This window comes from Betta splendens, chromosome 2, assembly GCF_900634795.4.
Source record: "Betta splendens chromosome 2, fBetSpl5.4, whole genome shotgun sequence".
NCBI lineage: Eukaryota > Metazoa > Chordata > Actinopteri > Anabantiformes > Osphronemidae > Betta > Betta splendens.
In genome coordinates this window covers 11,775,351-11,919,529 of record NC_040882.2, presented here as the reverse complement: position 1 = coordinate 11,919,529, position 144,179 = coordinate 11,775,351, and the positions used below count along the sequence as shown (strand labels likewise).

At 47.5% G+C, this 144,179-nt stretch overlaps 1 protein-coding gene and 1 long non-coding RNA gene across 5 annotated transcripts; one reads left to right on the top strand and one right to left on the bottom strand.

The window, feature by feature from the left end:
• The first annotated feature begins 63,100 nt into the window (after positions 1-63,100).
• Positions 63,101-75,873, top strand: LOC121201675 (uncharacterized). The gene is made up of 3 exons (XR_005896711.2): positions 63,101-63,423; positions 63,640-63,778; positions 75,198-75,873. It is a non-coding gene; the product is annotated as an uncharacterized LOC121201675 (long non-coding RNA).
• Positions 75,874-76,017: 144 nt separating this feature from the next.
• On the bottom strand, positions 76,018-137,189 carry nlgn4xa (neuroligin 4 X-linked a). 4 transcript variants are annotated; one of them, XM_055503531.1, is made up of 7 exons: positions 136,824-137,189; positions 136,484-136,726; positions 127,846-128,545; positions 111,375-111,527; positions 87,175-87,360; positions 83,965-84,754; positions 76,018-78,008 (listed from the first exon to the last, which is right to left on the bottom strand). In XM_055503531.1, exons 3-7 carry the CDS (start codon positions 128,294-128,296, stop codon positions 77,114-77,116), a joined length of 2,475 nt encoding a protein of 824 aa, XP_055359506.1. In that variant the 5' UTR covers positions 128,297-128,545; positions 136,484-136,726; positions 136,824-137,189; the 3' UTR covers positions 76,018-77,113. The 4 variants fall into 4 exon arrangements, with proteins under 4 accessions (XP_055359506.1, XP_029031420.1, XP_029031431.1 ...); XM_029175587.3 differs by lacking the exon at positions 136,484-136,726; XM_029175598.3 differs by lacking the exons at positions 127,846-128,545; positions 136,484-136,726.
• Positions 137,190-144,179: the final 6,990 nt, after the last annotated feature.

Sequence of the window (144,179 nt, the reverse complement as noted above, 5' to 3'; positions counted from 1 at the left end):
TGCTTCTCGCCCGATGGCTGCTGGCCTTGGTTCCAACCCTGAGACCTGAGTCATCACTGTCATTGCATCAAATGAATGTCTTTCTACTAAAAGAATTTTATAAAACATAAAATCTAAAATGTGGTCGTTGATGATGGTTTTGTCTTTGGGACAAACATCCTTCTTCACAAATATTTAGTCGGTACAAATAGTACAAATAGTTTAATGCCTCATGAATCAACAGCCTTCGAAAAAAAAGTGCCTCGTGGATCATTAGTAAATCATCAAATTTTCAGGGAATGTGCTTGAATTGTGGACGAGCAGAGAAGCCTGTAGCATCTGTGCATGTGTTAATTGTACCACACTATCTCCCATTACTCCCCCCTCGGCTCATCTATAATTCAGCGAGAGTTCACTCTTTGACACAGTGCAATTAATTAGTCTTTTTGTTCATTAAAGGCACGGCTTTTAGAAGACCATCATGTTTTATTTTCCCTTTAATTACTTTGGGCTCTGGCAGCCTTCTTTTTCCAAGATGTATTGCAGGCAGACCCCGACCACTATCGAACTGGACCAACCTCTGTGTTTATGCAGCAGGACGGCCAAACATCAGCTGAGCCTGTGACGAACGTGAGGCTCCACGCGGTGGCTGTTGAAACGATCTGGGTTCGGCTCCACCCCTTGTAGTGATTGTGATGTCAGGTGAGGATGATGTTAAGGAGCAGTTTAATCTGAATAATGATGCACATTATAAAATGCGTAAAAAACGTAAAACCTTTCATTAAATATACTATTCTTCACGCTATTTGCTGTCAGCTCAGGGCGCTCAGAAGGTTTTCCCATCCATCCTGCAGGCGTCTGGCTGATGAGGTGTTTATTGCTTGACTTTAACCTTGTTGCTTTTTCCTCAGTATATTTTTCCACGAGCTCCCCTTCAATAGAAACGCTGAAGACGAATTTCTGCATCCCTGATGCCTTCATCTGTAAATATTTCAGCTTCTACATACATATTTTCAGCTGAAATATTCACCTTATTCCTTCTCCGGAGGCTTCGCTGCAGCCCCTGGAGGCCTCACATCTGGGGTTCGGTTTCAGCCGTGGGATGGGAGCCGGTTGCAGCAGCTCCTCCCTGGGTTCTTACCTTTGGTTGCTTGTTTTTTTTTTTTTTTTTTTTTCGCCCACTTATATTTTTTGGGCTTTTTCTGATGTGATGAGAAGATGTGAACTTTCTGACTCCAGGGTTTGTGTCTGTGTGTGTGTGTGTTGGAGACATTTGATTTCTCTATCGGAAGGTTTCCATGGATACAGCATTGTGCCCAACAGCCATTATCCCTGCCATCAGCTATTAGCCCCGCAAAACACAGGCCAAGCCGTGGATCTGAAAGATGGGAGGGGGCTGAGGTGCAGAGCTGCTGCTGCGAGGCTCTGAGGAAGAAGTGCCCCCCCACCACCACCCAGGGGATCAATATGGTGTTAATAATTCCCACCTAAAGGCCACACACAGACTTTGGGGTAGTGGTCTGCACACAGACAAATATTTCACAAAATGTTACTGATACTTACATCTAGGATGGTTTTCTCATTTAAGCATACAGTATTATAGTGAGAAGGGCTTTTCTCCACTTGACAAGACTAAAACACACATCTGTTCATATCAATATTACTTTACAATATTTCTGACAGCAGTGGTTATTTCGCTTTTAGATGTGGTCTTGACTTGTTTAGCTTTTTATTGTACTGGTGCCATTTTCTATTGCAGTGACCTTTTTCATTTTCTCTCATCTGAGTCAGGACAAATACAGACATTTCTGCCTAAAATGCCTTGGAGCCTGTTCTCAGAATAAATCTTCCTGTTCCCTCCTCTCTCACGTTGCAAAATGAAACGGTTCCCTCTGATTTGGAATGAAACTCCGGAGGTTCTCATTCATGTCATGTTTATCCTAAAGGGTTCGTTCATTTGCAACTATGGCTTTTTTTGGGGGTCTTTTATCAAGGAGCTGTGGAACAAGTTGGATAAAGCACGTTTTGCAGAAGCAGATTTTGTCACAATGAAACAGACTCTTGCATTATTGTGGGCTCCTGGCACTTCATCAGCCATGAAGAGGACACTGCCTTGTGCTTCATGCCTGGCGCTAATGCCAGCTCTCACCCTCATTAACTGTAAGTGACACAACCGTTGGCGTGAAGACTCCTCTCTTCTCTGGAATGCATTTAATTATTTGTGCAGCCATTAAATGTTGATGAGCTTCCGTGGGGGAGACCCAGCGGCCGTGTTTGACACGTCCCCGTGGAACCGCAGAAGGTTTTAAGGATGTCGGCAAACCACCAAACCCTGACAACAGTTTGTAACGCGAACTCACCCAAACCACACGCCTGTAAGCAACAGGCACCAGCGCAGTCTCATCGGATCCAGTCCATGTACCGTGTTTTATTTTTTTAAATAGCTCTGCAGGTAAAGCAGTCACAGAGCAATTGTGGGATAAGAGTTTTAGTTCTTGGCATAAGTCAAAATGTCCTTGGGCACAACCCTGAGCCCTCAGCTCTCCACAATGAGACGCTTTCATTACGCTTCACATTTGGGTTAAATTGTAAATGTAGACGTTCCATTAATGAGTTTTGCTTCCAGTATATTCTCTGTCAGAGTGCGTGTGGTTTGTCTAGTGAAGTTCTGCAGAGGGTCCTAGGGCTGCCGCGCTTCTTTCATTGGACACGTTGGACGTTTAGTGGCTACGACTGTTGTTGCTTTTATACAGTATTTAGACTGTTTCCTCTCAGGCTTGTGTTTATTTCTTCATGTTCTCCCCATGTACTGTACAGTAGTTACCTGTTTCTTCTGCTCTAAGCCAGTAAACAGCCAGGGTCTAGAGCTCAAACACGTTGAAGAATTCAACATAATTCTTCCACCAACTAGAGATAAGTTCTCCCTTTGTGTGTGTTGTTTTTCTGCTTGTGACTTAATGACAGGACACTCCCACATAAGCAAATCTCAGGCAGCGAGATCAAAGCCGCCCCATCAGTCACACTCCCCTGATGCTGTGAAAGACACACAATTAAAACCAAACAGAGTTTCGGCTTTTCTCAGACGCGTGTTTGTTTCCTGCCTCTGATCTGCCGCTTAATACGACACCGCGTGGCGTCGTTGTAAAAGGGACCGAGGCGACGGTCAGCTGCACTGTTGCGCCTCCCTCAGGACCTCCCACCGGCGTGTGTGTGTTTAATTAGACAGGTAGCTGGAGAGCCTCATTTGCCGGGTGCCTTCTGCAGAATAACTCTCCTGGATCCTCGATGGCCTGCGACATGGAGACACAGCTTGGGATCAGGTGGAAATTGGAAGGCTGGGGCTCTTCATTTCTGGCCGAGGCGCAGCGTCAAAGGGATTGTTAAACGAATCCCTCAATACGAATTAAACCCCAGCTCTCATTTAGCTCTAAGTCTTTAACTGGTGTGAATGACGCCATTATACATTTTTGATTTTCAGATAAAGCAAAGCGTCACATTAGATTGCTCTGTCTGTGTCCATTAGTATGCCACGTCCAGTCCGGCCGAGCCACAAGGCCACAGTCAGGCTGAATAATAATCACGCTCTCCGGCAGCAGGGGCTTTAAAATGCAAAGAGGGCACAATGAAGGTGTAATGCCATGCAAACACACATTCGCCTTCGTCGGGCTCATTGCGCCGCCTGCGACACGCGCAGGATATTGAAAATGATACTTCTCATGCATATGAATGTGAGCATTGATGTTACGCGTATGCGCGCGGAATCCGTCAATTAACTCGCGGCACATGCTGAACACAGAGCACATGAGTGTGATGTTAAAATGCATCTGCTGGAATTACAGCCCAGGTGCAGCAGGGAGGAGGAAAGCGCTGTCACCGTAACGCGGCCAATGACGTTCCCGCGCTGGATTGTTTTGTGTAAAACGCTTTAAAGGCCAGACGAGGTGAGAGCACTCAGTGAAGTGTATTTACAGAGAGCATGAAGCCCAAATTGCAGCCGTCAGCGACGCAGCGCGGTGACGGACGCTTTGTGGTCCTGGCTGCTGCCGCACTCTGTTTGCAGCAAACAGATCCGGGACGGGAACGCGAAGGACGGACACAGGAGAATCCTGCCACCTGCGCAAACGTCATCACCAAAACAGAAATTCACCCCAAGTAAACGTGTAAAGAGCACCAAAAATACACGGGCGAAGAGGAGCGCGGCTGTGCTCCCGATAAAAGACGCCGGCGCTGTGGACCTGGCTGCTCCGCTGAAAGCCCGCTCCCACGTCCCGACCTCGGCCCGGCCGCTCCACCCGAGGTCATCCTATCAACGCGGAGCCGGCGCGCGGAGCGAAGGCCACGGAAGCGCTTTCTTCTCTAAGAATCACTTTGCCGGAGAAAGGAGCAGCGAGGCCTGGCTGGAGGGCGGCAAATGAACAGCAGCTCCTTCCCGCAGACGTGCGGCGGACTTAGGCTCAATCAATCAGTGTTGTCCAGGACTTTAAGCCCCTGCTACTGCAGTTATATCACTAATCCGGAGTTACAAGGGCTGCTGCATTAAGATGAATCTGCTGAAAATTGGATGTTGCAGGGAACAATGTTATCCCTGCTCCCGGGTTAGATTGCTTCTCAACTGTTCCTCATTAGGGGACAATCGCTTCGGGTGTCAGGCCGGACAATTGTGTTAAGACTGGAGAAACCACGGGGCGGATATTAGAGGCTGTTCACTCACTAACTGTCTGAAAGCATATTAGCGGCAGACAGGCAGAGCAGCCTGGAAGAGCTGCTGAGGAGCCAGAAGCAGACAGCGCATTAAGGCGGCCGACAGGTGATTGTTTACTTCCTCCCAGGACCGTGTGTGACTTCCTTTACAGAACTAAGTAATTTAATGGGGAGACGGTGATGGAGGCGGAATTCCTCAGCAACTTTAAATTGAGCAAAAAAGTTCTAGTAATGGAATAACCACAAAGTAAAGTGCTACGTCCAGGATATCTATACGCTCCCTATGAGCCCAGAGCCAGTGGATTGATCCCTGATTGCTTTATTTGCTGGCTACCCAGGATCAGATGGAGAGTCCGGTTAAGTTAAACTCACTTCCTCGTCGTTGGATTTTCTGCTTGTCTTTGCGTTTTTCCTCCCGTCTCAGATCCTCTGAACTAATGAGCCTACTAATAGCTTTGAAAACCCTCTGCAGTTACGTCCTAGTGGCTAATGATGCTTTCAACGCGCACACGTGACCGTGACAAACCACGCCGTGGCTTTCTGCGGGGTGCCGCCCGGCTCACTGCAGCTGGACTTACATCTCGGTGCCGTTAGATTGCTGCCGAAACTGTTTTCAGCCGATACAAACGTGGAAAATATGGGAGGAAGAGAAATGGTCAGGGAATCTGAGATGCTATGCAGCCCTCTGTGACTGAAGCCAAAGCTTATTAAGGAGACCAGCGCATGTGTGGGGGAAACATTCAGTTCAGTTCAATTTTCAGGGTCTTGCTCCACCATGACAGCAAAAAAAACTAACTGGCCAAAAATGTGTCATTTGTTCAGCTTGAGGCCACAGTGTGTAACCGCCATGACTGGAAACAGCCTCAGCAGAGACACTGGAGGCACGAGCTGCTGAGACCCAGCTGGTCACAGCAAACAGAGGCGGGCGAGAGAGCGAGCGAGAGAGAGAGAGAGAGAGAGAGAGAGAGATGGAGCGGGTCAGCTGGAAACCAGTGGAATGTAAACATGCTGTACGACCTTCTTAAATTGGTCACTTTTCAAACAACGCCTGGAGCGACGGCATGTTTCCTCTCTCTCTCGTCCGACCCACAACCTTGGTTCCTCTCTCCACCGTCTCCTGGTGCCGCCTCATTAAGATAAGCTGCGAGCCTCCTGTAACACTGCAGCGCCGAAACCCTGACTCGACTCCGAGTCGGGACTCGACCACTCGCCTCCGCTTTGTGCGGAGCTGAAAGCTCCAGCTACATGCTCACCATACAAACGCCTGAGTCAGATCAGACTGAACACCGAAAACTTCTTTCACCGAAGACTTACTCCAACATCTCTCACTTCATGTCCAAACAATTTCCACGTCGTGTCCCGCGTTAAAAGGAAACTCGTGTAATCGCGGTAAAAGCCCGGGAACCCGCTCGGTACACGGTGAGCCGTCAAACCCGGAGAGGGGGGCCCATTTTTTTTTTTTTAAATGTTCCAGCAGGTAAATAGGCACGATAGCGAACAGGTGTGGCACAAGAAAGTGCAGCAAAAACATCAACGGGGCAGAAAGATGGAGGAGGCGCACGGCGGTGAAAGCAGCCTTTGAATGATTCAGCGGACGTCGCTGCTTGCGCGCCGGCATCTTCACCTCTCCCAACATCCCGCGCTTATCTGACGCCCGCTTGTAGTGGAAGGCTTCAGCGAGTTTGGGAGGAAAGTGGGGGCAGGTAGACTTACAAAAGCCCATCTCCTGCTTTATATAGTACACGGGCCGTCCAGAATACAGATCGGGTTGCGGCGCGCTATCTGCTCCTCGCTGTTCTGTCCTTGAGGAGCGGAGGGGTGGGAAGCGGAGACGCGGGTATCTCTTCCGTGGCGGACGGCTGCAGAACCTGGTCGGTCCACAGAGCCACGGGGACGTTTCTGATAGCATTGATTGGCTGCAGACGAGGGGGAAACTGAATAGCACTTGGCGCGTACAGTACGGTAGCTCCTCAGGCTGCAGGAGCACGTCCTTGAAATATGACCTTTGCCCTCGTCTGTCACCGGGTTGGACGCTCAACACATCTTGTACTTGCTACTTGTACATGCACGTTTCTTTTACGAGCGTGACACTTGTCTTTTACTTGACCTGATCAGGTCTTTTTTTTCCTCAACTGGGGGTTTGCTGGCCTCACTTCCTGCCTTCGGTTTACAGTAGTTTACCCCATTCTTTAAAAAAAATCGCTGACTTTAAACATCTGTCCTGAGAAAACAACATATTGGACGTAACGTTTAGGACATGAGGCGCTATTACCTCAGCATTTTGTATTGTAATAAACATTAGGGACAACATTGGAGAGGCTGCGATTTAGTAAAGTGCAGATTCTCTGTTTTCTGGGAATCAAAAACCACAAACGTTTTTTTGAATAATCAGAAATAATCAGAAAAAGTGCAACGTTTTACCCAAAATAATTTCATTTCATTCGGGGAGGTAGAAACCTAATACTGCCTTGTGCACTTTACTCATTAATTGCAGCTGCTTCCATCAGCGGTGAGGTAGAAATGCTGTCCGACAGCCGTGCAGGTTAGATAACGATACAGTGTCTACAACTGAATCCTGGAGCCGTCCAGAGCTGGAGTTCGGGGCTTTTACACACTGAACTGGGTCTGTAGCGAGGTTCAAGCATCAGCCTTGTCCTCAGGAAGCACACGCTGAACATTCAGCTCCTTATCGATTCGCCTCCTCAGACTTCACACCAGCTCCACATTAGTTGTCATCCATACAGCGGAAAAATGTAATTCGTGCGCCGGCACAGAAATAAATCCCTGACCTTAATTAGGCAGCAGATGTTGCGTTATTCTCCTTAGTTGTCGGACACTTTCTTCTCGCTGCTCCGTCTGTGTCCTGAGGTCAGAGCCAGATAAGGGAGCCTTCCCCTTCAGCTAGCAGAGGTCTCTGAGAGGGCCCGATAACAGCGCGGCCGCCTTATCGTCCATGTTAAAATCCCTCACCTTGTTAGCATGTTAAATGATGGATTGTCCTCTTGGACTATAAGGAGCCTCCGTAACCCTGCGACATGGAAACCCTGCAGCCCGGTGATATATTAGCCTGCCTTTATCTCCCTCCACTGATTATTCCTCCTCTATCATAAAAGCTAACTGTGAGCGGGATGGATTGCCTTGTAATGTGGCCCAGAATTACCTGATTATGCCCAGGTTCGTTTTTACCTTGTTAGAATGACATTCTTCACGTTTCTTTAGGGAGACTTCCCGCTTTGAAGGCAGGACGCTCCTCGTTCCCCTTAACGTTAAGTATAACAACAGTCAACATCTGTATCGTCGTGAGTGAGAAAGTCAAAACAGAAAAGACTATTGAAGCCATCTGTCAGAGCATTATTAGCCGTAATCGCTATCACAGTGAGCTACTGCTCTAATTACAGGACATATTTTACATTCGGCGGTGTCGGGATGAACGTGACAATACTGCTGCTTATTGCTTTCATTAATAATCACAGCTGGACTGTCCCACTGTGACATGATCACACTGGCGGTGATGCAGGGTGACGCCTGACCTCCAGCCGGGGGTCACAGCTGAGAGCTTTGCTTACGTTTAATTCTCTGTAGCTGTGATCATTGATCACTTTAGTCTGCATTCAGTCATCACTAGCAGCTTCCAAAAGCTGAACTGGTTGGGATTTGAGGCTGGCCTTCTACAGTAATAGATGGAACCCCTAAATCATAACATGCCTGATATGGGCTCCACCGGTCCCCTGAAGTTGTGCTGTGGTACAGTATCAGGCTCCAAGGTCCTTTGTCCTGTTTGTCATGAGGTGGCAAGATTTGTCTTTGTCCATCACATCCCACAAATGCTGGATTGGATTAAGATTTAGGAGAGGTCAACGCTTTCCTATTCAAACAGGCCACGGAGTATCGTTTCCATGCCTCCAACACCTCAACTGGGCCACAAACAGATCCACTCAGAACCTTAAACCAGCTTTGAGGACATGTCACCTCCCTGCCTGATATATCTTCCTACTAAAGATATTCAGTGTCACTCACTTCACCTGTCGCTTCTCATATCCTTCCCGCTCAGTGCGCCTCCCTCACGTTGCCCCCTGCCTGCCAACACGTTTATTAATCTGTCATCCTGAAGCTGATGGCAGGGGTGAAGTCTGGAGTCAGGCGCTGAGGGAGTGAACGCTGGATCGATGAAACCATCTGATGAATTGATAAGGAAGGAAATAAAGCAGTGTTATGGATTGGAGTGACCTGGTTCTTATCCGGCACACGCTGGATGCAGCAGGAGGTTAGCGAGCATCCGTGTGTTTTGATGCAAGCTCAATATTAGACCCGATCCGGTCCCGTATACTAGGACTGACATGACTGTACAGTATATAAATAATAATTAGCAAACATCGATGTGAGCGTCCTGTATTTGATCCGTGGGGTAGTTGAAGCCTGAGTGGATGCTGTGGAGGAGCAGACAGAGTCAGGACTGTGTCTCTGTGGAGGTCAGCAGATACAGTAGCAAGCTGGGCATCAACTATTCACCAGCTGTAAAACCTCTGAAGATGCCATGTCTTTTCTATGACATTGGTTTATTACTGCAAAGGCCTTCAGAGGCGCCCTCAGGTTTGTGTTTGTCTTGCCTGGTGTGTGTGTGTGTGACATCACATCCTCTTCTTGAACTCAATCCAAACTTTGCGTTGAGCTACGTTTTCATCTTGTTCTTTGTTTTGACACTTTGACACAAAGAAGAGTCGTCAATTCGTGTGGTCTGGTCTTAATCCAAACCTGAGCAGGATTTCTACATCTCACAGGGTGTGGTTCAACCAGAAGGTGGTGATCATGCACCTATGAGCTGTTGACCTTCAGTAAACATCAAGAAGAACTGTTGTTTCACAGTTTAAGTGTTGAGTATTCAAACAGTTGAATCATATCGAGGATGATGAAAAAGCACTTTTCATTGTTACTACAGATCAGTTGCAATATAATAATAATCATTATATCAATTATGCAAACCTTCAGTCATTTATCAGTAGATTTACATGAAAGCGCATTGCCTAAGCTTTTAATCCAGCTGCCGTGCTGAGTGAAGCCTCCTTTTTAAAGTGAAGCAGGTGAAACAGCGATAAGACTCTCGGCAGATTATTCTGGGTTGGATAAAACATCCAGGGGGAGAAAAAGTACCTTTGCAACGTTTCCATTTATTTATTTCCATTCCCACACATCCAAGCGAGAGGCGATAATGTACATGCAACGTTAACGCAAGCTGAGCCACACGAGATAAACACAAGTACAGGCAAGAGAAAATGACTGTGTTGCTGGGCCCTGAATGGAGCTGTGGGAGGTGCTGACAGCTGGGGCGCTCTCCGTCTGTGCATTTTCCCATCTCGCGGTTGCCACGGCGCTGGCAGCTCCTCCACGCCTGCATCACGGCGTTGTGTTAACACAACTTTACACGGGGCTTGTGTCTCTCCGCTGACAGTGACGAGAAACAAGCAGCCGTGTCTGTCTGCGGAGAGTGGATACCGTCACCGGGTGCGTGTGCGCGTATGTGTGTGTGTGTGTGTGTGTGTGTGTGTGTGTGTGTGTGTGTGTGTGTGTGTGTGTGTGTGTGTGTGTGCATGCGTGTGTGCGCGCGTACAGTAGGGCCAAATGTAAAGCCATGGCTCTAAATCACCTCCAATAAAAAACAAGCAAGGAGAAATCTGCAGAATTATTCATGGCTACTCTTGTCTCATTCCGCAGAGAGATGACAGCAGGAGGCAGCAGCGACAGACATGGGGCCACGCTACATTTCTGAGATGAGAAAATAAACTGAATCAATATCCCCACTGTTGATGCCATGTGGCAGAGATTGATGCTCTGCTGGCGCGTATAAAATATGCATGACCTTCAAAATCCCAAAATATTGTTTTTGCGGAACCAACACAAACTTTTTCGATTTGTGTTACAGGCGGCTAAGAATAGACCCACACACGCTGATCGGCATCTGATCCCAGGCTAATGTCCGTCACTGACGCCGCCGTGTAATGATCACCTCAAGAATACGAGCGAGTAGTTCCCAGAATATCACAACGCTCTACTGTATCTAAAGTCACACACTCCCAGAATTAGCCTGTCTGTAAAGCTGCACTGCTGGATTTTGCATGGAGACAACGCTACATTTGGGCCCTAAGTAAAGTAAAACCTTAACACCAGTAACAGCATCAGGTGATGGATCGTATCAGGCTAGCTGCTACAGAGGCTTGTTGATCAATATTAGCAGTGACTAGCTGATACAGTATATGTAGCTTCTTCATCTTCATAGTTAAGATGGTGTTTGAGCTGTTCGCCAAGGCCCAAACTCTCCCTTTGTGTTCTCAGCCAATGGTCAAAGGCGACTTCCAATTGAATGTGAGCCAGTGTAAAAATAAAACTAAAACACTATTACATTACTATCTATGGCTGTGTCAGAGCGAGCTGCCATGTGGGGCTGGGAACAAAATGAGTTGTGGGGCCTTGGTGACCCCCACATACTTCACTTTTTAGATGTGTATTCAGTTCCCTCCACACACAGCGGCTGAATTAGAATCTGCCCGGAGGCTGAAAGCAGCTCCTGCGGTAAAACGCTGCAGGATCTCAGGCTGATCGGCGTCACTTCGTTTGTGGTGAGTTTGCTTTAGCAAATGAACTCGAGGTCGACCCGCTGGGTCACTGTGCTCTGTTTTCTAACCCGTCGGTTCTGCTGCTGGTGTGAAACATTGACGGTATCAGAACTAGCTGCTTGTCCAGACCAGAGGAACCTAACCTGCTCTGACCAGCGGTGAATCGTAATGGACCGTGTCTGGATCTCCTTTTCTTCCTGGACTTTAACATCTTACCCTGTCATCATCTCTGTTCACCTGTGCAGCACCTGTAACAAACCAGCCTGTTTGCTCTGATGATTGATTGTCGTTTGCTTCTACTGTATCCAGATCTGACATCTGTTGGCGATTCGCTCTGCAAACTCCTGACCTCAGCCTGGACCTGATCCGCTGAACCCTGGCATTTCTTAGCTTCATGTGAGGTTTATTTTTGGAGCCGTAGCTATTTAGGTTATAGACAATTTCTGATTTCCATTCCAGCATTTTATTAAATCATGCACTGTATTAATCCAGCTCTTGACTTCCTCTTTCTGTCTGATTGCCCTTGTTGCTCCTCTGATCCTCCCTCTCCAATGTCAGCTTCAATCACAATGTTTTGTACTGTTCTTAAATATGTCAGACAAGTTGACGTTCTTCCTCATCCAGTACAGGGTGATGAAGACGCCCAACACGGCGTCGTACAACCCCAGCACTAAATAGTGATTTGGTGGTGTAATAGAGCAGCACACTCGTATAAAGGCTTGATGGCGCGGAACCATAAATCAGGCTTCACTCCACAGATTGATTTGGTAAAATGCCAAGATCAAAGAAATCTGATGTGGAAGAATAATCACCTTTAAAAAAACGATCTTAAGGATTGTTTTAAAGTCATTTAATACAGTTGTTTGATGGCACCGGTTTCAAACTGTTTTATTATTGTTTCCCAAGTGATTGCTTGTCGCGTTTTAAGGTGGGAATTTCAAACACTTTTTTCAAATGAATAACAAACATTCTCGTCATAATGGGAGATTAATTATGAACCTCTTCTGGAAATGGCCTGACGTCACAGAGCTTTTAACGGGAATAAATCAATTCTGGCAAAACACTAAGCAGATCCAATTGAACTTAATTGGGCTCCATAAATTGGGTTCAATTGTGAGTGGAGTGCAGAGCGATGCATGCAGTTTGATTTAAGAAAACATTGGAGGGCAATTTTAGGATAATTTGAATGTGATTGTTGGCAGGCAGAGATAATAAAATATTTCTGACATTTCAATCTGTGTCAGCTCAGCTTAATTAGTGTGCATTGTCTGAAGGTTGCCAGGCAACGTAAATTGCTCACAGACAGACTGACCTTTGACCAGAAGAAGCTGATCAGGAGCTGAAGTCAGGGAGGGGAGGGGGGGTGTTAATGACCCCTCGCTGCTATCGCATCAACAGGAGGAAACTGAGATGAGCAAAAACAGCCTCAAAAAGCCATTTTGATTTTTATTTGTCACTTGACCTTAATAATCATTAATAATCAATAATTCTTTAGATTAGTCACAAGAGGCCAGTAGAAAGCTATCTGACAGCGGAGGAGCAGCTGGGATGTCAGGAATACTAAGAACATGGAAACTTAATTTGGGCTGTAAAAGCTACAAATCACAGACCTCTGTCTGCTTGAAGAGCCTCACTCATGATTTATGCCCCTTGTTGCAACGCAGGCTGTTTTCATCCCTGCACTTCACCAACAGGACACGGTTGGATTTAGGCTCCTGGATGAAGGGATGTGAAACACGCGGACGTGGACCAGACTCCCACAAACAGCCCAATTCACCTGCGTTAGACGTTAGATGGACGCGTATTTACAGTTTACAGCAGCATAATTAAACCTTGGTATAAATATTTATCTGCCACATGATCTCGACGCCACTGTAGAAGTTCTAGCTGCAGGCTTTTTATGGAAATGAAGCCGGTGACGGGCGGATCAGCAGCGCTGGCGGCAGCAGATTTCTCCCTCCGTGCAGAAGTGACAAGATGACGTTGGTTGAAGGTGCTAACTGTTCCCTTTAAAAACACTGTCACATTAATTATGGCACAGCTGCATAATTAGTACCAACATTTAGATTAGCACGTCTCACAAGCTCCTGTGACAGAGGTCTGATTAAGACCACGACTCCCAGAATGCCTTTCGGTTTCTTTGTCTAGACTCTTTGCTAAAGAGATGAAGCTGAGGAGTTTGGGCAGGTTTGAAATCTTCATTGTGATCCTCACTTTATTTGCTTTGCACCTTAAAGTATGAGGTGGTTCCCAGCAGCCTTGTTTTACTTACAGTAGCTAACTGTGTTTCTGTGCCATCCTGTAACATCACGCTGTCTTTCCAGGCACTTTGACAGGTGTCGGTTCCTCCACATACTGTGCACTTTCTCGTCTACCACATGATTTTCAGTTTTAGCTGCAAACATGCAGCCTGCAGATTGAAACAAACCTCATGGAGCAGCTGACACTCGCACACAGGCAAACAACACATACGGTACAGTAATCTAACAGTGTCATGAAGAAAGTGGAGCTTGTATCAGTCACAGAAAACCAGTGAAATGCAACGAGGCCTTGTTTTTTTAAAAACTTGGCACAAACTCAAGCTCAGGTTGTTTCAGGGAAACTCAAACTATTGTTTTACACCGACCTCGACAACACAAAGCGTTCTCCTCCGGACATTAGGTGTTGAGTAGCTGTCATCCCCAGCTACTGTAGCAGAATGAATTATCACTTTGACAGAGTAAACACAGCAGCGTACGAAGCTCAAACAGACTCCAGTTGTTTGGATTCTAATCCATCATGCGGTAACATAAGGACGGTGTCAGATTAATTCAGCAGCCCAAACATGGCATTTCCACTATTTTATCTCAATATGACAAAAGCCCAGCCAAGCCAGTGACATTTCTACCAGAGATGGAGTTTTCCAATTAGTCCCCAACCTTCATTTATCTCGTAATCGCTTTTAAAGAAGAGGCGGGCGAGAAACTTCCTCAGCACCAAAGTGCTGCCGACTCACTGACTCGTCCTGGTTCTGACACACCAGCTACTCTCGCTTATGGTGCGAGCTCACGCGCCCAGCGCATCCTGCCTGGGGTGGAGAGACTCTGTGTTTGCTTCTGTCACCCCCCCCCCCCGTCAGGCCTGAGAGGAGCCGAGCCACCGGGGGATGGAGGCATCGAGCGAGTTAATGTTTCATATCCGACGAATTAAGAGCAAACCGCCGGTTGTCGAGTCCAAACAGACACCAGGGGGTGAGGGGCAACGGGCGGAGAAACGGCTCCAGCCCAGTTCAGGCGCACATCGGGCCACTGAGGCTGGAGGCGGCTTCACCGCTAGGTTTGAAAACTAATGTTGCATGTTAGTGAAGATAACATCGGAAACCGAGACATTTTTCTCACGCGTGTGATGCAGGTTTAAGGAATCGCCACCAAGTACGAATGATGTGTTGCCATAAATCCCATTAGGAGCATGTCAGTGATATCACATGTTTACCAAGGCAGTTTAATTCAAATAGATAACATCCAAATTCAATTTTGCTCTTTTTTTACTTTTACATAGAATGATATTTCACACTTCTTTACTGGGCTGACAGTGTCACTGAGTCTTGATTTGTCTCTAACGCCTGGCGCTGTATGAAATGTGTTCTTGAACTTACACACAGTCGCTTCAAATTTCAAGTAAGAAGTAAAAAAGAATTCAAATACAGACCAGAGATGAGCCACAAACATTCAGCGATTTATTCAGAGAATAAAACCCTTTCAACAAAATAACTCGAATCTTTTAGAGGACATTTTAAGGCAACAATTTTCTAAGAGATTCCATGATATTTATAAACTGCCATCCTCAAACCTCCAACTTCTTAGTTTAGTGCATAATACTACATAAATATTTATGACAAGACTTCCTAAAGAGACTTATACATCAGATAAACAAAGGAAGATATTTAAGTCTGGATTCATATCAGGTCTTTCAGAGTGTTATTACACATGAGCCTTACAGCCGTTGCAAATACAGTAATATTCGAGTTGTGACTTTAAGCTTAATTCAAAATGGTCAGAATAGTGAGAATGGTTTTATGTTCTTCTGTATATTTTTATGAAGCTGAATATATTATTCAATGATGTATACATGTATATCTCATTTTCTTCTTTTATTTGTTTTGAATATTCTGTGTTATTGTGATAATTAGAAAAATTGCATATCGCCCAAACAGAGACTTGTTATATATGACTTTCAAGGAGTTTGAGAATGAAACAGTTTCACACGTGACGCTTGCGCATTATATTTATATATTTGGGGAATTTAGGAGATTTGCGGGTGAAGCGTGACCTACATCGGCTTCACTGAGTTGCTCTTGATGTTACAACTGCTAAATGCTGGTCGCTGACTCCCAGTGAGAGTGTGGTTGAGCTAAAGGGACTTTTCTTCCCTTCCGAATGAAGATATCAATCATTTAACACTGAAAAGAGGGCAAGAGCGAGAGGGCACCTCAGGCTGAGGGTGTTTTGATTATCCGGCTTCTCTTGTGTCAGGAGGCTCGGTCATTACTGAAAGACGACAGGGGAGAGCGTGAGAGAGAAAATGCTTCACAACAACAAAAAAAATAAAAGCCAGAGCAGTGAAAGCTGAGGATCTAATGTGGAAGATTTGATAGCAGCCTCACAAAACCACCGGCAGCACCTAGGGACCCCGCGTGAACCCGAAGATCAAACACACTTGGTAAATAGAGTGGAGCTGGGAGATTAGCCTCCTGGTCAACTGTAGCACGGAGACTTTAATCTGACCCTGGATGGGTGGCGTTAATCTCCTGGAGGATCTAATGAAGTGTAGGCAGAGCTTCGCTGTACCTCACCGCTCGGTTATGAGCACTCTGTAGCTCCCATGGAGCAACAGGGTAACGTGGGCGTAATAGCTGGGTAGCCTCGCCGAAGACTTAGCGACTTTTCCCACTCTCAGAAACCATCACAATGCTCAGTCAGGTCCTCCTGGCTTCTAGGAAATGTCAGGCAAGCAGAGGACTGTCTGAACTAAACCTGACCTCAGGTTGCAGAGCTCCTCTGCTTCCTCGCCAAGCATCAGGTCTTCGTTTGGAGGTCAGCACACTTAGAATTCTGCACCTTCGCCAAGTGTCTTGTGTAAGAGCTCAACCTCACTCTGTAAATGCTGTTTACAGTAGAATAGATTTGAGCAAGACAAGCAAGCGATGCTATATACTGTACAAGAAAATGAAGCCTAGCTAAGCAGTATTTGTAGACAATTACTTACAAACCAAACACACCCTGAGCGCATGGTGCTACAAAACAAGTTAGATGTTCATCAAAGTGACTACTGATCGTGAGCCTTTCTGTCGCAGGCGGTAAAGATCCCACATGAACCACACAGCGGGAGCTGAAGTTATGCTAACGTTAGCGGTTAACGCGGTAGCTGGAAACTTCTGTCTAGAGTGTCAATAAAAAAATCCAAAAACATTCTACTACTGTGTATGTTAGTATGAACTGTGTGTAACACAATGCTGCCTTGAAAAGAAGACAACTGTGAGTAAATGTGACGATGACAGGAGAACCTCCTCTACCGCCACATCTGCACACACAAGTCCAACTAAAGGCATCAGTCATGGTGACACATACAGTATGACTGACTCAGGTAAACACACACTTTCAAGTTTACATTTTTTTCAATAGTTGTTATGTTGTCAACTAATAATTCTATATAATCTCAACAAGTTGACAAATCTGTTGTTGTACTGACTAAATTATATGGTATGGCATTATACGATAGCAAAAATACAAAATCACAACTGACAGTGAGGAGACAAAGCTGAAAGAAAAGTGTGTCGCTGTATGTGAGTCACCTCACCGAGGCGAGAGAGGAAAAATTACACATTTTGGAAGCTATTGGATGCTTTAAAAAAAAGCAGCAAACAGTGAGCAAGACACTACAAGACGAAAGCGAACAATCGGAGCTGGAATGAAACTCATTTTCAGCCCGAGCGTGAGGTGCGGTCAGAAAGAGGACAGAGGGAGGCAAAGAGTCCACAGAGCAGCAGATATTCAGCAGCAGCAGAGCTGTGAAATACAGAGACGGAACATTTAGTTTCATACGACTGTTTATACAATACACTCAGATGCATTATACTACAAAGTATTTAGAGTGTACTTTCATCCGATGTAAATCTGCACGTCTTGTTTATTCGGACTCAACTGAATCCTTAATCATATTTATTCTTTTCAACACGATCCTGTAATGGTTAACAAAGAGGTGACGAGCGCATGAGTGACAGCTGCAGCACGCCAAGGTAAAAAAAAAAAAAAAAAAAAAAAAATACAGCCTGCCCGCACAGCGTCCAGCTTTCACACCTACTGCTCCACTTCAGATGCAGCCGGAGCCTCATTTAGGCCGCGTGAAAGCTGTCAATCAAACGGCCGTTAGGACCGAGTTACCGCACAAGAACCGCTTGAGAACGCATGGCGGGGTCGCCGTTATGTGGGGTGTGAACGCAGGACGGTACCAGACTGGGTCATACCGAGCTTCAACCTGCTACTTCGCTGGGATCAACTCGCAGATGATCATGATTATGAATTGTCTTGTTCTAGTTACACCTGCGCCTCCAACACACTATACTACATATGTAGAATATTATGTGTCAACAGTAAAATGCCAAGACCATTTAGTAACCATGGCAACGCTACGTTTGTCACCATGGGAGTGTGAAGCATTTCATCGTGTGTGTGTGTGTGTGTGTGTGTGTGTGTGTGTGTGTGTGTGTGTGTGTGTGTGTGTGTGTGTAGTTTCTCAGTTTCTGTAAGAAGGGAGGGAAATGCTGCAACCGCTCAGCAACTGTGCTCCAGCTCCTGTTACAGACGTCTGTTCTCTCTCATAAAGTTTCAGGACGAATATTGTTCATAATTACTCGCTGACGCCAGGACGTGTAGTATTATTCAACGTTTAGTTTGTGCGTGTGTTGCTATTGATTTCTCATGACCGCTGCCTGGTGACGCCTTTATATTCCTTTAGAGCTGTCGTGTCAGAACAGGACGTTTGCGTGAGCCGAGATGCGTCACAGCCACGGAGTCGACCTGTTGCACTGGGGGTGATGAGAGTATTGCACTATGCAAACACATCCGCAGCCTAAATAAGTTAACAACCTGCTCCTGTGTCACCAGTAGCAGCTGATGACACGCCAAGCAACTGCTGTGTAGAAGAACGAGTGTGTGTGTGTGCGTGTGTGTGTGTGTGTGTGTGTGTGTGTGTGTGTGTGTGTGTGTGTGTGTGTGTGTGTGCGTGCGTGCGTGCGTGTGTGTGTGTGTCTTCAGTGCTATATATGTGACTTTAGCTGTCTGTTTGATGATTAAGGTCTCAACATAAATGCCTTTTTCACACATTTTAAATATTGAGCCATAGGTTGAAGATGATTTTTGGTTGTGAAATGGTTAAATATAGTTTTATATAGTTTTTATATTTATAGTTATTGAGATATCAGGGATGCTTGAGGATGATGTGTGTGTAGATTATTAATTAATTAATACCAATACATTAAATATTGAATCCATCATAGAATAAAACAGTTAAATAGTCCAATTAAGAACTCTGTCTTATTTGTCAAATATTTGTCAAAATATAATCATTTAAACCAAAACATTCATTTTTAAAATGTCTGGTCTGCAAAATTAAAAAAAGGACATCAATATCAAGCAATGGTAAATAACGTCTTTGCTTCCAATTTAATAATGCACTAATGAGTCACAAGTTTTATAACAAATCATTCTAAATGTAAATTGCCTATTTTGACCGTAGGAGGAAAACAAAGAGTCCAAGCCAAACTGTGTAAACCTGTGAAACCACAGCAGGAAGGCGTTCTATCAGGAGCTGCTTCTCAGGGGAAACTTCGCACACTGACTTGACATGCAGCGCAGCTAAAGATAACACATAATCAGGTCCGAGTCCATGGGGGAAGCCCCACCAAAATTAGCAAAAGAAATAACAAAGCCTCAGATGACGACTCACCTTCACTCTTCCTGCTGCCATCGAACAATGAAAAAGTGTTTTGAGTGAAACTGCAGTATCAATAATTACTGTAAGCAGCTCAGTAGCAGGCAGCTAAACAGGATGCATCGCTAACATTCATCTAAGTGACCAGCAGCTCCCACTCATTTTTAGTCATAACCAACAACTGACTAACACTGTAAACAAGCAGCAATATGTCCCTAATAACACGGCCAGTCGCTGCATATTCAACAGTCTCCATCCTCTGGTGCGACACTCTTCCATGAATGTCTGTTCCCAGACACACTGTATAATGAGCTTATTCATTGCCTGGTCATACCAGGAAATACAGACAAACAATGCTGCTGAAACCCCCCATTGCCCGTATTCGCCACAGAGCCGGTTCTGGTGCACGACGCACTTAATCGATTCACGCTGGACTGCGATTAGAGCGTTTCTGCAGCCATTAACCCCAACCTCTGGGGCGCCCGCAGATTTATGATCATTACAATGATATTTCACTCATAATTATTACAATACAACTGAAGGGCTTTGCCCAGAGCGATGCAGAGGGCTGCAGGTCCGGGCCTTCAAGTCGCGCCGGGGCCTCAGTAATGTGCAGCTTTTCATGTTTAATGTTCAGCTTTTGAAGACGCGTGCGGTACGTGGTTAAAGGAGCGCCATGGAGACGAGGCCGCAATCTGTTTATTCCCCACATCAGCTGCAGAGAGCGTAACGAGCAGGTAGCACAGCAGGAGTAAAGCCGGAGCATCACTGACGAGCGCTTTCAAGATGAATGCGCGGCTCGCGGGGAGCAGCCAATCACGGGGCGGCTCCTCCCGCCCCGCTTCTTTCATTGGTTCTTAGAGACGGAGCGGCCGCGAAACAAGGCGCTTTAATGAGCGCGCCTTCATTTCCTCCCCCACAGATTTTCCCCACACATCCGTCGCGTTTGGACTCTACGTGACCTCTGGCTGTTCGAGATTCATCACGGCGCAGCGTTGCCATTTAGCGGCACATAATATCAGCACAATATTTTACTTGAATAACTTCTCCCCTTGTTTAATGATTAAAACAAATAGTGCCACTAAATGGGCTGTTTCAGCGCGCTCCCTCGCTCCCCAGCGCATCTGCTGGCAAACGATAATGTGGGCTGTGAAAATGTGCCGTCTTCTATTTATAGGCTGCAGCCCAATAACTTGTGTCTGACATTTCTCGCAGACAGATCATTGTCACTTTACTGCTCAGACGGGATGTGAGGCCTCGGCGCTGGTCGTTCACGTGGGCTCCTGGACCGGAGCCGGCGCCACCTGAGGCTCCGCGCAGGGCATTAAGCTGTGGAACTAGGTTATGATTGAATTTATTTGAATGTAAACTCACTGATCTTTAGGAAAATCCACATTATGTTGTTTTTTTTTCTCCACTGTACCTGCAGCTACTGAACTGTAAGCGGTTGGTGTGGCTAAAGTAATGGATGGAGGTTTTAGCACCATCTATTATTCTCAGTTCGTGGCCACAGGTGCAATAAAACACTGAGTCTTCAATTGCTCCAAATGATCGCGTGCCTGATGCACCATTTCATACACAACAGCAACACAAGACATTTGTCAGCTGCAGCAAACTAAGATGCACATACTCGTCCTTATTGTGGCTGCATTGAATTATCAGTTATTCTATTAATTCTTTATTTGAACAGTCTCACCGTCACGCAGTAACGTTCTGTGTGGAGCGTGCAGAGAACTCCCTTCGAAAAAGATGAGCAAGTTTAGATTGGTTCACGGTGACCTGACATCTGATTATAAGCCTTTTATGAAAAAGGAAAAGTTTAAGCTTTGTCTTAAATGTGGAGAAGAACTTACAATTCTATTCTGGATTTTATGAGTCAATAAAGAGAAGATGATGCAGGAGAAATCTGATCATTAACATGATCAGGAACCGACCTGGCTGACTGTTTGACTGACTGACTAACTGACTGTTTGATTGTCTAACCTTTTGACTGTTTGACTGACTGACTAACTGACTGTTTGATTGTCTAACCTTTTGACTGTTTGACTGACTGACTAACTGACTGACTGTTTGACTGGCTGACTGACTGACTGACTGACTGACTGACTGACTGACTGTTTGACTGACTGACTGACTGACTGACTGACTGATTGTCTTACTGTTTGACTGACTGACTGACTGTCTAACTGTTTGACTGACTGACTGACTGACTGATTGTCTAACTGTTTGACTGGTTGACTGACTGACTGACTGACTGACTGACTGACTGACTGACTGACTGACTGACTGACCTACTCATTGTCTAACTCTTTGACTGACTGACTGATTGACTGACTGATTGTCTAACTGTTTGACTGACTGACTGACTGACTGACTGACTGACTGACTGACTGACTGATTGTCTTACTGTTTGACTGACTGTCTAACTGTTTGACTGACTGACTGACTGACTGACTGACTGACTGATTGTCTAACTGACTGACTGACTGACTGACTGACTGACTGACTGACTGATTGTCTAACTGTTTGACTGACTGACTGACTGACTGACTGACTGACTGATTGTCTAACTGTTTGACTTGCTGACTGACTGACTGACTGACTGACTGACTGACTCATTGTCTAACTGTTTGACTGTTTGACTGACTGACTGAATGACTGACTGACTGACTGATTGTCTAACAGTTTGACTGGCTGTCTGACTAACTGACTGACTGACCTACTGACTGATTGTCTAACTGTTTGACTAACTGACTGACTGACTGACTGATTGTCTAACTGTTTGACCGACTGACTGACTAACTGACTGACTGACTGACTGACTGACTGATTGTCTAACTGTTTGACCGACTGACTGACTGACTGACTGATCTCTGACTAACTGACTACTGACTTGACTACTGACTGACTAACTGACTGACTGACTGACTGACTGACTGATTGTCTAACTGTTTGACCGACTAACTGACTGACTGACTGATTGTCTAACTGTTTGACTAACTGACTGACTGACTGACTGATTGTCTAACTGTTTGACTGGCTGTCTTAATAACTGACTGACTTACTGACTGACTGTCTGACTAACTGACTGACTGTCTGACTAACTGACTGACTGACTGACTGATTGTCTAACTGACTGACTGACTGACTGACTGACTGACTGATTGTCTAACTGTTTGACTGGCTGTCTTAATAACTGACTGACTGACTGACTGTGGAGCATGTGCGGCAATCGTTGTTGTTGTTAACTCTTATTATCACCTGGCTGAAGAATCACTTGCCACCTTTCAAATGATGGGTGTAATTGATGTTTTCTGTGCAGCTGAAACGACAAGCATAAAAGCAGCTCATCATATGGAATGAATCAGAAAGTAGGAAATTAGTTTAACAAGCTCAGTGCGGCAGTTACACGGGAGCGTCTGACAGCCAAATGAAAATGAGGAAGAACTCAACACAAAGCGTGTTTATGCTGAACCTCTGCAGTCCTTTCAAGCAAGAGACAATGCGAGGAAGTGACAGAAACCTCACTTTTCTCCCCTTTTCAAAATGCATAACTGATGATGACAGGGTGTGATATCATTGTAGTACTGGTCATTTGCATCTCACTGTGTGAAATGAACTCATTTCATGGTCTGCTGGCTGGTTCGGGGGGACCCACAAATAAGTAAGAATTGCCACTTGCCCAGGACGGTCGGAGCCCCCAGCTCCGCGGAGACGAGGGGGTTCGGGGAAATGTGAAAATCAAGCGGGTGTAATGCCCGGACCCCGCTCACATTAGCGCTCGCTCCGCATGCAGTGGAGGCGATGGATCATTTCCCGAGCCGTTTACCGCTCCCCTGTCCCAGCCTCCAGGACGGAGCCCAGGTCTGCGAACCGGAGCCAAGGCCCCCACGTTTCTATAAGCGAAGGTCATCTGAGCTGCTGTTTTTAGCATCCGCCATCAATAAACCGTCGCATATTAATCCGAGACATTATCATAATTACTGCAGACGGATGAGGCCATCGCCGAGGAGACTGGCAGCCCGCGCTGGGTTTTACACTGCCGCTGATAATGCAGCAGATTAAAAGGACATATGGACACAAAGCAGTTTTTGCTTTAATAAGCTAAAGTGCTGCTCTAAGCAGCCGTCGCCACGACCGAAGCCAAGTCCAACAGCTCCGCTACCCGGACCCACGAGCCCGAGAGGTTGCCAGGATCTGTGCGCTGGGTTCAGCGAGTTTGGTTGCGTAACGCGTCAACCTGAGGCCTGATGCATGCGCTCATACATTTCTCCCCCTGACTGTGTCCGTCATCTGACTCCATGACTCATTTGTTACATTTAGTCAGTTAGGAATAATGTAAAATATGGTTCCGCCCTGAGCGCTACGTGGAGAGAGCAGGAGCACCAAGGATTTGAGGATTTGCTGTTGCTCTGCTCAGCCTCTGAAGCCTCCTCGTTTGGCGAACATCCCAACTACTGTTCATTAAAAAGCCCTCATGTACAGATGCAGCGTCTTGTTGTAATGTTAAGCTAATTAGCCTGAACGCTTCCAGTTCAGGAGCAGTTAGACGTCACCAGACTGTGGGGCGGATAAGATGACGGCCCCTCACTTCCATCTTTTTGTGGACATCTGGTCTGGTTCCTGCCTCCGTCCACTCTCTCCTTCGGGCCACATCTCCATCAGCTGTGCGGGTCGGCTTCGTTGCCTGGGCTCATATCCGCTGGTTCTTTACTGTGCTCACTCGTTCGTGAACGTACCCGGACTGAAACAGAGCTGCGTCGCCCTCAGCCGCCGCCGGGCGGGAGGAGGACGAGGGGAGCTGGAAAGCACGGAGCCTCCCTGTGGGCGACAAGGTGAAGTAGCGGGTGCTTCAGACGCCAGGAGTGGAGCAGACAAGGCAACTTGTGCAGCAGTCACTTTGAATCAGTCAGCCCCACAGTAAAACATGGGCTGGGTCCATAAATGGGTCAGTGGTCTATTTTAGGAAACCCCACCAAAATATGTTTCCATAAGTCCCAAGTCACTGGGGATATAATTTATTCCTCAAATCATTAAGCCTGAGGCCATACTGAAAAGCTTAGCGTCTAATAAATATCTCATTTAGGCCCGAGGCTGAAAAGGTTTAAGACCTTATCTCAGTGATGCTCAGTGTCCCGGAATCCCTGTTGAGTTTGCTTTATCGACGCTTTCTGCGTGGTCAAGATGCTGCATAGATGTTAGCAGGCCTCCAGAGCCACATCCGTGGCCATACCATCGACGCTGCACTTTCCCCTCTGCAGCCGGACCTCCCACGCGCAGGCGTCCCAATGCCTCCGTCGCCCGCTCGACGCAAAACTCTAGCAAGTGCTGGGTCATCAGTGCTGCAGACGGCGCGAGGGGCCTATAACGGGGGCTATTTTGGTCGCGAGGCACCAGCACAGCGATGGCTGCTCTGAAGCCGACCCACCGAGCGATCGCAATCCCGCGACTTTGCGGGCTGCGACCGCTCGGTTCTCGTACCTAAAGCGTCGCCGGTTTTATCGTCCATCGCTCTTTCTCGTTTCTGTCATTAGAGCTGAGACCACAAAAGCACATACACTTTCATTTGTTGCGAAATGGGTTATTTTCCTTACAACAGGAAGACATTTGTCAGACCTGCACCAACCATTATGTTGAACTGTTCCTCTTAGATCTACTGGAACTGGTGTCTAGTAAAAAATCACTCACTGACATTTTATGTAAGAAGCGTTGGAGCATGTGATTGACAGATGGTTCTTGGTACTGAGGCTAAAATCCAGAACCTTGATTGAAAACGTAAAAAAGGCACCTAATTAAACATGTTTCATTCTGTTAAGCTCAAAGACGCTAACGTTAGCTTCCTAATTTGCACATTGTACTTGATGCTAGGATGTTGAACCGGTTTGTGAGCATTGCAGTCATTTGACTAAGCTGCCGACATCCAGCCTACAACATAAATCCAGCTTCTCTCTCTCTCTTCTTTATGCTCATGTCAATGAAATTAAATCAACATTTATTTTAGTTTTCACGTCTGACGTATTGATTAATAGCAGAGGAATCAGATTTATGGCTCCAGTTAACATCTAGTGACACCGGGTTTAGAACAAACCCAGTAAATAAAGGTGACGTCTCCTCTTTCCACCATATCTGCCCTCCATTCAATACTTTAGCTCAGTATTGGCAGCGCACTCACAATATGCTTGTTGTAACCGAACGGAGAATCTTATCATGCAAACACACGCGCGAAGCTGATGGAATTGTTATTGAACGTCCGCCGAGACCCGCAGAACCGCTGAGCATGTGACAGACTCTGTGCAGGAACAAGGTTAAAACAGTCTGGTCCGTAGTTTCCTGTATTTCGTCCTCTGCAACACTTTGGGTCTGTAGAGCAGCGGCCGTTTAGTTCCACACCTGCCTTTTTGCCTCGTTTCCCTGAAAGGCTTCGTTTTCACATGGTTTTGCCTGGTTTGTGAGTTGGGTGATTTTTTCATATTCTGATTAGGACTGTGGACTTTTGCCTTGTAAATCACACTGTTCTTCCTGAATTGGACGAGTAAAATGTTAAACAGACTCTTCACAGGCAGGTTTCTCTCTTTGTGTTACTATACCCTGGTCTGCCTCATTGACGTCCTCCCTATTGCCTCATCCAGAACCGTGGTTTGGTTTACTGGTTTACTGGTTTACTGTCAGTAAGAAGAGCTTTCAGTCTCACTTGAAGAAGTGGGAGCAGAGATGAAACAGGAAGGACGTCAGGGCTGAATCATAAAACTATTAATGCTGTGGATGTAAATCTTGGCTTCTGGTCTGACGCTTGTGTTACTTCTGAAAATTTACCTTGTGACCTTGATTACTTTTCCTATGATTCACATTTGCTTCCATTCAACACAAGCTTAATGTGTTGCTATCCATGCAGTATAGCAACAACACCTAAGAGCCTCCCGTATAAGCTGCTGTTTCACCCTCCAGTGGTTGTCTTTGGAGTCAGATCGAGCTTTATTGCCGGGTATGTTTGCGCATACGAGGTATTTGTTCTGGTGACTCACATCGCTGATATGAGGAAACAGCGGCAGCTATTTGTCCGTGTTAAGGCCAAGTGTGGCGAGGAACGTCTCCCGCCTTTAAATAATTGCCCTAATGTCCGGCTTCAGTGCACCACTCTTTGGGCTTTGATCTTTGTGAATATTGATTGAGGCCAGATAATAAAAAAACGCCGGCTGCAGAGCGCGTATGAAAGGCTTTACGATAAACGTTGACAGCAGCGGCGAGCTCATAATTCAGCCGGAGCAGGTGTGCAGCCATTATGAATTTCTCATTATGACAAATAGAAGTACACTTGAAACAGGAGCACCGGTGCACAATTATACATTAGCAAGGAAAAATATCTCCCCAATGGATTTATGCAACCAAATGCAGCTGAGAGAGAGAGAGAGAGAGAGAGAGAGCAAGATAGAAAACACGAGTGAATAGTGTTTAGGCTCTCAGCATTCTTTTAACATGAACGCATCGTCAGTGAGACGTTCAGTGAACTCGACAGTCGTCTTCTCTTTGATCTTTTCGGCTCCTTCCCTCACCTGTTGTCTACTTTCCTCGCCGCGTAGTCTCCTCCTCCTTTTATTCCTCCTCTTCCCTCTGACTTGCTGCCACCCCCCTCCCTCACCCCCCCTCACCGTAATAGAGTAAGTGGCCCATATAAACCTGTCTGCGGCTCCCCGGGGTGCTGCTGCTGCATTAGGCTTTGGGTGATGGTTTCTGCATTTTCTCTCTGTTTTCCAGCCCGACTTCTAATGTCTATTCCAGGATACAACTCCCTCAGCTCCCCATGGATGCGCACGTTAAACTATCGGCGAGGTAGAGACCAGAAAGAAGCAGGTCTCCTTAGCCTCCCTGAGACAGTCCAATATCTGCTCAGTGCTGCAGAGGGAGAATCTTTCTTTACAGTTTATTAAATCCTTGTTTTTTATCCTTCCAGGGTGATCAGAACCTCCACTGACAGGAATCTTTGATGAGAGTTCTCGCTATTGGGCTTGTTTTTGTGTGTGTGTGTGTGTGTGTGTGTGTGTGTGTGTGTGTGTGTGTGTGTGTGTGTGTGTGTGTGTGTGTGTGTGTGTGTGCGCGCATTGAGGTGGAGGTGGGAACTGGGAGGGAGGGGGAGGGGGCGTCAGCGTAAGCAGCTCAGTAAGTTCACAGCTGCTTCGTCAGCGAATTTGTTCAAGTGGAGGACACAAGAGTTATGTATCTGCAAAGCGAGGAGGACTGCACACACACATCCACGGTCTTTATCACCTTATGGGATGTTTACGCTGGCAGGCATTCATTTCCAGGAGAAGGCCCCCTAAGCTAAACACTAACCTCTTCTGGCCTGAACCTAATCTGTAACCATCTAACCCCGACCTGTACTGGAGGCTGAACCTGAACCTATGCAGGGCTACCAGTGAGGTCAGTGTTCTAAGGAAACAGGAAGTAATGTCCTCTGGTTTGATATTCATGCACCAAGGCAAATCTGAAATAGACCCTGAACCCTTGCTTTTTGCACTGCTGACAGAAGAAGAAGAAGTGATGTGATCTTCCTTTCATTCCAAGGCACGTCATCCGACCCCTGTTAGCTTGTCCCTCACAGGTCCTGGTAGGTCCAGACCTTTACCTTTAAAGATCCAGTCGTATAGATCATCAGCTGTACTATTGCATCACATCACGGTGCATTTATTCCAACAAGGATCCCCACTGATGTGAACATACGACCTTAAATCGAGGACTTACCCTCCTGAGTGATTTTGTTAAGTACGAAGGCTTTTAAAGTTTCACACTCTTCGAACACTGACTGTGAAACAAGTGACCTGTGCAGCAGCAGCTACTAGTTCAGTAATAATATGACAAGTGGCAAATTATGTGAGCGACTCTGGTTTCCAGAGAAATGTGGCTTTATGTAAATGGAGGTAATTATTGTGTCTAAATCTCTTCCCCGTGTTCCTCATCACATCCGCACCAACTCGGTGAAAGAAGTGTACCGGGAAACTGAGGAAAAGCAGCTTTTTCCCTGCGCTTTGCTTAAGCTGTAAATAGACTGTAGTGTGTTGTCAGTTGTGTTATGTTAAAGCAGATTAAAAGAGATCAAAAATAGAAGCATTTTGAAAGAGACTGTGCAAGAACAAAGGGATCAAAATGAGGAGACGGAGGCTGACAGAGAGCGGGTAGATAAATAGATTTTCTCGCTGATTAATTATGCAGGTGGCAATTTTCTGACACGAAGCCTCCGAGTTTTGGGGGAAGCGACAGAAGTGGAGCTTATTCCTCTCCCTCCGTCTCCCTGTGTCTCCCCCTCGCATGTCTTTATCTCCTTCTTCTCCTCTTGGCTTCATTTACTCCCCGCGGTTCACCTGAGATTGATGCTCCTCTGCTCTGATTGTGGTAATTACTCCTGTCCTGCTGCTGCAATGCATTATACACAACACACTTCCATAGCGTGGAGGGGAGCAAGGCCAGATTGTTATTCATTGGCCCCTTGATTCATGCTGGGAGACGCTTTCCCAGACAGTGGATGACTCGGAGCATTTAGCGCCGCTAGCTGACGATTGATGCGTCGGGACGGCGGCGAGGTTGATGTTTAGCGATACCTTGTTGTTTGTGTCAGCGGCGGCGGACGCGGGTGAAGATCCCCCCTCTTCGCTGTGAAGTGAGACCTTCCTCGCTGTCACGCGTCAAGCTGCGTTTGTCGGGTTTCACTTGGTGGTTTCTAATTCGCCGCAAATGAATCACGCTGGGGAGTTTTTTTGTTTATCTTCCCTCTCTGAGTGGCAGCGCTCGCATTTGGTGAAACCCTGTTGAGCAAAAGGGTTTTTGATTTGTCAGTAGTCATTTTTACAGTACCCAACCGAACCGAACCTGAATATGTCCAGGTAGACTCAAAACCATATTGGTGCCACGTTTTACGCTAGCGTAGACGAAATGAGAGAGTTCCATCTACCTTTTTCTTTTTTAAACATTTTCCCAGATCCTCCAGGTAATGTGTTCAGTTTTAGGAGTTGCACCATAGACCATCTTGTAGAGGCACAGTTTGCGAGATGGTTTCAAAGAAGATTGATTCCTTAAAAGAGGGGTTGAAGAATCAATCTGAGTGTAAATGGAACATCTTTCACTCAGAAGAAGAAGAAAACCAGCTGTCTCCAGATTTCCGTGTCGCCCCTTCATCCACCCATACCCCCCCCCCCCCCCCCCCCCCCCCCGGAGGCTTAAAATCTCTTTACACATCCAAAATGGAGGCCGTCATTGTGTTTGTTGGTCTTTTCTGCTAATGGGAACACTCACTTAGAATCATTGAAGTGTAACAATGCACATGTCTGAACACTAGTGGCATTTTACAGATATTTAAATTGCAGCAATAAGATGAATCCCATCCTAACGTGCAGATCTGCATGTATAATTCATGGGCCGGCCCTGGAACGGTTTGCGCACATCCTTTCCTCATTGTCTCTTCCCTGGTCACACTCTTACTTTGTGCTGCATTGCAGTTTACAAAGATCATTATCAGCACATTTAAGACAATTAATGTATGCATTCATCTCTTGGGCGAGAGCTGGAGGTCGCTAATTATCATCACTTTCACTCTTTTGTTGCTTTATGGAGAAGACGAACTGCGAGTTCGGGTTTAGATGAGGCCGGAGGTGCAGAGAACGTGTGGCGATGCACTGACACCGTGACCCCCAGTCCTTTGTAAAATCAGGCTTAAGTGTGTTCTTGATGCCTCAGCTGGTGTATATAATTAATCTGGACTTGTACTTGATTAGATCATACCTGGCTCTGTTGAAGAACTCAGAAGAAGTGAATGCATTTGCTGTGATTACTCACCAAAATACATATTTGTTTCCATTCACTATCAGCCTTTTATGTAGACAGTTCATTGCCCATGCCCTTAATTTATGAGACAGTCATCTTCCTTTCTACCACTCGGTTCATCTGAAACACACTTTTTATTAATGATGTCCTGAACGATTAGATGCAAGGGCGGCTTTCAGTGCTCAGTGGTTGCATGTGCCATTATGGAGATTAAATTGAGTGTGCTGGTGCTGCCCAGCGGTGACACAATAAACCCACATCTGAAATCGTTGTCACCTTCATCTGGGCCAAGAAGTGGCACTAAAATATCTCTAGCACCAGCAAGTGCTGGCTGTTTGTGTTGGACAGCACAGGGGAAAACGAGCAAGTCCTGGAGCCGGAGATGCACAAACAATACAAAGCTGCAGTTAGACAGTCACTTTATTGCTTCTCCTACTCAAATTGTCACTAGCTTTGGGTTCTAGACTTGTTCTGTGCAATTATTTATTTTACTTTGTCTAAAAGCTGCATATTGATAGGAGATTTGACATAATGGGGTCAAGGCCATGACTCAGTTGCCCATTTTGACAAGTGTCAACATTTACTACAACATTCTTGTAGCGGCACGCTAGCATATGCTAAGTAGCATTTGCTAAGTACTGTAGCATTCACAACAACATCTGGCTGCAGCTGGTGTAAAAGTGTGATGCTCCAATGATAAAATTACTATAAAACAATTCTTCCACACTTATACACACTGCTCAGTTCAATAGACAGCTGATTTAGTCTACAAATAGAAACAAGGAGGACCTCCGGAATCTTCTGCTGACTGTGGTTTGATCAAAGTCTGTATGTTTGTTGACAGGCAGCTGAAATAATAACATCACAACATGTTGGATTTCTCAAAAATCAAATCACGCTCCAGAGAAAGCCGTTAACGAACACCGACGTCACACGCTGATTACAGTTCAAAGCTTTTAACGGCACGTGTTTGTCAGTCTCCGTGGCAACAGCGGATGTTCCCTGCGAGCGCGCCTTTAATTTATATGAGGTTTATATGTCCATCATACACAGGGACGTATATATTGAAGCTGAGTATAAATTGGTAAATGAAGATTCTCCAATGCAGTCAAGAATCTAACAACACTCACAGATGTATCATTTTCATTACAGTTTGCTGGTGAGACACAAATATTAATAGAACTGAAGGTGTAATGTTTGAATAAGATGAAGCAGTGAACACAGGTGCTGTACGACAATAACAGCTGCAAGGGAGCACACAAAGAAGCAGTAAAGTTTTAAGATCTGTTTCGTCCGCTTCACTTATCATGGTTGATGGTAAATGAACGCACCTCAAGGCCAGTGAAGCTTGCGTTGTGTTTGACCGAACCACATGTTTATAGCAGAGTCAAAGGTGTGGGAGGGGTAGTTGAACCCAAATTTACGGCTCCACAGTTGGTCTGAGGGGAGCGCGGCGCCTCACTGACTGGGAGCTACAGGAATTTATGTCAAGGGCACCTTAGTGGAGTCAAAGTCGTCTGTTCCAGCGGTTCATTCTCATTGTCAGGGCAGATTCCTGCTTCCTGCAGTGTGGAGTTTATCCCAATCTGACAAGACAAGTTGGGCCCGATGATCAATGCTAACATTGATTCGCGAAGCGAGCGCGTCAGCATGTCTTTTGAGTGTGAAATGCATTTGATGCGTGAAATCAGCACAGCTCACAGTACTTATTTGGAACGTGGAGTGACCTCACGCGACCTCGCTGGCTCCACGGCCGCGTGGAAGTGAAAGTGGGCTACTTTCACATTCACCTCCACCTCCCCCACACTTCCGCATACAGGAGGACACGAAGATGATCAATGCGCGCTTCTAATCCAACTTTCTATAATGGCATTAGAGGCATAATTAAAAAGAAGATTAATGGCGTCTTTAAATTTGACCTACGCAGGGAGCGGAGCGCCGGGCTCTCTCTGTAAACACTGGCCTGGTCAGAGTTGCGCTATATTTGGTGCACGGCAGCGCTCCGGCTTGTAATTAATGGAGAGCCGTTTAGTGGCACGCGACCTTGATGTTAACTGGAGACATGTTTCTCCGTGAGGGGCAAAATATGCGTTGACGCCCGTATTCGACCCCTCTGACCACCTGCCGTCATGAATAATCATCTGACGCCGCGGCGCCGCCACGGGCGCTCCCAGCGTTCATACATATTCAGATGTGTATTGTTTAAACAAACAAGTGACTTTCTCATTGGTGAAGTAACACACATCAGCCACGCACACATACAGTACAATTGAAGATGCTGGATGTACGGTCGGGTCTGCAAATGCCTAATGCAATAATTATGCCCAACAGTTTATGTGATAATTTATAGAAATAATAACTACTGTATTAGGCCTAATTTCTGCTTATCACACTGGTTTAACATGTAGAGATGCAGCTGCAGGCCGACATCCTCCTCCTGCTTCGCTTCCTTTTTTGCTCAGAACCTTTAAGGCTCACACTTGAATTGCATTTTTTGTTGTTTTATGTTTTAATTCATGTGATGCTTTATATTCGTCAGCAGGTCTGCGACACCACAACATTAAATGCTGCTGACCGGCCCATCGGGTCACTTGGCCCTTTCCTGTCTCCTGTGAGTGAGCCGGAGTTTACTCACATTAGCTGTTGTACTGCAGGCCCGGATACATCTCTCACCTCCCATGCAGCCATTTTTATATTCGCCGGTGTAAATCTGTCAGTAAATCGCTGAGCTAACGGCTCACGCGAAGAGAGACACCCCGCACTTAATATTCAAGCCCGTAAATAAAATCTCGGTTGCCACTTTTATGTGAGCTCAAGAGGCCAAACTGGAGACGAGTCGATGATGGATCCATGACTTTGGTTAATACTGAGACTCTCTGGCCTATTGTATCATGAATATATTCATTACTGAGGAGAATTGTCTTGGTCAGATATAATTCATGTGCAGGCGGACGTGTTGTGTCCTTGTGTTTGGTCCAAGTAGGTGTTAAAACTCACTCCTACTGCTCTAAGATGTTCTGTCCCAAAATAAGAGGCATGCATTTGCAATAAATCTTGGAAAAAATTGTAATAATACTGTATTTTATTAAGATAAGAGACAGACTGGGGGGAGAATAAGAAAGCAAATGAATTCATATCATGAATTAACAACAAAGAACAAAGGTCACATCGTGTCACCCATAATGCAATAGGCCTAATGGCAGCAGTGTATGCATATGAATGTTTAGTGTTTAGAGGGTAATAAATCTATAAGCCAGCGTTCCCATGTTGAACTTCTGTGAAATGTTATGAGGCATTTGAAAGCTGTAAAAAGGCAAAACAAAACACAAGGTCTTAACCAAAGTGGACCTTTGACACTGGAATATATGGAAGATATTTTAGCAATAAAACAAAACCATAGAGGGTCCAATGAAACATGTGGCAGAGCAGAGGAGGATCTGTGATTTGTTCATTCTCAGGGAAATTTATTCTACATAACTTACAGCAGCATACAGCAGTTACACAATATAGAGCATTACAACGCTCATCAAAGTCAAGGGGTCACGCAAAAGTATTAACAATGCATGAAAGACAAAGGTGCAATATAAATGAGCTGAACTGAGGGAACACAAACAAAAGAGAAAGAAAATGAATCAGAATTGCCCTTCAGGTGTTAGTAATGCATGTAGCATTTGAACTGAATTAAATACATATTTATAGAAACCAAGCAGTTGTTAATATGTGGAAGGTTTTTCATTTTGAAAAACATGTAAATACCAGAGCTACATTCCACCATTTTCATCAGACTCTCCTGTTTGAACAGGTGGCTGTGGAGGGTGGAGCAGGACCTCAGTGGACGACGAGTCTAAGGCCAGTGGAAGCTTCTGCCATGGTTGGATTGATAAAGTCAGACTCTGCTGGTCAAATGGGTGAAAGGTGTCACTCTGGACAGGTCACCAGTCTATCACAGGATCACACACACCTGCTCTAGCACTCAGTTGTTCACCAGCAACAAAATATTCCTTCAATGGCGCCCGTCATGATCCAGCTTTTATTTTGTCACCCACTTCCTGTCACGTCAGGCACCTCCTCTACCTTTACTGTTGACATTTGCCCACAGGTCCCTTTGTCCTCTGCCAGGTAGTCAGGCTCCTGTTTCTGTTCTAGCATTTGTCTCCAACACAGTGTATCTCCCGCTGTGTAAGTGACGGATGGATGGTGGACTGGACCCGGCCCGTGCTCATTCACGCTGCCAGCAGACAGCGCATTAATTATAATCAGCTCCGCCAATAAACGAGTGATTGCGGGAGAATAACTTCATTTAAAAAGCAGCAGAACAGTCCCCGCTTCCGCTTCCTGTCGTCCAGTTGCCTCCGCTGCGGCTCTTCACTCACCTGGAGACGCCGTGGTCGTCCTCACCAACCAGCTGCTCGCCCAAAGCCGCACGCTTCTCCGCCCGAGCGCGCTTCCTGCATCCGATGGCCGGGAGCCAGCGGAGGCCGACGCAGCACCTGTTCTGGCAATCAGCGCTCAGTGCTGTAAACAAGCCGCTACAGCCAAATAACAACAGGCATGCAGCAGCGCTAATGGGCTCATGGTACGGCGGCAATCAGGGGCAGCATCATCGCTGTCGGCCACAATTCTTATCCGTGACATCTGCCTCCGCGGCAGCTCGATATCACCTGGAGGCAGGGAAGCCGCAGCTCATTTCACCATAGGCAGGAAGAGAGGGAGGGACCCAGGGAGATAATAATGGCCGGGGTCACCAGTAAACATAGGTCCATTTCCACAGCCTGCTCTCAGCACAACACCGGCCGAATCCATTAATAAGTTCATTTCCGTAATGAAAGACTTGACGGCCTTTGCCTCTGCTTCTCGTGTGTGTTGTTTTCCTGCTACTGATGTGAAGCCAGTGGAAAGAAGATTAATGCGTCGCACCGACAGGTGGAGGACGGAGAGGCAGCAGCGAGCCGAGCCACATCTGCCCACTCGAAGCCACAGGCCGGATGTGTCTTTAGCTCCCAAACCGTCGCCTTGCTGCTTTTTATCTATGGATATATGGTTCTAGAAAAACCAGCAGCCGGAGAGTTCCCACTGAACTGTCGGGAGTGGACCCGCTCATCATTCTCGCTAATTGTCTACTTTGCCGCACTTGAAGAGCAGATGGTCACATCCACAGTCAGTAAAAATCAATAGGTTCTATTTACGGCGACGATGATGAAACCGAGCGTAGCAGCAAACACTCACATTTTAGAAGCTGGGCCAAGAATATATTTATGTGCGCCGGACGAGAGATTTACGGCGCGGGGGCTCACAGAATGTGGTGGCAATAAATAAATAACAGCCAGACGACGACTGTCAGGATGTTTGTGAGCGAGGCCTCGGCCGGTGTCGTCTGCAGACCCGCGTTTACACACTGACCGCGGGGCGTTCGAGGACCGTCCCGTCCTCCCCTCACTTCTACCTCCAGCCTGATGCTTCCATTTCACGGCCGTTTACCTCTGCTCATGTGCTCCCAGTGACTCATTAGCTGCAGGTTTCTGTGGAGTTACAATGGAGTGGCCCCAGCGTTTGGCAGCAAGGATGAAATCAGACAAACATAATGAATTGATAACATGAATGTGATGACCTTTGACAGGTCAAGGTTTGACCTGTCGAAGAGGCTGTTTCTTCACTTCTCTCTTAATTAAAATCACCACATTAACACATGAATAATTATAATTCAACATATCCACATACACTAATTCATTTCCATTTACAGTCTCTATAGATGTTCTCATATGTGCTGATGCGCATGTTCAGCACTGACAGACGTATCAGTGGACTGTATCCCCCATCAAAGCATGAACCGATCCAGTTGCTGTTGTTGCTGTTTTCAGCACACGAGCACTTTTCAGGACCTGGTAATTATACTGAAAGCAGCAGCAGCAGCCTTAAATCTCATCAGTTTTAAGGAGCCCTAATAAAAGTGAACTGGTGAAGACCTTCATCCACTAAAGCTCCGCGTCTCAGCTGCTGCTGCTTCTGCTGCTTAGTGTCCAAACGACCTCTGAGCTTCCTGCTAAAAAGAGGCAAGTATCACAGCTTTCAAACACAGAATCTGGGACAACTTCAAAATGTGAACGGTTCCAAATGTTTACGGCTCAGAGTAGTTTAATCACAACTTAAAATGCTTCTGATTGCATTTCATTAGTCATGCTCTCAATGCGGATCTCCTTTTATATCTGATCTGATAATTCTGTTATTCCATAATCACGATCTAAATCAATCAGAGCTGCATCTGAGGAAAGTCTACACACGGATCATACTGATGAATTAGAGAACGGAAACGCTGGCAGCTCGACTTTTAGAAAGTGTACACAAACAAAGCATTAAAAATAGAAACCAGTGCTTTTAGAATTAAGGCTGTTGCTTACGTAAGTGAAGCCACAAATATTAAATTGCTTCGCAGGCAATTAAAGTAAAATGTGAATATGTTGCAAACTATTACCAAGCGTCACATTGTATAGACATGATTTTATTTATTCATTTCATTTGTTCAGGGACTTTAATTATTGGAATTTGACGTGACTTCATCAGATGACGCATTCATTCATTTTATTATATTTCAATGTCAATTCAATTCATATTCAAACCACTACCTTTAAATATAATTACTATTTTTTTTCACCAATAAAAACAGTTTATTCCAAGTTGCCTTTAACATAATCCATGAGGCTCCACTCCACCAACCTGCTGTCTGACCTAAGGAGGACGTGAGCTGCTCTCTCCGGTGGCAGGTTATGACTCTGTCTGCCAGCAGGGGGCGCTCGTCTCCGTTTGCCGCTTGGAAAATAAAGCCGTTAAAAGCAGCCCTGAAAGCAGAGCTACTGTACACGGTGCAGACAAAGGTCAGGGGGCAGAACTCTTGGCTAACAGCCGTGCTCTTTGCAGACCCTCATTCACCCCGGTGGCCCCCTGCACACGCTCCTCTCCCTTGGCTTTTCCCTCGAGAGAAACTGCAAACAAGCAGATTTGTGAAAATGTCAGACACCGGCTTCCTGAGCGCAGTATGAAATTAGCTCGGCGGCAGACAGAGGCTAATAAACGTTATTAATGGCCTGATGCTCCTCACAAACAAGGCTTTGGGATCCGTCCAAAGACGGGAGCTGCCAGACGCTAAAAAGACGTTCGCTGTGAGCGTTTTAAAGCTACCTGAGCCCCTTTTACAGCGGGCGCCGTTGACTTGGTGGAGTGGAGTTAACGGCGAACGCGACCCGCAGCTTTAATCTCGAGTGTGTTTCTTTTTCCCCACCGCAGCTCATTTGATGGACTCAATTCAGCCAACTCTCCAGGCAAACAACAAAGCTGGCGGAGGCGACAGCCTGAACGATGTAGCCATTCACTTGATTGCATCAATAGACAGCGGAGCACAATTTTCAATCCTCGCTCCTTCGCTGGAAAATGAAACCATTAGCCGGCGTTAGCCCTTTGTCCAACGCTGTGATCTAGAGGACAGAGCGCGGCGATTACATCTGGAGCGTTTCTCACACGATCTAACCTCATTTAAGACTAAGTGGGAGTTTTAACAGCGTGCCATGTGCGGCCCAGGAGTCAATCACCGGTGACCCGGTCGCCAGAACCTGGACCAGGTTCCGGTCCAGGTTGTCCGACCTGCAACCTGCCCCCAGTTCCCATTCATTCTCGCAGTTCTTCTCATTAAAAAGCTTGAGTGTTTTTTTGTCTGGCTTGTTTTCCTCCTCGTGAAGTGTGACATCACGCCACGCAGTTTATTAATACACGCACACACACACACACGCACGCACGTTTCATGCGGGCCTCTTCCGGTGCGAATGAATGAGGTCCTTCCGCGAAGCGCGTCGGTAAAAAGAGACGCGGGGGGACCTCGCGCTCACCGCTCTGATCAGCGATCAGAGACCCGTGAACCCCCCACGGACGGAGGACGGGAGCCGTTTTCGGAGCCGCGAGGTGAGGAAGCGCAGGTAATGGAGCCAGTGTGATGGACTGTCCACCTGTCCAGGCTGTACCTACCCACAGAACCGCACAATGACAGCTGGGATTGGCTCCGGCCCCTCCGAGACCTCTAACGGGATAAATGCCTCACATAATGGACGGATGATGAATGGAGGCGCGCGGTCTTGTGCCGTGTTGCTTTTCAGTAAGCAGCAGAAGTAATGGACACGCATCTAGATTTAAACAGCGCCAGGGGCCGGTTCTGGGAAGCGGGAGGGATATTTTTACCCAGGTACACTTGTGTTATTCGAACGCGGCTAAAAGGCAGCGGCGCTCGTGACGCACGCGGACGAGCGGCGACACGTCGGCGACGCGGCGAGTCCGTGCCCCCCCCATTCTCTGCGAAATAATCAGGACCGATGGCAAAGTTCCAGAGGAGAGTCACGACTCAGCACAAGTCACACTCTAAATTTACCCCGCGAGTCCTTGGGTTGTTTGAATGTGTTGTCTGCGCCGCGGAGGCGGAGCGCGCGGCCGTCAGGCTGCTACAATGAGTCCAAAGAATACCTGCTGATGGTGATTCACCGCTTTCGGCGCCACTCTAAGCGCTTGAAGAGTGATTTCTCTCCAACCCGAGGGGAAAACAAACGCGCCTCGCACAAAAGCGCTAATTGGCTTCAAAGGCGTGGCCTGTAATTCGGCATCCGAACGCATCATCCAGTCCCATCAGTTGTCATCAATTATCTAATCAGCCTCGAAAATACTTCCTGCGTCTGCGTCTGTCGTCGTGGCAACCGAAGCAGCCTCATCAGCCGCTAATGGCGGGACTCAGAGACTAATGACACATTTACTGAAGGGGAATCGACAACTTAATAAAGTTACAGCGCTCGTGGAGCCGCGTGGATGAGAATCCCGCTCTCTGCGTGGAGATCGCGATCCTGCTGTGGAGCGACGAATGCGCTGAAGAGTCGGAGACGAGCACCTGACAGCGTGATCAGTCTGTGGACATGTGCACATTCAGACCAAGGTTTTAACGGCCTTTAACGGCCTATGAATTTTGTTTATTCGTGCAAATAATGGCGATATTGAAATCAGCTGATGAATTCTCACTTCAGCAGCTTCGAGCCTCTCCTGCCGGTGGTCGTCTGTGGACGGACCCGCTTCCTTTGCTTAAATAGCCCTGTGCTGTCGTGCTGCAGCGTCAGTCCGTTTTCCCCGTCTACAGATAGAACAAATGTTCCCAGGAACACGAGTGTGCGCCGCCGCGCTGTGTAATGTTCGCCGTGATGAAATCTTGCTCGCAGAGGGTCGGGGCAGAGCATTACTCACAGGTGAGGGTGCGTCTGGCTGTTTAGATAATGTGCCCTTGTATGTTCCTCCGCCTGAAAGCTGTGTCTTCCTATTTACCGAGGTGAGACCATGTTAAACAACACAGCACCCAGGTCCCCATTACTGCGGCCACCACTCTCTGCTGAATGCTGGGCACAGAGCAATATCCAACAGTGGACACACACAGACACACACAGACACACACACACACAGACACGCAGACACACACACATGCACACACACACACACACACATGCACACACACATGCACACAGAGACACGCAGACACACACACACACACACACACACACGCACACACACACGCACGCACGCACGCACACACAAACACACACACACACCTACTTACGCACACAGAGACACGCAGACACAGACACACACACACACACACAGACACACACGCACGCACACACACACACACACACACACACACACACAAACACACACACACACACACACATACTTACGCACACAGAGACACGCAGACACAGACACACGCAGACACAGACACACACACACAGACACACACGCACGCACACACACACACACACACACACAAACACACACACACACACATACTTACGCACACAGAGACACGCAGACACACACACACACGCACATACTTACGCACACAGAGACACGCACACACACACACACACACAGAGACATGCAGACACACACAGACAGACACTTACACACGCACACACGCACACACACACACACACACACACACACACACACACACACACACACACACACACACACACACACACTGCCTGTAGCCTTCTTCCTCTTGTCTTTTTCATTCACATCTATCCACTGAAAGAACTGAGGACAACTCCTGAACGGAGCTGCTGTTGTATAACAGAAAAAGCTATTCATCACATTAGAAGCATTTTCCGTTTTGACAAAGCTGAACAACCTTCTGCGTTTTACATCTGTTGTACCCCCCCCCCCCCCCCCCCCAAAAAGAGGGACACAAGGGACTGTAGGACAATTACAATGCGCCGGATGAGCCGATTCAGGAACACTTGACACCCTTGAGGTATTCTGATTTGTTATCATTAATATTCCACAGAGAAGGTTTTGGGATGAAAGGATGTTTTTGTTTGCTCATTGTTCGCCTGCGTATCATTAAAACAGCGACGGCACCGGTTACCCATCACATTTTGTTTTGCAAATGACAAACGAATGGAATCACTTCATTCTGGCTCAATAAGAACAAAGCACATCACAGCGGAGGATGCGGGAAGATCCCATCCTTTATTCTCACCAGACAAATCAACGATCAGCTCCTCATTAGGTGCACATTTAATGCTTGCGTGAGAATGAGAAAGACGACGTCAAGCTGACGTCATGTATATAAATAATGGCTCTATACGGCAGCTAATGTAACGTAAAGCTTTAGCATCTCTGTGGAGTCACGTGTTTCCAGGCCGGCGGTGCTGCAGTTCTGTGAAGCTCTGACTGATTCCCTGACATCTGACAAATGATGTGTCACCGCAGATGAGTGGCAGGATGTGCAGATATATGAACCCGGGGATGATGACACTATTGTCTCTGTGTCATGTGCTTGTCTGGCTCGTTGGGCCCCCTCTTCATTTAGACACTGACTGATGCCCCATCAGCCTCGCTGCCGATATCACGGGCATCTATTGCTCGGCGAGGAGCCGGGGCGGATTCTGGTTCCGATGCAGGATGCGTGTGGCGCTCGCTGCTGTCGTCTGCTCCGATCTGCGGCTCACAGTCGTTAGCTTAATTAGCGTGCTAGCGAACGTGCTAACTTTTAAAGCTCTGCTCGCGGGCGCCGGGGTCTGACCCGCTGCTGACACGGCGCTTCGGCGCTATAGCCACCGTTTACAGGCTAATTGGAATTTTGTGCTGTTGTGTAACTCGTTTCCCTACAAAAAACTCTGTAGGTGCGTTTGCACTTTAGCTGCACTTATTTTTAGGCCGAGTGTGATTCACATCCTGCTGCACTTCACTGACGGATGTGTTTATTTGTGTTTTTCTGGTGTCGCTAAGGGCTCCGTAGAAATTAATTATGAGGATTAATAGTGGAGGCTGTGAATTGGCTTAATGTTCCATAAATAATAATGAAAAGGTAGAAAGAGGAGAAAAGGTCACTCCTGGAGTCTGCTTATGAAATCACTTGCAGTGGTTTTGTTTATATTAATAAGAGACACATTTAATAATCACCTAAAATCTACACCCATCGATGTGAATCTCAGCTCGTATCTGCGTCTTCCCTTCATATTCATCGATTCTCGCTTTAACCCGACAAGGTTATTAAAGAGTCCGCTTTCACTTAATGATTGGAGCCGTGTAGCGGCGAGCGGAGGCCTCCTGTACTGACGCTGCAGCTCCCCGTCCGAGCCGCAGAGGAGCTGCAACCTTGAACAACCTTGTTGCTGGACGCTGGCCCTTCATTGACGAGGGTAAACAAGGCGACGCGGGCCGAATCCAAATGTCCCAGCGCAGCGATCTGCACGCATCTCGCACTGATAACACTGTTTACATATTTAATCATGTTGCGGAATTAATCTCCCACAGGTGAATGCTGGATTCATTATCTCCCAACTTAATGCCAGAGATCTGAACGCTTACATTTAGATGAAACGTCTCTGGAGTTCTTTTATTCTTCGACCCCCCCCCCCCTTTAAGACATTCCTGTGTTTGAATCATGATTTCAGGCTCTGCTGGGTCGGGCTATCATTAATCTTCATTTCAACGCTCTGGGATTTGTTGTGACGGTCCCGTCTGATTTCGCCCGCCTCATCCTAACCAGCAACACAGCTGGCTGTAAAGTTAAGGGCAAAAAAATAGACAGAAAAAAAACAAAAAACCCTGGGCGACGAGCATGTGAAGGAATGGGGAACGAGAGGTGGGAGTTTCAGAGGGGGGTCCGATTCTTTGAATTAGAAAATGGATGAGACAAATATTCACAACGCTTAAGACACTCATATTGCGCGGAGGCTATTTTCCCCACGGATTCATGGATAATTACGTGCCCACTGGAGATGCGGAAAGCTTACATGAGAGGGAATGTAACGAAGGCAGATATAAAGGAAGTCATCAGAAGGAATACTTAAAACGGGACCTGCAGGAATCAAAAGATTTGCCGGGGAAAATCGAGCGCAGCAACCGAAGCGTCCCTCAGGTTGTCGCGTTCTCACTTAAACTCTTCTCCTATTTTGGTGGATCGGTTTCCTTAATCGGTTTTATGAACTCGCCAGGTGGGCGAGCGCGGTGGAAATGTGACTTCAGGGCCGCAGCCACGCGCTGCAATCTGTTAAAATAGCTCCGCAACAAGCGTGTCCTTCGTGAAGCCTTGAGAGGACAAAGAATCCTTGACTGTGGATCTAAAACTTTCAAATTTCACCATCGAAATAAAAAACAGTTCATTTGTGCCAAAGACTAAATTTAACAAGAAGAGAAAGAAAAGAAAAGCGAGTAAAAATATGGGAAACTATGTTAAATTAGAAATAGCTCTATTAATGTCTTCACTTTATAAACTGCTCTGGGATGTTTTTTGTTGTTGTGATTAGGTGCAATAGGTCAAAATGAATTGAATGACGGGGTTAATTAAATTAATTGGATTCCTGAACCACCTGCAGGTGCAGAGTATCTACAGAAGCAAGGAAGCTGAATGGCTCCTGTTTGCTGAAGAACTAGAATGAGAGGAGAAGCTGGGCGGCTTCTGAACTCCCCTCCTGAACACGCAGTTGGTCATTTCCACTTCCTGTTCACAGATTTGAATCCGTTCCAGCGGTTGCCATGTGTTTTAGCCATGAAGAAGAATGTAGAGGAAGTGTGTTTCCTTCCCTGGACTGGTTTTACACCCTAAAACATTACATTTACCAGTATAAATAAAAGTAATATCAATAATTACCTAACCTTAAAATTTTGGATTAGCTAAATATTGATATTAATTATTGTTATATTTGTTGCCATTAGCAAAAACAGATGGTACAGTCTGCAATACTACGACACCACAATCAGCTGACGAAGACCAACCGACAAGTGGCTGCAGAAGAACAAGACAACGAGCTAAGTTGTACATGTGGTGTCACATTTGCACAGTAAGCGACTGAATTGTTTGAGTGATTCTTAATCAGGGGCTTCATGCACACACTGCTAATGCCCATTCCATGTCACACAGTGGCTCTAACAGACACGCTGCGCTGCTTCCTCCTCCCCGTTCTGTTTGAGACGTGGAATCTGCAGCCGCACGTCACCTTGTCTGGGATTTAGACTGTATTTGCGCCACATACAGTAAATGTGAGGTGAACACCATCTGTCTTCAGGACACCTACTTCCACCACTTGGATGAATTATACTTCAGACAGAAGACAATATGTGAATATATGAATAAATTTAATAGCCCTGAAACGATGAAGTGCTCAGTCAAAGCCACGCGATGGTTCTACTCTGCATTTAAAGCGTTTAACCATCGGCGCATCGTAAAGAATCCACAAATCAGGTCTTTGAACGTCTCACTTAACTGTAACACTTGACTTATTTCAAAGTGAAAGACTTGATGATGCTCATTTTTCTAAACACAACATCCCATAATGACGACGTGACGACACAGAGTGGACGCATAGTGTCTGAATTCCAGGAGCTGAAATGAGGTTTTCCCAGTAGATCATCTGATTCCGTGAATAATCAGATTTCAGTATGATGCAGACCAGGACAGCAGCAGCAGCAGCAGCACAGATGCACGTGTGCCGCTGTCCGTGCTATCGATGTATCGAGCCGCGTGCCTTGACCTGGGCCGGGACTCTGAAATGAGCCATCATCAGTTTCGGAGGCCGATCCTGCTCAGACATCAATAATTTACCCTGATTACACAATGATTTTGGGAACAAGTGGTGTATTGATAAACACGTCTCAGTAAATGCCGAATGTCCTTGTACCCGCTGCTTCGAGGCTCCTCGCAGACTGTGAGTGAGCATTTGAATCTGAACCTGGCTGGTTTACACAGGGAAGGCGTCGCATGCAGAGGAGCTGTTAGACTGAATCCAGCCATGAAGGGCTGAAGCCTGTTGAGTTGGTGCCAGAGCCCCTCTGAGAACGTAAAGGTGACCTTTGCTGGGCGGGCGGGCGGCACACCACCCAGTCACAGCTGTCCGCACAGCTGCATGAGCAGCACAGAGACCTGGAGAGACGCCTTTTAATTAAAACTGCATTACCCAGAAACCCCATAAAGCTGTGTTGACCGAATTTATATATACTGGAGGTTTTGGCAAATAAATGCATGAGTTCTGCTACTGTATCACACAAACATCATCTTTGGGTCAGTGTTATGAGGCTAATATGTTATTAATATGCACCTACTAAATTCATATTATAATCATATTTTAACTAGAGAGCAGCAGTGTGACTGAATCCAGATGTGTGTCATTTATTCTGTGTAGTGTGAGCGTAGCGTTAACATTCTGGATCTTCTCCAGCTTCTCGTGTCAGTGACGCTTGAGTCATTTGGGAAATGAGGAGCCTCATTGTTGCAGTTTAGCAGCGAAACTGAACTGTAGCTGAAATACGGAGGATTGCCTTTGCTGGCATCCTCCAACCATCATCTGCTCGGCTGCTATTTTACAACCCGTTCAGTTCTCTCTTTGAGAGCTGCAGCGTTACAGCTCAGAATTAGCTGAAAAACAACTTAAGGCTGTAAAAGTAATCTCAGAATGTTTTATAAAGGGAGGTTTAAGACCTTACAGAACACAAAGAGCCAGTGAAGCCCACTGAGCAGCTCCAGAAGGAAAAAAAATCGGCTTGGGATAGAGGAAAAAGAGCAAAGAACAACAGGCAGCTAACGAAAACCCACTTAGATTCATTGGACCAACAATACAGTAGAAGTGTACAGAGAGAGACAGAAGCACAAACGTACCTGCTCTTGGTCACGTACTCATACAGTGGCTGCACCTGGTTATACGTGACTCACCGCCGCTGAAGGAATCAACATGACCTAAACACAAAACCACAATTTTGATCGCAATAATAAAGTTATTTCAGACCTTTCTCACTTTCTGTTGCATCATCCCATAGTTTATTTAAAACGGAAGACAGGCAGGCAGAGCGGAGCCCGGTGATTCGGGGGAAGCTGTGCACGAAACAAACGATGGCCGGGGCCTTTTAAAGACAGTCTCTCCCATCGCTTCACTGCCGCCCTCCCACAAGAGCCCGGCGCGAACCCGCCTCCCCCTCTGCCCACAATCACAGCGGCATTTTAATTTGTCCCCTCTATCTTATTTGTCAGGGAGGGACCCTGGAGGGGGCCCGGTCCAAACAGGCGCGCGGCGTTATTGAACGGGCCTAAGATCACATAAAGGGCCCGGTATCGATGCAGACAGGGCGAAGGGCTGGCGCTGAAGTGGGAGCGAAGCTGGAGGAAGAGGAGGGAGACGAGGAGAGCGGCTCTGTGCACATACGTAGGCCACATCACACGCATTCAGATGACACAAAGTCCCATTTGCAAAGACAGCTGCAGGTGATTGGGGTCACGCACCTCCATAATGACCGTACAGTTGTTTTTGTTAACTTCATTTTCACCACACACACACACCACCACATTTTCTCCTGGCATGAATGACACACATGAATGTGTAATCAGAGGAGGCACCAAGCGTCTGTGACGACTGTGGCAGAATTTCTTCTCATGTTTCTCAATATCAGTAAAACCTTACTACTAAAAATGTCATTAGCTTTGTGCAATTAAAAACTATCATCTCTGCAGAATTAAAACTGGTTCAGATCCTCAGTTTCTACCCACTGTGCTGTTGAACTGTTTAAGTGATAGAACCACGACTCTATGATGTAAAATAACAAAGGAATTTGATGCCAATCAATCGACTCTACTTCAGTCAATCTGATCAACTGACAATAGGCTGAATATGGAGATCCAAGCATACGCTCATACTTCTCTTACTGTACATTTTGACACTATTAGAAAAGAACAAAGTATTTTAGCATATTTGTCGTCCGATTCTACCGTTTTAAAAGACAACGCGCAGGTTTGATCAGTCACTTGCTAATTGCGGGGTTGAGCCGTGTCCTATGGGCTGACAGCCATTAGGACGGACAGGCTGCTGAGTCCGTGCCTTCCTAAATCACCCAGGTGAAGCCCGGGCGTCAGTTTCATTTTATAGGACAGATACATCAGATTTAGCAGGTGGAGACCAATCAAAGTTCTGACGGATGAGCCCGAGCAGCCAAAGCGCTGACTGCAGCTTGACGGGGGGGGGGGGGGACGTCTGCTCACGAGCTGCCACGGCAGCCTGAGGTTTAATGCGGCCTCCCACGACTTATCCCCAAACTTCATCTGCAAAACTTGCTCACTCACATCAACAGACAAAACCTATAATGGTGCAATTTAGAGTGATTCACTACTTTCACATGAATTATCTCTTATTCACAGGGCACCGGCGCTAAACTACAAAGGGGGAGAGACTCTCTCTCTCTGATGCTGCGGAGGCACAAAATGTTTCTTTTGTTGCGAGTAGAATTTTAAATGATTTAGTAGCACTCACCCCCAACTCCCAACAAAGCCTCGGCTCGCTCAGGCTGCAGGATGACGACGAGGGGCTTTTTATTTACAGCTTTGTATAATATGTGGTCAAGTTGGGTCAGAACAAATGGGATCGGGGCGGATGAGGGTGACTCTGAAGCCAAACAAGTGGCATCAGCTTCGGGTCAGAGAGTCCCCATCACGACGACGACCTGCTTCATGTTCGGCTGCACGACGGCAGCTTCAGGTGGGATCGACTCACGCACAGCTGATCCAGAGGTTGCCCAGATGTTACCCACAACTGGAGGGGGGGGGGCTTCGTGAAGTATCAGCGGCTCTGATCCATTGCTCCTGAGTGCTAAAACAATTAGGAGGAGTGAGCGCAGCACAATGGCACCAGTGATCAACAGCACCCTCCAATCACGGCTGATTTCAATCATGCAAATTCCCTCGAATTACAGCGAGGCCCGTTCGCGTTTGCGCAGCTGTTACTTTTACAGGTTTCGGTGCATAATCGCATTGTTCCCGTCTCATTTTGCTCTTGATCACTTGATCGAGCTGGAGAGTCCACGGATAAAGGAGCGGATTCTCTTCCTAAACAATACTGTTATTTGTGAAAGTGCTGCGCGCGTTGGGCTCAGTGCTCAGCCAATAGTCGTGCAGCTCCCAAGGACACGGAGACTGTTATTCCGCCGCTCCCCCCACTCCTCCTTCTTTTCCATTAGAGATAAGTCATCCACTCGATGCCTGCACCTGTATGAAGATATTATATTTTAGCCCTAACGAGATGCATTCAGACTTTTATGCATCCCCTCCTCTCTGGGAGGAGGACACTAGTTTGAAATACTCATTGACAAAGCAAATCAATATCTAATTACAAGCCGCACATTACGGCGCTTCGGCAGGGGAATGGGCAGAGGCCTCCCCTTCCTCCTTAAACCGAGGGCTCAATAACACCTTGCAGATTATTTCTTCACCCGTCATTTGCATGCTGCCCCAGTAATGGCCCCGCTCTTTGAGAATCTATTACCATTTTTTGACTTAAAGTCAGCACTTTCCGCAGGACGGACATTTGTCTTGCTGCGGTCCATCACTCAGCCTAAGCTGCATTCGATTTACACCATAAAAAGGTAATGGCGTCGCCGCTGAAGGTATGTTTGTCTTGCAGAAATTTAAGTGCTGATTTCTGGCACCGCGGCGGGACGGCACAAATGAACCTGTCCACAATTACAGTCGACATAAAGAATTCATATGTTCTAATCCATTAAGCGCTGCAGGTCCGAGAGCACATTTCACTTCTGTCTTTGCGGCGTCGTCGTAAGGTTTCTGTTTCTGAGGAGCAACGAGCTGAGCAGAATTCAAATCGCCTCCAACTGGGCCGAACCAGATGGTGACCAGCGCGGCCACAGTGGGTGGTGGCCGTCGGCCATCGGGGTCTGACAGGTCAGGTGGGAACGTTTACCCAGCGGCTCATTATTGGACCTCGGAACGTTTCACTGGTCTTACGTTAAAATCTCTACAATTGACTGCACGCGGAGCAAAAAATCTGGCTTTTGCCTGAATCAAGCTGCACAATTCATACAAAGAAATACAAAGAACTCCCAAATTCTGCTAATTGGTGCTGACGGACGTTCTTCAGAGGTGAGAAAATTAACATTGTTGTATTCAACACACGCACAGGCTGAGCTACACTAACCATGTCACCTTATGGGATTTCAAATCAACTGTGTGATTGTTTCAAAAAACTTTTTAAAGGACTCTTTACACTGGAGGCTGAAACACTTGCAATATTAAGATCCAAGAAAGCGCGGAAGCAGAGTTTATGAGTCCTGACAATGCGAATGATGAATCCTCCCCAGCTGATTGAGCAGCAGCCAAAGGTCATTGACGGCCGGCGCTGAGCGGCGGCGGCCGCAGCACGGGGGACGGGTCCGCGCGTTTCCAATAAGTCACCGCTGTCAATAGCGAGGGTACATGAAGTTCAGCCTTTGTTGGGGATTAAGCTGGGTACAGTCACGTTTGGACGGCTCCATCTATCAAGCACTAAAAGTGAAGCAGATATGCATTGGGTCGTCCGTCTCGTTGTCACGGCGTGAGAGCCGCCGAGTGCCACATAAATCTTCCCCCCTGTTTGCCAAAGAGAATTACCTCCATGCTTTACAGCGATCGCCCAGCAACGGCCCGTTGTTTTGATATTCATGAATTAATGATTGAGCATTATCTGATGGCGGATGTTTACCGACGCTCTCCACGTCCCCGAATGCCCGTATCCGAGCGAAGCGTCGCGATGCGCCAAACTGGGATGCGGAGGAAGCGGCAGCGAGAACAAACGGAACGGACAATTACAAAATATTCAAGGAGCACAATTGCGGATGATTACAGAATTGGCAGGTTCATTGCGACGGCGAGGGACGGTCGCGCCGTAGGTTAGGGAGGGAAGCGCACACGAGTCGTGACTCATTAGCTGGAGCCAAACTTTGAGGGAACCGTCAGTTCCAGAGAAAAAAAAAATCTCACAGTTCATAATAAAAGATAATGTGAAAGGATTGAGGGACTCCAGGGAAATGTCAGTGCGTAAAAACACGGGAAGCGGTTTCCACCAGCTACGATCAGTGCTATTCCTCAGCTTGACCTTCCAGTTTCTGATTAAAACTTCCAATTATCATTTTGTCCACTTTCATTTGTCAACATTCGCGACGGGGACTTCCTTGGGTCTCTCCGCCGCTGTGACGCGTCCCACTGCTTAATGTTGCACCTAATGACGCCACCGAGCGACTTAATTGGGTGAAAAGTGGCTCTGACAACCGGCCCCGCGTTACTCTGACGCGGTTACGCTGCATTAAGTGCAGCAAACACTTTCACAGTCGCTGCCCCGGGCGTCATGACCGACCTCGTTATCAGGAGCTCTCCTTCACACAACGATGCTTCGAGGGCCGTCGGTCTCGCCGGCGTCCGCCGCGCCCTGGGGTACGAGCCGCAGCCTTTTGTCGTGTTGTTGTGTTTGAGGAAACTCCGGCACAAAAGCCAGATGGGCTCGTTCAGATCGCTCAGCCTTGGGTGTCGATTTATTCATTCGTAGCAATTAAGGCCAAATCTTTTAAACATGTCCAGGACTTCACGGCTCTTTTTTTTTGTGTTTTCTTTTTAGCCGAAGTTTGCAATAATCTTTAAAGGACCGCACGTGTGTGAGCAAAGATTAAGTCGACACAAACAAAACACTCGCGCGTGTACTCACATGCTAATGTCGCTGCCGTCCAAGCTCCGGCTTGACATTTTGCTTGATTTCTAAAATTCTTTAAAAAAAGACATTTCAGCTGGATTATTCATAGCTTGTGAAATGTCACCCGTGCGCAGCCGTTGCCGTCGGAGGAGGCGGTGGCGTTTGTTTGCGCGGATGGAGCGTCGTGGGGTTGTTGATCACACAGCGTTTGGTTCCGTCTACTCAAGGAGCGATTAATCCCACGGGCAAACGGCTTAGTGTCATCGGCGGCCCTGTTAAAACAGCGTCGTGGAGAGGCCGTTTTCAAGGACAAATATTTCACCGCCGAGCAACAGTCAAGTAAATAGTTGTCGGACCTCTTTTCTCCCCCCACTCCCGTGTTTTCGAATGTATTTCTGAGCCGGGATAAAGTGGGATTGAGCCGCTGTGAGAGGCGTCCGTGCTCCAAACGCAGACGGGTCAGTCACAATCTGGGCAGGGAGGGAAAAAAGCTCTGTTCAATCTTTCCCACTAAATTACCTCAGCAGATATCAAACAGGGTCCTTCACTCCTGCTGAATGATAATTGTAGCGGGCTGCCAGGTCCAATACTGAGGGGTCATCTGTGGCAGACAGGCGGGACGCCGTGGAGAAATGATGGCCGCCTGCCCCTCCTGCCTCCGCTTTCCTTAGCAGCAGTAACAGCCATCTATCAGTGGCCTCACGCTCATCAAGCCCGATCTTAACTCTCTGCTTGATGCGTGTCCAGATGAGTATCTGGCTCAAACTTAAAAACGTCCTCCAGGCTTGAACACGGTCTCATCTTTTGCTTTTAAACATCTGCTTTTGTTGCAATTAGAAAGAAAATCTGAAGCTCATTGTCAAGTTGATCATTTGGGGTTTTTGTCCATTTTTCGATGGACTTCAGTGGAGATGAGGGTAAACACCAGTGACACCAGTGGCCAGTCATGATGTCATCGCAGCCGGCATTAAACTATAAATGAAGCCCAGAAACATCTCTAACTCTGCAGAAACTTCTCTCCTTTGCGATCCGTCTCCATTTGCAAGCCGCTCGCTCACTCACATTTCAGATCACACCTTTGTCCGCATTTAGGCGACTTTAAGTCGAGCTGACAGAATGAAAAGAGACTCTCATTGGAGCCAAATAATAGGAAGAGACCCGTTCTAAGAGCCAAAATGAATCCGCCATCGACCAGTCGCACATTAGTACTCATACATTCATTACCGTAACCGAGCCTGAGAGCCAGTGTCCAAACCTGTTACAGATGCAATTTATACACATCAGTTGTTCCCCAAGCCGGTCAATGCGGCGCTCAGGATCACCTTGTGACATGTAAATGAGGGTCCTTCAGCGCCACGAGACAGGCATCGCTAAATGAGCCTTATGATTTTCCATCACCGCCGCGACTGACAGTCAATAGAGGAACCTCGTGGCCTCTGCTGCTAGAAACTCATTACAGCTCCACTGAGACAGTACGCTATCGATACGCTTTCATTCTCTGTTTTTTTTTTTGGAGCCGCGCCGTTGACGCTGCACTCTCCCACTTCCCGTTAAACATATTGACAAGCACATCTAGCATTTGTCGTTTTTTTTTTTTTGTTTTGTTTCTTTTGCCGCTTTGTTTCGCCTATAATTTCACAGAATTTGTCAGACAATTTAGGAAATACCTATGTTTGTATGTTTGCGTTTGGTGAGGAGTTTTGCCGATCGATACAGTTCTTGCATTCTTCAACAGCTGAGCAGGAGCCAGAGTGGTTTCGTTTCTGCGCCTGCTGATAAACCATGGCTCCAGGAGGTCGGGGGGGGTTCTGGCCCACGGGTCACCGGCTGAGAATCAGTGCTTCAGGTGAATAAGCAAGAAATGCTGTTTTGGGATGGAGTCAGGGTCCAGAGGATGATCAATGTTTAATGCATCTAAAATTACTGGATGTTGTGTAAAGAAAACCAATAGTTCAATTACGGTTTCCCGTGAGCCCAGAACATGACTCTGTGCCGGACGGCTGCTCCCAACTCCGCTCCCTTCATTCACGTATCGCAGCATCTCCCTCGGTCGTTGCGGATCCTCCTCGGAGGCTCGAGGCCCTCGCCGTCCTCCATGACGGTTCAGGTCACTCCATTCCACCTTCCACTCAGCTCAACCACCGGAGGCGGAAGGCCGTCCACCCACAGCCTGCTTTCTCACATTCGAGTCAAAGTTGTTCCTCTTCACTCTCACCTGCTGCTTTTTCCTTGACTCTGTGTAAAGTGCCTTCAGGTGATGTTTGCACTGAGTAGTTTGAATGTGAATAGACTGTAATGCCATTACACGGTGCTACATATAGAGTCTCGTTATCTGATGCCCTGTGAGTCAGAGCTTTAAGTACTGAAGACATGGATCCACGGAGAAACGAGGCTCAGATGAGTCAAGTGTGAGCCGGAGTCTTATGTGGAAGTTGAGTCATTGCAACTTTCCCCGTTGGTTGGAAGCGGTTCGTCGCCTCAGCTCTGTCCTTGAGGAACGCTCCATTTTTCATCCGACCTGAGTGGGCTCGTTAGGAGGGAGCTCGCGAGGATGTGACGGGCCTGGACACGGATGAAAGGGCAGCGCCGCGAATCGGAGATGGATTGTGTACGTGACCTTCACCTCTGCCGAGGAAGCGATTTTCCACTTGATCGTGAATGGTTGTGTCTCAAATCGTCCGTCTTGTCTTTCCCAAATGGGGCCGACCTCGAACGGGCGTCTGTCGGGTGGGACGATGCTCCCACTGGTGTCCGTGGGCTGCGGGAGACGAAACACCCGCGCGTTCCACTCACCTTCCATGAAGCCACGCTGCAGCTGTAACTCACCCGAGGCCTCGTTCGCCTGCGCGCTGTTCATCCCATGCGTCGCGGGGTAGATTAGTTTTCGAGTGCTTTTAAGCCGTCTGTCCGAACCCATCTGGCACAACAGCAGCATAATAACAGCGTTGGCTCCCTGTGTAATTCAGCGGGTGGGTCGGCTCGGCCCAGCGTCGTAGCTGTTATGACTCCGGCGCCTGTTTTTGCATGAATTATGCAGATTCCTTTATTGTAAATGTATGGTCATTAACACGCTGGAGTGTCCTTGGCTTCAACCATTACGTTGATTGAGTGTGACAAATATTAATTATCCAGCCGCTTCCCTCCTCTGCTGTACTGTATACAGTAGCGATGCTGTCGGGCCTTCGCGCTCACATCCAGGTTTAACAGTAGCCCAGCGGCTAATCCTCAGAGTAAACAGGCGTCCCTCCATTGGCCCCAACGCCGGCATTTACTTTCTGAAATTACGAAACGGAAGTGGATTAGGCGACAAACTGAACAAATAAGCGTCTGATGCCGAGTCGATTCCGATTAGCTCCAGACCGGGAATCACATCTGCCCCTCGTCCAATCGATTTGATTTCTAATTAAGCTTGAAGGTGAAGACGCTCCGTGGCCGACATCCCATAACACGCGAGCTGGGCTAAAGCCCAACAAGTGCTCTCTTTCAGCCGGTGGAGTGAATGTGGGATCTCTGCCCTGACGCCTCATCTTCAGCCTCATCGGACCACGCGTGGGCCTCAATCTGCGCTCAGCTCACGCCGACCTAAAGACACTTGAAGATATTTAATTCAAACCCCAGCGCACCTCTGTGTCTGCCACAGAATATTTTCCACCGTGAAACTAAGCGCCTTCTGATTCCCCACTAAGTCACTATTTGCCTTTCATCTGTACTTCCCCGCTATTTCCCCACGGCCTCACCTCCTCTTTCACGGCTATAAAATATTGATCTTTAAATATTTATCCTGCAAACATCCACAGGACCTGACCTGTATTTGCACCGCGTGTGAAATATTCACCTTTTCTAAATAATTGAAGGCGGCATCTGTGTTTTAGTAGCTTTGTGAATCTATCGGGGAGCCGCGAGATCGAGGTTCACTGTAACGAATTTCTGACTGTGACAAAGCAGTGTGAGGGTTTCAATTGGCTCCTGGAACAAAGAGTCTTAGCGGGCGTCACAGATACGTCTGCATTTTAACCGCCAACGGGCTTGTTGGGGGCGACGGGGGTCCAGCTGCCGATGTGTGGCCCCCCGTCGGCCCCTCGTCTGTGGGAGTCACGTTGATCCACCAGCTGTTGCGGCAGCAGGTTAAGTCGCGGTAAATCCCCCCAGCGGCTCCACAGCCACAGCAAAGGTCACCGCCACAGTGAGTCGTGGCGCCGCCGGACCCTTAGGATGCCTGCTGTCGGGTTCACCCTCGTACGGAGCCCGGCGACACTGCGTTGAATAAATTACTAACGCGTAACCCAGAGAGCTCCTAAAGGAAAACTCAGGGGTTCAATTTGCTGTGTTTACCAGAATCAAATGAGCCCAAAGTGATAAAAGACTCGTATCCTATAGATTCAAGTTCTCCGAGGGCCACTTTGTTTGTTAGTGTCTAATTAATGCTGCAGCCTGTCGCTGTTCTAATCAAAGCTGCTAAATAAAGTATTTATTCTTATTTAAAGTCAGACAGTCATAGACTTGATGTTTTAAATTTACACATTAAGCTAAAGGTAAATCTAGTTTTGCTAAAATTAAAAAGCAAAAGCACCTGTAGGTTTCTAACCCAATATAACCATGACAACGCTCACACATGAACCATGAGTAAACATGAGTCATGAGTGGACTTACTGTGAACTGGAGAGCATCAGTAAAATGGCCGGAATATTTAAAACACTCCATGGTGACTCAGCTGAGGAGCTGGTGGATTCTTAGCACAGAGACACAGAACACAGGCCTGACTGGAGAACTTTAAAGGCCACGCCGCTCATTTTGCCTAAACAGACAACGTATACGTTTTTAATTGGCTTGGGCTCATGGGATAATCACAGTGAACTGTATTGCATTCACTTTATTGTTTTTTCTAATCTTTATCACAGTAATGTGATAAAGATTGTCATCAGTATTGAAGAGAGTTCCAGAAATCCTCCCATAAACTCTAATTCATTTCTCTGTGAGACTCTTTTTTGAGGAACCCAGAAGTACAACATATTGAAATTGCAACTGTGGCCACATTTTTTAGTCTTCAAACATAAAACTCATACCAGTTGCTCATTAAAGACTTGGCATTCATAAAGTGAAGTTATTTTTTGACAGCTATTATGGTTTTGCTTTAACAGGCCTGTTTAGTAGGGGTGCAACTCTGCTTTCACAGCACAGAATGGAACTGATTTTCCCGCCTTTTTCCAATGACAACGGCGCAGCTGCAACTTTGACTGACAGGTCAAACTCCTGATGCTCATTGTAGCATCTCTATGCATATTACTGATTAGGTACTGATTGATTGATTGTTTCGTAATCACACGCTTCCTCTTAATCATTTCAAAATAAAAGCACCAATCTGAATTTTTAGCTTTAATAGAACTGTTTTTGCTTTTGAATGTGTAATTGTGACTAGGTAATGAGACTGTTACAGTTTAGCAATTACCTGCACATGCTTCCGCCATATGCTTTCAAAATAAAAGCACCAATCCAAATCTTTTTCTCTTATTTCTATTTCTGCTTCTGACTGGTTAATTATGACTAATTAATGAGACTTTTTTACTGTTTAGGAATTTTTTGCAGATGTTTCCTCCAAAGCTCCAACTTTTCTCAATTTAAAATTCAACTACTTCTTCTGCAGCTAATTTCAGCTATATTGAATATTTCCACAACTTTGAGCTATTCTTTCAGCTCTTGTACTCAAAACTGTTTAATTATAATATTGTTTTTATACATTAAGCTATATTCCATCAAACTAAGCAAACCTTTACACACTTCCTTGATTGTCAGCAGTTCTTTAATTTCAGCAAATCTTTTTCAGGTTTCCTCAATTTGAAATGCAACTACTTTAGCTTCTTCTGCAAATATTCATCTCTCTTTAAACAACTCCTAATTCTCTTCAGATACATTTATCTATGCTTGGCATGCTTCAGCTATTTTCAGTTGTTTTAAATATTCCAGCTACTTTTGGCAATTCTTCACGAATACATTCAGCATGGTAGCATTCAATGTGTATTTTCCTATGGAAATACTTTATCTAGTAGTATCAATGTTTTGCAGAATAAAAGGTAAAAGCTTGTGATCTTCATACAAAAAAGGTAGTAAATTCTAGGTTCACTGTTATTTTTGTGTTCATAGTAATGTTTAGTTCACTGACTCAGATGTTTGTGTTGGAAAACTTAATATTTAACTAGATGTGTGGGAACATGTCGCATCTTTGTACGTCCAGCAAGCAGAGCAACATCACCAGCAGCGAGGCTCAGACGTCAGCTCTTACTCCTCCCAGCCGATAAAAAGACGAGGTTTCAGTAGACCAGTAAGAATCAACAGCGTCGTCTCCTTCACTCCCACTGAATGTTCGTGAGCAGCTCCACTTTTTCTCTCTCTCTGATCGCACTAAAACCGACAGAGAAAACTCATTAGGGGAGGCTGGACAGGTCTGCGCCTCATCCAGAAGGGGGTGCTGCTTCCATCCTTTAACGCAGGGAATCCCCACAAATGAGTTTCAATTTTCTAAGTAAAACAATTCAAGTGCTTGAGAAGTAAATTTGAACCTTGAGTAAAGTATTCTATGTTATCCTAATGAAGAGCAAACCTATAAAACGGATTAAAGCAGTATTTAAGTTTTAAAATCGACATAAAACTTTACTCAGGGTGAAAATTGAACATTTACACCAATTCATATAGAATACTGAATACTGAATTGTGGAAATTACACAAAGGCTACAGGTCAGGTCTCTTACTGGTAGAAGATATGTTCCTTCAAGACCAAATACTGTATGTTCCTTTAGGTGAGATAGGAATGATAAATTGTAAAATGTGGCCAGTAGTAATATGCATTCTGACAATTAAATAGTGAAAATACACTATTATTAGGTATTATGATTGTAAAATCTGACTCCAGAGGACTTTGTGCCTCACCAGCAATGAACCTCACTGCACACCACCGGTCACCGGCTGAGGAGAGGAGGGCAGAGGAGCCACTGTAGCTGTGACATAGGAGAAGCCAGAGATGCTAACACCTGCTGCTAGATGTCTTTGACCTGTAACCCTGAGAATCCACACGCAGAACGAACCCATGTCTGTGCATGTGTGTGAGCCCTACGCTCTGATTGGCTGGAAGGTTTCAGGAAGTGGTTATGTCTGTGCAAGCAGCGGCAGCGTGCCATAACCTGCCCTCCACACATTCTTTGCTTTGGTTTCTGGTTCTGACTTTCAGACTTTGGCTGAAAAAGCAACAGCTCGGCAGGGCGGTTCATAGGACACACCTTTCTTCACCACAGGGTCGATCTGAAATCAGTCACTCAGGGATCAATAGCATGATGCTGAGTTACAAAACCCAGCATTCTATAAACACTTCATTGTTGTGCAGAAGATGCTCACCTATATATGTCTTTGGAACCAAATGAAAAACATAAACTAGTCAAAATTCAAAGTTGTTTAAAAGACATCAAATCCTGGATGTCCCAAAAAAAACTAAATTCAGATAAAACCAAGGTTTCTTATTATTTGCCCTAAAAATCAGAGACAGACACTGTTAAGCTATTTTCAACAGTTCTTCAACAATACATTCAGCGTGGAAGAATTCACTGTGCATTTTCTTCTGGAAATGCCTTATTTAGTTATAATTGTTGTTTATTAACCACAATTTTTTTAGGAAATACTCAGCTTTGGTCACGTCAATATTTAAACATTTGGTTATCAAATAGTGGGGGTTTCATTGTTAAGGAAGTAAAGAGGGGTTATGTATATCCATGTATATCAAAGACCAGTCAACAGCTCATGTGGCTGTTGTTACAGGGTATAAATACAGGCCTTGTGTCCTCAGTCCTTCAGTGGATGCTTTGTACATAGTAAGATGTGCTTTACGTCTTAAATGTACTGTAATTGTGATCCACCTCGTGTCGACACGAAAGTAAACTTTAAGATGGTTTATCAGACTGATGATCTCTAGTTAATTTTTTAAAGAAGATTTCCACAACCGTAGTGATAGGCATTAACAAATACAGTATTGAATTCAAGTACGTACTGTCCCAAGAGGTCTCTGTGTGGCTGTGCTGCTCAGCACCATGGACAGTTCCCCCAAACCAAGGACACATAATACAGTAAGAAAAACTTACATAGGAGAAACTAATATCAACAAAAATTGTCTGTGTCACAGTGACGGTGACGGTCATTCTAATGATGCTTTCAGCCAAGTCATCATATGAGACAGAGATGAGGGCAAGGGTTGCTGCTCTGCCATGTGACACTGATTGTTTTCTGACTTGATAAGACTACTAAACCAATGACGACTGGACCTGATGATTAACAATGTAAAATGGAATCTGAAACACACGCACACACACACACACACACACACACACACACACCCACACCCACACACACACACACACAGACACACACGCACACGCACACACACACAAAGATAAAAAACTATTTTCCACCTGCAGGACGTAAACACATGTTTCTGTGGAAGGTCAGTTTTTTAGTTCTCTAATGGTTCTTAGTTGATCTCTATCTTTTGTTTTGTGTCAAATTTTCTAATTTGGCACACAAACACAACCCACAAATAACGTAGCCATTAATGAACCACTAGATAATGAGTCTTTTCAACACCTTTTAATGGCCTTCGCGTACAAACCACTCATTCACGTTACTCTCCCTTCTTTCCTCTTTGGCTTTGAGTGATCTGGTATTGAACATGTAAACATGGAGGGGATGTCACACATGCATTTACCATTTGTGAAATGAAACATGTTACTTAAATCTGCCCTGCTTTGAGTAATAAGGGTCACTAATTACTTTCATTATCGGTGCAGATGCAGTGGTGACGGGTGACTCAAGGCTTCGCTGCATCTGGACCCTTTAAACATACAGTAAATTCCCTTGTATTTTCTCCCGGTTCATGTTCAGGTAACAGTTTTGACTTTGAGCTGCTTCTCTTTAAGGTCAACACGTGTGAAAGTGAAGTCTGTGCACCGGCTCCTGCCCCGACTTCCCCTACATGCATATTAGCTCTTATTTATAGCCCTTCTCAGAGTCACTCGACTGTGGACAAGAAATATATTCCATTATAGATGCCGGCGCCCGGCTGCATACTGGCTCTCCATTACAGTACGTGCCCTTGTGTGTGCCAGCACGTCTCGCTTTATGAGTGTAAGAGGCAGCTAATGGATACATGAGCTGATATCAGGGTCTCTGTGGACATCACCGTACGTGGGGCTGCCCTGAGCTCCCTGAAGGGTAGAAAAAGCTGGCCAAGACACGGCTACACTCTACACTACACAGCTGGCAACAAACCCAGTCCTCGGTGATGGGGCTCCGCGATTGCTCTGACCCCTCGTCAGTGGGTGGATGGTTATAGGTGCACAGGAAAGTGTCCAAGTGTGCATGTAACCAGGAATAAGGAGGAATCTTACTGTGGTGCCTCTGCTCAGTCAGGTCATTTCCACCGCGGGCCACAGTTGGAAGAGAAGCACAGTAGAAGGTGGTCAGCCCCCTCGTTTCATTCAAATAAAGCCCCTGGACCCCTCGGCAGCGCCCAGCGATGTCTCGCCCCAGGCTCAGAAATGTCCAGGAATGGTTCTGTCCTCAACAATGTGGAGCCCGAGGCGAGAGGAGCTGCGGCGCTGCTGCTGCTGCTGCCGAGGGTTTCACGTGCGTCGTTAAAATGTTTCATCAATTACATTCACACAGAGTAGCTGCTGCCTACAAGGCTGGACTTAATTATGGCTACCCTGATATCTGTACATCTCTAATGGAGCGATCAGAGATTTCAGGGGCTCAGAGGGATTTGGACAAACTAACATAATCAGATTTCTGTTCATTATTACAGTAGCTGCATTCACTTCCTATTGGTTTTGTGAATTTTCGCCAGGAAATTGTAGAAACTGGATGCATTTCAGATGCGTTGTCTGAATTTTGAGGGGCTTCAAAATAAGAAAATTCTCTTAGTGAGGTTGTCCAAAGTTTGAGCCATGGCTCAGCCTGCATGCGCGTCACTATGATCAGCGGCGTCAGCCTCGGTTCAGTACGTTAGCTACAGGGCGCATGCAGCAGGTACCGCAGGCCCCGGGGCGCTGCTGTTAAACCATGTGACCCCCTGTTTGTGCTGTCACAGAGTTTGTCAAAAGGAAGGAAATTTTAGACGATGCTAAAATTATTAGGTTGTGTAATTCAAAAGAAAATTGTCGCCTGCTTTTCAGAGTTAAAGCCTTTCAAAAGTACTGCAACAAGAAAAAATTCAGGTGCTTTTATGAAGACAATAAAAATGACTTTGAAGTCCTGCATTGATCTGCTGCATCTGGATTTGGGTCATTGGTCAATTTCTGTTATACAAGCAGCCTATAGTGGGAGTTTTTCTAAAGCCACTAAGCTGTTAGAACATGCAGAATGACGGCCCGGCATGAATCCTGACCTCACTGCATAGACGTTGACCTGCAGACGCTACGTTTCCAGCAAACACCTCCACGTTGACGCATTTTCCACGGATATGACGCAGATGTGTGATTCCAGATGCTGACGCTCTCTCACTTTTCCGTCTCTTCTCTTCTTCATCTTTTGTTCTAGCCAGAGATCTTGTTGCATGGTCTCCTCCCTAAGTCAAAGAGCTCCAGCTTCATCTCTGGATGCAGTGGCCTGGGTCCACATGGCTACAATGATTACCGCCACGTGAAGGCCACAGGTCTTCAACCGGGTTTTGTGCCTTTCTGCGTATTATTAAAAACTGAATGTGTTGTATCAGACAGGTACATTGTGCTTATAACAAAATACATTAAAGTTGGTGAGTGACAACACAAAAGACTTTCTTTGTGTCCTGTCAGATAAAAAAAAGCCTACGGTGAACTGACAGAATAATTTAGAAAACAGTAGGAACGCTTTATGAAAGCCAAGATATTCAGTAATTGTTTAAAACTGTGAGAAAAGTCGAGGCAGCAACTCTGCAGCCAAACCAGAATTCAAATAATATTTTGCATTAAACTCTTTTTTTTCTAACCTGGTCTAAGCTTTGCAGGTGTGGTTCAGAACACGCGGAGCTGCTGGGTCTCGTTGGCCGGCTGCCACCGAGGCGGCGACACAGGTGTCGCATCGGCCGACTCAAGGACGGGATCACCAAGAGTCATTTAAATTAATGAGCGTGTCACACCAGGAGAGCCGCCTGTGTCTGACAGTGACCACATCTGACACCTCTGTGTGTGTGTGTGTGTGTGGGGGGGGGGGGGGGGGGGGGGGGGGGGGGGGGGTTTGAGCAGGCTGCTTCTGAAGGGAGGCTTTCCAGCAAAAAAAGGTCAAGTCAGATGATGAGAACGATGAAATAAGGAAGGGCTCCCAGCCGGGAAGTGACAAGTCGTAAAGACAAGGAGAAGGAGGTCGGACTCCACCTCGCTCCTTCATCCATCCTTCCATCACACGCTCGGACTTCGTTCCCCTCCGGCAATTGCCAATTATCAGATATGCTGACTTGGTTCTGTTCCCTTAAAGCTGTCAGCTGCTGCAGGCCGCTGCTTAACTGGCCTATTTATCCGGCGAGGTCGGTCCTCTTGGATCAACGAGCAGCAGAGCTCCAGGTTTAGGAGTCTTCAATAATTAACACTGAACATATCCATTACTAAGTGCCGAGCAGTCAACAAACAGCAGGCTGCTATTTTAGTTTAACCTTAGCTTTCCTTTTTTAATATTCATGACAGACGGACGTCTGCTGAGAACGTCTGTCTTCGTGTGGGGCTGAGGTCAGAGCTCTGACTGGATTTCTCTACCAGGCAGCGGTTGTGTCTCTAAAGACATTCTGAAGCTGATTTCCTTTGACATTCGGGGTCATGGTCCTGCTGCATCACCCAGCGTCTGCAGACGCCTCTAACCCTATGAGGGGGATGCAGCAGAGGAGCCTCGGGTCGTCCTGATCCCTTCACTGTGCTTCACTGCTGCGGCGACGGTTTTGTTTTGCATCGAGGTCCGTTTATCAGCAGAACTGCATGATCCGACACTCACCGTTATTACTGTAGACTGAAACAAAGGCGGAATGATTCGCAAAAACACAGTTCACCTCATGTATCTGCCACTGAAACCATCAGAGACCTTCATCCGTCTCTCCCAGCGATGAGGACGCTGCCGTCTGTGATAAACGCTCACCTTGAGCTTATCCTTTCCAAAAGCGATCTGATGTCAGATGAGCAACTCGGTGCCCGACGTGAGCCGTGCCACTAACAGCGCGCCCACATCAGCAGCTCCTCTCGTCTCATCGTCACCCAGAGACAGAGTTTTCATTTACTGACGAATTAAATGTAAACGTGCTGTTTATATAACAAAAATAAAATTGAGTCCCTGTTGAGTCAGGATGTCGAATGAAAACGTCCCGTCTAAATGCTTCATCATCCCATTCTGTGCTTAAAATGCATTTCCTGCTGTACTTATGAATTCTCCTCAAGGTCCCAGACAAATCATCTGTGACATTATTTCCTCCAGCCACAAAACAGGAAATGGAAACGTCCTAAAAACAAGAGTAAAAATTTATTTTCTTTTCATGCTGTGAAACTCGACATTCTCTGGACGTCCTCACATTATTATTACTATCATGAATCGGCAGTAACAACACTTTTCAGTAGATATTTTGATGAGAGCTCAGTGTAGTTTGTTTTAAATGAATAGTCTGCTCATTCATCTGTTGGTCATGATGATATGAAAATGTATGGTCAAAAAAATTCCTTCATAGTTTTGCATGCTGCTACTAGTGGCTGTAGCTGGAGCGGCAGGTGATTGGACAGATGCTCCCCCTTCATGATTAAGGGATAACTTTAAACCACCAATTTTCATTGGGGGTTGACCAAAACGACCTCGGGTAATATTTAACAATGAAGGGACACTCCGATTGCTCCATAATTTCTATGTAGATATGCAGATACTCCTCCCGTAAGACGCCTCAGCAGATGGTTTGCCGTAGGCTTAAAAACTTCCTTGTTTCCTCTGTACTTGCCCCAGCAATGGTCAGGCGGGGAGGGGCGGAGCCATGCTGGGAGGGGGCGGAGCCAGACTGCAGGAGCGGAACTGCTCGGTCCTCCCTTGTTTTCCTGTCATACCCGTACAGCACTAATATTCAATAGCCGAATGTATCGCTGTAGATTATTTAGAAGACAGCAAGTTCTTGAGCACAGTCTGATATTTGTGGTTAGTATGAGCCAGAGAACAGCGCCGACGAGTTACGGTATGGAGGAGGACGGGGCTGCCCGTAAGGAACCAGCACCCACAGCAGAGAGAACCAGAGCTGATATTGGGCAGAGCCACAGGCCGGCATTGCTGCAAGACAGACCAGAAAAAAAACAGCCAGGACAGAATGGTCAAATGAGCACCGAGTAACTAACACATTTCACCTTTTGTAGTTTTAACTTGTGCTGTGAAGTTTGAGTATAGTTACGAGCTGCTGTTTATGGTGTTTTAGGCTGTCAGCAGTAATGTTAGCTTATGTTGCTAACGCTAGCTTGTATATTAGCTCTGACTGGCTGCCAGCTACTAATTCAATATTACTACGTCATTTTGTCTTCCCCGCTGCCGATTCCTCTGGGATGAAGTTGTGGATTCTACTGCTGACGGGAGAGCGTGTGTAGTTTTGTGCTGCTTGTACACAAAGCGGCAGTCCAAACTAGCTTCAGGATGCCAAGGACAAACAGGAAAACAACAGCTGGGGCAGAACGGTGGAATGAGCACTGAGTAAGTATTATTTGACTATTGTTTAAACTATTGTTTTGCTTGTTTGTGCTGTGAAGTTTGAGTACAGTTATGAGTAGCTGCTTGTCTTTTTGGACTGTGAAGATTAGCGGCCGCTCACGGCCATTTAATATTAGTCCTGTACGGGTATGCAAGGAAAACAATGGCGGACTGAGCAGTTTCTTTTCCATCGCCGCCCCACCAAGCTAAGTCAGGAAGCACCAACAGTTTTAATCAGTAAGTCCACATGTGAAACCGATCACATCACTGCTGTGGTCCAGGTGAAAACAGATGAGCAGAAACCAATTACTCTACATTCTGCTTTTCCTGCTGTGCTGTCTGGCTCTTTGAAGGAATTAACCTCGTTCGCTAACATCTGCTTCACCTCCGTGTCACATGTCTGAGCCGCTGCAGGTGCGTGTTTGCCAACGCGCACGGTTCCAGGTTCAGGTGCTACTCTGTTGTCACGGCAACAAACAATGAGAGTTTCCAGACGAACCACGGGCGATGCTCGTCGGCGGAGACGGACGCTCCCTCTCCCTCCCTCCCTTCCTCCCTCCGCTCCTGCACACTTTGCCGTGCAGTGGATTATATTAGCCACCTGTTGCCGCCTGGCATTTTGACAGCGCCTCCCAGTGAAGCAGCTCCTCATACAAAGGCACGCGGCCCTGTCACCTGGTCGGCCGAGGAGAAATGAAAACCAGGCAGATTATGTCAGAGGATCAATCACCCGGACTGCCGCTGTGTTTGCTCGGCGCCTCGTTTAAAAGGCTCCGGGCTGCTTTATCCCGTTAGCTCGCGCCAAATCGGAGAGTAACGGATCAGACGACAGATGCCGCGCACCGTTAATTGTGGCCGGTGTATTAATGGTGACACCGGGCTGTGATCATCATCATCATCATCCTGGCACAGGGAAAATAAAAACATCCATAGGCAGACGCGATGATGGCGCCCAGATCAGTCCCATTCACGGGCGCCTGTAATTATGTCTTCATGTATTAAATATTATTATTCTGTGGCAGAGGCTGTTAGACTTTGTGAGGGAGGATGACAGGTGGAGTAATTGTGGCAACTACGCTTCAGACAGCTCCTCCTGAAGGCTGCACTGCGACTCCCACTCCGGGCCTATTATCGAGCCCAGTGCGCCGGGCTCCCAGCGGGACCTATTACAGCCGCTATAAGCAAGCGGATCGATGGCTGATTGGTGGATTGATAGGTTCTGATCCGCGTTCGTTCAGCTCCCGTGGTCGCGTTCGGTCCCTGCGACTCTGCGCTTGAAGTCGCCATTAGCTGGTGGCCGTGTCTCCAGCTGCTGCATTACTGCTGAGCGACTGTCACCTACAAGTGGGTGTTCAAACTTCTTTTTTTTTTTTTTTTTTTTTTTTAATCCTGTCAGGCAGACATCAGCCAACCCGATCCGGCCTTACAGAACCTGCCAGCTCACCGCTGATAGTGTGAATCTCATTTCATACTCATTTTTACAAATTCTGCCTGAAATACACAGGCTTAGCTGAGGAGGACTCGTGGATCAGAATCATATGTGGTCGGACCACGCGTTCAGACTAGATGTTGATGCTGTTGAGGAGAAAAATAATTATAATAGGTTAGATCAACAAGCAGAACTTCTGTGATGCTGCTGATGGGGTTGATGGTGGAACGTTTTGCTTCTAGTTTAAAACCACTGACTCCAGTTTTAAACTTTTTTCCCATTTTAATTCCATCTCCTGCAGGACAAAGCACTGACTATGCTTGTGTTGAAGCTGGATCTACAGTGGAGGAGCTTTTGATAATCCTCACCTCTCAGTCGTCCACGCCACCGTTGCTTTGCTTGTCATTACCTTCATTCTCCTTTTGTTCTTCACCTTTTTAGAGTTATCATCTATCTCATCAGTTGCATGTTGTTCTTCCTGCTTGCTCCCACTCCCAACTAGTCGAGGTAGACGGCCACGTTTGCGTTGTCTAAGGTCTTAAACCTCACACTGAGATGAAGGCTTTGTTTCCTGTTTTTAAACCTGGTCCGGGTCAGGACTCACTGATGCAGTTTTGCCAACACTCGTGCTTTTATGTCTTTTTGTTAATGTGGTTTCGTGGAAAAGCCTTTCTTTGCCGCATGAGTCATCACACTCATCAAGCGGTGTTTTAAGCAAATAGCACGAGCTGTGGCTCACCTGTGGGGGCAGAGTAAAAAACGAAGCGAACGGAACAGAGTCTGAGCCGGTGGACTTAACGGAGTTGTCCTTAATAGGACTGTTGCATGTGGGGATAATGTCAGGCCTGTGGGCGCCTCGGAGCCATTGACTCTGACAGCCTCAGTGCCCTGATAGCTGACCTTTCAGAGAGCTCTGCATCACCTCCTCTTTAATTGTCGGCGTGAACTTTGAGCTGATTCATTATTCCAGCGCCTCGGCTGTGTGAAGCTGCACATCTTCACACAGCCGACCGCGTGCCATGTACTGTGTTCAGTCTGGGCTCTGAGACGCGGGTCAGAATTGCTCCTGTGTGTTTTTTTTTTTTCTTTTCTGCATTTTATTACAGTCGACTTGTGTGACACATCTGGCCTTCGCTGAAAAAATTGAGGTTCGGTCAAGTTTAGAATGAGGCAGCGAAAACAGGAAGTCATTCTAGAAAGTTCAGAAATCGATCATAATTCTTCTAGGAACTTAGCCACTTATCCACTGTATGACAGCACAGTAGAGTATGAAGCACCTGATTCACAGTCTGCTGTGGATGGCTCACACTCGTCTGCATAGGTTATCATCTGACAGCTGCATGGATGAACTGGGTGGACCTGATCCATGGATTTTCAGGCTTCTAGTCCAAGAGTTCATGAGCTGGTACAGCCAACAACAGCATGAGGTGCCTCACAAGTAATAACTGTTAAAAGAAACGGCATTATTTTAAATTACAATACTTCAGCGAATGACAAACCAAACAGAAAAACCACAAACTCGTCCATACTGTCCTCATTAACGTGCACATTGAACGACGTGGCGCTGAAGAGGCTTGGTATTGATCGTAGATGCTCATCTCTCAGCATTTTCTCCGCGTGCTACTCCGTCTCTTTATGTCGCCCCTGTGGGTATTTGGCAGTCGAGCCCTGAGCTGCTTCGCTCGGGAAACAGAGCATCAAGGCCATCGTTTGCTGTGGGAACCGTGAACTAACAGAGCTCCTGCAGGTGGAGCGACGGCTGTGGCGCCCAGAGTCCAGCGGCCTTTTGGACACGTTTATAATAATCCATAATTGACATCAATACAATGGAACATTATTTTATGCCTGCCTCCTGTTTACAGATAAACTAAATGAGCTTGACTAATTTAAATGGCTTCATTGTGAAATGTTGACACAGGTTAATTTGGTCCAGAGTTTGTTACCGTCTACTTTTTGTGTCCACGCTCGGTTTTAAAGTGCTGGAAGCGTGAAGTCTCATTCCACGCTCTTATCTGTGTGCAGCCTGGCAAATGAGGACAGGACACAATAACTGAGGTTCTCTAAGTCTGAATTAAAGAGAGGGAGGAACTGAAACATTAGTGTTTTTTTACGTCTATAAATATTTCTGTGTAACTCCACATGAATCCAGCTCATAGAAAGTGAAACCATTTAAGTGGACGACCTAGGCTCAATAATCCGCTGTTGTACCTTTAGTGTCATCTTCACATCCGCCTGATGTTACAATATTAGAAGACAGCAGCTCTGCTTAATGATCCCAGAGCAGCCATCAGGCAAAGCTGGGGAGGAGCCATGTGTCAGGCTAAGTCTCAGACCGTGTCTCAACCCGTCTGCTGCTCTGAAGAACTGTGGCTACTGACTGTGCGTGTTCTCACAGGGGTCCAGTGATGGACCGGTGACCTGTCCAGAGTGGACCTCACCTCAAATGGGAGAAGTAAAGTAAAAGTTGGAGAAATATAAAACTTTCAAAGCTGAAGTGGTCAACGTTCTCGTCTTGGTTAGACGTGATGGGGTGGATTCAGACTGGGTCAGCGTTACGGAGCCTCAGCGCACACTGTGTGGGTTCAGTCTGCCGATAAATGTCCTGATGATGAAAACAAGATTTCAAATAACCTGAGACCGAGATGATTGTCTTTGTGCGTTTCCATGCGTCAGCGGGAACTCGCTCGTGCACGGGAGGAGCAACCGCGGCGCAGCAGGTGTCTGATGCGTGATGAGCTTTCACCTGAGTCCTGTTAGAGGATGAACCTGCACGGAGACGAAGCTGCGTGAGACGAGCCTGTAAAGCAGATGATCAGTCAGCCCTCGTGAGGCTCTGAGAGCTGATGTTCTTTGGTGTTTGGTGTTTCCTGCCATCTCCCTCCTGTTGTATCCTACTGTTCCAGTCTAACTTTATGATCAAACATCATCTGTTTCTTGCTAAAGCGTCTCATCGCCTCCATCGAACCACATCTTTCAAGTTCACAACGACGGACGTTTGTTGGGTGCTTTGATGTGAGGCCTCTTTAAATGTGCAGACTGAGACTGTTATTAATCCACCCTCTGCGCCCTCTGGTGAACTATAGATCTGTACAGTAGGTCACTTCTGCCGCTGCTCCAGCTCTGTTCTTTGTTGCAGCTGGTTCTGTTGTCAAAGGAGAAGGCGACGAGTGTCTCCGGTCCAATCACGCTCTTCAGTAGCTGGTTTACAGTCAGCTCTCAGATTCCTCTGCCAAGTAATCAGGTAGTTAATGAGCTTCATGAAAGATGAGGCACAGGGGAGCTACACAGCCTGCGGTGAGGAGGCCTGTGTGTGTTGTATGCCTCTGGACCCCTGGACTCCCCTCCAGCCCGAACCCATGATGCAGCACAGTGTAAAACCTTTGTCACGACATGTGTTGAGTGAGGAAGCAGCACGTGGAGTCCAACAGGCCCAGCGTCAGTGGGAGCAGCATGTGTGTGTTTTTACACTCGCTGTGGCAGGGGAGGCGTTGATTGGCGCTATCTACCGTAACAATTAGCACGTGCGCCGAGCTGTTAATTGCGCCGCTTTTGGCCGGGGCGAGTCTCGCTCCTGTGCCGGTTGCTGCGCGGTGTCGAACGGTTACTGCGGGTTGGGACCCAGACCAGCTCTGGTGCCGTTCCATGTGTGATTTGTACATCTCCGTACATACTGTCTCTTTGGGTTGACTCTTTCTCTCCGCGCTGCCGTGGCCTCGCTCGACCTCCACTCCTCTCTGCTCATCAGGGAGATCTCTGCCACTCAGTCATTAGGTGTCGGCTCATGACCTTCCGGCACCGCTTTGTCTGCCTGCCTACCTGCTTACTTTGCTTAGTTCTGCTGGATTCTGACCCGGGCCCTGCCTGGCGCCTCCTTGGACCAGTTAACCAGCCCAGTCTAAACTTTGCTTGTTCCACAGACCTGGTCTTTGTCCCTTCTCTGGCTTCTTCAGTCACCCTGTGCCTGCTCTGCTATCGATCTTTCCCTGGACTCACTAACCACTAGTGCCTGCCTGTTGATGTCATTGTCTTAGAAAGACATGCGAGGTGCTTTGTTCAGACCCCAGACTCGAGCTAAACTGCAGCTTTTGAAGCTGCTGTTGCCATCGTTACTCATTTACATGTAGCTGCTTGGTGCAAGAACCAGCTGTGGTCTGCAAAGCAGCTGCTTCCGTCCTGTGTGGACCGAAATGTTTGATTTCTGTTCCTCCGCCGAGGTATTTGTTCCTCAGGCCCGTGACGCCGGCTCAGACCATCTGCTCAGTGGCTGATAGTGTCCACAGGTGTGTGCGGTGATTAGCTCCACTAAGCACAGACATGACAAACCGAGCAGCCATTACGGGGCTGATCCACTCAGGTGTGTGCTGGCGCCGTGGGACCGGTTTGGGGAAGGTGTCCGTGCTGCTCGTCCACCGCTCTTCCACTAACGCCCCCCCGTTTCCCTGTGACCGGGTCGTACAGAAACGCTTCCAGCTCCTCAGTGACATATGAGCGCGACTTATATCAATTTCTTGTGCAGCTCATACTTGAATAGCTTTTAAGACCCTAATATCCTTCTTATTTATTTTATTTATTTCGCTGCCTGTTTTCTCATTAAAGTCAGTGCTAGACTCTGAAATTGGATTATCGTGGTATTTGCTTGACTCTAACTACAGCAGTGTAACAGAAACCAAGTCGACTTATAGGATCAACAACTTAGCGAATTTTACAGGCAGCAGGAAAAAAAATCCACCAGCGCGGCTTCCAGCGTGATAAAACGCGTTCTGTCACTTTCTTCAGCGCTGTGGGAGAACAGGAAGTCCTCAAAGCTCAGTGTGATGCAGAGCACGAACTGGGCGACGACTCATAGTGATGGCAGGTGGATGTGGACCATCCAGATCATCCACATTCAGGTCCACTAGCAGCTTCTGTTTGGTTGAACACATCTGATCTAGATAATAGTGGTACAGGATGATGGGACTCCACCTGAGATCCACATGGTAACAAAATGGACCCATCTTAACTAAGCAGACATGATTTTTGCCCTGACTCCTTAGTTCCACAGACCTAGAAAGACCATGGCTTGCCCTTATACTCTATGTCTATGTATGGTATTAGGTTATAGGAAACAGTAACTAAGGTGAACAATAATAACAGAAACAGAACCACTAACATACGTGTCCTACCCACATCTATCCAAAACTACAGTATTTACACAAAGGCTGACCGCAGATATTTAATTTCATCCACAGCTAATACCCACGCTGGCGTCAGATTACCAGTACGGCCCTGTAATAACAACGTGCTAAGAGGCACACTTGACTTCAAGTGTTGCTGATGCTGGATTATAGACCACTGGCTCAGCACGAGCACGAGCCAGCGGGCGTAATTACGATATCTGCAGCGAGCTACTGTACATAAGACATGGAGGATGATGGGACTCCTCTGCTGCTGGACACAATCACTTGATAACTGAAAGTGTTGATCATGAACTAACAACAACAAAATCTAAAACCTCTTAAATGTCTTTATGGACTTAAAGCTACTGTTAATGATAATAATTAATTGAATAATTCACACTCTGTCAACACGGAGCTTTACTTTCAACTGGAAGCTGAACTTTAGCTATTTGAATTTTTCGTGACTGCTGCTCAGAATCCCATTTGCATATTTCCCCGTGATGCGTTCATTACAATCTCAGTCTGAACGTTGGCGGGTGGATGATGTGTTGTTTTGATTAAACCGCGGTTTGTGCCCTTAATGTTTCCTGGCGCATCCTCCCCTCCCGTGTCGGCTGCGCCCACGCGGACAGGCGCCGTGTCTGCGGCGTGGAGGCAGGCAGACGCCAGAGGATCCAGCAGCCTTAAAGCGAGCTGCAGGGGAGGATGGCCGTGATTAAATTTGTTAGTCCGACACAGAGCCTTTGCATTTTGTGAGTAACCCAATTCCGGCGGAGTCTGCCGGGGCCGGAGAAAGCGCGGCGCCCCGCGCTGCTGCCGCGCGGCCGGCCGCCATAAATCATCGGTGCTGTTTCATCCGGCGACGGAGCAGCAGGGCAGAATATCATCCGCCGCTGACCTCCATGTCCTACATGCTATGGTTTCCATCAGAGGGAGACACACTCCCTCCACGCGCTATATATAGAGCTGGCGTTGTCTCTGTTCGCTGGCAGCGAAGGTGAACGTGGTCTCGACAGCCATTGTCCAACTTGGTACAGGGCTGCTGCTCATGACGATTAACTAAACCAAAGAAATGATGATGTGGAAGAAGCTCCCTGAATTAGTTTAATAACACTATAAATTACTAAAAAAAACAGCAAAACATTCTTATTTACTATACGTTAAAATAATAAAGTCTGTTTGCTGATTCATTTGTGGCATACATGGTAAATAAATAAATACAGCATATGTATAGACGGAATAGTTCTGTATTACTAAAATAATATGCAAATGTGTAACTCAATAAATTAGTTCAATTATTATTTTATTTTATTTTTACATTTTTATAGGATTGTGCAGCAAGTCAAGTGAAAATCAAAGCAGTTTAATTTGAAAATGGATGTGTAATATTTCTCCTACTGTAATTATGTTCAAAATAATTGAATGCTAAACTAGTGTGTGTTTAACTTAAGCCAAATGAGGCTAAAGCGTCTGACTTCTTCTTCTGTCCTGCTGTTGGCTCAACAGACTAACATACTGTAAAATCGGCCAATATTCGATCATAAACACATCATGCTGTATATTTCCCAGTTACACCAGCCTAAACGCACCCCAGAGGGTTCGACGCCACCAGCGTTGACACGCCTGCAGCGTGCGAGTGGCTGAAGCGTTCACTGCTGCTCAGAGCAGAGATCAATCATCTGATCTGAGAGTTGTGCGATCGGATGGAGGTGGAGCAGCAACACATACTGTATATGGAGCTTCGCAGTCGAATGCAAGGGCCACATCTATACAAAGATGGACAGTGTTACGCTACTAAGAGACATTTAAAGACAGACGTCTTGGTGGGTTCTGTTCTGCGGTTAAGGATGAAGCTGGATGTTGTGGTGGATGCTGCCGAATTCTAATCTGTGGACCTGAAATAATGGCATTAAACCATGTTGCACTCCAGTCACTTCACTACAGCTGTGACTGTCGGTGCTGCTAGCAGAGGGCTGATGCAGCACCCAGGGTGGCGGCGCATTCGCATTCAGCAGCTGACTTTCTCATTTGTGCCTCCCCCCTTTGCTCCTCCGGCTCACAAACATTTTAATTGAACTTCATCACTTCGGTCTTGAGACGAGACAGAAGGAAAACAAAGAGAAACGAGGGAATCAGAGGAGCCCAGCTGCTCCCCTCAGACACCCCCAGCTCGCAGCATTAGCCCGCGTGGCGTCGCCGGGGTCCGGCCGGCCTGTACATTACACACAGATGAAGCTCTTACAGGAATGGATCAAAGTCCAATTCTGGTGCCGTGGAATGGTGAACATATTTCCCAGAGATGAATTGTTGGCACCGAGCATCTGTCTGCATGCACCTTCAGCAGAATCTTCTCACGGCGACATCTGTCTCCACCAATCACAGACCTCCTGGCAGCACGGTGTAGGTGTTTGTGTGCTGTGAAGGGTGAAATGTCTGGTGTCCCTCCTGATGATGTGTCACCGTCACCCGTCCCAAAGATCCACGACAACAGACGACCATGGAACGATGGCGCTATTGTCGTGGGGTTGGGACTTCATTGTGTGAATTCACTCAGCGTAACCGGAACCCTCTGGCACGGAATGCTTATGGAGTTCTAGGGGGTCTGTAGGATCCAAACTACTGTAGCAGCGTGTTTATGACAAAGGCTCTTCACTTAGTGAACCCATGGAGTCCTGTGGTGAAAGGCAGTGATTCACCTTCACTTCAGGAGCTGCTGTCAAGTCAAATCCAGACGTCTTTCATAGATATTAAATATTGATTTAAACTATCTTTATCATATTTAAAAAAGCTGGTTCAGTAAACTGATTTGACAGATGCCATATTCAGATGAATGACCCTCCTGTCTACAGGCCACGTGCTGTAAACAAAGTTCTGCTTTGTATTGTATTTGTAACATGGGGAAATTCCAGGTGGAGCACCTTCAGGTGGTCTCCATTCCCCGAGAACTGGAACCTGCCCCAGGCTTGAACTATGACGGGCACAGCAGCAGAGGGGGGGTCCCAGGGGTGCTGGTGTCTGAGGCTCAGGGCTCAGTTCTGCTCTGGGACACCATCCTAATCCAGCTCTGAATATTTCAGATCGCACACACACACACAGGACTCATTAAGGCTGTGCAGCCATTATAAGAAGCTGCGTAGATGCATGTTGTGGTAGAGGATTCCGCTGGCTTGAGTCCCATGATCCTTTGCTGCCATCACCTCTGAGCTCCTCATTTGCTCAGACGACCAGAGGTCGGTCAGCTCGCGCTATAACTGATTAGAAACTTGTAACGTGAGCCGAGGAGAGTATTTCCTAAAATAAAAGTTGTGGGGATAACTGGAGGCCAGTTCTGCTGGCTTTCCTCTTAACTGCATATATATTGACTCTGAAGATTTTATATTCATCCATTTTGGCTGCAGCCACCTGGGGAGGGGAAAGCAATCAACTTGCTTTGCTGCTGAGGTATTTACCTGCATCCTAATTCACGTTGGGGGAACCCGCTGGAGCTTTTCAGATGCAGCTGGTCGTAGCAGGTGTCCACGCGCCGCTCGCAGTGCGCGAGAATCACCTCGGCTCCGCCCTCCCCCGCCGCAAACCACACACAACCTCCGTCTCTGCCCGCTCCCATTTTCTGCGCCACCTTGTCACCGCGGCGATCGATACGCCTCGGTAATGGCCGACTGGAGAGCGGTGCACTTGAATGACAGTTCTGGGACCACGGTTGAGTGATGGAGCGCTGTTGCGAGCTTAATTAACTTCCAGTCGAGTCTCCAGGATTCACCCCCACCCCCTCCCCTCCCTCACCAAAAGCCCTCCACCCGTCCCCCACCTCCTGTCCCCCACCCTCACACCCACCCTATTACCCTAAGCATAAACAACATGCCAATTAAAATCCTGCCTGCACATTGACTCTGCTTTGTTTGCACTGCAGCCTCGGAATAAATATTCAGCTCAATATCTATAAGGCTTGTTTACTGGATTATGTTCTGTGGATCAAACGGGCCCGGTAATGAAATAAAAGTTTTTGCCGTCTCATGAAAATAATTTTACACATCAACGTTTACTCGTGGGGGAGCTTTGCAAATGTCACAGGAGACGGCATGGAGACATCCATTGCGCTTCAGTAACTGCAGATTACTATTAAAGATTTCAATTTTCCCCCTGTCACTTCAGTTTTAAGTCAAAAGCTAATTTGCTTGGCTGGTTGCAGCGTGGATCAATAGAATGAATAGTGAGCAGGGAGCTGAGGTGGTGCTAGTGGCGGGGAAGGTGATTTGAGAACAGTTTTACTGACTACAGGATGCTTAGTCGGGATGAAAGTGTCAGAGGAGGCCGGGCGACCGTGGCGCCGGCAGCAGCTCCGATCTTTGCTATTCAGCTCAGAACCGCGTCTTTGCAGAACCTAACAGCAATTCTCCAAGGCGGCAACAGTCAGAGAATTTAGCTTCGCTGGCAGAGCCCAAACAGTTTGCAGATGCTATCCGATGTTTGAAAAGTTTTCCAGTGAAACGTTGCCCAGTATTGATCGAGCTGAACTGTAGGCTCCGCAGAGCTGCATCTTTTCGCTTTTATCTGCATCTGCCCTTCCATCGTGGAATTGGCCTTGTGGTTGCATCATGGGAAAAACCGTAACACAATGTAAAAACCTTCTCGCGCGACTTAAATTTATAGTCAAACTACAGCACAAAGCAAGAAAAACATCCAGTCCTATATGTGTCTGAAAACATTTCTTAGCATCGTCAAACCATCCCACACTGATCGCTGTCAGAGTAAGACGGACTACTCTACTGTATATCTTCATCATCATTAATCATGTGTCAGTCATGAAATCTATCAGAACATTTGTCTTCAATGACAGGTTAGAAGCCGGAGAAGTTGAGGCCCCGACAGTGATGGCTGGATGACTGGGCCAGCGCCCGTGGGCTGTGGCTGGTCTGCAGTGGTCAGTATCTGACAAACAACCAGATCTCAGTTCAATACAGCATCTATGGAGGCACCAACTCACAACGTACAGGACATCTTAGTAGCAGATACCATAGCTCTATTGGTCAGGGGTCTAAAGGAGCAAAAGGGGAACCAACACAGTATTAGGCAGGTGCTCATAATGTTCCCCTTGATCCGTGCATTTATAACAACATGGTTCGGGTCTAGCTAATGAATGGGCTGCTTTAACAAGGCATAGCTGACCCTCTTCTTCGGCTGTGTTGCACCCAGTGCATTAAAAGTCTTGGTTTAGACACACAAACGTTACACTACAGTGAAGTCCGCACCTGGTTCTCGAGGGCCACCGTCCTGCGTCTGTTCCAACGTCTCTAGCACCCGATCCAGGCACGACACTCCATCAGACCAACACACAAACTTGTATTCAAAGCCACTCAAGGCACCCATGTTTCTTTTTTCTCTTTTTTTTTTAGAAAATACTGTGATATTTTATTAAAAATGTTGCAGAAAAAGTTTATACAGGTGTCCAGCCAGAAATATCTCTATTATCGCTTAAGGCAAAACTGCAAACAAACATAAGACAAATCAAGGATTTTAAAACTCTACATTAAAACCCTTTGTTATCTTGACTGGTTTGACGGCCAGAATATATCTTTTTAAAGAATTTACAAATGTAGCTTAAAATCTTCTGGGTGTACGTCCATTTTTTTGTAACAGGATGCAAAACAGAAGGAGAATTAATGGTTACTTTTGTTGTAATTTTATAGTAATATTAATATTTACACTCATTCACTTGCTTTTGTAACCCAAAAATATCACAAGCCTGGCACAATACTTTACATATTGCTAGCATATGACAATTTGAAATATCTAACATATATTTCTTTACAAACATATCCAACTAATATTGATACCGAAAAGTCTGCCTCTTTTATTTCTAAATAATACATTGCTGGTCACACTGTAAGCTCGGGCAGTGCTGAGATCGCAAGACAGAAAAAAGCCCACAAAGAAAACTGTACTGGGAGCAAACGGGATGACGGCAGGTGATGGGATCCAGTCAGTCGTGTCTGGAAATGGACTTTTCCTGGACATGCAATGTCTAAAGAGTGGACACAAAGCAACACACGAGACAGTAGTGGGTGTGACGGCCACCGCATGACGCCTCCCAAACGCGGGGCCACGCCCCCACGCCACGGTCCTTCCGATGAAACGACTCGTAAAGGAACTGAAACATGTGTAAATATATTTACATGCACCTCAACAAAAAGCACAAACAGAGAAAAGAAAGAAAATCTCAGCCAAAATAAAACAAATGAACAAAAGGAGCTCTTTGAATATAACTTTTCTTTTTTTCTGTTTCCACACACAACTATATACCATTTTTCTTTTTTTCCCGGTTTTTTACAAAGTTTTCATAAATACATTTCAGGCTGGGGTGTAGAGTTGTGCCCGAGTCTGGTGTCTGATGCACGAAGACCACGAAAATATGATGTTCCATTCGCACAATTGTTGCCTTTGAACAACTGTTGCCTCAGTCTCCCCGTTGTGTAGTTATGGCACAAAAGCCTCCGAAAGGCTTCTTTGTCACAGAAACTGTCCACGTGTCCCTGTAGGAACATTAACAGTCATCCTCTGGTTGCCATTTCTTTTGGTAAAACTCCACGAAGCTTGGATCCAAATAAAGTTATTACTATAGTAACATTCACTTTGAATATTTTCATGAGGCATGATAGCAAAATAACATCTGAGACTTTAGAGTGTGTGCTTCACACAGTCAGTGGCTTCCGGCCGTGCGCGTCCAGTGGCTGACACAGAAGGAGCCCGGCAGAGCTATACCCGTGTGGTGGAGTGGCCGTGGGGCAGATTGGTACTGTTCTGGCTGCCACCAAAAGTGTTGAAATTGTGCAGAGGCTGCATGCCAGCCAGAGAGTTGGGGATCATGGTGATGGTGCTGGGCGTCATCAGCGGTATGTCGTCGGGCGACCTGCGCAGGGTGAGGGTATAGTCGGGCGGGCAGGCGAGGCGCAGCGTGTCGTGGGCCTGCAGCGACTCGCACTCGTGGTGGTGCTCGTGCTCCAGCTGCTGCTGCTTCATCTGCAGCGACATCAGCTCCTCGCTCTGCAGGTGCGCCACGTCGTTGGCGGCGGACGGCGCGCCGCCCGCGGCCGAGTTGCGCTGCGGCGTGGGCACGCGGCGGTTGGACTCGTGCCGCCGCTTGTCCTTCTTGTAGTAGAGCGCCGCGAACGCGAGGATGTTGAGGAAGAGCAGCGAGGCCCCCACGGCGATGGTGACGCTCAGTTCGGTGGAGTAGTCCCGCTTGGTCTCTATGACCACGGACGACTCGTCGGTCAGGTCGCCGCTCTTGCGCTGGTCCGTGGTCTGCTTGGTGTTGGCGGGCGGCACGCCCGGGTGGCGCGTGGTGGACGGCCAGTTGTTCTTGCCCGGGAAGCGTTTGGTGTAAGGGTAGGGGGTGGTGTCCTGCGGGGGGATCTTAGTCGTAGTGGAGACGTACTGAAAAATCTCATTTATGTTATGCAGATGTGGAACCAGCTCCAACCAGAAAGCAACCTTGGTGGCCCGGTAGTGGTCTCGGACTCGAGGTTTGAGGCCAATGTGCAGGTAGAGCTGGTCCTTAGGGTTGTATTTGACCCAGGCCACCTCCTCGAACCGGTTGGGCTTCGTGTGGATGAACTTTGTATCCTGTGGAACCGGCTGGTTTGGGTCCCTGGAGGAGGAAAACAGGAAACAGATTAGATCCAGGGTCCAAGGCCAACGACTGGCTGATAGAACAAACCACCATTAGGCTTTAAACGGATATAAAAGAACAAAGGTTACACAAAATATTACATTGACCTTATTCACCATCTAAAATATAACAACCATATTAAGACGTGGGGCCATAAACTGTCTTCTCCCTCTGATCATTTTAAAGCAGTGTTAACTGTCCATTAGATTCACTTAGCTCTAATTTGTGACACCTCCACATGAGTCATTACTGAAAAAAGTTGTAGCTTTTCTTCTATTTCCTGCTCCCCTGTTCAAAGCTAATGCGTTTCGAGGTGACTCACAATGTGAGTGCACAAGCTGACAAAATGTTCTGTGTCCTCACGCACCAGCGACACGTTTCCAGGGCTGTTGCCACATTTTCTTAATATTCAGCCATACGGAGTTGGGAATAGAGCTGCCGCTCGAGCGGCTTTGTGGGAGTCACGCCATTAACTTCAGCGCAGTGAAGAGCGGTGAAGGCTACACAACATCCTCCTGAAACCTATTAGGTTATGTCTCTGTATATCTGTATGCTGTATACACACACTATATGGGATGTAAGGCCTCATCTTGTCCAACCAGGAGACACTGATGAACTCCTGCCTCTGTGTGTTAGACAGTGGGTGTGTTCACTTACTACTGCTGATTATAGACCTGTGTGCACATACAGTATAGTATATACGGGACATATACTGCACATTGGGTCGGCTGTTCAGTAGATACAGTTTGAGGCTTTTGAGCCTGTTGGATGTTTAAATTGAAAAGAAGTTGAACTGCTGAAATGATATATGTGAAGTGTATTCAATCACGTTGAAAGATCTTAAAGAAAATGTCAGAAGTGCACAAACAATAGGTACAAAACAAACAACAAGAATATCATCGAAGATTCTCCACACTAAAATATTGTAGTTTAAATATAGATTGTATTCACAGGATGATGTGAATTTATAGAAAGCACAGCCGTGATTATGCATCATGCCATATTACCATTATAAGGTCAGTGCATAAATCGGCCTTTCAGATCAGTAAAAGATACTTGGTGTTTTGCTCACACATCTCTGAACGGTTGATTTCGGGTCAAACCAGACTCTGAGGAATGGGCTCCTTCTACAGCCTTGTTCGGGTGGAGAAGCTCGTCCAACAGCAGCCAAAAGGACTGTGCTGAGCCGCCAGTTGTGAAGCAAAGTAATCGCTGTTTCTGGAAGCTCGTCATTCAGAACAAAGCGGACAAAGAGGGCGATAAATCAGCCGACCCATCGACAGAGGCCCTGATTACAAAGCTTTATTCTACCACGGGCTGCTTTAAAATGACCCCCATGGATCTTGATGCTACTATTTTTATAGTGTCATATTATGAGCATATTGTGTGTCACTGTGAAAACTATATGAATAAATATTCCGACATTTATGCAAGTATGTTGACATAACTACTCTAATGAGCCAGTTACTGTACAAACTGTGCAATGTGTACAGTATATTCACACAGATATTACACTACATTCACTAGTGCTCAACTCAGAACTTATTTAAAATAAATTTTTAGTTGTGCTGTGGTTTAGTTTAAAGCTGTTCTATCAGTAAATTATAACCAAACAGACACTCAGGAACTAGAATTTCCCCTTTGAGTTTTCCTTTTTGTTTTTCTTGTCTTCTGCCACTTGAGAAAAATTAAATTAGTCTAGTTTTTTATTTATTTATTTATTTATCTTTTAATGGGTGTTTTTCTACTGGGAAAGTTTCTGCATTAGGCAACCAAGATGTTTTCATTTGCCACAACCTGAAATCTTTTTGATTCACTAAAACATAAAGAGAATGTTTGTTTTCACAGTTGGTCATGTTAAGAAGCCCAGAAAACATGTCCAGTAATTAAACCTTTAGTGATTTTCAGCTGCGTAAGAGCTGAATGTGAATGCTTAACAAAAAGTCTCGACTCGCTTTCTGTGATGATGTAGAATATGGTATGTCTAATAAATCATTTCATTCCCAACGACGGCATCATCTCACCGCATGTTTCTATGCTCTTGGTGTCAGTTTAGGTGAGAGAATGACAGCTTGTCTATACAGCTTAAGGACAGAAGCTCTGGTCGTTATTTTCCTCATCCCTTGTCCTACAGGCAAAGCAGCCATCAGGTAAACCTCAGGTCAACTTCACACTTCTTTCTTATCTACTGTAGCAGCCACTGGCTCCACTTTCGCCTCTCGCCAGGTAACTACAGTACTTGCGAACATAATTATTACTCATGTCTGCTTTGCCGCTAATTGAAAAGGCTGAACAGACGACCTTCTGGTCTCAGACAGATCTAAGATTGGTTCAAACCATTACCCAGAATGCACTGTGGCATTCTCAGAGTTTTTCTAACCCTAATGTAGAATAACTGAAAAATGTATTTATTTTTTTTATTATTGGAGTGACAGCAGGCTCAGTCCCAATAGCCACATTGCTTGCTCATGTGCTTGCTCCCTGAAGGTGGAGCTGCCATCTTGACTCCTTGTCCCCACTCAGAGCGTGATTGCGTAGGTAACATTACACCTTGCTTGTCTACTTATCAACAGTTAATTGTTGTAATCGAATGAGCTTCATCCTCGAGGCCAAAACCAAAACACGGCATGACTAAAACCCAAATTATACCAATGTAAGACTATAAACCCTGCAGAGAACCTGCAGCATTTCCTTCAATGCGCTGTCTCGTTACTGTGGGGGGGTCAAACCTATTGAGCCTACGTGTTACGAGCCCCACCTGTGTCCCGCCTAATGAGGGCCTGTCGTGGAAACCACTGGGCTCTGCCAAAACACGAGCCCTGGCCTCCAACTGCTCCTTCCATATGGGACCATACGTGAGGCTCCGCTGGCATGTGGTGGGGTTTCACTTAAGGTCTGCCGTCACAGCGCTAACATATGCTGGAACAAATGCCACTCCGCTGCAAGTGAATTAACAAAACAACAGCGCTCCGGGCTTTTTCATGCTCGTTCGACTGCAAAATACATGTTTTGCTTTGTTTCCATCATCATCCAGCGCACCGGGTAATAATGGCGTGCGTCGCTATAGGTTGGAGCGTAAACGCGATCTCCCTCCGCCTGAAACGCCGCTGCGGATGCTTTCACGAACCTGAATGAGCTGTGATGTATTCAGTGCTACTCCGCTACAGCTGACACCGGCTTTAAGGCAGCTTGCACACATACTTTACGATCACAGGTTAGAGGCATCATTGCTGACTGTTAGTTTTAACAGTGGCATTTTAACAGTTAACAACAGGAGCCCACCTCCTACAGTACATGGTCAGGAGTTTTACAGTTCTCATTGAGAGTGTCCCTCCCGTAGTTCACTCTAAACTGTGTTTGTACTGTATGGGGCCACCTGTCCAGGGTGAACCCCACCTCTCGTCTGATTGACAGCAGGCTCCGGCAGCCCCCGACCCTCACGGTGGCTAAGCAGTGGAGTGAGAGTGAGTGATATTCCTCAGTCCAGACAATATCTGTGGCTCCTCTCCAGCTCGTTGTTCTCTAAGGTATATCTTCTGTGTCAACACCTCCAGGTGTCAGAAACATCCACCGCGCCACATCAAAGATTCTGCTTATTTGATTCAGACGATAAAATAAATTCCATTAAATCAGTCATCACCTCCTCAAGCAGGCAGATGAAGATTAACAGGCCACTGAGTCGACTGATGATGCACTGATAGGTGCATAGATCATATTTAAATGCAGTTCTCCATGTTTTAAAATACCTCATTTCAGTATTTCACCGAAGGGGAGTCGTGAGATTGTGACAGTAACTGTTACTGAATTTAAGCTTTAGCAAATGCACAGTGCCTGGAAGGGGGAAGTGAAAACTTGGGAGGTGAGACTGGTTGTAAAACACTGGTCAGACTGAGCCACGAGGAAGAAGATGTCTCCATCCAGGGTGGAGAGAAGAGCAGGCTGTGTGTGGGCCAAGAAGGAGGAGATTTGCTGAAGAAGGCACAAGCAGCCGAGGATGAGATGGAACACTTGGCTGCTCCGAGTGCAAGGCTTCAAGTACACTTTGGAGCAAATGATCAGTAAACTTCTAACTCGCTCCACATTAGCCTTGGGTGTAATGAAAGTGTGCTCTTAAACAGGAGGTTTGGGCTGGAGAGACAAGTGGCGATGTCCTGCAGCAGAGGACCAGCACTGGCACTTTCAGTAGTGCTGCGGGAAAGAGCTGCACTCTGCTCCAGTGTGTGCTCAGTCGCAGTGTTGCCCGCTAACTCGGCTCTGCTCTGATCAGTCAGGTCTGCAGATGCGCACAGGAGCTGTAAACAGCACAGGACCAGCAAGACTTCAGTGTCGCTATACGATCAGAGAGCGTTGACTCCCTGCCGCCGGTGTGAGCGAGCAAACAGAAAACGTGTGCTCAGACATCATCCGTCCATGAGGACCTCAGCGGGTTCGCGGGCGCAGAGAGTGGAAGCTAGTTGTTATTCAGCCGGCAGCTTTTATTCAGATGTGCTGATGCGCTGCTCGACATTTAGACTAGTTTGAGTTGTTGCCTGTTAGTGACTCTAAAAGTACTGAAATGGCTCATTTACATCTTTCGCTGTAGATTGGAGGCATTTAGAGTGTTAATCCCAGATACACTGATTTTTCTGTTCTGCATCCTTTAATGCGTCAGACTCAAGCTAATGTGTTTTTTTACAAGGTAAGAGAAGTTAAGGTGAACCACAGTTGCCTGACGGGTGTTTGTGGGTGTCCATCCATTATATTTCGGGCGTAACCTTGGCCGCAGTTATGCATCTGCTCTTGAAAGCAACATGTTGGATATTAGATTTGTTTTGCAAAATCTGATGCCATCGCGATCGTTTTCTACAGATGTTATCTTCGTGCTGTGTTTGAACTCTGCCCTCACTGTCACTGTTCGATCCACCCCGCGATGAGACATAATAGGAGCAAAGGAGCCATACTCGCTCTATGCATAATCACAGCGGCGCTAGATTTCCCCATTCTTTCAGGGAAGGTTTCAAAAACATCAGTCTGCTGTGATTCACAATGGGAGGCTTTGCACAGACTTGTTGAAAAATGGCCACACTCCCAGTGATGAATTTGCCATCAAGACGCCGCTTTATTGGAAGCGCAGCATGGAAAGAAAAGGCAGCGACTGAAAAGAGTCTTCCCAAAGTGTCTGACGGCAGCCCGTCCCCCGCTGATCCAGCATCAGCTGGGTGGGGCCGAACATAGCAGGGAAACGAACGCTCCAGCCTGTGAAGCTGATCGAGACTTCATTTATTCACCTTAAAGTGAATTTTCAGTATGACTGGGCTGCAAAGACCCTGATATCTAATCTCAAGGTGCGTGAAACAAAAACGTGATCCAAATATAAACAGCAACAAATCCTCTCATCACATCCAGCCTCGCTGCTGCACCAGGGAGGATTTGACTTGTTTTATTAACCTCTGCTTAATCTCTTTGACTCATGAGTTAATCATTAGAACACTAACAAAACTTTCTGTTGATACCCTGTCCCGGATCTATCTTTGAAGGATCAAATATTTACTCTCTGAAAGCCTTATACGTCATTCGAATAGTAAGATTAAATCGAGAGCGGTATTCAATCAGTCTAGTTGTCTCTTTATTTAAAGGCTTATGGCGCCGGGGCTACATGCTAGGCATACCTTTGAAAGATTCCTCCTATGCCTTCAACTGGCGTGAGAGGAACCGAAACAGTACAAGAGATGTTTTCAGAGATAAATGCTGCTCAAGTCACCCTCTGGGTACGAAAGCACCTCTTTAAAGGAGCAGATACTGAAGGTTTGTTGTGCAAGAGCTAAACGGATAGGTGCTTATACTGTATGTCTAGGAATGACTGAAGAAGGAAGTTAATGCTAAGGTTCATGTAAGTCTGTCAGAGGAGATTCTCACACAGCCGGCTGTTGAATAGAAAGAAGAACGTACAACTCACCCTGTTTTGGCAAAGTTCGTCCAGTAGGTCATGACAACGGCGCTCAGCATCACGTCGTTCTTGGAGAAGTTGCAGTTGAAGAGCTCCGTGGGTCCGATCATGGGGATCCCGAACACGTACGGCACCTCATCCCCGTGGGCAGAGTCGGCCCAGCTGGGCTTCATGTCGCTCTGACAGTGGTGGTAAAATGCGTAGAAGTAGGTGGGCGAGCCGTACTGGGCGTGGAGGTCAGCCGTGGCCACTGCCGGCGCCACCCACTGGTGATCGGTGAACAGCGCCACCAGGGTCTTGCGCCGGGTCTCTGGGTTCTCCTTGTCGGCCCAGTCCGTGTACATGAACTTGATGGTCTCGCGCAAAGTGTCCTTGCCCTCTGGGTAGCCGTAGAGATGGTCCACGAAGTCCGAAACAGCAAAGTCAAAATCGTTAGCCGACACGCCGTCCTCGCTGTCCACGATGCCATCCACGAACTTGAAGCCCTCGCCTTGGTTGACCCCCAGCATGATGTCGTAGTTGAGGAACTCTCCTTGCTCCATGAGGATCTGGGGGTCATCCGGGATCACGTCACCGTCAATCACCGGCCCGAAGGCGATGTGGTACTTGGCGGGGGTGATGTACTGTTCAATCAACTCCTTGTAGTTCTTGTTCTGCAGACACGCCACCAGGTCGATGGTGTCCAGCATGTTGCAGCCCACCTTCTCAGCCAGGGCCCGTGTGTACTTGGCAGGCTGGTAGTTGACCGCCCAGCTGGACAGCGCCGTGCCACTCTGGATGATGGCTTTCTGGAACAGATCTGACATAGGAGGCAGTATCAGTGAAACATACACACAAAACGCAGGCAGAGATTCTGATTCCAGGTGGTAGAAAGGAAGCAAATATTAGTGTTGGTTAAGGGCTTGGAAATGCCTGAGGCCTTTGCTTCTAGTGGTTCTAGTTGTGAAGTACTGTACTTGTTAATAGGGTACAACACATGCCTGTTCTTGTATTAATACCTTTGTGCTTCTAGTGGAAACTGTACTCCTAAGCTTGCGCTAATACCAAACATGTATGCTAACACCTCAGAACATACACAGTTCTTGCTCTACCCAAAGGAGGCAATATTGGCTCGCTATGCTCAAACCAAAGTAGGAGACAGATGCTTTACTCAACCCTACCTCGTCACAGACGCCGAACAGAAACCCTGTCGAGTACCTGATCCCCTCCGTGGAACCGGTTTCATGCGCTGCATTGTTCTAACAAATCAGATGAATGCATCACTACATTTGTTTTTCCAAAACAGTCTAATTTTCAAATATGATTAAGGGAAGCCAAGCCAAGCTGTGCATTTCTAAGCTCGATCCCTTTTCATGGCAGCGTAAAAACTATTTCAAGGCAAATAAAGGAATGATTCAGAATATTGACGTTACATCTTTGTGTCCCTAATGGACAAACCGGAACATAAAAGACATTTGCTGTTTATGTAAGAGCAACACCTTAGGCAGTTTCCGCATCTCAGTATATTGGTAGCGCAGACTGCCAATCAGTAAGTAGGCCACAATACACTAGGAACACTGGAGTTCTGTGTGTGTTTTGTTTCAGAGAGTGCTATTTATACTCATGCAAACACACTGTGGTGGTGACTCAACCGGGCCGACTTGAAAAGTATGTTTCCAGCACAAAGAAGATCTTTCCCACAAGGCCCGGTTTAGCTGTGTGCAAGCGCTATCTGCTGCCGCTGCCGGTCTGGAGCCTCGGTTCCACCTCGCGTCAGATATTAACTTCAAAATTAGGCAAACGTGGCAAACGCAAGTTTGCTATGACCTTGATGTGAAGCCTGCAGACTCACAAGCTGAAGGTTCGTCTGCCTCTGTACCGGCTTCATAGCAGCGCAGGTACCTTCCTGCACGCACAGGAATCACACATCGCTCGGCGGGGCACGTAGCGCCAGCCGACTCTCTCAGTCCTGATTGTTGCCCATCGAAACATGAAGACTTGTATCTAAATGTAAAGTAAGTCGTTCCTATTCCCTCAAGTACAGCACAAGATGAAGAAAAATGAAACCGACTTAATAACCGCAACACAAGAGCAAAAGAGCACATGGAAAGTCTCCCTCGCTGAGCGCCTGTACGGTAAACTCAGTGGACTTAGATAAAAAAGGTAGACTTTATGGGAAGGTGCATTTATCACAAAGCCTGTATTTGTCCCACATGGAGGGAAAAATGACCTGGGAATTGCTGCAACACTATTTGAGATCCAATCCCCCCAGTGCTGCTCTTTTTCTGACAGGTGGGTCAGAGCATTTCTCTCACCTCCAGTATTTGTGTTGGAGAAAACTGTTCATTTATGAAAGCCAGGAGCTCAGCCAGAAATAACAACTGATATGCAAAAAAGCCACATCTTGGCTCGTTTATCTGAAGTTTCCATAAGTATTACTATAATTCACTCCAGAAGGAAATGTTTGAAGTATTTGCCCACTGTCAGTAACTAACCCTACGTATACTGTACCGTATGCAAAATGGGACCCTGCACCCGATTTTAGCAGGACAGTATCAACCAATTCACCGCAGTAATAGCTAAACGTTTTAGCTGAACCTGCATCTGCTACTGCATAAATCATGACTTCACCGTGATTCCTTCACAGCTTCTGTTTATTGAATAGCAGACGTTTGCATCTGGTCTCTGTGAGGTGATTAGGCTCTCGTCTGTCCTTTTAACACACATAAAAACGCTTGTAGTACTATTGTTGTCTACACCTGTGTTCACCAGAAGCACCTATTGTCTTTATTCATATCTTTACACTTTTGGTTGTTTTCTGATCCGATGCTTCTACAGATGGTGCTGTATTTACTAAGTAGTCCATCACTTTAATTTAGCTCAAACTTACTTTCTTTATGTTTTTCTGTTTATTTGCTAGTCTGGAAGCAGCCTGTACTTTCTATAAGGCCAAGTCCAAGCCTTTCACATGCACAGTGTGTCAGTGAAACTGTGCTTGTTTTCACTGAAGCCCATGAGTCCAGATGGAAGGAGTTTTATGTTTAGCCCACACAAGTTTAGCGTTTAACATATGATCAGAACAGGACACAGTTTAACAGAATCATTATTAGAATTGACTTCCTGAGATCAGATTTGAGACTGAAACTGGACTGGATTCCTGACAGACTTACAGGTGATAAACAACGAACAGTACGAACCCCAAAGGTCGGGAGGCTGTGGCCCCTCTCGTGTGTCTCATACCTTCTGAGTAATGCGAGAGCGTGAGCAGGCTGACACACGATGCTCCGGCACCAGAGCCAAAGATGGTCACTCTCTTCGGGTCTCCTTTGAAGGCCTGTATGTTTTCTTTGATCCACCTGAGAGCTTGAATTTGATCCAGCAGCCCGTAGTTGCCCTTGGCTGCCTGGTCTCCTGTGCTTAGAAACCCTGGGTTGATGAAAACAAATAACAGACAATCAGATCTCAGCCTTTCCTCTGAAGGGTTGTTGGCTTTGATTTAATGCTGGCTGAGCCAGAATGGTCAGGATCTCACTCTGTGAAGTGAAGGCAGAGTTTGTCAGCTTGTGAGTAAAGTGGTGAAATTAAGAAGGGATCATCTCTCATTTGGTCGATCCTCAGTATTATACACAGACGCCAGGTTGTACTTCCAGGGTCAAAATGTACCTTTTAATTTGTGCTCATATTCTCTGAAATTGCTATTTCTATCCTTTTAGTAATGGACCATTAAACTGTCGTTGTCATTGTAGAGTCCAGCATTAATGAAGCTTGTTGGAGCCAAATCCTGCTGTTAGATTTGTATTTTTTTTGCCTAATCAAGCTGTTGATAGCTGTTGAAACGGAAACACTCAAATGAACACACTTTTCTTGAGACAAATTAAATAAACTTAAATTGTTGACAACAGAGAAAAAAAGGATTTCAGATATGTGAAAAAAAAAACATTTTAATTATAACACCTTAAACTCTTTGTAAAAGAAAAAAAAAAACACAAATTGAAGTTTAATTTCACTTCCAGACCATAAATATGAATACTTTAGAGCATTTTTCTAAGATTGTTCCTAAATTGCTTAAAATTGCTTAAAACCAGAAACTAGCTGTGTTTTTACTACTTTAATTTGACTTTGTTGTTGACTGTGACCAGTTCAGTGCTCAGTTCATCCATTAACATCAGGACAGTAAGAACATCGGCCTGTTTGTAAAGCATCGGGTTCTGTTGTCTTAAGAGCCAGCACACAATTAGTCAAGTATGCAAAGGCCTTTGAGTTGGATCTCACCCGAGGCTCCAGAAGTGCTCCACCAATCCCGCTGCCTTCCAGACCGACCCTCTGGGCCGTGAGCGCCGCGTCCCAAACTTGTTGACAAATTAGCAAATGTGCCTAAACCCATTAAATGGCCTTCTAAATGCTGCCACTGGGGGGAGGCGGAGGCTCCTCGGTGCCAGGGCCCGGAGCTCGGTGGCCAAGCCTGGCAGCGACGGCCTGTCCCCGCGAGCGGCCCGAGACAGAGGCAGAGTGAATGACAAATGGGATGAGGCCCGCTGGGTAGGAAAGGAGGAGAAAGAGGAGAGGTAGCCTGTGGCTCTTTGATAGAGAGCAGATCCGGTTTGTCATGGTGAGGTGGAGGGGATGATAGAGGGAGGTTGGAGGGCAGGAGTGTGGGGGGGGGGGCGGGATTACAAGGCCTCTGGCAGCCTCACGCAGCCCGTAGGTTGACCACTGGCTCTGGCGCCGCTCGCCCCACCCCTCTCCACCTTTGCCCCCCCCAACCCCCCCCGCCCTCCTCCTCCGCCTCACCCACATTTCCTTCATTTCCCTTTTTCCCGTCCCCTCTCATGCCTCGCCACAAAGGCGGAGAAAAGCATGCCTACCAGGCGCTCCCGAGGATGTGTGAAGATTAGTCAAAGCTTCATTTCAAAGCGCCGCGTCCCCAAAATAGACTGCATACGTAACGAAGCCCATCGCCGGGAGACGCGCTATGGACAATGTCTGACAGACAGATTATCAGAAACTAAAGGGACGGAACACCGAATAATAATGCATGTGAAGGTAAAATAATGATTATAACTTATATAAGAGACAGAGTTAAACATAAACACGTGACAATATTCATAAATTCTCTATTTCATAAAACATAATTTTACTTAATATATACAGATAATAGAACCATCTTTCAGAGTAAATGTGGACCTTTTCCAAAATGTGTTTCTGGTTTTTACCACTATTCCAAAACCTTATGCTTTACCTCTGACGGATGTATTTAACAAATTCCAAACTACCCTTTAAAAATAGGAGAGTCAGGTTGAGAAATGGATGTGAGCAGAGTTCAGATAGAAATGAATCAAACACAGCTTCAAGGTAAAACTGAACGCTGTGTCTTTCAGGGAGTCAGAGGATTAATGGTGCTGAACGCACATCATGACTACAACTCAGCCTAATTATCAACAGCTATTCACTGACTGGTCAGTTTATTAGGTACAGCTGCACAGTCTGAATCAATCCACTACAGCACCTCTGACATTTCTTAGAATTAGAACCTAGAATGAGAGTCTACTAGTGATCTCTTTCCAGGTGGTGGATGTACTGGAATGAATTAGACCGTACAGGTTTACCCGTTAAACTGACCTGTAGCCTACTGTAGACATGCGAACACACTGAGTTGTCAAAAGTAAAATGCTTCCATTTTCTTTTATAAATCCGTGCATTGCTCGCTGTCCTGTAAATTGGCACCCGAGCTGTTTGGCGTTTGTGTCTGGTCTGGAAAACGGAGATTTGAAAGGCTTAAGACAGGATATGTCAAAGCCGTCGTGCAGTATTTTTTTGCTCGGTAACGTATTGAGAATCCCATTGTTGTTTTCCAGATAAGGCCTTTTTTTTCTGCTGTGCTGTTAGTGACACTGTGATCTCTCTCTGAGCCCAGAGGAAGCCCTTCATCATCAGCAGCACTCCCGCCGCTCTGGGGGAAAGCATTAATCCGTTCCCTCCCCTATTTGTATTAATGCTGCCTTGACAGGGGCTGGAAGCTTAATGTAGGTCAGTCACAACAAAGCACAGAGTGGACACAACGGCAAGACTTAAATAGCACAGAGACAGGAGGTGTAATGAGTCTCCACACGCGCACGTGGCTTAATATGCGGATTTGGGGTTTTAGGGTTTAATAACAAAACAAACACGTGTTCTAGTTACTGTGTTTCTCCGCGGCTAATTTGCGACCACATAATAGATTTTGAAGATAAAATAGTGCCAGAAATCAATACAGCTCTCCGTCAATAACTCATATGACACACGCCTCCCTCTTCTTCGAACCTGATCTCTGCCGCTTTGATTTCTGGCTCCTCTGCCATAATTGTATACCTCTGAGACTCCCCTCTTGTTTGCTATCGATGTATTTTTGGAAACACACCCCTCTTAAGCTGCCATCACCTCCTACAATCACTGTATTTTAGAGTGTGGTATTGATCAGCGTCTGTGAAGCTCCGCGCTTCCTGTACCTTTTTCATGAATCGAAATGAAATCTTTTGTACTAACAATCGGAATAATACCGCGTCAACGTCGGTTTCACGGAGCTCAAATTCTCCCGAACCTGCAAATCCGGCTGGATAAAGGCCAAAATACATCTGGTCCGATTTAACGAGTCAATGAAATGTTGGCATTTTGGAAGCGCAGACTTCCACCTGACAACAGAAGCGTCCGGCGCGTCCAAACACCAACCCAGCGACTGCAGCAGCTGTCCTGGATTAATCTGACGAAAATATCTGTAATGAAATTTAAAATGTGACGATTCGGAGGCTCCTGAATGTCTCACGGGCGTTATCTAAATGCCACGGCGTGTCACTGTGCTCGGTTTATTGTTCAAACCGCGTGAGTGATGCGAGTTCCAGCAGCGCGGCTCCGCGGACTTGGCTTCAGCTACGAGCGCAGTGCGTTCACAGGCCGCGGAGCCAACGCATGTGTTTAATGTCACTGGGGAAGGAGTAACGTCCGCTTCCACCGGTTCATGAGCTCAGAGGTGCAGGAAGCACGCTGAGATCTGGGCTTTGGTACGTTCTTCATCTCTGCTCAGAAGCTGCCGTGGCACTTTCCTGATCCCTGATCAGTTTAGGCACTGATCGGCGCGTCAGTCTGTGCGACGCAGCAGTTTCCAGAAAACCAGCGGTTGTGACTATTGTAATTAAACAGGCCCAGTGTGTAAGTCATTGTTCTGGGCAGGAGCCAGGACGCAGGAGGTCTGACCAGTGAGATCAGGATGAGGTGGGGGATTTACTCCACGTCCTGTTGTCACGTAATCCCATAGACGCCCACAACCCATTTGATTTAGCTGAGCATGATGTGTGTCGGAGAATCTTCCTCACACAATGAAGGTTTATTTTAAAAGCAGGCTAAGAATAATCATCACTCAGCTTCTGTTTTTTTCAGTCAGACATAACTGGAACTGGGTGAATTATTATCTAATCTACATGTAGAACAATTGGACTGAATCCTCTTTCATTCATCAATTCAGAGGTCGAGTAGATTGCCCGCATTTCCAAACGTCCACATATTTGTTTGTGCTTATGTCTTAACTACTGTACAGCTGTTGACTAAAGCACAGGAAGCTGCTGTTGCACCTGTGGATTCAAACAGTCGAGGGCTTCTGCACTGGAACCCTGAAACTTGTAGACTTTGATATAACCTTGGGCGGTTTTATGGGGTTGTGGACTCCCTTTTCTGGATCATAGCACTCAGCTCTAACGTGAGACGTTATTAATTGGGCACAAGAGCTCAAACTAATGTTCCTCATGTCCACACATGCTCGCAGTCAAATGATTAAAGTAGTTGCACACGGAGCCACCGGAATCCGTGCTGTTCTACAACCTGGGTCTTGTTATTATAACAAAAGCAGCAAATAGAGGAATCAGCAAATAACGTGCCCGTCTTTCCTCGGTCTGTAATAAGGGTCCTCGCCCGGCCTGTCCTGCGTGGAGGCAGAGCGCTGCCAACATGACAGTAATAGTAGTTAATTGTGCTCTCTGTCCAGAGGATAATCTCTCTCACGGCTCCCAGATGAAATGTTAATTATCAAAGAGAGGGAAGGGAAGCGGTTGGGGATAAGCTCCGCAAGGTCAGCGGAGCCCAGCCGCCCTCAAGCCTCCTGCCCGACAGCAAGTCGCCCGTCAGGACGGGCCGGGACGGGGCCGCGCCCGCTGCTGAGCAGAACCTCCCCCCGTTCGACAGCAAAGCGACAGCAGAGCGATGAGTCACGCTCACGATGACGGGATGTAATGATAATGAGGCAAAAAGGCAAACACGGGCATTTCTCTCCGGCTTCCCTTACTTTTTGTGGTTAAGCTGCAGATTAGCAGTGCTGCGCCGCCATCCATCACGCTCAACAACACATAGTCTGCAGTTTTGTCTTGCTGTGACTTTATTACGCAGCTAATTACCAGTTTAATGGTACCGCTTTAACTTTTTTCCATTACTGCGGACTGTTACTTACTTCTGGTGGGAGTGAGGTGGTACAATAAAGCCCAGGGAGTGGGAGGGAACGAAATGTGCTCCCCGAACATTCGCTGCTGGCAGAATGCAGCGTCCATGTAATGAGTGGGAACCACTGCAGCCTCATAAAGTCATATTTAGAGGAAGGAGAGAAACCTTTTGTCTCCTCGCGAGCCAGAAAAATGCGTAAGATTCCATTATCTTCCATTTGAACAGAAGGCATTTAGAGGAATGAAAGAACGACATCTGGGGGACTATGAATCCTCGGAGGTGAGCCCAGCAGATTCATCAGTTGAAAGGAAGAACACTTGACTAGAGCAGCACGATATGAGACCTCCTGCTTTGAAAGTCCATTATCGCGCGTTATCTCTCAATATCTGCTCTCTGACGCCCGAGAGACATTTTTCTAAGGACTTAACTGTTGTCAGATCGATGAGGGTGAGTCCAAAGAGCTGGTGATGAAAGTGCAGGGAAACACACCCTGACTGGGAAAGTGTAAACATCCAGGCAGTTCAAATGTACAGTGTCAATAGCAACAGCCAGCTCCGCCTGCCGCGGAGGCCAAGGTCGTCAGAAACGTGCACGTGGGCCGTTTCATGAGGCAGCAGACATCAGCGCAGGGACTAGACGTCATTTTAGCTTCATTGTTTCCTCCGCACCCCCGACAGCACCGCCGGAAACACGGGCGTTTAAAATTGATGAACTCGCCCTTGTTAACATCAGCATTGAAAGCTTCAGCCTGACGTGAACTGCTTTTATGCCAGTTTGACAACAGAGCTGCATTAAAATAGGAGCTTTTGACGGCTCGTGAGTTTTCGGGGGCTTTTGATGGCGACAGAGGAGAGGTAAAATTATCTTTAAGGTCTCGTCAGGTCAAGTTTTAATAGCACAACAAACAGGCAGCTAACAATAGCGCCGGAGCTGCAGCCCGGAGCCGCCGAGCGTCCTCCGACAGCGTTGGATCAGCTTAATTATTTGGAGGTGTTTTTAGAGCAGGTGAGCGATGCACATCTGTTGTCCGGGTTTCCTCCGTTCCGGCGAAGCGGCCTTTGATGAAACGCAACTCTCGCGGAATAACGAGGCAGGCGTCTGCTCGGCGCCGGCGTTTGCTCTGACGGTGGGAGAAGTGTGCCCCGCGGCATCAAAGGGACCGGCGGCGGGTTCATTTGCTCATCTGGAACCAGCCAGATGGGCACAAACGCGGCGAGCGTGCGCACGCGTCCTGTATCGGTGCGCCGCGGCTAAATCGCAATCTGCCGGCGCCAGGGCCGCTCCTGCATCAGCCACGGACCGGAGCCTGGGACGAAAGAGGAGCAGATATCCAGTTGATAGTTGTATGGGGAGATATGAGCTGACTTTATTCTTATACACGGGAACGTCACGCGCCGCTTGTTGTCAGGATATCAGACTCAGGTTTATAGCTGAAGAGTAAATGCACTGATGCAGGGAGCTGTTCAGGGTTGATGGGGGAGTTTTATATGAATTTGGGTTTAGGTAAGAAGAGAAATCTTATAGATCAGTGTTTTATCTAATGGATGTAGAAAAGTGGCCGTTACATTTCACAGTCAGTTCAGCCAGTGAGTTAGTGCCGAGAGCCAACACTGGAAAAAAGCTCAGTAATGTTCCACCGAATGTTCTTCTGCAGGACGTCAGATATTTACACAGGAAACAGAGCGGAGCAGTGGCGCTTCTGAACACACGGGATGTAAATGAAAGGGGTTTGCTTTTGTCAGCGGACGTGTCGCTGGACTTCGCAGTGACGTTAGACAACAGGACCCGCTGCCTCGTATTTCATATTATTACTATGAAGAAAGCTGCAGCCTGGTCCACAGAAAACAAAAAAACAGCCAGCGTGAGAGAAACCACAGCGCTGAACAACACAACGCTCCCACACACACAGGACGCAAATTGAAAAACAGAGTTTACCAGAGTCCAGACTGGCGTGAAACGTGTTCACAACATTATTTTGTACAGACACAGTTGAGGCAGCTTTAAAGGGGAGAGAGACGGCAGAAGGCTTTCAGGGAGCGGAGGATTCGTCCGTTACTGAATTTAGGGCTTTGGGTATAAATTGTTAAAATCAGTTTAAAAAAAAAAAAAAAAAAAAAAGGCTGTGTGCAATCTGGCTCCAGATACACTGGACTGCAGAGCAACCAAACAAGCGCGCCCCTGACAGAAACCACACTGCCGCGTGTACTGGAGCGTGATGTTAATGTAATCCAGCCCCACGGAGCACAACCGTGACCGTTTGTTCCTAATGCGACCAAATCTGAGCACCTCCAGAGGTGGTTGGGATGAAATCTTCACTGGCAGTGAAGAGGATGGAGCTCCAGCGCCTTTGGTTCCAGTCCACAGACGCAGGGAGGGTCGGTTTTATTAATGTCAGGTGGCAGATATCATCAGCTCAGTGGAACGCTTTCTGCGACTAAACGTACAGTATATTGGTGGTGATGGGGGGTCGCTCCCCCCAGTGGTCCACCGGCGTATGTTCATTAAATTCTGCCGAGCTAATTAGAATCTATTCGACATCCGCGGGGAGGCATTTGCACAGCTTGCAGAGGCGCGCAAACAATTCACGGGCACAAGCAGCCGTGCACACTGCAGGCGCTCCGAACCGGGAGAAAAAAGGGGGGGTGGGGGGGGGGGGGGTACGATGCCGTTACAGCACGCAAAGTATTGCGCGGTAAGTAAATAGGGGCCGTGAATTTAGTCGAGTTGAAATGTCTCATTAGCCACAGCTGTGCACTTCTGGCTATCAGCCCTCCTTAAGCAGCGGCAGCCAGTGCTCGTTTGTTCCGCGGCTGCTGACTCACCTACTCACTCGAAGGACCCGCACAGTGTTGAACTGTTCACTGACGCACCTCGCGACACCCCCCCCCCCCCCCCCCCCCCCCCCCCCCCCCCCGACTCGCACCGTAGCGCCGTCGCGTGCTTTTCTGAATTATGCTGTTTGTTTGCACCGTTCGGGCCCTTCGCACGGCAAAACCAATAAGGCAGGACTCACTCGGGGCTTAGTTAAGTATATTTAAATAAGGATAAAAGTGACGTCTCATTACCGCGGCTCAGCTGACGCGCCCGCGTGCCTTCGGGCCTCGTGATGGTCGGTAGCTCCAGGGGCACTTTGCCCAATTTGCCCGACTGCTAATTTAGTATCGCTAAGAGCCACTGCAGCTGAATTAGGAACAACAACAACAACAAATAAATTCTTCTTCTGGTTAATGAATGAAAACACATTGTTCCACCTTTGCAACTTGGGATTCATGAATCTGCATTTAATAAACATGAGATTAAATCATTTGTTTGGTAAAACGGTGGTAATGGCGAGCCATCGTTTTATTTTGTTTCCTAACCAGATACAGTAAAAAGCTTGTTAAGATCTCACTACTATCCCACAACTAATCTTTAATGTATCTATTAAACTGCCAATATATAAAACAAAAGGCAGCAAAACTATTCCAGTAAATCAAAGTTCCCCAGTACTTCCTTTGTCCTGCGGTGAAGATTCTTCAGAAGTTCATTCCAAGCAGCAGAAGCCGCCGTAAATCTGCGTCTCGCATCATATCTCGAAGCACAAACGGCAAACGTAACGACCCGCCACCGACACGGTGCCAGCAGCTTCAGGACGCTCGTATATTACGTGCAGACAGAACTGACCTGGGCACAGCAGAGGCGAGGGGAGTTCAAACCACACCCAGGCACGGGCCTCGGGTTTCAGAAATAGTAATAATTGGGAGGATTATATGTTGAAAGTAATGAGATATTTGGAGCTAATAGTTTGGTCAGTAGCATCATGTGCTGCAGGACATCATTGTTTTCACAGATACAGACATAATTATAAGAAGAGCAAAACAGATTTAGATATATTTTTCATTTTTATATTCAAGACTTATGCATAACATCTGAATCTAAAATCATAATGATTATATAATCAGCATTGTCTAAAACTACAACATAACAGTCAAATTCTTTACAGAATCTACTGATTACAGAACAGATTTTTAAAATGTTTTACCAAAGTTGTATCTTCTCATTTTCATAAAGTACTGTATGACTTGGCTTCCAAAGCTTTGTAGAAATATCACACATCTGAGATCCTGTGACATTTTTGATGAAGTGAAACGAGAACATCAGCGCTAATGCTAACATTACGCTGCTGCAGGTGCTGTGCTGAACTCGTGTGCCGTACTTGAGGCCCGCGCTCCCAGAATCACCCTGTTTCTGATTCTGTGGTCGGCCTCATTTAAGCCGATGCTGTGGAGCATCACTTAAATCTCCACCGCAGCGACGGTCCTTCTTCCTGCGGGGTCCAGACACACGTCCGGCGGTTCAGCGCCCGCCTTAAATCTAACACTAACCTGGAAGAATCACCTTGAAAACAGCAACACAAACGTGTTGGGTCGCATTTCAGCGTGCAGTGCGACGGTCGAGCTCCCGAGGCGAGCGGCCGTCAGACTGTTTGTTACCTCATGAACGTCAGCGCAGCAGCCGGGCTGCGGCCGTGCGTCGGTCCGGGTCAGGACCGCTCCCTGCGAGCGCTCCTCTCCGGAAACCGTCGGGGATCGTCCACGTGACCGCGCACGGACGAGTCGCACGTCGCGTGCGACAAACAGCCACCCACGCTGACGCCCACGGGGCCGGCTCCACTCCTGAATATTCCATCTTTCCCCCCTCTGCCGTCGTGCCACTGAGTTGAGTGGGGATGTCAGGCCCCTCTTAGTTTTTCAAATTGCTCCCGAAACCTAGTCAGCCGTGGCAGATCTGCATTCGGCAGCGGACGGAATGAGGGCACGCGGAGGGGAATAAGTTTCTGAAATGAAACATGTAGATGTTTCTTTGCATGATGGCCCCTGGGAAACAGGTTTTTTAAACAGGGTGAAGGAGTCACTTAGTCAAAGCAGCGGATAAAAGTCGACCTTCAGGCTGTTCGCGCAAGGACGAGGAGGCGATTTCCACTGATTTGATTATTTCTGCGCTGATGCAGGTGGACGTTTTACGCGTAAAGGCTCCTTTGATGCAAATGAATTGAAGGCTAAAATGAGAATTCAGATCGGGCCGGACTGGACACGCGGCATCACAAAAGGGACAGAACAGAGAACATTCGGTCCTGTAGGAGAGCTGTGTGTTTAGGGTGAACCATGGAACCAGGTGCGTGGAGGTGGAGGCGGCCATGTTTATACAGGAACCCGGAGGGGACAAACCCAAGCATGGGATCATTTACATAAATAATCAAATGGAAACACTCCCTCGTTATGTAACCTAGTTGCAATAATGGTGAGTGTAAATCACTTGCAGCTGCAGCTTAGATGTATAGAGACATTATATTTAGCCGCGGCTGCAGTTTTTCCTCCCGCTCTCTTCATTTATTTTTTGTTGACTTGTTGTCTTTTTTTTGGTTCCCTTTCATCCTTTTCTTGTTTAGAGATGGAACCTTGCCCACAGTTATTTTCTTCTGTCCCATATCTGCACTCTCTCCTCATCCTCCTTTCACTTTTTCAGCCTTGTTCATTTCCTCCCCCCACTGTATTTACAGTCCACCTATTGATACTTTGTTCAGCGACGAGCCGCTCACGACGCATAGATTTACTGTTCCTGCGACTCCGGAGTGGGGGGGAGACTCGGAGCCACGCCGGCGCTCGCCGGGGGGCTTAACGAGCCTCCCTCCCTGACCCCGGCTGAGCCCGGCTCCCCCTCGGACTCCTGCATGCATATTGCAGGAGCGCCTGATGTGTGACAGAGCTGTCATAGGTGCAAGCATGTGTGTGGGGCAAATCCAGCCACTGTGGCGAGCAGCGCTGGGAGGACAGGCGGGGCGGAGGAGGGGAGGGGGGGTGGAGCAGGGGGATCGCCATTGGAGTGACAGCCCATCCAGGTGGGAGACAGCTGCTTGACAGTGATGGAGGAGACACTGTCATTATGTCCCTACAGTCGCTGCTACTCTGTGCTTCATGTCTGTGGTGCCGAAAACCCAGATGTGGAGCACGTGGCGCTGCGTGCACACGGTGCTGGACCCACTCTACAGCACTGAGCACTGGACTCATCCGGGATCTGGGTCACACGGCTGTAAATCCCCTTGTTCATCAGCTGCCTTTAAACACACACACTGCCGTAACCTCACCACACACCATCTGGCCTCCGGAGGCCGCGTTATCAAATCCATCAGGGGGCAGGGGGTCAACTTTCAGCACGGCTGCCACGAGCACGTGGACCCAGCAGCTCTGCTACCGGAACAAGCTGCACTCAGCTCCTCTGAAGCTCCCAGCATCATTTCCTGAGAGACTGACCACTGCAGTCTGCTCTTTGTTCCACTTAATGAACTTAGTGGGGGCAGCCGTCCTGCTAGTCCAGCCTTCCAGCATCTAGTGACTGGAAATGATTTTTCTGCAGCATCTCTCAGGATTGTGCTTACTGTATAACTCAATGCTAACAATGCTAATGTTGCTCCGCACTGCATTTGTGGGAAAACCCCTCCTGGACACTTCTGCTGCCACAGTTGCATAAGAGCAGCTGCTCTTCATCTCTCCTGTCCTACATCCTCAGTATTTGTGTGCTTCCTTGGCATGACTGAGCTTCCATAGAGGAATGTCGAACATCCAGCTTTACCATTTTTGGCCACACTGCAGTTAACCGTGGAGCGGAATGGGCGACTGATGCAAGTGACCATAAAAAGGAGAACGATGAGAAAGATAGACACGGGGAGCAACACAGGAGGAGGAAGTGAAATACCTTCTGTGAAATACAAAAGTGAGCGCAGATGGAAATGAACAGGAAGCGATAACGGTAAATCTGAGACACAGCTTTTTGTCCACCCGGCGTCAGACTCCAACATAAAGTGCTTGGCTCGTTCTCGTCATCCTCCCAACTTCGAAAAATCAATCATGACGGATGAGGTTCCCGACCTCCACTGAACTAAAACCGCTGGGTTCTGTTCATCCAAGCGGTTCTGATTCAGTCTGGGGCGTCCAAATCAAACTGCCGTGATGTCGTTTTTGAAGGGGGGGGGGGGGGGGGGTTCTCTATAATAAACAATCGATAGACGTGATTACGCTTCAGATCGACTCCTGATGCCGCTGATGACAGAGGGGCCCTTGTCTTCGCCGCGACTCGCTGACTGGCTCCGTTCCATCGCCTCAACCGTGGCACCGGCTCGGCGGGAGCGGGCCCCAAACGGAGAAAAATTACATAAGGAATCGATAGCGAGCAAACGTACAGTGCGAGCATGTTAACGCTGTCACTAATCCTGTTTGTCAGAAGTGCGACGGCGCCTGCGGGGAGGCTGACAGGGACGTAAACTGCCCCCTCCCCCTCCCCCCGAGGAGCTAAGTGTGAAATCGATGCGCTATTATAGGAGTACGTACATGTTGAAACGCCATATCCACCACAAGTAACCTGCTCAGGGTGATTTAATGCTCTTTAACTAATAGAATCCAGCGGTTGGGGGACTTTTTAAGTCATGATGTTGTCATAGTTACCTTGACAGGATAGTATATGGAGGGTTTTTCTAATAATAACCTTGGCCTTTATGGCTGTTTAAAGTGAGGGCCACTCAAACGTGTTTTTACCCGAGTTCTTCTGAATGTTTGTGCAATTATCAGTAAGGGTTGTCTGAGTACAGGCTGTGGATGGATCCATCATGGACCTCTGGTCTTTGACTGTTACAATGAGCAGCGCAGACGAGTAGCTTTTGAAAGCAGCCCGTGGCGAACGAGCCGCGATCGGGCCCAGCTCCGTCCCATTAATATACATTCGGGGGGAGCCGCTGCCAGCTGAGTCGAGGCCGCGGGTGAATGCGGCGGAGCCGAGTGATTTGTGCCTCGGCGCCGCACGCTCTGAGCCCTAATTCGCAGCTGATACCCTGAACCCGTCCATGCAGCTGCGCGACGCGCTGTTGTACTGTACCTCGGCCCGGAGGAGATCACCTGTCACACCTCCGCGGTTCAAGCCGCTCGGGTGTGATAATTGCAGTGTCAGCCAGTGGGTGGGGGGGACGCATATCAATCGGTCCCGCCGAAGGAGGGGACGCGGTGTCAGCCTATCACTGCTCGCCGCCGTCATCGGAGTAACCACCTCTTACAAGCGAGGAGCCGCAGAAACAGCAACCCGATAACCTGCAGGGAGGAGGCTTAGGTGGGCTAATGGGAGAATGTGGGCCTTCATGCTTTTATCTGCCACTTCTCTGACCTTTATGGACCCACTGAAGGCTTCTAAGCCTGAGTGCTAATAGAATTTTAAGGTGATTACACGTTCACGACAGTAGTTCTTCACACGTTAGCTTAGTGTTAGCATAGCTTCGGTTCCATTGTAGTTCATGGGATAAATGTAGATCATTTAATGAACTGATCATCATCCCAGTCTTTACTACTTCTTATACAAGTGTGCTACTGAACACAGTCTGTGAAGACGCCTAAAGTCAGAGACCCACATTTCCATTAATAACTTACTGAGTCTTATAATTAGAAAGGAGCTGAGGAGTGACTGAGTCGTACATTAGCTGTGGTTTGTGTCTCACTGGCAGATGGTTTGTCTGCAAAGCCTAAAAAAACCTCTCCAACCCAAGTTATTTATTTTTTTTTTTTATATGTGTAGAACAAATTAGCATGTGAGCTGGCGAATAAAGGTCACGGCGAGCGTGGAGAAAAGCAGGGACATTAGAGGCTCGAGAACGTGGCTGATATGAGTGGAGGAGCGCCGTAGTCACACACGTTCATTAGAATTCAGACGGGTTAATTAGGGAGAGGAGCTGCAGCAGCCGCCTCCACGCTGCAGTCTTCAGAACATCAAAGCGGCGCCGGCCCGTTTGGTGGTCGGCCATCTCGCTCGTCTCTTTCTCTGCCCTCAAGTTGTTGAGCGACATCACTCTTTAATCAGCTTTGCATCTTGGGAACGTTCTGCCCCTCAGATATCATGCAAATGAGCCCACTCCTCTGCGGTGGGGGGGGGGGGGGGGGGGGGGGGGGGGGGGGGGGCTGATGTGTTCTGGTGGCGAGCTGCGGTTACGTAAGGCTGCAGCACAGGCCCGAGCCAAGGCGGAGCTGCTCGTCAAGTGGTCTCGCCGGACCGAGGAGCGGACCTCTCAACCCTCGCTCCGGTGCCGGCGAGCGCCCGGGTGTTTGTGTGGGCTTCCAGATGGAAGCTGGAAACGGATCCGTCCTTTCGGGCTCGTGGGGCATCTGCGGGCGCGCTCCCGGGTCAGCAGCCCGTTCAGTCAGGTGCCGGTGGCCGGCGTCACAGCGAATCCCAGCTCAGCTTGGGAGGTCTGGAACTTAAGACTTTACACTCCACTTTGCTTCGGTAATCGCTTTAAAATTGCTGCATTTTACGGAATAAAGCAGCGCGTGAAATGCTTGTCAAGCCAATTTACTGCCTCTTATTTTATTATTAAGCACTTAAAAAGATTATTGCTCTGCAGAACATTCACACAGTGAACGAGCGGTGACCTCTGGGCTCATCTTGAAGGATAAATTCTTAACATAATCGTGACTTTAACGATCCCCAAACAGATATAAACACAACATGAACTGCCTCAACCCGTGAGAAGCTGGTGTGTTGAACAAAATGTCAAGGATTCTTCGGTTTTTCTTTATCAGATTGTGAGTTTGGCTGTGTTTTTATGACCCGTCTTATACGTTTGCAGCTTATTTCTGTAATTAATATCACATCTCTGTGTTCACATCTTCAAAGTCCTCTCACTTTCATTCATTGAGGTCAGACTGAAAAGAAATTCAAATATTTAGCATTTGAGAAAATAACGGTTATTTGGGTATAAATATTCACATATATTATTTAATTGGCAAAATACTGTAGTTCAAGCTACAGTGTCAAGAATTCATATTAATTTGTTTCAATTTATTTTGTGTAATTCACGTATGAAAATGATAAAGCATGAACAAACATTTCTGTATTTAAAAATATTAGATTTGATTCTAGTTTTTACCTATTTCCACATTTTGCTGCTTACTGTACATTCCTCCACAACAGTTACTGCACAGATAATGGGGGTTCCATTATCTAATATTAAATAATACAAGTGTGATGTATCAATGAAATAACAACTAATTTATTTTATACAGTTAAAAAAAACAGTTGTCAAATTTAACTACTGATTTATTTAAGCTGCTGTAATTAAAAAATGTATGTCAATAGAGAAAATAAATAAATAATTAAAAAAAAAACTTATCACTTGTTTAAAATAAGGTTTTCTGAAATAGCAGGTCTTTTACCTTTGGCTTGTCTATTTTTTCCTTACTACTAATCTAATCTAGTCTTACTCTACACCCTCATGGCAGATGCTGGTGGAGTTCAGCTCTGACGCCGCCACGGTTTTATAAGAACCTACATCTCTCTGATTCTGCCATCAAAAGTTGACATTTACAGTTGATAATTTGCTGTGAATCTCTGAAACGGTGCCAGCCATCAAACTCCATAACGCCGGAGAGGTGAGTCGTCTCCCTGTGACTCACAAGTGCAGCGCAAACTCCGCTGTGGTGCGTCTGCGTTACTTACAGTACGTCTCATATAACGCTGTGTAATAGCAAGCGCAGTTCACCGGCTGATTACGGAACGACCGAGCGGAGGAAGAAGTGTTCGTTAGCGCCGCTTTTCTCTTCCAGATTAAAGGACGGCGGTAATGTGCCTCGACAGCGGCCTCGGCGTCCGACAAATGTGAGGAAGCTTCGCGCTGGAGTCTGACTGTGAGGCTCACAGCTGTGCATGCAGACGAACCAGTGGTGTCTCCTCAGACCGGCTCGCGTCTGGAGTCACTCGCTGAACTGCTCCCGTGAATGTGATGGAACATTAATGTGACGTGCCAGTTGCTGCAGGAGGACATCGACTCCAGCCAAACCCTGTGTGATGGTCGCGATCTTTCAGCTCGGGACCAACTTTAGCGGCAGCCATCGTCCCATTCAGGAGCACTAATCGCGTCACGTGCGAGGTGCTGTGTAACAGTTCTCCACTCGTCGTAGCTTCACAGTAGTTAGAAAACAGGCTGACCTTTATGGGAACAAACACATGACTGACACGGCGGTATTTGTGCACACGTGTCTTCGTAACATCCTGTATTTTCCTGCTTCTCGGCGACATTAACTTGAAAGTGTCAGGAAGTGACTCACGCGCTCCCAGGAGGCACTGGGGCAAATGGACCGTGCTGATGTTGGGCGCGTGGCGCCGCTCAAGCCAACAAAGACACCAGCTCCGCCATAAACACATCAAGCCTCTGACACGCCGCTGTCAGAGATTAAAAGCTAATGCAGCCATCGCCGCTGTCAGTCGGCTCCACTCAGCCGACTCTGATTCAGATGTTTTGGGCATATTCTTTTGTGTTTTGTTTCGTCTAAGTGTCCATTTGGACGCGCTATTTGCTGTTCCCTTTCATTATCCTCCAGACCTGCTGCGCTGCCTTTCAGTTCGGGCAAATTGAGCCCGCCATCTCGCCAAATGTAATTGCTGAAAATTCATTTGCAGCGTGCAATTATCTTGGCTTTCCTTTGCCGGTGCTTCGCGAGGAGTTGTTGTTGGTGTTGGCGTTGACGCCGCTGTCTGTCGCCGGCGCGAAGGCTGAGATTGAGAACAACACGGCCGCGGATCATGGAGATTTAATTAGAAAGAGGAAAAAGAAAGCACTTAAATACCGTCCTGATTTGATCAGCTGTTATTAGCCGCGTCTATGTGCAGGTGGGAGTCAGCGGGTTCCGTCTCCTCCCAGGAAAAAAAAAAACAAACATCTGGACCTTTTTTCAAGCCTCTCAAATCCCTGCAGCGCATCTGTTGCGTCGTGTGTCTGACAGTCTGCAGGGAGAGCGGCTCCGGCGCTGCTAATAAATGCTTTACATCACCTCAGCCTACAATAACTCCTCCAAGACGCATTCTGTTGCAAAGCCACATTATTTTTCTGTCCCTCCCAGTTATTTGATACAGAAGAGTGGGGGAAAAGGCTACACCGCTTCTACATGAATATCAATATTGTTTGGTTTTTGTTTGGAATCACAATGAAGGCTGAGCACAGCGCTGTGACAATGCTGACCTTTAAAAGCCAGGTTTGGTAAGAAAACACGCAGCTTAGGCTTATATAACGGGAAACTTTCCAACAAGTTACGAAAGCAAAGGCAGAGAAGTGAGAGTCGGTCCACGGAGGATTGCAGGGGCAGCCTGGAGCAGCCATTTTAAAGGAGCAGTTCAACGTTAAATAGTATTTAATGTTGTCATTTCTTGTAAGAGCTGGAGGAAGATCAACCAAGACTAACCCTCTGTTGTATGAGCCACTAAATGACATTATCTGACCTGAAGTCCTGCAGATGACATTGCTCGGAGGCAACGATATTTTTTAATACACGATAAATGTCGGGCTAATGAAACGTTTTTTTAACAACATTTGCGACTTTGGAGTTTTAGATGACAAAGGTTTCTTTTCGGAGGCACGTTTGGCAGGTTCCACATCTGATCCCGTCACGAGTCAAAAAGCAATAGCTGCTACTATAATCATGTGCAGATTTCTCAATTTTAAATTTGGAAAACCTTTATTTTGCTTTGTAGGGAAGCTTTTATTCTTTAATTGCCGAGCTTGTCGGTGTTGGAAGTGTTTAATTACCGGGCTTGTAAGTGGTAATTGTGTTTTTAAATTTTGCATGACGGCACCAGTCACACAGGCGTCCTTCCCACAGTGCTCCCAACCCGCTAAAAGTCACCCAAAGGCGGCGTCGGGCCGGCGTCGTGGCAGCCAGTGGACGGCGCTGTGCGGAGCGCACGCGGAGCACCATTTGTCACGTTAATGACTGTTTTGCCAAAGCAACAGATGACTGCTCCCTCGCCCGCTCCGTGCCAAGACGCGAGGCATGTTTCGCGGGACGTCTATTTCTTCCTCCCGCGGCCGCCTGAGCTGCAGCTGCAGCCTCTGCCTTTCTGTGTCACGTCAGAAGCCATCACCTCATCCTCTGACTCATGACTAACGTGGAGATCTGCCACTGACGATCGCGGTGGGACGCGGAGACGATGGCACATTTCTCCCGCGCTCCTGACATCGTGTCGTCACTCCGGCACCTGGGGGAGGGTTTCTGGAGTGGCAATGACTGCCTCCCAGCCACAGCTGTCCTTGCAGAGATGGGCTAGTCATAAAGGAGGAGGAAGAGGAGGCTGAGTACCTGCCCTCTGGCTGCTACTGAGGCCACAGACGGGCCAGAATAGAATCGGGCAAAGTAGAAATGAAGGAAACTATGAGGCAGGATGACAACAACGTGGACACAAAAAAAGAAATGTTTCACCTACAAATAAATTATCATGCTGTCTTAGCTTGAGCCACGTTAAGTGACCTTGATTTACATGATGAAATTAATATTTATACTGTTATGCAACTATTTTATGACTTATGGCAATATACCTTGAAGTATTTATTCAAAGCAGCACAGTCAGAACCTCATATATATTCATATCTGGACATAGCACATATTGGAACCAACATCATACAACAGCTTCATGTTTTCCTTTAGCTCTGCCTTTGGTCTCTGCTCAATGCTCTACTAATTAGCAGTTAAGGAACCTGTTAGAATAAAAAACAAACAACAAGTCATGCTTAACATGCTGTGTAGGGCTTCAATGAATATCTGCTGCCGTGCTAGGCTTGAGCTCGCTGACGCCACCCTTTAAACTCTGCACACATGTTGGACTATGACTAAAGGAGAGACAGGCTGGTGGGACGTGTGGACAAGTCACTGCCGAAGATTGAGCAAGGCACTCCCCTGATCTTTGCAAAGGTGGGGGCGAACACACCGACTGACACCCAGAAACCACGAGGGCGGCCGTACGTGCCCGAAAGAATGAGAGTGAGGCAGATTGAATAAGCACGGGTAGTGCTAATGCAACTGTGGGTGTGCTTTGCTGCTTGACTGGCTGTGTGTGGAGAGAAACCTCCCACCGCCGCGTTTTTCTAGAGAAGATGCCGTGAAATCGGGCATTTCACGTCGCGATAATCCGCAAAAAGAGGGCAAAATCGGGGAGGATCTAGAAAAACCCGAGCTCCGTCCGTGTCCCTGTCTCTAATTAGCAGCGTCCTCTGTGCACCAGTGCGGGTCCACAGGTTCCGTCCTAACCTGAATAATTCTGCGTGGGAGTCGCAGCGTTGGCATCGAACATGTTTAAATCCAGCATCTCCAGAGAAAGAGCAGCACTATTTTCGTCAGCGTCACAAATCTGTTGAATATTTCCCACTTCTTGACATTCTGCTCTATTAAATGCATTGTATTGAAACATAAAATGCATCTCCAAAGGTCCTGCGGTGCGTTTTACTTGTAGTCAATCAATAAAGCAAGTAAAATGGAGGCCGAGCTTGGCTGGAGCTGGGGTTTTTTTTGTTTTTTTTTTTGTTTTCTCTCCCACTGGTTTGCAGCTAATGGAAAGCAGAGCAGCAACACGTCTCCATCAGGCGGCCATCGCTACTCGACTCACGTCTGGCCACAATGAGCAGCGGGGAGGCTAGGAGGAGAGAAAATGGAGCAGCCCGGAGCAGCATAATGCAGCGCGCCGTCACTCTGGCTCAGGCACCGGCTTTCCTGAGGCCAGGTGGCGCCCAGCGTGGGCCAAGAGACCCCATCCCGGCGCCCCCGCCGCCGCCCGCTCTGTTGACCCCGCTGCAGCTCTGGTGCGGGCCGCGACCCCCCTCGCCGCGGCTTCAGCGTTGTCCGCGGCCACTTCGCTGACAGCCTGCGTGGACCTTCGATAATCATAAATATCAGGGGAGCGGGGATTTGGCTCCGATTCAAGAGGCTGCGAGGCCACGATGTGCAAATAACAAATTAGGAATCACTCCGTATACCATTATGACTTGACTTCACCTCGAGCACCGGGACCAGACTTGAGCAGTGCATGGCTCAGTTGGCTCGGCCCGGACTTGAACGCAGCTTGCAGATTAACTGAAGTGCTTTATTTAATAAGTACAAGGGTTGCATGTGATCACATTGTTATGAAACAGAGATTACAGCTAAAGCCTCCTACTCCAGCATCCACGCAGTTGATCAAATAAGCATTTCTGAAGCTGATTCTTCAATAATGTCTCGTGTGCATGGGCACAGGATCGCCCTCAATTCCCATCTTTCATTATTCCTCCTTTAACACAGGGACGTCGCCATAGCTACAGCCCATTCACATTCTCAGATAATGCGGCTTTGTCCAGGTCTTCAGTGCATCACAAGGACACTAAAAGTACCACTTAGTGTTTTTATGAGATGCATCAGGAGGTGAGCTGAATCCCGTCCACTGATGGAGCAGTGACTTTTAGTGGTGTACGAAGCCAGAAGGTCAAGTAGAGAGGACTACGGGTCAACCACATGCACCGCTTCCCAAGGACAAGATGGACGTTTGAGTTCTAGAAGCACTACTGTTTTACTCCCAAGCCAAATTTTAACCATTAACACTAAAACCTGTTGTCTTCTAAATCTTATGTTTAATCGCCTCCTCTGTGTTCCCTCTGCCTCTGTCTGTAGAGGGCACTGCCCACTCCCACGGATGCCTGCTTTAGCCCGGTGTCGCTAGCACGTTAGCCCCTCACCCAACAGCAGCGGGAGGTGCAGCATGTGCTTGAACCCGACGCCAGCTCTCACACTGTCACAGGTGAATCTACCGTAGCCTCATCCCTTTGTCCTCTCTGGGCTTCATTAGTCCTGTTCTTGTAGTTTTGCATGGAGTTGTATCTCTGTTCTGCTGGACGTCATCCTCCCAGGGTAGACCCTGGGTCTACCAGCCTGCTCTCTGATACAGTAACAGTCCTGTCCTTCAAACTAAAGCTACGACTGTGAGGGTGAAATGTTTGGCTCACTACAGTACATGTGAAGCTTTATTTTAGACCATCCTGCTTTTCTTGGCACGGACTTCCTGCTTTCATCAACGTTCTAACATCGGCCTCTGCGCTTCCTGCAGCTTGATTAGCTCCACCTAAGCCGCTGTATTCCATCAAGACGGTGCTTCGTGCCTTTGTGCTCGTAGTGATCGGTGGCGTGCACAACAGCACTCGGTGATATTCAGCAGTGAAGCCAAGTAGGCTTTACTCAGTCAAGTAAGGCTTGATTGACCTATTACGATGCCCCTGGGCTGCCTTACTGCCCAAACTTGGGAATATGAACCGTCGCCAGATCGACAGTTCCCGAAGAAAGAACCCCTCTTAAAATGTCACTCATTCCCTCTGATGTTTCCAACATGTTACAGAGCTGTACAGCACGCAGTATAAATGAATAATGGAGTTAGTCCAGTCGGAGCAGAAGATATAAATCACATACTTAATACAGCAATCCCCGGAACCACACACTGACCAGAGACTAAGTATCATAGTGCTGTAGCTTTGTAGCTTCAACAAAGCATCCGACAAAGAATAGTACAGTAGTACAGTATGCAAATGATGTGTGTGCTGAGCCTGAGCTCAATGCATGCTGGGAAGGTTACTGCGTAAAGTGAAGTTCTGCAGGTCATTCAGTTAATGCATTTCACTTCCAAGGACTTACTGTCATAACACTATAAAGTCTTTTTTTTTAAATAGAGTTGAATTACTGGGAAAAGCTTATTTCGGGGATTTACAGGAATGAAAAAAAAATACAGTAAACTGGAATTATTAGTATTCATTAATTAGGTTCAGTCCAGGAAACAGCCCTGGACTCTCTGGGGGGACAGCGCCAGGGAGCAGCTGGGCTTGGAGCTTTAATGTGTGCGGGGTAATGAACCACAGGCGAGAGCGAACGCCACTGCAGACGACGCAGACGCAGCTCCCGCCTTGCATGGATGCGCCATCGGACCGGTGCGGTCCAGGTCCACGTCCGGGTTCTGTCGCTGTCTGTGCACAGATCCCCTCACTGCAACAGACTGCGTCAATGAGTGACTGCCGCTTTGACGATCTGTGTGTTTTACGGCAAAACATGCAGCCTAACAAGATCCGCGCTCTCCGTCGCTGGAGGTTTGTATGTTTCTGTCCGCCCGTCTCACCTTCCTCTTCGCGCCGCCGTCTGTTTTCTCATCCACACTCTGTCGGCCTCGTCTCTCTCGTTTCCCTCTCCGCGGTGCACACTTTTCCAGAACACCTTTTCCCCCCGGCTCTCGGGCGACTAAATATAGTGGCTGGTGCAGACAGCTCGGCCTTATAACAAATGGTAAGCAGAGCAGAGCGGCGGCGGTGGGAGGATGTACTGTGGCTCCACTTCAACAGACAATGAGCCACATGCGAGCAGCCGAGAAACCACAGGGTGCAAGACATGGGAGGGAAGCGCTGGATGCCAATTCCAATCTGAAACCACAACGTGTTACATGCAGAATCTGTGCTGATGCTAAGTGACGAACAGACGAAACACCCCCATGCGTGACGTGCTCTTTACTCCGGAGAAACATCATTTAGATACAGTAGGAATTCATTTTATGAAAATGCATAAACTGCACTGAGCAACCGGCACTACATCAGAAGTGGTGTGTAGTGTATCACCATAAAGTATACTGCAGTCTTGTTAAAATGCATGAAGGAATTATGGCCACGATAAAAGCAAATGCACAGTTTTATGGCTTTAAATGTTGTTGTCGTGTTGGCTACTGTATATCCACTGGCAGGTCTGACTGTGTGTACGACTGGCAGGGAGCGTCCAGGTGAGGTCATCTGCACGTCTGGGCTGCTGTCACCACCTGAGACTGATGAGGTTACTGGGAGTAAGTGAGTAGTGAAACGGTTCGACCTAGCGAAGGAGCAAGTGTCCTGTCTAGACATATGAATATAATGCATCTGCATCAGACATCTAGTATAATGGCAACTGTCACCATGCACCCTCCATGAAATCCTAGCTCCTGAACGTCTCCAGGCAGCAGGTGGTGCATGGCGGTTGCGCTAAGTGCAGCTCTGCTATAGTAAACATGCAGCTTTGACCCTAAAGCTGAGGCTGAGCCAGCTGTTGGATTAGCTGAATCACTATTCAAGGCTGCCCTACTTCTGTCTAACTGCTCGTAACCTTTCACACTGAAGGAAGCGCGTCTGTGCAGCAACTTATCCCCGCTGAGATCCCGACGTTCGCACGTTCCACTGCCGCAACAGCAACGTTCAGCTTGAACTTGAAGAAGGCGGGACTTCATTAAGTCAAGGTTTGACAACGGGTTTGTTTTCTGTCCAATTTAGAGGTTGTGGTTAGAATTACAAAGGATTTCATTATAATGTTTCCAAAGTCCTTCCATCCAGACGTGTGATGCTATCAGCTCCTCTCGCGGACTCAGACATTTACTCGGGCAACAGACATTGAGAAGCCGAACCTTTATGTCAAAGGCAAGATAAAGTATCCTTGTGTGAGTGAGACACTGCTTTCATCTGGCAGACAGGAACAACATAAGATGCACAGCGCTGTGGTGCCGATAGCGGCTCAGATCACACCCCATCCTTCGTCTCTGTGCCGACTTTTTGAGGCCGCTCCGCGTTTGATGCTGCAGAATTTATTATTTAAAGTTCTGAAAACACTACAAGTCTGAGTATCATTGTTGGATTTGCATGGGCTTATCTTGTGCGGCGCTGAAATACCATTTGAAATAATGAAGAGGAATGCAAATGACCTCCCACGCTGCCATTAGAAGTAGATTGGCGCTGGGAAAATGCGCGATAGCTCGAGGTAGAACAGCCCGACGCACCAAAAACACGATCCAGACATAATGCATCTGCGTATGTGTGAGAATAAGTGGATGGAGTTGTTTCAGTATCTTTTGTACTATTAGCAATATGAGGAATCCATCAAACAAACAAGTAATTCTAGCTTAACTAAAGGCACCAAAGCTTCGCCGTAGTAATCAAAAAGAGCTTAAGAAGGTGTCAACTCTGTGTCCACCAAACAGCAGCGTAAATGTCGTAGCCACAAAGACCAGCCAGTGGGCGAAACACTGGAAAGCAATTAATAATTAAATCAATCTCAAAATCAATAACTCACTTTCGGACTCAATCAGCCCTCTCCAAACTAATTAAAGCGCCGGAGCGGCGGACTCACCCAGAACTCCCAGCCGGTAGTTGATGGTGATGACGATGACGTTGCCGTAGCTGGCCAGGATGCTGCCGTCGATCATGTTGCCGGTGCCTTCCATGTACGAGCCCCCGTGGATGTAAACCATGACAGGCTTTAGGCCGTTTTCATCATGGATGTCTGCAAAAATGAAACAGGTGATAAAAGCCCAGTCGAGAGTTTGATTTAAAGACCTACTGTTCACAGGATGTGGCAACAAACGGGGGATCTCGGGATAAATCACCCGCGTTGCCGCGCCGTGTAGATTTTTTCTAAATCCGCCCCTGCGACCGCCATCTGTGAGTAAAATCTATGGAGTAAAGAAAATTAGCGGCCCGGAGCAAATCTGGGTCCTGCAGGAGAACGTGGTCGACATTTATTCTTGATGTGGTGATCAACAACCACACATTAAACACCGTAGCAGCAGTGTGTGCACAACAGGGAAATTACTTTGACCTTTGCTTAATTTAACACTGATCATTTTATACAGTGCGGCTCATAAGAAGGATTGTTGTTATTAGAGATATGGTTTGACATTCTGCCGCGGACCCCGATGAGAATTTCCAGGGTTTTAACCCTGCAATCTCTACATCTGTCTCCTCTCCCACCTGCTCCACTTGTTCTTTGTGCGGTGCAGCAATTAGGCCAGATGAATATGTTGTTTATGCAGCTCTCCAGTTGTGATTAAGCTGGGTGATTAGTACATGTGTAGGTGGTGATTATGAATTAAGAGCCGGTCTTTTGCATGGAGGAAGATGGAAGGGTGAGATATGAATCACAGGAACAGGCAGAGTTCACAGTAACACTTTCTAAAGGTCCTTTCCTTGTCGTTGTTGTCCTCGTGTGGCCCGGCGCTCGCCAGCTTGTGTGCTGCTAGAGGAAGAGACTACTGTAAACTATGAAATACTGCAGCAGTGTCTCCTATTGACCTCTGCAGCAGGGATCCAGGCCCTTTCTTTGAAACAGACTCGTATTAGAGACCAGAGGTCATGGTCATTTTTCCTGTTTCATGACATTAGTGGGAGTAACTACAGTAACTTGCTTATTTACCTCACCTAAGACCACATTAAGGTACAGTATGTTTGGTCAGCCGGGCTTCATTGGCCTGAGTTTGGCTCCAGCAGCTCTGCTAACACGTCGCTTTCGCTCCCAAAGCCCGACCCCACGACCCCAACCCCGACCCCGAGTCCAGCGCTAATGGTGGAAGTGGGAGTCACTGCCTCCAACGCTGTCACCAGACTAATGGATTCAGCTTTTTGACTGACTGGAAGGATTTTCAGGTTAAACATTGACGTGCCAGGGGGCTGGCATGTCCATCAATCTGCACGTGCAAGCACCAGGAAACAGGTGATGACAGAAAGCAATCAAAAATGTTCACGAGTGCTGCAGCGGAGGACATATCAAACGCTCTTTATTGGGTGAGCTATTAAACGTCTCCTCAGCTGTTGTGCAGCCTTTATTAGTGACCACTTCTAATTTGGTCCTCTATTATACCTTCAGATGTCATTTGAACACTGGACATATGTCATTAGACTAAGGGACACCGATGCCCATTAACCTCCAGGTGTCACAAAGGGAAGTAGTAGCTTCAGCCCACAACAGCCACCGTCTTTCCTGCAGTTGTCATATATACGGCGGTGCGGGCGGCAGCCTGGCTGCACCGCACTGTATATGTTGCACCTCAGTGGACTTGGCAGAAAGCAGCACAGTCGAGCACGCAGGCACAGGCAGGAGGAGTGTATCATCCACCTCCTCTGCAAAAGAAAACAGTGAGGCAGGAGAGTCGAAAGCAACCCACAGTGACAGGTTATTAATCTCTGCTGTGCTCTGAGTGGGAGCCTCGGCTTCGCTAATGTGCCCGCATCTATTTCACTACTCCTCACCTGCGGCTGTGCATCTGTGTGCGTGCGTGTGTGTGTGTGTGTGTGTGTGTGCGTGCGTGCGTGCGTGCGTGCGTGCGTGCGTGCGTGCGTGCGTGCGTGCGTGCGTGCGTGCGTGCGTGTGTGTGTGTGCTGGGGTCGAGGCCCGGACCGCCCAGACAGATTCACCCGGGTTAAACACAGGCTCGCTAATTACACAGGCCGGACCACGGGACGGCCGCTGTTTGTCGCCCGCGTCCACATTTGGACGGGCTGAGCGGAAGCGCGTGGGCGCCGGGAACAACCTTGAAGAGGCGGATGCACATAAAACAAGAGCAGCGCCATTAAGATGTCATAGCCTCTAACTGATATACATCCGATAGCCGCCGCAGGCCTCTGTGGGCTCAGACAAAACTATTCAGCTGGCTCTCCATCAAACAAACAGGCAAATTGACTGCTACTGCCCATCTCTCCGGGTGCAGTGCAGCGGCGGCAGCAGGGCGGGCGAGAGGGGGGTCCACTCGGGGCACTTCCAGCAGCAGAAGGATCCCCCGCACGTTTTGCGGTTGGCAAAGTGGAGGGTGGTCTGGGGGCACGGCGTCCCCGGCCTGTCAGCATGAAGTGCACTTAAAACCCAAGAAATCAAACAGCTTGGAGTGCTCCTCTCCCTCTGCGTTACTATCTTTCTTCCCTCTCGCGTCCGCGGTGACTGTGCAGCAAGTCCGTCCCGGACATTTATCACTGCCACCCCGGCCGGGGGATAATGTATTCCTCCACGGGCTGCGTGGCGTTGCAAACATTACTCATCTTTATATGGGGTGAGGTGGAGGGGGGCGAGGGGGGGGGGGGGGGGGGGGGGGCTGCTGGGAGGCAGGCTTGTTTGAGTGGGTGTCTCTGAATTTTCCATTGCTTTCAGCGTTTTCTACTGTTAGCAGGTCGAACAGAAACGCCAGATAATGGAGGTAATGTAAAGTGTGCGACGCCCCCATACACACACACACACACACACACACACACACACACACACATCCACCCCCCAGCACTTCCATCACCGCTGCCTGTCCCAGCATGCTCTGCACACACACACACACACACACACACACACACACACACACACACACACACACACACACACACATAGCCTCACCTTCCATACAGCTCTACTGACTGTGTACAGTAGAACAATAACAATATGGTCGCATGCGCTCATCCAAAGCAGAAATATTAGTTTTGTAGCAGTGATGTAGCTGAGATATTGATCCACATTAAGGATCCCACTCTGCGCCATCGGTATCCTTTCATCCAGATGAACTTACAGTATAATGTTACATTATGAATCATGACAATAAAGGAATTGAAGACATTTCATGATCCATTTTAAACATGGCCGTCGGCCAACTAAGTACTAGAGATGAGATACCATATGACTCGTGTGCTGTAGATAGCCCATATTTTGTGGTAACCCAGTACTGTCTATCTGGCTCCTAAATATGACGTAACCCATGAACGCAACACAACGTCTGATCCTGCAGTACAACATTACTGCACATTTGAGGGCTGCGTTTAGGTTCCTTTCAGTTGTGTAGGGTTACAAAAAGATTATCTGGTCTGGTTTAACTATTTTAGGTCTTGGGTCAGTTCTGTGTAGTTCTAACCATCACGCCCCTCTCCGTACAAGTACAGCACCTACGGCTGAGCATCTTTGTGATAGTTAAGGGCATATAACAAGATAGTGATGGGAATATGCCAGTGTCCCCCTAAAGACAGAAACCAGCGGGTGTGTGTGTGCGTGTGTGTGTGTGTGTGTGTGTGTGTGTGTGAGCACTTTACATACACTAGGAGCAGTAGCTGCTATTTGTATGGGGATATTTACAGTCCACTGATCAACACAGCCCCTGTGCTTTGAGCTCACCATATGCTCTTTCCAAGGCTTCTTTTTTCAAAGGAGGAAAGCAATTACAGTACGGTCTAAAAAGCTATTCTGGTAATACCCTTAACACTTCTTGTTCTAGGGACATGATTGAGTAATTATAACTGGGGCTACATTTGACTGAAATAGTTCTCTTAAGGCGAGCACTTCCTTCCAAAGCTCATTTAACGCCGAACAGCCAACTTCCAGGAGAAGTGAAGTGGGGAGAGCGCGGCACAAAGGGTCTGAGGGGTTGACTGCAGCACTGCCGGCTCCTCTGCAGCAGTTGTCGAGGTATAGGTGGAACCACAGGGGAGCCACAGGGGTAATTCATTGCCACTGCAGATGTTCAAACAGTCGGAGCACATCGATCCCGCGCTCCCCTGAAGACGCGGGGAGGCCGAGGAGGCGGCTGAAGAGGCTCTGCGTCCCGAGGTCGCGGGATCTACGCCGGGCCTGACATCAGCTGACGCCCAGGCGTTTGAATGGAGGGAACAACCTTTAATAGGACGAAAGGTTCAATATCTGATCTTGCCACGTCTTAGTCGGATCACGTGCGCCGACACAATCAAAGCCGCCGCGAGGTTCCTCTTGTATTACTGTCTGTCATCCACACCTGCTGTGGGCAGATGGTGCGTCTTTTTTTTTTTTTTTTTTATCTTAACAACACAGAACCATCTCCAAGTGTCCTGGACCTTCTAATTTGAGGTAAACTATGCTACATCTGTTAGGTGCAAATCCAATACAAGCCGGCGCCTCCCAAAGCAGCGTAGCCAAAGCCCACAGGAAATGTAAGCTCTTAGAAGATCCTGCCGCAGAGCAACAATAAATAAACTGCAGCTTCCTCAAGAAAATGAGAGATTGTTTTATATCATCAATCTGGTCCCATTCTGCTCTGAAAATTAAACACTGCTTCATTACATTTATTTGATCCAAACGCGATTTTCCTCTGCACATAAGAGTGTCTGCGCGTTGTCCTGCATCAACAGGGACCTCGTCTATTCTGTCATTATCGTTGCCAGTCGTGATCCTGAACGCTTACACACCGTTGGTTTTAATGGCGAGGGAGGAGTGAGTCAGCGCGGACACAAGCCGTACCTGCACAACAAGACGTGACTCAGCAGGCGGCGATGGCGTTGAGGCAGGTGTCGACAGCTACGCTACTGTGACCCAGTGACGGCTGAGGCCGAACGCCACCGTCTGACTAATCTAAATGGGAGCCTATTCATTTACTGTTATCAACCATTATGGGATACTGCACTCGTGGAGTCAAGGTGGACAGCAACACTGCTTCGCTGACATTTCATTTTAGAAATGATTGAGCTTCTCGCAATGTTGTGATTACTGTACAGTGCCCCTAGAATGCACTTTACCTCCACCTTCACTAATAAAAGAAGGTCAGATTGACAATGACGATGGGAACCAAATGCACAACCCACCACTAGAGTAAACATTTAATGAAAAGGATGAAAACAATGAATTAGTAGCAAAGAAAAGTAAACAAATATTATATATTATTATAATATTATATATTATATATATAACTAAGTAGCTCAAAACACAAAGATATGAACTAAAACCACTGCTATGCAGAAAAAATACTCTGAACTAAACAGGTAACATTACTGTACATGGATATCAGAGAAATATAAAACATTTAAACCAGCAAAAAGAATAAAAACTAACCAGGTAACAGGGAAACTATGAACGGAAAAAGGTAGTAGAAGTCCTTAAATACAAAAATTGGAACTCAGGTGTACGTGATTGACAAAGATTAACCTGACAGGATTCATCATGATCATGAATCATCAGGACTAAATCATATCTGGAGAAATTCTACACTGGACGTGAAAACATCAGAATTCTTGCAAAAGGTAACTGGAAATCAGAACAGTTTTGGGTTAAATGTTTGATTTTTAGCACAACAAATAGATAGAACTCAACAAAACACACGTACAGTAGGCAGACAAATGTTTTCAAGACATTTGTTCATGCATAATGTATTAAAACCTAAACAGATCCTGAAGTGGCAGCGAGTGTTAACATGGCAACACAACACCAGAGCTGCGATTTACAGGTAAACAGGGCAAACGCACGCAGGACCCTCCGTTCAGCTTGTGCTCATAATTTGCATTTAATTGCCTCCTGATCTATGACAGCAGCGGCTCATTATAGCAGCGCAACTGCAGCTGAAGCAGTTGGAGATCAGCGCAGGATTTATCTGAGATCACCGAGCTCACGGCAGAAATGATAATGCCGCGGCGCACGGTAAATCACACTAATGAAGTAACAGCGGAACACTTTTTCAACTTCACCGTGGGAATAAAGTTTTTAGTCCTTAAATCATTTTACAGTGTAGCTGAAGTGAAACCAGTTAGCGACTGGCTCTATCAGCCTTAAATGTCATCTTTAGATTCAGCGAACACACCATCACCACCACCAGCCTCACAGTAAATGTGATACTAGGTTTATTTCCCAACATTCCCATCCTTAATTTTTGTTCATTTTTCTTTTCAATCAGTGCAGCTGTGAATTTGTTAAGCTTCTATTCTACTATTAGATAGTTGTTGTAGTCCCTTAATCATGACTCATCAAGGGCTAAAACAGTGGTTTATTATGTCTAATGTGAAGTTTTTTTGGCAGCACCTGTAATAATTGCGGATGTATAGACCACTTGTTTCCAAAGACCAATGATCTAGACTTTTTAATTACTGTCCTGTAACGTCTCACTACACAGTTGACCTAAACTCTGCACCGTTTGCGACGGTGAGCAGCAGAGCTCACTGTGGGTGGCACGCATCCTTATCCCAGATTTTCACCGTTTCCAGCTGTGGTGCGTTCGCTGTTGATCCGGGGTTAGGAGCATTGCTAGAAAACCACTCGACAACTGGAGACTCTTCACCGTGAGTGAACTATGCACAGCTCAAGTGTGAACAAAGAGCACTGTTGAGTCGAGATGCTCTTGTGTCCCAGCTTTGTCACTGTCCCAGTCAGTTTGTTCTGCAATAAACACTACTGTGAAAAGAAACAGCATTTTGATTAGTTGGTTCAAGTTTCGTTTTAGTTTTCTCTGAGACACTTGTTTTGTTGGCAGGAGGAGCAGCTTTGGTGATTTAATATAAACCATTCAGTTCTGGAGCACAGCTGACCTACACTTCAAATGGTCCCTGAATGCCTCAAATACATCACATGGACTGTCAGAACACACAGCAGAGCGTACAGTACAGCGCAGTATTCTTCTGCTCGGGTCCAAGCTGAAGCGAACTCAGCAGCCGCTCGAAGCGCAGTCCGCTTCAGGAGTCTCTGTCGATCTGACCACATTACATCCCTGCACGCACAGCCTCCTCTGGCTCCTCGCCTCCTCTCGGCACAGAGCTGCGTGGCTAATGCTAACTCATGCGCGAGGACGCAGACCGAGGATTATGTCAAATATCACTCTCTTAAGCATCCGCCGTAAAAAACTGAACAACTGCCCGTTATAATGTGACTCAGAAATGTCACTGCTTTTTCTGGCACTCGTGTGTCGCTCCCCCTCGAGGACGAGCGGTGCCCTTTAACGCAAACGCCTCCTATAGCTTTCTCACCTCCAGTCATCTGCCAGTCCCCGCAGATTTTTCTACAGTGAAGACAAACGACTGCACGACTCGCCTATTATCATGCAGAGTAGCCACATGTTAATAGAACAGAGATTTTTTTTTTAAACGTGGCAGAGAGTTTCTCTGAGCCACTGATGAACAAATTTCCTGTGTCAAAACATCATGGGTTAGTGCTCATGCTTCACCGAGCAATGGAGGAAGAAAAAGGAAATGTAGAAAGGGAGGAGAGGGAGATGATTGTTTTATAAATTGAATTCATCAGAGGATCTACATGCAGGCTGGAGTCAGACGACACTCGAGTGTGCAGGTGGGACCTACTTCCTGTTTAGAGGATCTGCCACCTCATGGAAAATCCTCTGATTTACTCCAAAGAGGAAAAAGGTTGACACAAAAAAAGGACGAGCTGAGAGGAGTGCACTCAGATGCACTTCAGCGGGAGTAAAAATAGAGGAGGGGGAGGAAGAGAAGTCAATGGGATTGATTAAAAAAGAGGTCTGTGGGTTTGCTGTCATGCACGAGCGTCAGGCTTTTATTTTGTCGGTCAAAAAAAGGGGTGGGGGGGGAATAGATAGACAAAATACCTTTATTATGGCCACCATTACTGTTGATATCTGCGTCTTGTCTGTTTGAGTTGGCCCCTAGTGTTGAGGAGAAAAGCAGGATAAGGGGGACAGATTAAAAAAAGGAAAAAATAAACCTTTAGTTTGTGAAAGACCATTAAAGGGTGAGAGGAGCAGGTGGCAACAGCCGAACAGCGGGCCGAACGCGCGCGTCTCTAACTAACGCGGAGGCTGGCGCGGCCAAAACGGCAATTTGGGGCGGCTCCGTCGACTGAAACAAATCTGCCGCGCTGGTGCCATCCACACTCTCATTAGCTGTGTACGGTGGGCTCGCGGCAGCACAGCAGGCGCCGCGTCCCGTTCCGTTGAAGCGCACACGCGCGGAACCGCGCTCCGTTCCAACGCCGGCGCGCTGCTTTGAACGACTTTATGCCCGTTCACCCACCAGCTCCACGAATGAAGAGTGGAGGCGACAGGTTCGCGCGCTGGACGCGTCAAACGGTGGAGGAAACATATAAAAGTGACAAATCTGTTTTGTAAGTTGAACGTATGCGTACGAGGAACAAGTGGCGGAACTGTGTTTGGCTAAAAATGGGGCGTCCATCAAAGGCTCAGTCTTTGCAAGCAAGTCAACAGGACTGACAGCCACTTGAAAAAATACCTTTAAAGACAGTCCTAATATTTTGACAGGATTCCTGAATCTTTTCAGCGCTGAGCCAGTGACCGGCACTGGTAAATGCTGCTTGTTGTTGTGCAGTGCTGCACAACGAGCTCTAGACAAGTCTTGAAACGCTGGCGTCTCCTGGGCACCGGGCTCATGTCAGACTGACAGTCCGTGTTGTCGATGGGTGGATGTGAATGCAGGTCCAGCTACTGAGGCACCTGCGTGGGCGGCGCTCATTGTGACAGATCACACCAGGACCTGGCTTCCAACCTGGATCATGTGACCTGGACTCCTGTAAGTGCTCCAAACAAACGTTCTGTTGTTTCTTTTTGTGTAATGATTCCAAATGTCGGGCTGTGGCTCTAAATGTGGCTGTTAGCTCAGTCAACCCGACTAATGCTAATGCTAATGTCCACTGCAGCCGGTGGGGAAACCCCAATCACACAAGTCGGCTCCGGTCGGGTCCATTTGACACCGTTAGTGCCAGTGACCACAACCCCTGTAGTAGCTCTAAAACATGAATATATTCGCTAATGCGCTCTATTCAGTGGAGCGACAGAAGTAAGTCGGTTCCTAACAGCGTACAGGAGCTTGGATCATGTAGCTTGGAGGTGAAGGTGCCAAATGCTAAACCCCTGTTTAAAAACGGCACGTATTCTTAAACTAAGTTAAAAATACAGTAGTAAACACATGGCTGTCGTTTCACCCACAAAACATTCAGTTTTTCAATGACGTGCTGATCATTTCAACAAACAAGCAAATTTTGAACCATTAATGTTTTCAATTCCGACATCTTCACTTCAGAAAGACTCTTTTCAGGGTATTTTTCCTCAGGCACGAATCCAAATGTGTCCTCGCAGGCAGATCACTGTTGATCCTAATACTAAAATCTGCCCGTATGTATTGAGATATCAACAGTGAGCGTAGGGTAAATTGAATGATTGTAATAACACTATTGCATTTTTTTTACAAAGGCACAGAGCCTATCTTTGAAATGGGAGAAATAATATGGACTTATTACAGCGAGAGCTGCTTCAGTGTAATAAAATCAAGCAGACATGATACAAATGAGACTTTCTGCTGAAAAATGGGGCCCATTATCCCAGATGCCCAACAGACCTTGAGCTTTTAGTCGGCTCCGAACGTATCGTCGGCTCGTCGGCGCCGTGCTCTGGCCTCTGCGATGTGCACGCTGGCGTTGGGTGATCAGCAAACAACGGAGGATAGGTCTCAACAAGCTCATAATGCGGCAGCGTGGCCGGGACGCCGCTCAGGGAGCGAGCAAGCTGCACAAACACGGGCCGGTGCCGTGTCAGTGCAGCGCGGCCGAGCGTGAACGGCCACATCTGCTCGGGCTGGTTACACGCTAACGCTAGCGCTAACGCAGACGTGCGCATGTGGGAGTACAGTCCTGATCTGTGATTAGACTGAGATCATAAAGCCAGAAGCTCCCAGGCCAGGTTTGGAAGCATTCAGCACAAAATGACACACGAAAGCTGCCCAGACGGAAATGATGGCGCCGTAACCGCCTATTTTGACGTGCGGCTTTAAGAGGCAATCACTCGGGGTGATGAGGCGTCTGGTTCGGCCCACTCCTGATGAGCGCGCCGCTCCGGCTGTCTGCCGTTTGAGGGGGGACTTCTCCACGCCGCATGGTTCAGCTCTCAGCATAGATGTTCGGCCACTTCCACTCGGGTTCTCGACCATATTTGGCGCTCGCAGCTGATTAGCACGGCGGAGCGCCGCGGCCCGCGACCTGTCTGACACTTGGCAGCGCGGACTTTTGGTTGCAGCTCCACCGTCTTGAGACTTCACAGGGCCTTGCACAGATTCGAGCGGATCAGCATCAAAACGGAGCCACCTCCGCGCTTCACAGAGGCGCCCGTCACCTGCCAGAAAGCTCGGGTTTCATGTGGACTGGCCAAAGCTACATTAACATCAGGGCTTGTCGAGCTACATTCCATCAAATTCCACCGGGTCTTTTTAAGCCCGCCGACTGATGGCCTGATCAGACACAGGTGGAGCTTTACTTTGGACTTCACAGCGTCCTTCTGTTCCGTGGGGTTGATGTTCCAGGGAGGTTGGCAACAGTCCCATGGACCTTCAAGTGTGTTCACAGGGACATCAAGCCGCCTGGAGAGGCTCTTCAAGCCTTAACATGCTTTAACATTCGCTCATTTGCTCATGCCTTTGCTTCCTCTGGCCCGTGTTCAGCCTGGTGCCAAATGACTTGTCTCTGTTTAAACAGGCTGATGGACTAAAGTGTGGTGCAAATATTACAGGAAACAACTAAGTTGAATACTATTGGTTCACGCTCCACGTTGGTCTCTCGTCTCTCTTACCAGCGCTACATCGAAGCTCCTGCATCACCACAGCACAGCGTCAGGTGTTACTTCCCCAGTGCCTGTTAGTCGCTCACCTGTGATGCAGCCCTGAGCTTCACTTCCCTGTCCTCCTGCCGTGTCATAAGTCAGCCTCCAGTCATTTCCTTGAATACGAGTCGCAGTCGCGCACGCGCACGCGCACGCGCACGCGCATGCGCCTGCGCCTGCGCGACGACCAGAGGACGGCGGCTCGGTTCAGATCACGGCCATTTGGTGCTGAGAAGGTTGCCAGAACACCACCGCCTCAGTGTTAAATACGAAGGATGGATGGCAGCAGCTTCTCTTCTCTTCTCTGACGGCCTTTGGGCTTTGGCCACGGTAGAATTTTATTTTTGGAGTCGCAGCAAACACTTGAGTCGAGCTTGAAGAAAATCCAAGCCTTCAGCCACATGTTGTGCATCAGGAAGCCACAAAGACAAGACCATTTCTCTTGCTCAGGCTTATTAATTGACATGTTTCTTCAAACAACACTGTATGTGTATGATGTTTCTAAACCTCACATTCGACCTGTAGCTGCGGGGTCTCCTTCTATCAACACCCCTCCTGCTGAAGCCACATCCATATCTTATTATTTACATCTTAATTAGTGCCATAGTCTAAATATGAATGAATAGGTTTTATCTGCTTTACAACTCTACAATGGCGTGGTCCCAGTAATAAATTCTGTAAACCCAGTACGTGGAGCCCAGTGCTCTGTGCTGTCCTGCCGACGGCATAACTGTAAACTTCCAGAAAATTCCAGCATCTTTCGTTTTGACTTCAAGCACGTGATCGATTGCTCTCCCTTCTCCTCCCTGGTCTCTTTTTGGAGCCAGACTCATTGTGCTGGACCATCTGCCATCCTGGGACCTCTCTACCTCCATCTCTCTCTTTCTCTTCACCTCTTGGCCATCAGCGTCTGCCTGACGTCATCCTGATCAGGGTCTGCGGCCACAGGATTCTCAGCCTGGTCATTCTCTCTCTCTTTCTCTAACTTGTTTATGTGTTAAAAAGCTTTTCTCTACTTCTATTACCTATTCTGTTTCCACATGCTACTGTACTACACCTACTGCTACGAGCATAGCTATTAAAAGCTTAAAGCTAAATGTTGACCAAACCAACTGTGATTTTTTGGTTTTTTTGTCCAAAGTAGTTACTTAGTTAAACAAAGTTAACTTTCTCCTTCCTGTGCCGGAGCTGGAGCAGAGTGCAGAACAGATTTGGACTGTAGGCTACACCAAACACAGCGGAAGTGCTGACTTAACACCTTGCAAATTACATAATAAACCGATGTGTTTGGCATCAGGACGCAAGTAAATAAAAAGTGAGCTGCAGTGGCCCGGAAAATACAGACTCGGAGCCATTTTCTCTCCCTGTTTACCCGGGTCTACCTCATCTTATCTCCACCCTGCAAAGTGCTGCAAAGAGTATTTTAATTTAAGGAACAGCTTTTGCCCCGACGCTGCACACAAAGCTGAGGAATGCCGTTTGGTTCGGGAGCTGGGCATAAATCACGGCTGCAGCTGAGACGTTAAGCCGCCGGTGGGGCCTTTGTGGCTCTAACGCCGTGTCGGCTCGTCCGTTCAAGCCGAGCGTTGGGCAGTAAAACAGAGCTAATGCGGGAGACGTCGACAAATAAAAGGATGGAGACAAGGCGGCTTCGGCACTGTCTCCCGCTCCGAGGGAGCCCCTCGAGGAAACGTCTCCGGTCTGATTAATGCACCGTACAGCTGCGCGCCGCCTCCCCGGTCAGCGAGCTGCTTCTGCGCGGGCTGATGAAGCCGTAACGCCACGCGCCGCCTCTCTTCCTCCATCCTGTACTTCTTATGCGCACCAATGAAGAGAGCTCCGGGGCACCTGAGCTGCGGACGGCACCTTGTCTCCTCGGCCAACGGGCCGAGCGGATCATCTGGGCGGCTTTGACGATGCAGCCGGGTGCGCGTGCTCCGCGCAGGCCGTGGTGGATTTCCGCTTTCGACTTCAAATCAGATGACAAAGAACGGGCATCGCTTAATCTGTCAACCCACTTGAAGTGCAGTAAAACTATAAATCCCTCCCTGATCCTTGGCTGGCAGGATATTTTGACATTACACCGGATTTCTGAAAAGGCCAACTCGGGGGATATAAAGATGATGGGCAGCGCGGGGAGCTCTAACTGGGATAGATATGTCACTCCCCGCTGAGCCCAGACTGCACAGACACTTTATTATGACTCTCTTATCCTCGCACTTTTGTTTTTCGCTTTGCAATAATAGGGAACAGTGTGCGAGAAAAATGGAGCGCGCTGCATTATCTACATCTCTGAAACACTGTTTGGTCCATTTACCAGCCCAGAGGACGTTGAGCAAGCCTCACTTTTCGATTAGTGTTGCGCAGAAACCCTGTAGCAGCGCCCTGAGTGGTTTTAACGTACAGTCTGAAGCCACCGCTATGTGTTTTTCTACACGTTCGCCTTAACCTCCAGACACACTCAGGCTCCTATTGCTTTCAAAAAATCCATTAAAAATAGCTTTGAGACATGGTGGTGCCTGGATTAATGTGATGTTTTACAATGCCTGGGCTGATGGAAAACTTTTCAAGTCCCGGTAAATGGATAAAGTCGTGGAGGTGGCGAACAGTGCTGGGGCAGGCTGCGATGTGTTTAAGTGACTACAGCAAGACGTTATGTCAATGCACAAATGTCAGTGGCTATTACAGTGATCCGATGGGAACAGAGTGGGTGGACTGATCACCTGGATCAGGTGCCTCCTGCAGGTATCTGCAGAGGGTCGGGCAGGGATAGCTGCAAAGAGAGTGGGGCACTAAGGCTGGAGGACCAGGTTTAAAGCTCTAAGTCATCATGTCCGTATTTGAGAAAACATCCTTATTATCACATCCACACCAGCTACAGATTCACCCTTTCTGTTTGAGTTAGGAATAAATAGAAAATGCCCAGAGGTACTGTACAGACTTTTAAATTTGGCCCACACGCTCAAAGATGAACTCATTCAATTTCAGCGGTCGGAGGTCAAAGCTTAGAGTCATTCTTTTAAATATAATATTGCCAGAATGCCCGAGAGAATTTCTTCAAATGTGGTGTAAGCGTCCATCTGGACTGAGAGTGAATGCATTTGAGTTTGGTGATCAAAAGCCAGAAATGTGAAGATCACTGTGACCTCATTTTACACTCTAAACAAGACCCTTGAAGGGCATTTCATCAACTGACATGAACTTGCTCTTCTCCTCCATGAACCCACTAACATTCTATTGCACAACGCAGCTTGCCTCCCCTGTGATTATTCAACCAGTTTTTGCTGATTGCACTGTAGGCCTTCAGCCTCTGTTGGGTCAAAAGACGTCTGCCAGCCTCGCATCTATTGATCAAGCAGCTCGTGAGGCAGATCCACCTCACTGAAGCTAAATTCCAGCTAGAAAGCACTAAAGAGCACCTTTTAGTGGCAAAGTTGTGTTTTTAGCAGCCCTTTCAGCCAACAGCACCCCAGCAACACACTCCAGCCCGGCTGCCCCTCCGCTGTGAGGCCGCTGCTGGAAGTGCGTGTTAAAGCCGTGCAACCCAGGCAACCCGCGGTAAAGCAGTATTATCGTCTAAAACTGTGCCGTTCGAGCAAAACAGGGAGACGACAAGCGCCGCTGCAAATTGAATTCTACTGTAGCGCACATAGAGGACTCCTGTCCGCCGATTTATCGAGTACAATCACTTTATTTGCAGAGAGACAGAATCATCGGAGAGATGTTGCTGTGTGTGCCCCGACATAGGATTGAGAGATTATCCCTCTCCTGCACTTTTTAATCTACCATATACTCAAGAGCTCAGGCTAAATTTAGCGCGGCGCTGTCAAAGATCTCAGGCAGACACACGCGGTAATGCGCTGCGCTGTCCTCGCCGAGGCCCCGACGACACCGTCCTGCTTGAACCCCCCCGACCCGCAACCACTCCACGCGCCGGGCTCTTTGCACGACGCGCATTACAGTATGTTCTGTGAGAGCACGTGGCTGCTGCGGGACCCGGGGGGTGGGGGGGGGGGCCGGGGGCGGGTTAAGTGCTCCACTGGTGAAACATCCACTCCAACTCGCAAGTGCTCAATCGCATACAGAGTGTGAAAAACATGATTATGGATCAGCTTTCAGCCAGAGAGCACTGCGGACGCGCGTGCGCCCTGTTAGAACCCGCGCATCCGCGTTGGCTAACGACGTCTTATCAGTCGGCGGCGAAAGCTCCTGCATTTCCTCCCTTTCTGGACGCGTCTTTGTTCACTGATCAAGGGGTGTTTGAAGAGCTTCGGGCTAATTACTGCACAAGGAAACCGATTGAATTTCACCCCTGCGTCCACAAGAGCTTCTAAACAGTATTAGTGCGTTTTGAAAGGCAAAACTGTATGTATGACATCGCCTTTAGGTGTAGAACTGCGTTATTAAGCTTCACCAAGAGACACAGATGCAGATATAATCATCTATATACAATAATTCTTAATAACTCCTATTCATGTAACAGATTATATGAATTCAGTTTAGGCCCAGATAAGTGGCAGACAAGTGGCGGATAGATTAACCATTAAATTCACTGGCTTCATAGAAGCTTTTGGGCTAAAATCTGTCCACTCCTCTTCTGATGCTCTGTCTTCAGCAGCAGCAGAGTGTTTGAGTGAGGCTCCACAGAAAAAAGGCAGCGAGCACAGTTCCCTGTCACAACAGTCCCATTGTTGGTTCGGAGCATCTCTCTCGACACACACAAGCAAACGCAGAAACACTGTGTCACTGATATCACTGTCTGCTGCAGCCGTTTTAATTGGTTATTAGCCTAACGTGTGTTTGGAGGAAAATCAGCCGGCGCGTTCCTACGGCGCGAGAGCTTTACACACGGCGGATCCAGTCGCCACATTTACTGAATCTTCATAAACTGATGGAGCAGTTAAACTGTATTTTCACATGATGCAACCCTGCAGAGCAATTCCTCCACATTTGATAAAATGCCACAGCTTGGGCATCCTGGTGGCTGATCTACCATATAATTACTGTTTTATAGCAGCCGCACTAAACTTTAGTGTTGGATAAAACACCAAACAAGCACTAACGATGATGTAAATTAACAGTAACTACCCCACAGTGACAGCAGTCATGCACAATGGGTGAATATGACGAGTTTATTGAAGCCCGCCTGCTAAAAATGACGTTCCTGTGCAACTGCAGTGCAACGCTGATCATGTTTACGTGGGAAATGCAAATATATGACTCTGTAACTGAAGCTATATACTTTTAACGATTCCAAACAAAGTAAGTCAATGAATGTGGTTGGTTGGTAAATGATGCCCCCGCTTGGCTTCTCAATGTCTAGTATGTGGGTTTGTTTAGGCTAAAAGAAGACTGGAGAAAATGAAGATGGAGGAAGAAAACTGCATGGTCTGTTGTACATTCGATACATAGATTAGATCACTGAACATCGTCTGCAAATAGTGGCATGTTTGTATTGTATTTCCATACGGACAAGACAAACACCGGGGGGTTACTCACCGTCCTCCGTGGGGACGTAGATGTTCAGGTAAAGGCAGTCCTCGCTCTGCTCCTGCACGTACGTCACCAACGTATCCAAGTTGGCGGTGAACCACACAGGGAGCATATCATTGAGTAAAAAGCGGTCCTCTAAGAACTGAGGACAAACCGGTGCAAACTGAGTAGCATTCCTGATTCCCGGCCAGGACATGGGCGGCTCCGGCGGCTGGAACCTGCGCTCCCCTGTTGGGGCCAGCGCGTATGGGATCCCCAAATACTGCTCCACTGGTCCTAGGATCTCATTGGGTAATGTAACCTTGACTCCACGCAATTTCCCATAATTGGTAGTGACAACAGGGTGCTGCTGGGCCTGAATGGCGGCCGCACACAGTGACGTCAGTCCCATCCACAGCAGAAGGTTGACCTTCGCTGAACAGCGACACATCCACAAAGAGCTTTTGGGCGCAGACATGATCCTGTTGAGGTGAGCCTGAGCCTGGGAGGTCGTGGTTGTGACCCGCCTCGGGGTTTCAGACTCCTCCAAAACTCCACTGAGCTGTATCCCACTTCTCAGGCCAGGAGCTGAGAGACGGATCCCCAGTCAAGAAAAGTCGCTTCCTCAGAGCTCCCCATCCTGAGAGCCTGCATGAAGACCGTCTGCCGCTGTATGTGTTTCCTGGGATGATCTCTGGCTACCTTCGGTCCAGTTTGAAAGGAAATCCTAAAAGACATAAAAAGGAAACTGTTGACCAACTTAAGCTTTATATTTATCCATTTATGTGCATTGGTAATGCTACAAGGTAGTTCAACACCAGAGTTGCAATCAGTACAATTGTTGGAAACCTGGTTGTTACGGTACCTGAACTTTCATTTTGTGCTATTCTGAGCTTGACTTGTTTTGTTCTGTGTGAAATCAATCTATGCAACTGTTCAAAGGTCGTGTCTACTACTGCGGCTTGTACTACAGTACAGTAGTATTCTGCTGAGACACCTCAGCAGAGCTTTGTTTAGCTGGTCTGTATTAAGGGAACAGTAGCTTCTCCATAAAGGCCAGGACTCCAGCAGATCATCACTGGTGAATGACACTCTAGGACCTGTATATCCACACCACGCAAAAGGAATCAGTTCTGGAATCAGACCACATCAACTACTCTTCATTCCTCATGTGAGTCAGTGAGCTCTGCTGACCCTCTTCCTGGACCAGCCTGCCCCACAACACCTGGTGTTTTGGAGATGTTCTGAACAAGCTATCACCATGTGGTGCTCAGATACTTTTCTACACGCCATTTGTGGGATGGTTGTAAAACATAGTTGGTGCCGTAGTGGGGATCTGCTGGTTGAATCGTTATTAGTCGGTTCATTTTCAAGCTTCTCTGTGAGGGAGGTTTAGAAATTCCTCTGAAATATAAATCTGCTCATTGGGCTTGAAGGCATCTCATGGACTTTTTATGTCAAGCCAAATGACATGCAAGCCCTTAATTCAATTTCCAGTTTGAGCTGCCGCCTTATTCCGCTTTCCCCAGGTCTTCTGGATTTTTTAATATATATATTTTTAAGTGGTTTGGTGGGAAAATGGTAAGCCTGATTGCTCCAATCTAAAAACGTTGATTAATTGCCCCCTCACTCACATACCACTGCATGCCACTCAGAGTCAGACCAAATCAATTATTAAATCTCACGCTGGCCAGCACTGACTCCTTTCTGATGTCAAATATAAATGAAAAGGCTGCATGAATAAATTAGTTCAGTTCTGCTAATAGAGCCCCAGAACGTGTCAGTCTCTGCAAGCGAGATATACTAAACACTTTTCCAACAAGGATTAGTGAAACAGAACAGAGAGGATTCAAGCTGTTTGTGACTGCAGCTGCAAGGCTCATGGTCTGTTTGCCTGGAGCCGCACCAGCTTAGAGACAAGGCGATGGCTGCACAGATGTAGCTGGAAATGCGCCGCATCCTATCAAGGGTGGAGCTTATAACAGCTGACAGGTTGCCGTGTACTCGTACGGTGCTGTTCTATTCCAGGGATCCCTACTTTGGTCCTCAAAAACCCTTCAGGACCCACAGGTGTGCTCATAATAGAGAACTTTATTTCAGAACTGTAAATGATTACCACATCTGGTGGGGGGTTGTTACGCGGACGAACAGGAGACTATCATCAGCAAACAACATGAGCTTTGTCTAGAGTCTGTATCTCCACGTGGGTTAAATGTCTGGAACCAAATCGATATTCCCTCCTGTAGGGTCTGCTCCTTCTTTATTATTGACCTGCTGAGCTGTCATGTTAAAGCTCCACTGATGATAATGGATTTTCTTCATACGCATTTAATCAGCTGATCTGACTCAAGGATGGAGGATTAATACCTACAGTAAGACAATACATAAGATAATACATAATTTATGTTTCACCCAACTACAGTAAGTGCAGAAACTAGACATGGACAGAGTCGGACTTACATAAAAGCTGATTTTGGTTGTTTGACTACTACAGTATCACCTGTGGTTGGCTACAGATGCTTTCACTGTGATACTGCGGGTCTCCAGTAGAGCAGCTCATCATAATAAACTTTACACTTCAGCTGAGTTCAGTGTAAACTTTCACTGGCTCTTTACTCCGCAGCCGCAGACTCAATAAACAAGTTTAAGGTCCGTATTAACAGATTACCTGCTGACTGAGCAGAAACCACCGCGACGCTGTTTCTGTTGCGCATTGAAAAGTAATGCCAAACAATACGTCTTTATCATCTCCTCCCTAATGTGCAGCGTTGGCAGTGAGATTTCCTCTGTGGCCCGAGCCCGCAGGACGTTTCACAGATGAAACAGCTCGTACATGTCCAGCGTTATTGAGACTAAAGGCTACGGGGCTGCAGAGACTCCGGCAAACGTGGTGCAAGTCCACGAAGTCACGCTCTGATATGCTGTTAATGGAGCGTCTCCACAAAGTGTCACCAGCTCTGGGACGGAGTTGTTCATGTATCGATTAAAGTGGCTGTGAAGCTACTTCACACTGCTGATATTATCTACAGATACAGGCGCTGGTGACATTTCAGAGGGGATTTGGGGATTTTTAACTGGATGGTTAATTCTGCCAGTTGAAAAGAACTTTAATACAAAGGTGATTCTAAGTATTCCTGTTATAATTATTCATCAGAGACCATGTAGGGAGACTTTAGACAGATGAGCAGGAGCCCACACAATGATCAGTGTTGGAAAGTACCAGCTGCCTTAAATTAAAAAAACCTGTTGAAGCCTTCTGCAACTTCTTATACATCTAACACAAAAATTAATACTCTATAAATCTCTGAAAATGAGAGATGACACATTCAATGACTTCTCCCTAGCTAAGTCTTCTTGCATTTTGGATGAAATAAAAATGAAATGTGTTCCGTGAGTTTCTGTACAGTCTTTCACCTTTGTCTGTGTCCCTGTTTTTAACAAAGACGGTGAATTTCATCATCATCACATTCATTGGATGTTTTTGTGGCAATGTACAGAACTATTCTTGTCATCATGGTGCAGTTTGATCTGAGCGCCGAACCAGGCGTAACCGAGTTAGTGGGTTTACGCTTTTGATCAGTCTTTGTCCAACCCAAATTAAATCATTAGGTCTGTGATTCCGTGCTGTAGAAAACCAACAGGTAAAAACTTCCCAAGGCGTTGACGACTTTTAATTGGCAAAGACTGATTTAAATAATTTTAAAAATCCTGGCTTAATTAGCACCGTTAATGAACCCCCGTCGCTCTCCCTGCTACAGTAGCTTATTTTTAGCACAGTTTTCATGTACTTTGCAGACGTTTTTTAATTTTTATGAAAGTCCGGAAGAGTTTAATGCGCAAAAACAAAGATGAAGCGCATTGATGAACTTTCTCAGACTAACTCATTTTACCTTGTGTGGGGCAAACGTCTAGACGTGACAGCTGTAGGGTAGATTCTGGGTAAAGGTACTGTGATAGTGAAGCGTATACACAGGTACATAACTTTACCATAACTTTGGAAACAATGCTTTGCTCTAAACACAAGAACAGCCTCTGTTACTTCCTATTAAACTGACATTTCCAGTCCTTTGTCCTCTTCAGTCACTTTCTTTAGCTCAGCTCTCGTCCCTGTGACTGGATCCCACACCCCACCCCCGCTGCTTTGTCCCAAACCTAGTGCTATGATATGTAACTCTGGTTGTCTCACAATAACAGTCAATCGTCGAGTCCAGACTAGCCATATGGAACAGCTTTGATGCCAGTAGACAAGTTTTAGAAATACTGAATGTATTGAACCCATTCATCCAAGAATAGAACAGGACATGATACAGTATATTTACCTCAGCTTCACACCTTCTGTGATGAGCACGTTACGTACATTTGCACATGAATATTTAAACTAAAGTCACTCGTATTTATAACACAAGCTATAGATTCATTATGTGTGCTGATATTATCGCGGTAATTATGATGAGACATATTGCATCATCGCTGACTCCAAGCCAATCAATTAAGCCACTAATTATTCCCCACATCATCGCTACATAAAGATAACCCAGCAACAGGAGGCGCGGCGCCTCGACCGGGCACCCGCTCGGTGCTCGACTGCACCCACCGGCTGTTCATCTCTCGCTGTTTGCCTATAAATGCGCTTAAATAATAATGAAATCCACGGCGAAACGGCGAGCGCGGCTGCCTCACGCGGCTCATCAAACATTAAAGGGGTCGGCTGCGGCGACGGGTGGCACCGCCGCTCGTTCGCCCAGGTTTTATGCTTGTAAATGTTTGTGTGATGAATGGACAGTGTGCGGTATTTGTAATAATGTGGCGTTTTATGATAAACTGTCCTTCGTGGGCCTCAGGGTGAAGGCAGAGCGCCGCTCTCCTTGGCTGGAGCACACGGGAGATTGCGAGCATTGTTCCCGCAGTTAATGATTATATGAAATAAGTCTAATGAATACCAATGAGGGCGCTCGCTGTCATTTGCATTTCAATCACTGTGAAATGATCCTGTCGGAGGCACCTTGTTCCTCCTCAATATAAAATATCACACAGGCTTTGAATCAGCATGGATGATAATTAGCCACCCAACAAACACACTGGATTTGCCAAACGTGTATTTTTGGGGATGAGCTCATTGCTGCCGTGACTGCAGACCTTTGCACTGTTGCCCTAGCATACAAAGTGTCACTGCCCTGAAAACGACGTCATCAGGCTGCAGACGACATCCAGAACTCCCCGAGCGACTCTGTTGCTCTCACGCTGTCAGCTGACAGCTGTACTGTGGTAGTTTATGTGGTAGAGCTGTGGTGTGATGCATTCAGGGACAATACAGACTGAGTAAAAAGAACAAACACCTGCATCTGACCTTGTTTTGTGTTTGCTTGTTTTGGTTATTTTGAAATCAGGGGCTTTGGAAACACAGGTGACCCACGGTCTGCGCCGTCTGTGAACGCCTCACCACACAGATGACCAACGCCTTCCTGTTTTATTACTGCAGTCCACTGTTGTTCTCACATTATTAGCGTCAGCGGCTGTAAAATGGAGTGTGGGTCATCTATGTTGTGAGGCACTGACAGTCAGTCCTCCAGGTCTGACAGAGTGACTGAGCCGGGGCTCCAGAGGCCTCGTTCTCTTCCAACCGCCCCTGCACTCCCAGCTTCTGACTGAGTGAACACACCTGATCCAGGTACGCATGCAGCAGTGAGCGAAGCAGGAACCACAAACGCAACGGTGGCTCACGAAGACCGGGGTGGACTCACTTTAATGGCTACAACGCCGGGCATTTTCCCCGGGGATTAATTAAGTACAGTAACTCTCTGTTTGTTTAAACAGCACAACAACGGCATAAAAAGCACAGAGAGTCATCTGGAACTGAGCTTCCATTAGAAAACAAGCGTGAGCCGGACGCTCGTCTTCCGACTCACTGACTGGATTTCAAACCATCTCAGCAGCTCCAGCGTGTTCTGATGGAGCTGACCCACTGGGACTGTCCCACTGACTGACTCTTAGCTTTGTTCCCTCCACACCTTTTCTGACACTGGGAGCTGGGGAGCATGTGCAATTCCTGTAACACTCTGAATGCCACAATGAAAGGCGGCCTGTATTTACAATGGCCGGCTTTCAGTCACCCTTTGACTATTCAGCGGAGGCAGGAATACTTTTTTGCCTTTAGACATGGTCAAATAACACTTACAGCATTTCTGAAGCATTCATTCCAAGCAAACCTCAGCCTTTAGAAACTCCCGTGCTTTATGCATTATCTGCTCATCCTTTACGAGGCACCTGGAGCTGGAGCATGTCCCCGCTTCACAATGGCTGAAGCGCACTCACGCTTTCCCCCCCGAAGGCAATTTACGGCCTCGTCCAACCGTTCTGTGCATGGAACACCCGGGGGGGGGGCGAGCGGACGGGGAGAACGCCGGCGTGTTGAGCCGCTCTGCAGCCGGAGCTGCGGTTTCTGGCGCGTCCGTTAACATGCGAACGGTGTCTCGCCCTCCGCACGCCGCCGCCTTCATCCCTCCCTGTTCCCAGCAAGGGCAAATTAGCTTCCGCAGACATTTGAAGGCTCTTCTGACATCGCAATGAGAGCGCGATATCGTTTCATTTTCTGCCTGTTAACTTGTCGTGTTCATGTAAACCAGGTTCACGGCGTGAACTCTCCTGTCAGTCATCAGCCTGCTGCCACGTGACCTCAGGGCATCGAAGACCTCAGATCAATTATCGGGGAGTCAAGCTGAGTCACTCTTCCCGCTAATCATCGTCAGACTGCAACAGCCGCAAGTGGGGAACCAACAGTTTGCATGTGAAGCCGCGCCTCAATGTCAGCAGCCCAATAACTGATGAAATGAAAGTAGTGAGCTGACCTATTTTTGGAAACACTGATATTAACCAGGATCCGACACTGGAGACACAACAGGGCCTAGTTACTGTGGAATGCACGTCGAAAAGCAGATTCGTACCATCTCTGGAGGAACCCACAGCTTTGGCTCAATCAGTCTCAACATACTGCTGTGACCTGAAGAAGGAACCACCTGCATGAAGAACCCTCACTCACACCTGTGAGCCTCAGTCACACCAGACAGCAACTCTACGGCCCCAGTCGAGTTTTTAAGGGGGGGCGGGGGGGGGGGGGGGGCGGCTCTTGCTGGTTCAGGCCCCCGGCCCCTGGCGAGTCTTTGCACACCACTGGAAACAAACATGGAATGAACGCCGATGCTTCCAACACGCTCGCCATCACCTGACTGAGTGAAAACGTAGCCATACAGCATGCACCATGTGATGGATGGCCTGCAGTGGTAATGACAGCATCATGGCAGCTAACGCGCCGCACGCTTTCTATCTATTTTTCATCTCACTTCGATTTAGTGACGGCTTGTCATTTGTTAAGTAAACAGCTTCCTTTAGTGTGTTTCTAAAAGCCAGCGGAGGCAGCCGGGGTCAGGGTTAACAGCTACACAATCACAACGGAGAAAAAAGAGGCAGCCACAGCCATCAAAGATTACTCTCATGCAGAAGAATAAAAGCAATTTCCTGCCCTGGTCCCCTGACGTGAGGTTTCCAGGAATCCGTGGTGATATTCAGAACATGCAGCCGGAGAGTGGATTAAGGAGCAGCGCCTGGCTTTCATTTTGAACGACACGACTTCCATGTCGGACGAGCGCGTGCATGTTCGTCACAGCTCAGCGGGACAATCATGGGGGACGACGTTGGATTGGACAAATGTTCTTCTAGGAGGGACATGAAACAAACTCCCTGAAAACGACCACAATCCTCCAACGCTGCCTGTCAGTCGCTTTGGGAATTGAACCTGATTGGCCATTTCTCTCCGTCTGGATGGAGACCTGACGCTACTGTGGGAATGCATCTTACATCCATGCTGCACATCGGGAGCAGGTAGAGCCTCCCACTCACACCTGCATTCATGTCTACGTGTCTGTGATGACCAGCCTCTGGGGCCCCTTTGCATTAAGTTCAAGACTCTGCATGTCCATGGCAACACACACACACACACACACACACACACACACACACACACAAGGTCATGCCCTGTTAACACCAGCAGCCACCTGTGTTGCAGTGTCTTCCCAAATAAAAACAGGCTGAAATCGCCGTGTTCGCAGCAAAGCCCTGCACCCCCTTCAACACCCCCCACCCCCACCCCCTCATCCCTACACACACCTCCACCTCCACCCCCGTTTATTTGACTTTTCCCTCAAAACGCACATCCAGATATCCACACCACCATCTTGTGGCTGCTCGGATAGAGACGCAGGATGCTGCCCGTCTGTGCTGCACCGTGCTCAGACAGACGCAGAAGAGTTGTGTGTGTGTGTGTGTGTGTGTGTGTGGGGGGGGGGGGGGGGGGGGGGTGAGAGAAGCAAAGCGCAGGTGTGAAATGGGTTTAAACGCTTTGCCAAGTTTTGAAGGGAAAGCGCTTTGTGCTGTTGCGTCACAGCCGCCTCTCCCGCGGTCCTGGCGCATTAAAGTTAACCGAGCTGTTGCTTTGGCACCGAGTTTGGTTAAGGCACGCGTGTGCATCCGCGTGCGCGCGTGCGCGCCGGGGAATAACGTGATGTGTGATGGGTGCCTGGGCCGCCTGTCACCGACATTTTCACCGCTGCCTCCACTTGCTGCAGTCGTTTTAATCAATGCCTCCTTCATCAGCGTGCGCAAATGAACAAACCTCATCCCGCGGAGGATCAAAATGCGCAGGAATGAGCCTCAGCCGCTGCGGGGACTTCCATCAAATCCACCGTCCACATTACGCCCGAATCCTAATATGTGCGCTAAGTTTGGGCTGTGAAACGACTACGGTCCAGTTATGGCGAGCAGAAAATGTCCGTGGATGATTTCCCCGTGGATTGTGCTCCTCTGCGCGTCCGGACAAGCGGTCGGTGGATGAGGAGGAGAAGGAGCGGGTCCGCGTCTGAAAACGCACAGAAATTCTGCCTGTTGTCAGTAAATTCACCCTGTTTTTCCCCCGCTGGGGGAAAAGCAGCGAATCCATCCGGCAGCGCACTTACCTCAGCCCGTTTCTCCGCCGTCTGAGTCTTTTATGTAAGTCCCGACTTCAGGCGAAATCCTCCCCACGTAGGGAAAAAAAACACAATAAAGTCTAGGTCCACACCGCCGCTCTGCAAATCCAAAGTAAGAAGCGCAGTCCGACCGACGGCAGACCCAACTGTGCGTCCTCTCCGTGCGTGCGTGCGCGCGCGCGTGCGAGGGTGCGCGTGAGGGGCGAGTGTGTATGTGTGAGGTGATGGTGGGGGTGGGGGCAGAGATGCGGATTTATCAGCACAGAAGATGTTTCAATGAGTCATTGCAGAGGCACTGGGAGCGACGCTGAATCTAATTGCTCTCACAGAGCGAGTGAACAGCTAGGACAAGTTAGTGATGGAGGAACCAGCCCTCGCTCTCTCGCTCTCTCTCTCTCTCTCTCTCTCCCACCCTCGCTCTCTCTCTCGCCATTGGACTACACCGACCGAAATTTACTAAGCCTGCAGCCAATGGATTGCCGCATTCTCTCCATCACCCTTAACCAGCCGCTGTGTTGTGGCAGAGCTGCGATGGAACACGCAAACACCGGCTGCTCCTTCTAACTGGCCTCCCGAGGCTCCAAGGGGCCCCACGGAGCAAAACCGCAGCACCGGCAGTGGTTCCCTTTGGCGATGGCGGTTTTCCAGGTCTCGATAGGTGTTCGATAACTGAGCGGCCTCGACGTTAAGACCAGAGGTACCGTCGACAGGTGTCACGACATGTGGAGCCGCGGCTCATACGCGGCCCCGGGGAGCGATGTGGCGAGCATCTACTTGATTATTCACGGAGCTCTCGATGAAGGAGGTGAAATGCTGAGGAGCCGCTGAAAGTTAGCGTGCTTCGCAGAACACAGAGCCTGTTTGTGTAGTCACTTTCAAAGCTACGTCCCAAAGAGAAATGATTACAGTAAACAAAGACGCGCGTGCTTTACTGTTGATTCTGTCGCACCTGACTCACACATACATATGCATGAGGAAGTGTTTGTGTATGAGAGAATAAAAAAGCCCGAGTGGCAGATCTAGGACTTGGGGACACTGCAGGGATTTAGTGGAAGACACAGCATCAGTTCAAAGTCAGGTTAATGAGCAATTTTCATAAAAGACACAGGATGATTAAATAAAGCGAGGGTGGTTTTTTGGGCAACACAATAAAAGTTCCATTGTTTTTGGGAGAGCAGCTAAAAGCCAGGTTTGTTTTTTCATGAAGTATAACAACAACTTACTGTAGTTATGACACAAGTCAGAACGTTACATGTAAGTCACTTTCTACTGTGAAGGAGATCAGTGGCCTTTCTTCTAAATTTCTGCTCAAACCCGAGCCGGTCCTTTAGGCGCAGGACGCTGGAAGACGCCTATAGATGAAACGCTGGTCATTCAGACTCTCCAAGGTGAACTTGCACGTGAACGTTTCATTTTTCTAACCTTTGAATATTATTACATAATGTGTTTTACTCGCCTGCATCGCGCGTAACCCCGTTCGTCTTCTTCAGCGCGTGTCTCCATCTATGAGCCGGCATTCGTTTCAGATCCATGTGGTATTTTGTCTGAAGGACTCAAGGACGAGCAGGCGACCTCCGCTCCCTTCAGCGGGCTACATTTAAATATAGATAACGATGGAGAAGCTTTTTAAAGATTCATCAGGAATAAAGCCAGTGTTTTTCCTCCTCCTCCTCATCACCATCATCATCATGTCAGTGAAGGCAGGCTTACAGTGCAGGCAGAGCCTGAGGACGAGGCGGGTGGAGAGCTGCACACAAGCCAGGACTTTCTTTGATATCATCATCATTTATTCCCTCTCTCCACATCAGAACCCACGGCGGTCGGGGGGGATCCTCCACGCCTCTGAAGTATATATCAGCCTCATCCAGTGGCTCGGCCCAGATCGACTCTGTGACCGTCGCGAGACTGATGGGGGGACGTCACAGCCGCCTGGGTGAGGCGAATCCCACCCTGAGTGGGATTACACGAAGCACCTGCACCCAGTGGGTCTGGACGCGCAGCCGCTTCCTCCTCCTGTATTAGCATGTGGGCTGCCACCGAGGGTTTCATCACCCAAACCACAGCCTCCAGGAACTCTGGGCGTGATTGGGAACTGAATCTTTAAAGCAAACCAATCAAATACTTTGTAGCGATAGCAGAGGGAAGTTTTTAAATTAAGCCATAAAGAAATACACATATTTGTGTGTTCATCAGGTGCTTTACAGTACACTAATACAGTATGAATATGAATTATTTCATCACAGCATTTATCCACAATAACTAAGAAATAACTTGCAGAAACAAACTATAAAACATCCACTAACACAAGTTTTTCACTATTTCTGACTGTAGAACTCCTGTAAAAGCAGCAGCTGAAACTAGAACCGACAAACAGTCTGTGGAAAGCATTCAGGCGTCAGGATCACATTGCTGTTGCTACAGCGCTGCTGCGCGGACAAGGAAGCGGCTACGAACGCATCCAGATTTTTGCTGCTATGTTTTTCCCCGCTTGCATCAATCCTCCTGGAAACCGGCGCCTCTTTTAAACCCCGCGCTTGTAGCACACGGCTTCTGTAGCGCTGCCAGAACCGGGCAGCGGAAGCCCTGGCGGCATCGCTGTGGGTCGGTTCCGCGGAGCCACAGCAGACATTAAACAACCGCTCTCGCCTCCACGTCCAGCGGCGGATGCGGTGCGTCCGCGTGCAGAGCGAAGCCGCCGTCAGACCTGTAGACTCACGGCGGCCGCCACAAGATGGGGGCACGGAGTGAGGCGTTTAATACTTCACAGAGGACACGGCCGCGTCTGATGATGCAGACAAACAGTGGCAGTAACTGCAACGCGGGGAGACGGGGGAGGCAGGGGGAGGGAGGCATCGTCTCCCTCTCTGTGTTTAAGCACAGATGATTCCTGTCGCCTCGGGGCAGCAAACGGATACGCAGAGGCAGTAAAGGGACCGCTGAGGCATGACGATGGGATTCTTCAGGAGCGGCCGGCTCACTGGCGTTGACGCATGGAGACGAGCAACGAGGCCTCTTCAGCGGATGCTCGGCTCCAAGTGCAGTTTGTCTGTCTTTATTGGGCTTCTGACATTCAGGGGTCTCCATGTTGGTGCAAGGGAGACGGAGCAGATGGCGTCTTGTAAAGCCGTACTCGACAAGCGCCCCATCAAAATAACCGAAACGATCAGCGCTGGTCTCCTGAGCGGTGCTGCCGGCTGCCTGTTAGCTTACGCGACGCTAACGGGGAGCTGCGCGGAGCGCATGTGCTTTCTGCACACGACTTGGGTTTTTCCTGGTGCACACTGGGAAAAAAAATAGCCGCCGTGTAATTTAAACCGGAGCTTAAATGAAATGTTTCTGGTAACTGTTTATCAGCGCTGCACACCAGCTCGGAGGGATTTAGTCCCGTCCTCCTACAGCCACAGTTGCTTGATTGCTTTTCTTGCATGAACCGCCTGCTTTAGGTGCTTTCTCTGCCTTTCTATAGAATTAAGCCCAAGACTTTGTGCAAAACATGAATTATGGCCTGCTTCAACCATTGTTCGGTGGAGCTAACTGTGTTTAGGGTTGTTGTCTTGACGCATGATCCAGTTCGGGCTTAGCATTAATGTGGACAGGAGGTTCTTTAACGACTGAATGAGTTCAAATTTACGGCATGTACATCTTGTATATTGTTTAGTTCCTTGTATATTTTTTGTTTGCACATTTTGTTTTAGAACCTTCGCCTCATCAATATAAGACCATTACTTACCGTGCACCGTTCTGCTGATGGTGAGACCTGTGCAATGATTGATGGGATGAGGTTAATGTCTCAGAGTCTCGTACATTTCTCTTAGTCTCAGTCTTACGGTTTGCGTTTTCCCAAGGAGCCTTGAGGCAGCGCCTGGTCGTTGTCCAGCGTTTTTCATTCAACGGGCGACTCCTGTTTCTACCGGCGCCCCTGATGAAACGCGACGTGCAGCGGCACTGTTGCTCACGCGGGACAAAGGACAACAGGCAGAGTCATTAGGGAGGCAACATGTGGGGATGAAAGGAGGCGTTAGCGCATGGAAGGATGCCTCCTAATATTCAAACCCCGGTTCGAACTAATGCAAAGTGACCTGTAGAAGTCCAGACTGCTCAGCCTTCACTGAGAATCTGCTCAGTTCGGCCAGTTTGCAGTGAAGATGAACGGCGGTGAGTCTGTCTCCTCGTTTTCAGTCTTCTGTGCAGATCTGCTGCACACCTGGTTCTAGGGAAACGTCCCCGAAGCATCTACAGTACAGTACCTACTGTACTGTACCTGCTCTTCCCTGGTGCATTTAAGGACACGCAGAGCTGACAAAGGCAGCTAAATGATTCCACCGCTGGAATAACCGTTATCCATGACCACATCTGTTCTTTGGCGTCTGGAAGCAACAGGTCGCGCCCTTTGCAGCGGTGCCTTTCGTCCCCGGTCAGCTGTGGAGAGGGAGCGACCGGTGCACCAGCAGTTTTGTGAGGAACCTTATCTCCGGCGCCGTCCCGCTGCCTTTCTCCCTCTGCCTCCATCCTTTGTGTCTCCTCAGCCATTTCCATCCCTCTAACCTGGAGGAATTGCCTTTCCAGGTGGTTGATTTCTTGCTCCGGCTCCGAAGCGAGTGTTTGAAATGATTCATGCAAAAATGTGGCTCATGTGGAAAGCTGTAGTAAGTCTGCAATTACAGAAATACACCACTCAACTGGATGCGTTTGGAGCCGCGGACAAGCTCTAGATTTGATTCTGAAGCCTTAAAAATCTCCCTTTCATAGTTTCATGCTAAATTACATCTTGTAATTTGGTGAATGAGTCAAAAAATATGCTCATAGAGTTCCAAAGGTCCTGGTTGATTATTTCAGCGTGAGGATGTTGATATTGATTGTACAGTAGGAGCTGTGTTAAAACACATCCACCCCCTACTCTGATGTGAACGGTCAAAGCCCGTCAGCAGCGATATGTAAATAGTCTAAACAGAAGCTGCAGAATCTGGTTCTGCTGGTGGGCAAACAGCAGCGGTCCACCAACTCCTAATTGGTGATTCTGATCTGGAAGTTGCGAGTCCTCACCCAGAGGGGGAGGTCAAACGGACTCATGCTGCTCGCTTTATCAAAAGAAATAGAGGATTCTGCATTTGTGAAGTCTGGATTCGCAGGTCGTGGTCAGAGGTGTCAATAATAGAAACACGCATTCTTCTGTTCTCTGTAGCAGCGCACACACGACACATATTTTATATCTGAGCTGTTCTTTCACATCCGTTGAGTCCAAAAGTGTTTTTCATTTAACATTTATTTTTATACTCATTTATTGTAATATCCTTAACACTGTCTCCAGGGCATCTTCAGTCTGTTCTGACAGCAGTTGGGCTCTGATGGACCTCAACCTCTGTGGAGCCCAAAGAGTAGTTTTGATCATTTATTTCTTCTAACATGTCGCAGTTGCTTTGTGAATATTGTCGGGAAGTAAACAGAGACGTCCGTCTGGGTTTCCACTGGAGAAACGAGGTGATACTATTGGCGCCCGCTCGGCCTCACAGGACATTTGCATAGAGTTGAGCCTTCCTCAGCTTCTCCCTGTAGTGTAGCTGGGCTCCCTGTGCATCCGTCACGCACAGCGGGGGGTGGAGGGGGGTCTGCTGGACTGCAAAGCTGCTGTTCAGTCAATTAAATTGTGCTTCTCCAGTCACTTTCTTCCTCGTGAACCCGCTTTCCAAGTTTTTCGCCTCGAACACAACCGCTCAGGTTTCCCTCCGTGTTCACATCGAGTCAGACGGTTGTCGCTGAGCAGCACGAAGCTGAGCTGTGTTTGCGGCCACGTGGTTTTTCCAGCAGGTCCTGATATCAGTGCTGCGGTGGAGAACAATGCTGCACAGCATGTACGTCTAGAACCCATCTCATATGACAAATAGACTCCCGCTCAGTGTTTACACATAAGGGAAAGACTGGAAGGAGCAATATTGTTTTAAATACATCTTCTTTCTTACTAAGGGAAGGAGGCGTCCTCCTGGTGGAGATGCGTCGGCTCTACATGAACTATGTGTGACACAAACCTTTGCAGTGGCTGTGTAATTAGTCTTGCTGGTTAGAAGTCAAACCAGGAAGCATAAACAGTCCTACAAGGGTCACTCAGACTCCAGTCTTCACTCTCCTAAACCTTAGACGACCCTTTCAGATGGTGAACATTTCAACCTTACGCTGTCCTCTCTCTATTTTGGACACATGACCTCTGCCCTACTGTGGTAGCTATGATTAAAAAAGTAGCAAACCGCTGCCTTAGCCCGACAGCACATGTCCCTCAGTCTCATGGCTAATTATGCTGAAAGGGGTGCCGGTGCAGGACGAAGCCAGAGCATCAAACGAAGCAGCTAGTGACAGTCGGGTGGAGCCCTAGCGATGCTGCGTCAAGCTAACGGGAAGCTAACAGAAGCTAACGGGAGCGAGGTGGAGGTGTGGGGCGGGTGAAGGGGGCAGCGGGGACCACCTGCTCAACAAGGACTCAGAGGTGGGCTTTGTTGTTGGGGAACAAAGCGTTGGGACGTGTGACGCGAGGCTAACGAGCGCAGCGCAGGTGCGCGTGGAGCCGGACGCCATGTTGTGACAGGGGATCGCGCGGTGGTGACAGGGGATCGCGCGGTGCCGTCCTCTGCCTCTGAGTAATTAGCGTCCGTCTCATTTACAAGCGAAGCTCGCGTAGCGCTAGCATGAAACACTTGCCGGTGGACTCGGGTTTAAGGCGGCGACTGGCTGCTGCGCGGTGGCCCTCGCTTCGCTTTTGACCCTCGCTCGTCTGTTCTTGACTCTGCATTCGCTCCCCTTCGTCACTTTGACAACGCCATATTTTCGCCCTTTCCTCTCCTTGACCCGCCGCCGATCCGGCCTCCTCAAACAGACGAGTGCACCTCGCAGACGCCCCGTGTCACCAGTGAGCCTCATGACTTCAGATTGATGTCGCCTGCAGTTCGTCCCCGACCTCGGACGGCACAGATTTCCGGGCGATTCGCTGACCAACTGGGTTTTGATCCAAATTGCAAATGGCAGCTGCCGTGGCGAACAGGCAGACGGGCAGATGGAGAGTCATGGATCACAATATGTGGAGGATGTCGTGAAGTCTAAGGTGACGCACGTATTTGGGCGCTGCAGCTGGCGTCCGTGGCGTGTTTTAATCAAAGCATAGCGTCGGCGTCAGCGTGATTAGAGCGTCTGAGCAGCGCATGAGAGTGTTTGATTTAAGTGCAGCACTTTTACTCGCGCGTCCTCCTGTCAGAGTGTTTCCTGTAGCGTCGTCTGTCTCAACACATGAGCCTCGGTGTCATTTATTTCTTTTTATTTGGCCTTGATTTTCTGTGCGGCTGCACTGCGGTCGTCTGACAG

Bases quoted from the DNA above. Each gene is read 5' to 3' on its own strand.
- nlgn4xa (XM_055503531.1), bottom strand. From the start codon at position 128,296: ATGTCTGCGCCCAAAAGCTCTTTGTGGATGTGTCGCTGTTCAGCGAAG. The intron at 87,361-111,374 runs GTGAGTCCGCCG...TCATCAACCCAG, and splicing joins CTACCGGCTGGGAGTTCTGG to GGTTTCTAAGCACAGGAGAC. The intron at 84,755-87,174 runs GTATGAGACACA...CTCCTATGTCAG, and splicing joins GCTCTCGCATTACTCAGAAG to ATCTGTTCCAGAAAGCCATC.